General features: G+C 39.3%; 3 protein-coding genes and 1 long non-coding RNA gene across 16 annotated transcripts; 2 read left to right on the top strand and 2 right to left on the bottom strand.

The window, feature by feature from the left end:
- Positions 1–74,991: 74,991 nt before the first annotated feature.
- Positions 74,992–79,356, bottom strand: LOC109144706. The gene is made up of 2 exons (XR_002045616.3): positions 79,272–79,356; positions 74,992–78,637 (listed from the first exon to the last, which is right to left on the bottom strand). It is a non-coding gene; the product is annotated as an uncharacterized LOC109144706 (long non-coding RNA).
- A 148-nt stretch (positions 79,357–79,504) lies between these two features.
- On the top strand, positions 79,505–109,521 carry SUPT20H (SPT20 homolog, SAGA complex component). Of its 10 annotated transcripts, none has more exons than XM_039566640.1 (24): positions 79,505–79,566; positions 80,292–80,389; positions 82,365–82,400; positions 83,523–83,581; positions 83,665–83,731; positions 85,050–85,176; positions 85,785–85,888; positions 86,420–86,536; positions 86,674–86,727; positions 86,926–87,065; positions 88,314–88,470; positions 88,557–88,613; positions 90,229–90,300; positions 91,252–91,409; positions 93,609–93,641; positions 95,533–95,644; positions 97,827–97,932; positions 98,182–98,340; positions 100,092–100,404; positions 101,408–101,562; positions 103,796–103,851; positions 107,388–107,493; positions 108,025–108,152; positions 108,994–109,521. In XM_039566640.1, the coding sequence occupies exons 2-24, from the start codon at positions 80,372–80,374 to the stop codon at positions 109,129–109,131; spliced, it is 2,472 nt and encodes an 823-aa protein (XP_039422574.1). In that variant the 5' UTR covers positions 79,505–79,566; positions 80,292–80,371; the 3' UTR covers positions 109,132–109,521. The 10 variants fall into 10 exon arrangements, 9 of the variants coding, with proteins under 9 accessions (XP_039422574.1, XP_039422565.1, XP_039422559.1 ...); XM_039566631.1 differs by having other exon boundaries at positions 97,824–97,932; XM_039566625.1 differs by having other exon boundaries at positions 85,047–85,176.
- Positions 109,450–119,096, bottom strand: EXOSC8 (exosome component 8). 2 transcript variants are annotated; one of them, XM_039566694.1, is made up of 11 exons: positions 119,035–119,096; positions 117,300–117,336; positions 116,121–116,184; positions 115,497–115,570; positions 114,883–114,928; positions 113,767–113,872; positions 113,642–113,687; positions 113,281–113,377; positions 112,132–112,279; positions 110,066–110,172; positions 109,450–109,662 (listed from the first exon to the last, which is right to left on the bottom strand). In XM_039566694.1, exons 1-11 carry the CDS (start codon positions 119,049–119,051, stop codon positions 109,547–109,549), a joined length of 858 nt encoding a protein of 285 aa, XP_039422628.1. In that variant the 5' UTR covers positions 119,052–119,096; the 3' UTR covers positions 109,450–109,546. The 2 variants fall into 2 exon arrangements, with proteins under 2 accessions (XP_039422628.1, XP_039422629.1); XM_039566695.1 differs by having other exon boundaries at positions 112,132–112,252.
- ALG5 (ALG5 dolichyl-phosphate beta-glucosyltransferase) lies at positions 118,645–139,693 on the top strand. 3 transcript variants are annotated; one of them, XM_019286336.3, is made up of 10 exons: positions 118,645–118,748; positions 120,471–120,612; positions 121,459–121,505; positions 122,170–122,238; positions 123,499–123,591; positions 125,042–125,155; positions 126,473–126,532; positions 129,219–129,370; positions 137,170–137,255; positions 138,429–139,693. In XM_019286336.3, exons 2-10 carry the CDS (start codon positions 120,504–120,506, stop codon positions 138,539–138,541), a joined length of 843 nt encoding a protein of 280 aa, XP_019141881.1. In that variant the 5' UTR covers positions 118,645–118,748; positions 120,471–120,503; the 3' UTR covers positions 138,542–139,693. The 3 variants fall into 3 exon arrangements, with proteins under 3 accessions (XP_019141881.1, XP_039422610.1, XP_010398643.1); XM_039566676.1 differs by lacking the exon at positions 118,645–118,748 and adding an exon at positions 119,242–119,369; XM_010400341.4 differs by lacking the exon at positions 118,645–118,748 and adding an exon at positions 119,596–119,874.
- The last annotated feature ends 4,486 nt before the right edge of the window (positions 139,694–144,179 follow it).

Genomic DNA, 144,179 nt, shown 5'->3' with positions numbered 1-144,179 from the left:
CATGGAGTAGAAAGAATCCAACAATGTGTCACCTCTTTCCCAGGGCCAAGTTCTTGTGCCATTCTGGCAGTGTAAAGCAGCAGATCTGGGGGTGAGTGCAGATAAAGAGAACCTGCTCTCTGGCAGTCCCCACTCTGGCAACAGAAAGCTTGCTCAGTTCTCACTGCCTAAGTACCACTCTTGTTGTACTCAACACTGAAGTAAAGATTTGCCTTCAATACATGACTTGTGACAGCACTCCTGTTCCCAGCTGGATCTACTGACCCCTACAATGGCATAAGCCACCATGTTCAGAGATGGCTTTCCTCAGAGCCCTGAGCTGGGTAGTGCAAACATACTGCAAAGAATTCAGCTTCCAAGTTGGATCAGTTTTGTTTTGCTTCCACATCCCTTGAGTTATCACCTTTTCTAGAAGCAGGCAAAGGCACACACACCAAATTATGTTATGTGGTTAGCAAGTTTCAAGGTCTCCCAAGTACTTTTCACTAAGAAAAACTGAAAATTGAGTCTACAGTCTTTGTTACAGAGTTATTTCTTTGCAATAGAATTAGAACAAAGTGAAGCCCCAATTACTCCCATCCTGCAGGGATCTAAAATAGATATTTGTTCACAGCTTCAAACATCTTTCACCTGATATATGAGCCCTGAAATCCCCTTACCAAGCTTTTATAAGTGTCTCTAATGTGTCGTTATTCTTTGCTCCCTGTTTCTAACTTTGTCCCTTATGCTCTGCCTCAGAAATTAAGTCAGAAAACATTTCTCCATTCATAAGTAGGTTACACATGTACTTTGCTGGGACCTAAAGCAGTTCCACAGTGTTTTCACATCTGACTAAAACACCCACCTCATAGTAACAGCTGCTCCTGGTGTCCATTTACCACCTCCATGCAACCTATAGGTCTGATTCCATTGAGGAAAAAGCTCCACTCCAACAGTGAAAAAAGAAAATAAATTGTGTGAGAAAGGGGTGAAATGAGAAAAAATAGAAGAATATGTGGTATAAGACCATGTATTTAGAAAAATTTGAAATTATTATTAACCACTAAAACATGTAGAATTTCTATTAACAGCAAAGAGAAAGGCTACAGGATTGACATGATAAGGGAGAGTCTATCTCACACCAGAAAATGAACTTTTAACATCCAGGAAAGAGGCAGGAAGAATTATCTGTTATTATCTGTGAAGTTTTACTGTGAGGGTTAACACAGCGCAGAAGGGCCATATTTAGGCTGGAAGATAATACTGACATAGGAAAAAAATGGATATGAAAAGGCCAGTTATAAATTCAGCTTGCAAAATAAAAGGCTTTTACTCATTACAGTGAGTTTAGAAACAGCCATTCATAATGAGAAGCCTTGGGTAAAAAAAGTGAATTTGTTTTACATTAGTGCTTATAATTTAATTACATTATATAAAGTGGTGGAGCATTTTGCAGTAACTAGAACACGGACTTCATGACTCAGAAAGTCTTTGCCAGCACTACAGTCTGGTGTGAATCTCAGATCATGCATTCTTAGCTATTCTCATCATGTTTTTCCTTTGGAGTATCTTTGGATAAATGATAACTTTCTATCTCATGGTAGTGCCATTTAAACAATCTCAAGAGCTTTTCTTTCCATGCCAAGTTTATATTCACTGGGGTCCTGAGTAATACCTTGTGTTCCTGAGCAAATCTGCTCACTGGGGCAGATGCCATTTCTTTTGTTCTGTTGGAAATTTCATTCTTCTGGAATGTTTCCACAGATAATGCTCCCAGCTATATGGGTGAAAAAAATTACCAAAACTTTGGCCTTCAGTTTTTCCTCACTGGCTTTTATGACTAATTAGGTTTTCATCCAAGTATCCAAAAGTATTCTTCTCCTATTTCAAGCATTTAGATCACCCCAGAATAAGACAAACCTAAGTTTATCTTCAGCAAAACTCTTCCCTTCTTCTAAGGTGTGAAATCAGATTTAATGTGCTCCTGTTATAATGTCTCTTTATGGCCATACACCAAAAATCTCAAGTGTCCAGAATCTAGGACTTTGAGGCCAAATCGTCCAGCTCTGAAAATCTTTCGAAGAAATCTTTTTGGATCACGGCCTGAGAGCCAGACACAAGTACTGCCCAGATGCACTTTACATTTCCACTGTTTGCTCCTGCCAGCTTTTGGTGGTAAAACCAGTCAAAGGTATTTGTAGTAGGCTGGCCTTTGATAAAGGATTGGTACAAACCAGAGAGCTCAAGCCCTGGAACGTACTGGAATGAAGGCTTCCACAAGAGACACAGAAGAGACACAGAAGCCAGTAAATGTCAGGATCCCCGAGCTTTCACAGGTCTTCAGTTCTCTGTATTTATTATTTTATCCCAAACCTTTGGATAACCCATTTTGATGAAATATAACATAGAATCAATTCATTGGAGGTTCTGCTGTCACCTCAGCTACTTGATGTCTCATATCTCATATATCAGATTCAAATAAGATCCAAGTTGACCAAAATCTCTTTGGACTTCTGAATTTCATAGGGCACCTTCTGGTTTTTGTCAGTCATGATGCTGCTCTCCCTATCAGTTCTGCTTTTGTGTCAGTGAGATCTTCCCAGAGATGGTCTTCCCAACTTGCTTGTGCCTTTCATTGACATTGTTTCAAGAAAAGCTTCACTTTCACACCAATTCTCAGTTAACTCTCTTTTTACAGAAACACTTAGATGTGAAGCAGTTATTTTTCATTCAATCCAGATTTTGATGCTCATGTGTGTAAATGCAAAATTCTGATTTTATGTAAATAGTTCGGCTGTATTTTATTACTACATTTTTCTAATAATATATTTAAACTGATTTTTCTGTGTCTCATTTTCTTATTCCTTTTGCTTTCCTTTCCTCTAGTTTTTATATAACACAAACAAGTACTAGAAGGGCACTGCTTTTATTCACTTGGGGTTTTAAGAGCTGTATCACTGAAAAAACAGTGACCAGTGGGAGAATCCCATCACCTGAACATGTGAAACCTGGTAATAGTGTATCTATCTAAGACAATGTAGTTTCCACAGGAAACTGCTGTGAAAGAAAGGCATCTGTCATGCATAAAACTAAACCTAGATACCTTAAATGTTCTTTGGTGACTTTACAGGTAACTTCTCTGGACATCTAAACATTAAAGGAATTCTATATATCTTTCTAAGGATGGTTGCAGGAACTATTAATTTCTGAATGTGAATAAGTCTTGGGTTTTTTACCTCCCTTTGAGCTTTCAGGCTGTTTTATTTATTATATTGCATTATATATAAAACCAGCTGGATCTAAGCCATATAATTTTAGGCTTTATTTGGGATGCATACAAGTTTTTCGTATTCTAAACGGACTTGGAATTTCTATTGACGTGAGGCAGTCAACCAGAAATTGTGTTAAAATATTTTAAGCTCCACAAGTATTAAAAATCTTGTTAAATCGAGTTTACTTTATCTTGGATTATGTGGATTCAATAGAAAATGCATATCAAGCTGAAAATTTTCCTGTTTGATTTTCAAACATTCAGAAAAACCTTGGTTACTAGAATCCATGGCTTACCATTAAAGTACATGAGAATTGCTTTATCCATGTACAAACATACAAGATGTTCCAATTGTGAAACTCTGAGCTGAGATGGAAAGAGGTCGGGGGAGAAGAATATGATTAGAATTAAATTAATATCTGGAAGACATAAGTGATAATCAAAGAGTCCAATCTGAACATAAATTAATATGTATTAATATGTTAGTAAGGAGGAAAATAACTTTAAATGGGCATTAAAGCAGAAGAGTTTAGATCTCTTGGAATTTAGAACTGATGAAAAAAAGCTGCTTATAAGCTGGGGGCCTTTAACCTGTGTTGAGAGTCTTTCAGAGTGTGCTCATACCCAACACAGTATGAAAGACATCTGGAAACACAGCTCATACCAAACCTCACTGACAGCTCCCTGGCTTGCAAATCTTACTGCATAGGCATGATGGAGCAGTCTTCCAAGTATGATCCTAAATGCTTTGCTTGGTGGAGATGCAGGTGCTGTTGAAGAGCTCCAGAGAAAACTGGCATTGGCTTAAGCATATCAAGTGCAGGAGGTCCTGCCTCTGGAAGCTTCAAAGATCATAACTTTGCTTCAATGCAAACATACAAACTAAAGTATTTGCTTTAAGTGCAGTGTCATTTGAAAGTTCAAACTGTCTCAGATTTCCTGAGTTACTATCTCAGACCTCTTCACCAAAACCCTAATCAGCCTAAGGCATTCCTAGTAGCGATATAAGCCGTGCTGGTTAAGCAGCCACAGTCACAGGACCACTACACAAACAAGACAAAACACAAAAAGTACACCTGTTGGTTCAGCAACAAGCTATAGCTCCTTGTCACACAGTTCCACAAAGCAGAACAATCCTTCTGCAGCTTTTCTAAATTCCTGATTTCTCTGTGATTTTTTAATTTATCTCTCTGGAGAGATATGTGACCTTCGCCCCAAAAAGGAGTGGTAATTATGTATTGCAGCTTGGAAAATAAAGCCACCAGCATAACAGCAATGCCCTGAAGTGTTTCTCTGGACATGGTATGGAAGAGGAAGGAATCACAACACAGACAAGTGAGGACACCCAAAGAAAAGGCTGCATGGGCTAGGGGGAAGATGGTCACAGGTAGAATCAGCTAATACAGGAGTGTATCAGGAGGACACAAAAAAGACACAAAAGGACACACAAGAATGGGTGAAGAGAATAAAATTAACAGGATTTTTATCTTGCAGTGAAACAATGAAGAACATAGTGCTGATTTACAGCTGCATTTAAAAATTGTGTCAGCTGTACTTGTCATCAGTGGCATTATGTTCGGAAACCGAGTTTCTCCAAGAGACAATGTACCTGTCAAAATGCAGTGTGCCTAATGAAAATGGATGAAACTCCCAGCCTAGAGATGAGACAGTACCTCATAAATTCTTTCTGCAAATTCAATGCAAACTGGCATAGGAATCAGGATAATCTGGAAAACTGTTAACACAAGGTAATCAAAAACATATAGAAAGTTTCCATTCAACGGTCTTAGATGATTTTTTTGATTTCTGGCCTGTGTAATTACAGAGACAAAATAACTTCATGTGTTGTTTCTCTGTTTCTTGCTGTATCTGCCCAATGCCTTTGTGCTACATGTGAAGGGGTACCTAAAAAAATCATCTGAATACATAGAGCTAAGTATCAATCTATATTTTCCAGTGCCAGAAACAAATGAGTTCCTTTCCTCTTTCACCTTCTTTCCACTTTTTATCCACAGTCTTAGAAAAAAAATAAAATGTTTATTTAAAACCTTCAAGCTGAGCCACCTGACACGGCTCATTTATCTGCAGAATATAAGGGCCTGTTGGAGAAGGAGGTGCTGCAGAGCTCATGCCAGGCTGTAAACAGTGGAAGAGACCATTTGATCTGAAAGGCTTTTCATTTGGGCCAGCCTCACATCCTTACACAGGCACTCACCAGATGAGCTTTGTTCATTTTCTGAAAACAACCCTTCTAAATGATTGTGGAATGACATGACTAATTACTATACTACTTGTAGGATAAATATTTCCAAAATAAAACAAAAGTTTCATAAATAAGTGGGGGGGAAAAAAAAGTGTTGAAATTGTGGTTGTTCATTGCCAGAAGAAAAAACATCAAATATTAATTTCTGTAAATTTTATGCTGACTACTGGAATAAACAAAAAAATGCTTATCCACAGGGAACTAAGTAAAGCAATAGATGAGGGTGCTTATAAATAACTTGTGGTAATGAGGGAAAGCTGTATATATTCTTGTTCTCCACATGTAATATGACAAAAGGAGAACATGCCAAAAAGCATTATGTTAAGATTTTTTAAAACCACGAACAATTTTGGCTCCTATGTCTACAGATGTCCTATGAGAGCTGGATTTATAGGTAAACAATTTGTGAATCTGGAAGATACTTAATGGTTTACAAGAACTATTCAACATTCATTTCTGGAAAAGCAGACACCCGGACATGGCCTGCAATGTCCAAACAAGCCCATGAAGGTAAAAACGAATGCCACGGGTGACAATCAGCATTTCGTGTTTAATCAGAGTGGGACCAATATGTCACCCCTTTGAATGAGCCTCTTTTTACAGCCCAGAAAAGAGAGAGGGGACTGGAATTGTGATGTGAGAAGGACATGCAAGATTTCACTTACTCTGCAGTATGTATTGTGTATTGTGTGACAGCGTGAATGACTGTGCAACACCAATCCTTTGAACATACAAAGAAGTATTAAAGTCAATGTATCCCCAAAGGCCCCTGATGCTAATCTTCTTTTGCTCATTTTAATAATGTGATGTTTTATACCAAGTACATATACTATAGGAAACCTTCCAGGACTTGTTCAAAAAATATATTAAAATATTCAGTTGATATATTTTGACAAATAATCTTGGTAACAGGGCTTCAAATGTTTCTGGTTTGTGGACATTTTAGATACCTATCATGTAGTAAGGCATCCAACATGCCATCAGAAAGAAATGGAAGGCACTCTATAAGCCTTGCACTGCAGAGAAGTGTTTAATCTCCCAGACAGTGTTATAATGGGATGTAGCCAAACTGAAAAAAGAGGAAGAAAATGAGTTGTCTACCCAAGGAGAAGGACCAGAAATTAATTTCTCTCTGCAACAGAACTAAACTGTGCATTCTAGGAGAGAAAAGAGCTGAGCTTAGCCTGACAGGATGTTTGGAGAGGGAGCAAGCACAGCACAGGCTCTGAGAGATCAGATTCTGCATTTTCAGGACTCTCTACCCAAGGAAAAATGTAATTTCTTTTGACCCGACAATTTGTATACTAAAGACAACTGGCTGGAAATGGCTGCTGACACATTCTATAAACTGAAAACTGTCCTAGAAAGCATAAAAAAAAGGTATTGGTCAAGGGTGATAGGCCTGGAATGATCCTTTGGAAGCCCTAAAATGCCAAGCAAGCAGGACATCTGATCAAAAGGTACAGGGCACATCTGCCCTAGACACATGTAGGGTCCCAAAATTGTCTCCAACACCATGGAAGAAGTTTAATGTTGATATTAAATGTCTTAAGAAGGCAGGGGAGGGGAAAAGATGAGCAGACCTCTGCATGACACCCAGTATAACCATGAAACTTGCCAAGGCCAGGTAAGCAAGTATCTACATGGTACTTTGTTGTCAGCTGCAGTTAAATCACAACAGGAAGGCAAGTAGGTTACATGTTTCAACTTGAATGTATTTATTTCTTCATTATTAGTGATTCTATGCCACATTTTAGAGTATTTTTAAGCCTTGTGCAAAGCCTGTCTACAATACGAATTTATCACAAGTCCGAAGGTTACATGGAGTCCCCAGAGGACCCACATGGAGAAGTGGACACAGATGAACCATTAAGATTTCTGTGTTGGTCCAGGAGGCTGCAGAGACTCACAAAAGTAAGAAACACATAAAGTGTGTCCAGAAAATACACTGATGGAAGCAGGAAAGGAAAGAGCCTGCTGATCCAGAGAGGACTGCAAACGGAGAAAGGCTGACTGAATGGGGAACAGGTGGTAAATCCTGCAATTTTACTCTAAAGGAAAATTTATTAATTTGAATTCTGCATGACATTTTACAATTTTCATTGCATTAGAAAATGAAGAATTGTTTATTTCACAGAAATGTCATTAGCTATTTTAAAATGGAGTGTGAATTACCTCTGTAATTACCTCTGTTATTCACTGCACCTAAATATTGCCTCAGGAAAGCTATGACCACATAAATAGTCCATTAAGACCCTATTTTGTTCTTAAATAAACTAGACCTGAGACCTAAGTAATTATGACATTCCTTCTCATTAAAGTGTACTCTTCTTTTCTTAGTCTCCCCATGGACCTCTGTTAAATCTGGGCCTTTTGCTCCACAGATAAAATCATAGGAATTGCAGTATTTTGTCCTAGAACTGATAGTGGGAATAAATATACAGAAATAAGAGTAGCAGTTTCTTCACAGACTAGGTTTCCCTCACCTAAGCTGGTAAAGCAATACAGAAAACAACCTGGTCCAAACATGTTATGATAACATAGTGTGAGATCTAATTTAAGCCTTCTATTACAGTAGCATCAAAAATATCCTAGATGCTGCTGAGAGAAACAATTAAAAACACTTATTTGGTGTCAGCAGACAGATTATCTGGTTTGCAGTCAAGACATATCACAGAGGCAGAGTCTTTGGTGATGTCTCAGCACATAATATTTTGGGATGACATAACTTAGTCCTGCCTTATTAGGCTCCATGCTGTGCAAATAACTGCAGTCCTCCTGAGGTCACCATATCTGCTTTTTGCCACCATTGGTTGACTACAAAGTGCCCAATGGCTACCTCTGCTCTTATGTGGCAGCCTGCTGTTTTTTAGAACTGCAATGATCTAGTCAAAACAGAGGAAATTTAAGTGAAGCACAGGACAAAAGTTTATGTGGACAAGAATGTATTTACCTTGACTTATTAGGAGAATTTCCCCTGATTACCTTTAAGGAATAAATGTTCTGTTCTTCCATGAGTGAAGGCAATAGAAGAGAGCCAGGGGAAGAATCTGGAGGGCTGAGGACAAAAGTTACACACTGAGAGCGCAGCCAAACTAGTGAGGGGACTGAGAAGCAGGGAAACACCAGGGCAATTCCTGACTGAACCAAGCCTTGACAATAGTGTCAAAATGCCCTAAACGGCTGTGCTAGGAACACAGGGAGGGAAGGTGAACACTGGCAGCAGCTGGGATGCAGGCTTTGCACCACATGCTTTGTCAACAGTGTTATGCCCCCAAGATGAAAGCTGTTTCATAAGGCAAGGGCACTTCTCCAATATGCTGAGTGACATTTTTCTCCAGGCTGCCACTGCTGGCAGCTCTGTGCAGATGTGCTCTGAGAGACACCACTCAACTCCCATCCCCACCCCACAGATGCCTGGGCAGGGCTCACAGCCAGAAGGTGCTCCTGGGCTGGGGAGGAGGTTCAAGCTTGATGGTGTTGGCAAGCCCCCCCTATGCACAGGCAAGAGCTGCTCAGAGCATCTGAAGTGAACTTCTCTATCCCAGACTTCCTTACAAGACTGGAGGCTCTTCCAGTTGATGACCGTGAGTGAAACACAAAGAGAAATACATTAGATTTATATGTAAATTTATGTATTAGAATTGTATTTCCAGCAGCGCGGCTCTTGAGTAGCAACACAGAAATATCCACTCGGCAATACGCACAAGTCTTATTCCAAAGCTGTGGTGGCACTGCCCTGGGGTGAGGTGTGTGGGCTAAGTGAGACACACTCCTGCACAGGGCACAGCAAGGAGGGAACAGCGTGGCTGCCCATATAAACTCACCTTCTGTCCACCATGCCTCATTTTTGTGCTTTTCCCTCTAGACCAATCTTTTCTCATGTCTTGTACAAAGATTTTGAGCTCTTCAGGGAAGCATATCTTCGCCTCTGCTTATTGCTTGCAGGTTTGTCCACTGATTTCCTCCAATGCACTTCTGTCTGCACCAGGACCTACACAGGACTAGCAGTTTCTCTTCAAAATATGCTAAATCTATACTAAATCCCAAAATTAGGTCTGTAAATCCACCAGTATAGGGCAGGAGGCCCAGAGCACCATTGAGAGAAAGACAGACAGCAATCTTGCTCTGGTCTTTCCATCTTTCTCTGCAAGACTACAGTGTTCACGCTGAACCAGAACAGCCCTCCTCAGTCACAGATGTGACTTCATTTTATTTTTTTTTTTTTACTGCAGAGGACTTCTTTATTCCAAGGAGCAAAGCCTACAGGTCACAAAGGATCTGGTAAAGCCATTTCTGTTCTGCTGGCTGGAGCCCAGTGGCTGGGTCAGGCACCTCATCCTAACCAGATTCTTCTAAGAAGAGCAAAGGTGAGTGACCAAACACAGAGACTCTGTTTCATGACAGATGAACATGGGAACGGCAGCACTCAGAGCAACCCACACTTCTGGTCTGGCATCACTTCCACAGGGCTGCTCCACCACTGCACCTTGTCCCCTCGGGCTACCTCTAAAACACACAGATCAAACCACCTAGCAACCAAACTCTGGGCTCAAACACCTGTAACACATTCAGTCAGGAACTGCAGAAGGAGAGACGCTATTGACTTTGGTCCAGATAATTATTTTGCTTAAGAAAGCTAATATAATCCTTATTACTGGGATAATGGAGAATTTTAAAATAGCTATGAATAATTATAATTAAATAAAAATAATAAAAATAACTATCATAAATATAGTCAACATGAATCACAATAATGTACTTTGCATATACTTCTGATTCAATATCTTTGACATATCAAAACCCAAATGATTTTCTTTGTCATTTCAGGTCCCTAAGTTGAGAAATTTTCTTGGAAAGGAAAAAGATGATGAAAAACCTTGGGTTTGTTGGCTCAAAGTTCTAAGCAATCCAGTTTTTAAGTTTTATGTTCCTACTTTTGTTTGCATAATACTTGGGTGATGAACCTGCAGACAGAGAAGGAAAAATAGGGCACAATTATTAAAAACAGGGGGTGATGTTCTTCATCACTTCAGCTTCGAGCAAAACCAGCACTTCCTCTATTACTCAAGTCAAGAGATGTTCTTAAGAAAAAAAGATAAGTTACAAAATTGGTGCAGATGATGAATATCCGTGGTGTGCTGAGAAGCAGCCAAGTTACTCAGCTTTTTCATGTGTTCTGAAAGTAGACCTACAAAATGCACAGAAAGAACTGAGGGAAGAATTTAAGGTTAGATAAATGTTGCTTTTGTTTTTAAGGGAAAAATAAATAAAATCTTCTCCAATTTTGTTTCTTCCTTAAAAAAAAAAAATTAATTAAGTCCATTACAATTATAGTAATTCCAAAACTGCAGAACCAGCCAGCTCCTGCTTCCATGTCCTTTGGAATTTCAGCATTTGGACACAATAACTTATTTTGCCTAAATTGTTGTGAATCTGTCAGTTTCTGGAATGGGAGCGAACACCTGTATCTATATGAAATCCAGGGTAAGACAAAAAACTTCTGTTTGACCCAGCATGTTTAGAATCAGTGAAAAGATTCCAGATCTTAAAAGTGTTACTACATTGAGACCCTTTGAGCTATCCTCAGATAAACCATATTATGCAAAGCATAACACAAATCACAGATAATCAGGTGAGAATGTTTATTTCTCTTCCATATTTCTGCTAAGATTCTTATCACAGTTGTATGCTTTCTACCCATTACAATCAATTTTTCTACATTTTTTTAACATGCTATTGTAAAAAAGAATTTAGTATCACTTTTTTTCCTGTTTACAAAACACCTGACAGATTTTTCTGGGACATCTCTTCCTGCAAACTATCTGGCTCATCTAACATAGGACCTTGCAAGAAGCCCAGGGAATGTCCCTATACTAAGAACACCAACATAGAGTACAGATGACAATGACTTGCTATAACTTGTTGTGGGATTGCATCTTGCCTAGGGATCAGGCTGGATTAGGACATGCTTGCAGGTCTTCTTGAGTTGTCTGCCGCTCAGTACTGCCTCATCTGTCCGAGGTCACCAGGCCCAAAAGCCATCCATGCCCAACTGCACTGTAGCAAAACTCTCCCTAAGGTGAAACTAATGTTCAAGAGATGTTTTTCTTTTTCTTTTGGGTCAATGTTGTGCTGAGCGGATCAGAGCAGATACAGCTGGGTCAAGTCAGTGAATTTATTTTCCCAAGGGACACATTTGTGTATCCCATATGATGATATCAAAAATCATTTAGATACACCTGTGTGAATTGGGGGCATTAGCACAGAAGGATGTCTGACTCCCTTTCCTCAGAACTGTGATTTACTCCACACAAAATAAATAATCAGTTGTGCAATATGTGAAGACAACATGGTGGACTGGAGTGACCAGGTGTTCACTAATACAAAATAGACTCCACAAGCTGCTGAATTGCTCCTCACAACTGCTTCTCCTTAGTTCTCTGCTATGGAAGTGACAAATATTTAACATTAGAGTTTGTTTTTCATTTTGTTTTTCTCCTGGCTCTCAACATGGCATTCATATTGCTACTCTTACGTTTGCAAACAACCATTATTTTCATCATCTCTTCTCTCACATTTAATTTTTAAAAAAACCCTACACTTCTAAGTGCATATTTCCATGTTCTTGGAAACCAGTACTTTGGATTGTAGTAATTTTATACTCTTTTTTATTATTAAGATAAAGAGAAGAAAGAAGCAAGAGGGATAGGGAGTTACATGCCTCCAAAATCACATCCTCTTGCATACAGAATGGAAACAAGGCCAGACACAGAAGAGCTGGAGAGGCTGCCTAGGATAGATGGTGTTGCCATTACTGAACATGTCCTGTTTCCATTAAAGTAGGTTCAAAGTTCAAACTCACTGTCATGATTTATCACGGGCTACTATTTCCATCATTGTGACAAACCAGGCTGTCAGTAAATCGGACGTGCAGGCCACATCCTGAGACTTTGAGGCTACAGTTTCAAGACACAAAAATGAAGCTGATCGGCAGATCTTTAATCCCCAAGCTGAGCGGTGTCCACCGTGACACCCCAGGGCCTGTGCACTTTTGAACTGTGACACCCCAGGGCCTGTGCACTTTTGAACCCTGACCCCATACTTTCTGTGAGGAGCCACAGTGAAATCAGTGATCACAACAGCTCTCTCCAGTTACCATGAGTGAACAGCAGGACACTGTGTTACCACATTCCTGCATGTAGTTTCATGTCCTAATGACAGCTTTGCTTTGAAACTAGTTATGCTTTTTAACACAATTTTAAGGGGTTCCAGAAGTAGAAAATGTGGAGTGCCAAAAGGCCCCATGCATTTCAGATGGCTGCTAGAGAGGCCATTAACTCCAACTTCATGAACCCTGATGGCCCAGGAAAACAGTGCATGCCTGGAAGGAACTCAAACAGCAACTTGAACATTAAATGAAATCCAGACAGACAAACTACAGACCCAAGATCTTTCACCCCCTGTCAGCAGTGGCAGGCAGAGAAACTCACAGTGTTCAGTGCACCACATGAGGATAGAGGCGCAAAAAAAGAGAGAAGTTTAAGGAATTGATGAAAAACTTTAAAGATAATATCTAGACAGCTTACTGTGTTTTTTTAATAGCTACTTGGGGTAACAGTAAAGGAGAAGGGATAAATAAGATAGAAGTTTTTCAGAGTTCTGCATCTGCAAAGTAAATTCTGTGAATATGAGATATGAAAAGGCTCTTTAAATGACAGATTGTATGAATAAACATATACAGGTAACCAGGGTGACCGCCTATCCGCAGTTGAACTGCAAACAGTAGCTTTATTTCATTACCTTGCTAGCAACACCAGGCAGCAGAGACAACACAGGGGGACAGGCTCCCTTAGGCTTAGCTCATCCTAGCAAAAAGGGGGAACCTGTTGCCTGCCCCAATATGTCAAAGGGCTTCATGCATGCACAGTTTATTACAAGGCTGTGCTTTTATTGTCTCTCTCTCTTCCAGCAGAAGGCTCAAGCATGTCTGTGAGAGTGTATTATCCCTGCACAGGAGTACTATTAAAAACAGGCAGAGGATGAGCAGTAGGCATAATAAAAGGAGTTGTCTCAAGCTGATATTCTTAGCATTCCCAGCTGAAAGGTAAGTTTGAGTGAAACTATTCCTCCCTCACCAAATCTTCTGGTTTTAACCCTCTCTTCCCAACTCAGATTAACCTGGCTTTTAGTAAAATTATTCTTGTACAATTACTGAGGAAGGTCATTCGATACTGAAAAATGGCCAATTACAAGAACATGCATAGTAGACCCGAAGCCACATCAGATAAAACATCTAGTCTGTCTATGTTCTCTTCTGGTTGAAGGTGTTGTGCACATAGTGAATTGTTTTTTCAGACCAAGCAATGTAGTAAGAAAACTCTAAAAAGCCAAAAAAGCACTGCTGACTCTTGTCACTAGATCATTTAGTGAAGTCTTTTGTAATGCAAAGGTGCACAAATGCCTGAATACAAGAAGCAGGACACACAATAAAGGATGTCTTAAAAGATGGTATTTCAAGAAAATGACCAGAAATCCAAATTTTTACAGGAAAGAAATAAGGTGCCTTTCATCACTATACGCCAAGAACAAACGGGGAATTTGAGTGATTGACATTGGTCAGTCAGAACTTTCTTGAGTTAAAAATTATCCAGTTGCTTATGCCTGGGGATCCCAAAAGAAAGTGGAATCCTAGGAATAAACATTGAACACCAGCTCAAGACACCTGGAAATTTAGCAGGCAGAAGCTGAAAATTATTCACAAGCTGCTCCTGCTCGGTGAATAAAACCCAACTGTTTGTGAGCAGTAACAATTTTCCTAACAATGTTTCTTACTATAGGACAATTGCTGATGCACCAAAGATAGAGATGAAGAGAGAGGCAGACACAAATTGTGTTTGAGCAGTGTAAAGGGTTGTTCTATTGCATTTGTTATAATTTCTCAGTTTAATCTAGTCACGCACCAGTTCTTTCAAAAGCAAGGTCACGTAGCTTTCTCCACGTTTCCAGTAACACACTAACACACTGGTGCTAAACAAAAACATGTGGAACTATGTAACTATGTGCAGGTTACAGCCACTCAACAGTAAGAAGTTCTTGTTACCTTATTTCAGCATATAATTTCATTTCTTCTGGATTGAGACCAACACTATCTAGCAGCATTGTTCTCCTTCATTTCCTAAGAACTTCGTGGTAACTGGTCTTGCTGTGCCACCGTCCTAAAGCTGTGGGAGCCCCCTCCTCCACCACTGCAACCAGAGACAGACAATATACCTCTATCAGATAGAGCACATGCATGTGCATGCATCTCAGTGTGAAGCATCCCCTAGTCATATTAGAAATCACATTTGTCACTGTCAAGGTTTCCTGGTGATGCTGGGATAAACAATGGGAAAAAGAGGTGATGGACATAATGGCTGGTTTCTGGTGGGAGCTGAAGGAGAGACAGATGTGGAAAAAGAAGATGGAAAATCCTCAAGACAGCATGGAGGATTGGGATGAGCTTATGCTTGGGGTGGGGGGGGAGATGAAGAAGAAAAACAGAGATAATTCAGAGATGCTCACTAAGTGCTAACGGAAGGGAAACACTATTGCATCTCCCACATAATCCACAATTAGGAAGAGATATTTGTAAATCCGTAGCAAGGGAGTCACAATATACAGCCATCTTCATATCACCTATGAACCGGAATGACCTCACCTTTAGTGGTTTGACTATGGCTAATACTTTTTTTCTTAAAAACATGAAAAGATGAGCTCTGGCCACTCCCAAAGCAAAGAAGGAGAGTATCACACATAAAACTGAAATACTATTAGTAAAAAATACTCTATTAACCCCATAGCCTTTGCATTATATCTTGTTTGATAGGCCAGTCCTTCTCTGGAAAAAAAACAGAGAATGAGATAGCTGCTTCTTCCCTTATAACAATCGCAATAATATGACCGTGCAAACTTCAGCCAACAGAATTCTTTAGGGTATGAATTTTGTGTGACGTTCACCAGGTTGCAATGAAAAAACAAATGAAGCATTTTGCAGGGACAGATCCAGGCATACACTACCAGTGCCTTGGGATAACAGCTATCTCTCTGTAACACCAGTAAGAGCTCACCCCAGGCAGGATTAAGGCGGCTCCTGCTCCCTTTGCACCACCTGTGCTGCCTGCTCATGTGCAGGACTGAGAGCTCAGCTCCCTCCCTCCCTCCAGGACCTGCTCACCCAGCACATGCCAGGTCAGCCATGTTTGTACAGTTCCTAGCACGATGACTCATGGCTGCAAGACAGCTCCAAATCATTCATCATAGAGGAACCAGGACTCGTGCTGGCACCCTTTTACAGATTAACTGCCAGCAGTGGTTGTGTTCTCAGATTATGATACTATGACCTTAACTGTTTGTAACATTATAAATTTCCCCTTTGCTTTACAAGACTCAGCATAATCTTCTAAAGCTTTCCTTTTCATTTTCAATAAGGATTGTGATTATTAGAAAATTCTGCAATACACCTGTATACACTTTATTCTTGCTTTTTCAATGTTGTAGATGCTACAGTAAGATTTGAGGTCTTCAGACCCATTTACTCTTAGACTCTGATTATGGGAATTTTCTGACTTTTCTGCAAATTTGCAGATTTACAGATTTCTTCTCAAGGGTGTTTCTTTCAGGTTCTAATTGTCCACAATCCCTGGATTATTCAGAAATAAAGAGAGGATAGAGGCTGTGGGAGATGTGTTATTTAACTAGTTTAGATGACTTTAAATGCTTAACTCAAGTGCAAGTGTAGGATAAAAGTTAAGAGTTTATGTTCTCAGGAGAATCCAGAAGAGCAGATTCTGGCAGTGCGAAGGGAATAAGGAGCTCATTGAAAGAGTTTTAAACTAGGGACAAAAGGATAAAATGAGCCTTGCTAGAGATAAACCTGTGGGCAGCATACCAATATTTGAATGATGGTGTGTAGCCAGGTCCTTCAATCTGTGAAGGTAGAGCATGAAGATCCTTGTGTCAGCAAAGACACAAGGGCTATCAATGTAATAAAAACCACAGAAGTGCCTGAGAATGGTCACAGAGAAATTTGGGCTTCCCTGTCCAAAAATGTGGCAGGGTCGATGACCAAACTGAAGTACATCTACCCCAATGCACACAGCATGGGCAACAAACAAGAGAAGCTGGGAGCCATTGTGCAGCAGGAAAACTATGACATAGTTGCCATCATGGCATGACTTGAACAGCTGGAGAACTGCAGTGGATGGTAATAAACTCTTCAGAAGGGAAAGGCAAGGAAGGAGGGGTGGTGTGGTAGTCCTGTAGCTTAGGGAATGTCTCAGTTGTCTGGAGCTTAATGATTGTGACAATAGGGTGGAATGTTTACGGGTAAGATTCCGGGGAAGGCCAATGAGGCAAATATCCTGATGGGTGTCTGTTATAGACTCCCCAACCAGGATGAAGAGGCAGAAGGAATATTCTGTAAGCAGCTGAGAAAATTCTCACAATCCCTAGGCCTTGTTGTAGGGGGACTTCTGCTAACCAGAGGTCTGCTGGAAATACAGCAGAGCAGAGAGGGAACAAACCAGGAGGTTCCTGGAGAGAGTGTTAAGACAACTTCCTGACACAGCTGGTCAGTGAGCCAACCAGGGTAGGTGCCCCACAGGATATGCTTTTAGTGAACAGAGAAGAACTAGCAGGGGATGTGATGGTTAAAGTCTGTCTTGGAAACAGTAATTGTGAAATGATAGAATTTTCACTTCTTGGAGAAGTCAGGAGGGACACTGGCAGAACGGGCAACTTGGACTTCCACAGTCAGATTTTGGCCGGTTTAGGAGCCTGGTTGACAGCATCCTGAAGGGCAAAAATGTCCAGGAAGGCTGGATATTCTTCAAAAAGTAAATCTTAAAGATTCAAGAGCAGGTTGGACAGACCAATCAGGAGGACTACAAAAATTTTGTGATGTTATGCAGAGAAAAAATTAGACGGCCAAAGCCCAATTAGAACTTAATCTGGCTACTGCAGTAAAAGACAACAAAAAATGTTTCTATAAATACAACAAAATTAGCAACAAAAGTAGAACTAAGGAGGATCTCCATCATTTATTGGATACAAGGGGAAACATAGTGACAGATGATGAAAAGACTGAGGCTATTTGCATGTCTTTAAGAGTAAGACCAGTTGTTCATGGGGTACCCAGCCCCCTGAGATGGAGGACAGGGACACAGAGAAGAATGAAGTCCCCAGAATCCAAGGGGAAATGGTTATTGATCTGCTACACCACCTAGACGCACACAAGTCTATGGGGATGGATGGGATCCACAAAAGAGTACTGAGGGAGCTGATGAAAGTGCTCACAGAGCTACTTTCCGTTATTTGCCAGCAGTTCTGGCTAACGGGACAGATCCCAGTTGACTGAAATTCAGAAAATTTCCTCCTCAGCAAGTTCACTGAGGATACAAAACTGGGAGGAGAGGCTGATACCTCAAAGGGCTGTGAGACTCTTCAGAGGGATCTTGACAGGTTGGAGAGACAGGCAGAGAAGAACCTTCCAAAATTCAGCAAGGGTCAATGCAGGGTCCTGCACCTGGGGAGGAATAACCTCAAGCACTGGTACAGGTTGGGGGCCAACCTGCTGGAAAGTAGCTCTGTGGAGAAGAACCTGGGGTCTGGAGCACACGTTCTGTGAGGAGCATCTGAGGGAATTGGGGTTGTTTAGCCTGGGGAAAAGGAGGCTCAGAGGGGACTTTATCACTCTCTGCAACTACCTGAAAGGAGGCTGTAGTGAGGTGGGTTTAGTCTCTTCTCCCAGGTAACAAGGGATAGAACGAAAAGAAATGGCCTCAAGTTGTGCTGGAGAGGTTTAGATCAGATACTAGGAAAAATACTGAAAGGGTCGTCAGACATTGGACCAGGCTGCCCAGAGAAGTGGTTGAGTTTGAAAAATGTATGGATGTGTTACCTGGGGACATGGTATAGTGGTAAATGTGTAACAGTGTTGGGTTAATGATTGGAACTGAAGATGATCTTAGAGGTCTTCTCCAACCTAAATGATTGTAGGATTCAAGGATCTACCTGAGATACCTACAACAACCAAAAGGTCTCCCTTCTATGCGTTTCTTTAACCATATTTCAGTCCTAGCTTTTCTTTGATGGTGCCTGTCATGCATTTACTTTTGGATAGATAGATAGGTAGATAGATAGATAGATAGATAGATAGATAGATAGATAGATAAATAGATAGATTTTGCATACATATTCATTGATATCTGTCACACACAGTCACCTCTTTTTTATAAGTTATTTTGCTATACCTGTCACCAGTAGTACAATGAGAAGTATTTCTCTCTCAAGGAAGCACTGGCATTCTCTAGCTTGTTTAATATCCAAAAGACAGCATAGTATAACTGCACTTTATCAAAGAGATGCTCTAAAGATTGATCATGACTAATGATGTAATCTTGACTTCACAACCTGTACCAATGAGTTCCCACAAGGCCCTGACTGATTTAATTAGCAGTAAGCAGCTATATTCTTCAGGTAAGTGAGAGAATGTCATGGGTTAGCAAGCATAGTCCTGGAAGTGATGTTCTTGCAAAGGGGTGCTTACAGCTTCCTCTGTGACTTGACAGAACCTATCAGCTGGCCAGTTTGAATATGGACAATTCTTTGAGCCACTTAAGATTGTGACCACCTCTGTGATCCACACTTAAGAATAGACAAACCCTGGGCAGAGCTCTCTCTCGTTTGTGGTGCTGGGACAGGTGGCTGCGAGCCCCGTGCGGGGGCCAGCGGGCCCGGCCCAGGACATGCTTGGGCCAGGCTGGGCCGGGCCACGGCCATCCTGGAGCCGATGGGCCCTGTTCCACCCACAGAACTCCCGACAGCCTTGCTGTGGGCAGCCGGAGCAGCCCGGCTCCCCCTCTCCAGTGCAGCCAAGATTCAGCTGAGGCTGCCCTGCTGTCCAGCAAAGATCATGTGACCGACAGCAATAAGCGACATTCCAGCTGCAAGGCCTAGGTGAGATTAACCCTTTTAGCACTGTGAAGAGCTGAAAACCTGAGGGAAGAGAAAGAGGAGATGCTTAAAGCTGAAATTCTGTTGTAAAGCTATGATGTATCAGAGTACCCATTGTAATTTCATGAAGGCATGGGGGGTGGAGCGTTCAACTCGTAAGCAAAAGCACCTGCGCTGAGATAGGCAGATGCTGACGCAGCTGTAATTTCATGAGAAGTTTGAACAGGGAGAGATGGAAGCGATGAGGACTTTGGCTCCAAATGGGAAAGGAGAAACCTCAGTTCCTAGAGATGCTCCCAGAAATAGTCCTAGAGATGAAGATGAGGAGGACCCTTTGCTCCAAGGGAACGAGAAGGGCCTCTGTTCTTAGAGATTAAATGCTCCCAGAGATGGGTGAAGAGAACTTTTGTTTCTGAAAGGCTCAACCTTTAAATTCTACCCCAGTAATTCAAGAGTGGACCCTCGAAAGCAGCTGTGGGAAAAGCTGCAAGTCGGGGAAGGGACTCACATGCAAGCAGAGAACCAACCTGGGTGGCTGTCTCGTTGTGATAATGTTTTCATAGCATGGGCAAGAGAGACTCCTCTTCCTAAATGGACTGAACAAGGTTATTATGGAAGTGGTAAACAGACTGAACATCTCAAGGGTTGTCTTTTTACATTGTCGCTGGGAGAAGGGAGAAAGGTGGGGGAGGAGAAGTGTTCTGAAGGTGTGGTATGATTTCCCCCCCCCCCCCCCCCTTCTTTTAGGTCTGTTAATAAATTTCTTTACATTCTTTCAAGTTTGGTGTCTGCTTTGCATTTCTCCTAATTCTTATCTCCCAGAGGGTAAATAGTAATGAGTATTTTGGACCAAACCACTACACTAAATTGGTGTTTCTGCCCGGTTACAAACCCAACCTGCTACAGAGGATTACATGAATACATGCACCCATTGACATGTTTTGGCAAAAGGAAACATCTTATGAGAACTGGAGCCTTTTACAATCACACACTCTTGCTTTGCAAAGCATTTTCCATAGACCGTATCTCATAATTATCCTTTAACAACTTCATGTTTTCTGTGCTTCTGCAAACTGAACTTATTTTTGATGATTGAGCGGGATCTGGATGTTTTTGATGTAGTGTCACTAATGGGTGCTTCCCCTTGGGAGGTTTCCAAGAGAACATTTTTTTAGTGGAGTTTGCTTGTTTATCATGATCTGATGGAAACAGTCTCATTTCAACAAGACCTGTCAGGTATGTATTGCTTGATTTTCCCTCGGAGATTGCTGCACTCCTGCACAGGCAGTCCCTGAGCAGGCAGCAGCCAAATATCCCACTGTACATCAATAATTTTCCCTGAAGGATTTTGAAAATGGGAAACTCCGTTATGGGATTTCTGGAATTCAAGCAAAAAAATATTTGAAAATTTGAAGGTACACTTTACCAAGCCCAGGACAATTTCCACATTGGGTCCACATTCTCAACCAGATAATGAAAACAGAAGTTATATTTTTGGATATTAGATTCAAATGTTGCAAATTTCTTTGTTGATTCTTTCCAACAATAAAGCAGTAAAGACAGACAGATATACCTGTAAAGACAGCCCAAACACCATGCAGGCTTTTTAAAGATCTGTATTTTCCCAGTTCTGCCTCATTCTGCTTCTTCTCACTGACATCTCATCCACTAGTTAACATGTTTCCTCCTTGTTCTTAACTTTTACTTCACTCCAGACTTTTCAGTGTAACTCTTCTTGACAATGTTTCAGGTTGCAGTTTTCAAAGCCATATATGTGAGAATTCAGCATCAATACTGCAATTCCTGATGGCCTTACTGTCTCTGCTCTACCTTTCCCACATGCTATTTGTGGGAGTTAGAGGCTGCTCAGACAGGGAGACCAGCAGGAGGCACTGAGGTACCTGCCCTGCTAAATGAGAAGAGACTGGGAAGCCAACTCAGCCACTCCACACAGTCTGTCCACTCTTCTGTCATTTTATCTTGCTCTATGGTTCAGTCTTGGTGTGCTCCACCTAGCTGTCTCCCAGACAACATCTGAGTATGGCTCTGGGGTGCTTTACTCCAGTGGCCCCTCCAAAAGTCAATGAAAACTGCATTACATGATTTTGTACCTGTCCTTCAATACTCTCTGCACTCTGAAACATACCCCACAAAATTCCCAGCTCCCTCTCCCCAGAAGGTTCAATACACAATCTAATTTTCAGGTTATGAAAACACAATTTTGCAAGCTGCAACACAGCCCCTGCACTGTTTTAGATACCATGAATGGAAGCTTGGCACATGCTCTTTAAATCTTAGACTCACCAGACAGGGCCTAGAGAAACCCAGGATAAAGAATTACGTATAGTGTGGCTGCCATGTTGACACTGTCTTTCCAGGAGCATTGGTCACAATGCAGGGAGATTGCAGATGTCAGAGAAAAATTTCCAACCATACTTTTTCTAATCATTACCTGATGTCCCTTGATGTTCCTTTTCTCAGAGACAGGGCACTTGTTCACAGCCCATCCTTTGGTTTTACTCGTCTCTGCATTTGCCCCCACAACTGAACCAAGCTATTGAACTGTTACAGCTGCAGTTCCAGCAGCCTAGTCACCCCTCATAACAGTTCATGTGCAAACCTCATCTCCAGCAGCATTAAAGCATGCCAGACATGAGGTGTCTCATTAATTCTTGTTCCCAGCTTCCAGCAGCAGCTGGCACACCCTGATGCAGTTTAAGCCTCAGATGTCAGATGTCATTGTGCAAAGCTTCCAGACACAACCCTCTGGTCTCCTCCAGTACCTCTGCTACTTGTCAGACCTATACTCCACAGTTTCCATTCTTCACTTGGCAAGCACTCTGAGACACTGATTCCATTTCATTTTCCAGTGAAATCTCAGTTCAGTAATACTTAATTGGCCTGGCTTCCTATGTAGATATTTCCAAAGTATTTTTAAAAACAAAGATAAAAAAAAACAACCTCTGGATATCTCTCTGAGGTACCTCTTCTCAGCTTGATTGATGGAAGGGTTTTTCTTCCACTTCACCACTCATCGTAGATGTCTGCTCATTGATACATTCTCTTACCAAACTGTCTGCTTGCAGACTTTCTTCACCTTGAGCTCACTGAGTTTTTCCATATGTGGCTAAGTTTCACCTGGGAGACATGGTTTATAATTCTCTTGCCTTTTTTAGTGAAGATTATAAGCTTTTGCTATGATGATGACTATATTTTACCTTGAGCAGTGCTTCTTTGGCCAGCTTTTATCCTTAAAGCAATTACTACCGCCTACTTTGTGCCTCATCTGATAGCTTGGTATCAACACCTGCTATGCTATTTTCACTCATCAGAGAGAGTTTGAAAAAATAACTTCACATCTGGTGATCCAAAATATTAGCACCTGCTCATGCTTTAAAAGTAATCAGATTTGTATCTTTATAAGACGTTTGTATCATTGTAAGGGATTTGTATCTTTATATATCTTCATATATTTCTGTATATCTATTTTTTTCAATATCATGAGAAAAAAAATTAATGCGTGGTATCAGCACGCCTTGCAAGCTTTTAGACTTGGGAATTATTTACTAGTCTATGTGCTTCAGTCACAAACGAACCTAAAGAAATTCCTTTTTGATTACAGCCACCAGTTTCCTTATCCTTCATTCATTCTGGGCTGCAGTGCAGTAGCAATGCCACCCAGGTTTAGTGTTCGATCTGAAAACGTAGCATCAGCCCTTTAAAGTAACCAGAAATTCAGTTGTGCCAGGCACAGAAAGTGTTCGAGGCCAGGCTGGATGGGAGTCTGAGCAACATGATCTAGTTGAAGATGCCCCTGCTCATTGCAGGGGGGTTGGACTAGATGACTTTTAAAGGTCCCTTCAAACTACTTTATGATACTATTGATGCCTTAGGTTTTAACTTTTATACTTTTCAAATCCTGTACTGCCTGGTGTGTAACTCTGAAGTTTCTTGTAGCCTGTTAATTTCTGCTCTCTCACGCTAGGTAGACATAACAAAGCCTCTCCAGGCCTGCTTTCCAAGGACACTCAGATCATCCTAGACCCAAAAGTATAAATCAAAGAGCCGCTAAGGGGGGTAAGCTGTGGGGAAAACTGAAGCTTTAATTGGAGAATTAACCCTTCTATGCAAATGAACCAAACCTATAAAAGTGTGAAGAACTCGTGACGTGGGATCCATCTTGGGGTCCCTCTTGGCAATAGCCTCTGGCTCCCCAGGGGGTATCTTTGAAGGCCTTTCAAATAAATACCTCTTTTAATCCTTTACTCCTATCTAGTCTCTGTTTCTAGGAGGCCTCTCAAGGCATCACTATCATCCAAAAGCAAAGCTAAGTTCCCATTCAGTTATTCAACTTTCAGCATATGCAGGATGTATTTTGTATTGAAAGATAAGGAAAAAAAAAATACTGGTATGCTGCCTCTTTGAGACAGGAAAGACATTGTCATTCTTTCCTTGTCCTCTCAGATTGAAGCTGGACAGAACCAGAATAACTTGAAAAGATGTTAATAAATCCTTGAGTAAATAAAGATCATTTTAAGTGATCAGTTTGACTGAGTTGTAGGCAATTAGGATTAATCAACCTAAAGCATTTTAAAATTATTTCTTCATTCTTAACCTCAGTTTTCCTTTTAATCCCCTGATCCTCCTTACTTAGCTTGGCCTCTATGCACTGCTACTCACAGTGAAAAAAATTAATGTGGTGATGATGAGATGGAAATATCAGTCCCTGCAACTGAACTCTGCCAGCTGAACCTCTGACTTCAGCATGATGTAGCTACAGAGCAGAGTGCTGTTGGACTACTCAGAAACGCTGCAATTTTTATTTTTTTTAGTTAATGTAGGTCAATTATGAGTGAGTTTACTTCAGCTGTTATGAGTATGACCCCAGAAAACAATTTCATGCAGTGTATAAATGACACAAAAATGCATCTTTCACATGCAGCTTTAAAAAAATTAATTGGCTGGTTTGGACTGTGAAAAACAAGTGTGTTTTTCATAAAGGCAAAAGATTTTGCCTTGCATTTAGCTGCTCCTCCCTTTGATCCTGCAAAGATCATTTCCCAAAAATTTTTGACTTCTTTAATCAGATTTTATTCTAACTGAGGGGATTCCTAAAATTCTTTTTCCAAAACAATAGGATTTCAAGAAATAAATCATAAAAGCATGGAAGAAGTCACTGCTGCAGTAAAGCAGATGAAAACTCAACACATATCTCCCCATGAAGGTGACAAGTTGATACCCGCTTCAACAGCAATTGAATAGCAAATGTACTGCAAAATGTTCTTTCTTTCCTTGATTTTCTCTTTATTTCACTTAGGGAGGTAGCAACTGCCTTTCCACTGTTACCAACTTTTCTAATGCTTCACAGAAATCACATGTTGAATGCATGACTATAAAATCTACTTTTATATTGAGGCACTGAAAGTTATAACAAAGGGAAAATATCTCCCCTGAAAAAAAATAGTCTGATTTTTATCTAAGAAATCCTATCAAAAAAATACTAAATATCAAGGAGAACAAGAGCCATCAGTGAAATCAATAGTTTCTAAGGCAGCTCTAGGATTGCCATAGGATTTCTGTGTGCCTCAGTGGAGTAGTGGTTCTAGAGTCTAAAAAAAACCCTGATGGATGGTTCAAATGGTCAGTGACTGCGCTGCTAATGATAAAACTTTCATCTCCTCAGACTTAGGGCTCCAATTCTCATACTGATATTTGCTTCTCAAATGTGCAGTGAAGACCTTAGAGATACAAAGTCAGAGACAGAATTTATAAATGTTTTGAAATTATTTGCAAGTATGAAAAATATCTCAAAAATAAAATAATTTACAAATCTTCTACTCCCAGAGTTGATTCTTCTCTGTTAATCCTATTGTACATCCTTCAGCAGCAGTTGTTAACTTCATGACCACTGTTAGCCAGGAAAGCTCTCCTTTACACTTCTAAATGGTGGAGAATACTTGATGGATAGCAAGGACCACTGAACTGCTTGTACCTGTTGATCTTAGTAACTATAAGTAGTAAAAATTATCTGTCTGAAAATCAAGCTCTGATTGACTTGCCTAATGTCAGAGTGAGAAAGAAAAGCCCTCCAACTGCACAGCTCCCTTTCCTTGGGCTAATATGTCTTACACATGGAGAAGAATGTAAAACACGTTCCCTTTTGTATGTGGTAAAGGTAACAGAAATACCTTCAGCAATGGAAAGTACAGACTGGGATTTTTTTCATGTTATGCAAAAATGTACATGTACAGTAGGAAAGCACTGCTTGTTCCTAAGAACAGGGGATGCCAGGGGAAAAGAAATAAAAATTCCACACTCTTTCATTGCAGTCTAGGACAGCAGCACAATGCCTGTAGCTCAGGAATATCTGACATTGCTTGAAGAAGTACTGATCTCAGAGCAGGTTCCTTTCCTGTTTTCTCAAGTGGATCTTTCATCCCATCTGGAGCTTCGTGTTTTCTTGGTTACCTAGCCAGCCATATTACAGACAGTGAATTAAAAGCTGCTCAGTGGCTGTAACCACAATGGAAATCTACTCCAGAGCTGTGACTTTCAAATCAAATTAAAAAAAAACAAATACACCACTTCATGGTTTTAAGACACACTAATGTAAAAGCAGAATATTCAGTAAATTCATAACTTCATTTACATCAAACGCTACAGCTCCTCATGTTCAAGAAAAGCACACCCATTTGTCTCAGCCAGAAATCCAGCCCAAGAAACTTTCTGTCACTGAAAGTGCAAGTCTGGATCTATCTCTGAAACCCAGAGAATTATTCCAAGTTCACATCAGCAGAACAAAGATCAGAATCTGACCCAAATATTAACTGATTTTTGGAGTCTCTGTGTCTGGCCATCAAGAAACGCCTGCTGGACGCAAAGTCTGCAGTCTTCAGGCAGAACACAAGGAGACTAGTGAGGAAACAGATGTGGATGGTATTTTCTAACACAGGATTGTTGAGCAAAGTGTGCCAAGAGTTGTACATGTTAGGTACTGAAAAGTGGAACATTCCAAAATTAAATCACTCCCCATACCAGAGACTACATCTCAACAAAGGAATGGTTTGCAAGAATTAGCTTGCTGTTATATTTTAATCTAGATGTTCTTTTCCCTTTAATGGGTCAGCCTATGGTATTACCCAGGCAGGTAGCAGTAAGGAGTCACCTCTGTTGCCTTGCTGCCCAACTCCACTAAACAGACCTGTGGTATCTGTACTCTCTTTGGAGCATCTCTTGTCTCAGTAGCTGTCTTCATATCATACAAAACAGCATGCTGATGCTGAAACTAGCACTGAAAGAGTACAAATATCCATGAAACACTACTGGGACATAATGGAGATAATCTCCCAGATCCCAGAGCAGCACAGCAGCACTGACACATGAGCTAATGAGGGCTTTCACAAACACTCTGTTGGGGTCCCTCCCCTGCCATGGACCCCTGGGAGAGGGGCCCTGAGGGCACAGACACGGGGTTTCCCTGCCCCTGGTCACCTTTGTTTCCCATTGGTTGGTTTGTGTTCCCCGGGGTGGCCAAGGACCCGCGGGTCCCGTGACTGCGGAGTTCCTGGGGACTGCCCCGGCCATGCGGCTGGAGAAATAAAGATCTCTGAAACATCTACCACGAATCTGTCCATATATACTTCCTTTCCACGGGACTCCTGGTTTGAAATATACTTGTTGCAGTAATCCCCGCTGCAACAACACTCCTCAGCTGCAACATTGCGCTGGCCCAGCAGACCTGCCACTAGATAGGAAGAAAGCCCCAGCAATGTGAACTTAAGCATCTCTGTGCCTTTCTCCACTGCATGGTGTAGAGTACCTGAAATATCACAGGGGGTGAGTTTTTGTCTCACGATGAGGAATTCTATCACAGATGAATGCTGGAAAGTGAAATATTGTTAATGAACCCAGGAAAAGCTACTTCCTATAAGAAGTCAGAAAGGCAATGTAGTCCAACTATTTGGGTCATTTCCTCTGCCACAAAGTGTCTAAGAGCTAAATTTTGTCTAGTTATCCATAACATTTCTCAGCACTCCTAAATAATTATATTGATTATTTTTATGTAAAAATTGGGTAAAAAAATACCAGAAATACAATATGCAACTTCTTTCGAAACTGATTTGGAGTAACACTGACAGGTGATCTGGGACATTTTAAAGAGAAAATACTTTATTTTTTGTAAAGTTATAGGAATAAAAAATTATTATGAAGCCTACCACTTCATGAGATGGAGCAAGACTTTGTTGTCTGCCACTTTACCTGGCAGAGGGAAAAAGAGAGTCCTGAGCTGTGCTCCCTTCCTCCCTGCCTTCACAGGAAGCAATTAAAAGATAAAACATGGGGCTTAGATGTACAAAAGTTAATCTCCTTCCTAGTTCAGTGCTCCAACCAAGATGCCACAAATCTGTGCCCTTCTGTTTACATCTACTCACCAAGGAGAACCCAGAGCTTTCTGGTTTCGGTACAGCTGTGGAAGGTGGAAAACACAAGTTTGAAGCCCATGAAGATGAGACCAGGTGAGGCTGCACTTTGGGAGACGCTGATCTGGCAATGCTCAGGTACTGGGAAGAGCACAGAGACAAGAACATGTGGCATGGCCCTGCCAGGCACGAGCATGTCAGACTTATCAGGCAATGCCATGAGCATAACACTTTGCTCAGACCAAGGCATGTGCAGGCCATGTCCAATGCGTCGGGTTTGTTGCTGGGCCTCAGCAAAGGCCTGAGGCAGGGCCGGGCTTGAATTAGAAGCCAAGCTGGAGAGACAGGCATGGAAACTGATCCCAAAGCCACAGGGACCAGATAAAAAGATCTCTGATGAACATCAAGGTTATTAGAAAGTTTAAACATTCTCAGTGTTGGCTTGTATTCAGCAGAGGAATAGAACATGCATTATTTTGTCTAAGCCTTTTGGTAAATCCTTGTATCTACCCTGAGGACTGTGAAGGAGACCCTTGTGTTTATTCTCTGACAGTACTCAGCCTAAGTACAGTGGAGAGCAAAAGAAGAGTGTTGGAGACTTGGACAATACTCTAAAAACAAATAGAAAGTTTCTTTCCAGGTTTCACCTTTTCTCACAGTGACAATTTGCATGTCTTCAGCTCAGTTACCTTTGTGTTATCTCATCTGCCAGCAAAGCTGGTGACAGTTCCTGCCAGCCACATACACAGCTACGTGAGCTTTTCGACCACGCAGGCCTCCTCACAGGCCTCCCATATACTTGATTTCCAAGCTGCTCTACCCGATGCCAGCCTGTGTATTCAGCCAGTAGACTCAGTCAATTCATTTTGGAGGGAAAATACTCAAGAATATTAAGAAATTCCAGACTTCCAGAGCCAAAAGGTCAGTAGTGAAAGAATTGGTAGAAGGATAAAAAGTGAGCTTGTTTTCCCAGGTAATGAAGATCTAAATTTTTCTAAAGTTGTAGTAAAGAAAAAAAAACAAATAGTGGAAATAAGGATGTACAGTAAGATGGTAGGATAGATACTGACTTCATCCACCCAGCTTCTCTATATCTTATAGAAAATGGTTAGGGATGCTTCTTCCAGCACTCATGGATTATCACTTATCCCTCATGTTCTCTACTCCAAACTGTACTGGACAGCTTAAAAACATCTGTGTCCAATCCCCTCCTTGGTCTATATTTCTTCATCATGAAACTATGCCTTCAGCATCACCTCAGTACAGTGAGAGGGACCCAGAGGTGTCTGGGACCCAAACTGAGGAAAAGGTCAGCAGGTGTTGCAGAAGGGAAGCACTCACACAAAGACACACATCCGACCTCCCCAGCTCCAGCAACACAAAGAACTGATACCTCTGGGAAAAGGAAGCCCTCACAGAAATAAGAGCAATCTCACCATCAGAACAAATAATTAGCACTTCTTAATCTTATTATTGTATTAATGCCATACATCCCAGATTTTAAGATCCCACTCCCATGAGAAAAATAATTTTAAAGGGTGGTATTTTTTGCATTCCAGTCATTAGACAGCTACAGTAAAGGGCCACACATGAGGTATCCAAGATCTTTTTGAAATGTAAGGTTTCCTGTAATAGACAGTTTATGCTTTGTTGGGAAAGACCTGACCTACTCCATACCACAGCCATGAATCAGCCTTTCATGAAGCATCTGTCTGTAAGCCAAAAGATACTACTTATGCTTTCTCTTGATTTATGGCCTTGAACACCTGTAGGCACAAAAACCCCTGAAAACAACAAAATTAGTACAGTTCAAGCCAACAGGAGAAATAAAACCATGAAAACATCAAGCAACACACTTGAGATGGTTTTTTATCTATATTTTCTTATTTTGTTTCTTGGTGGAGATGTGGGGGAATAAATTTACATTCCATTCACAACCTCCACAATATAACCATTAGGAAGTGGAAAAATACTAATCCTGTAAAGAAATAGAAGTCCTTCCCAAAGGAAAATAATCACTTGTTTGTCTTACACTGGCCCTGACACCACTTGAAAATAGAGAGCTATCAAAACCCACAATAAGAAAGAATCCCTGTCATCCTCAAAAATATCACCAAGAGACAATCCCCATTAAATAATTTCAAATCAACAACTGCCATGAGAAATTGCCTCCCTCAGTGAAGCAATGCTTTTATACTACTATTATTATGTTATATATCATATAGTATAATATAATCATATATAATAAATATTAAAATATTGTAGTGTATTATTATTAACAACCCTTTCCCTAGGGGTCTTCACACAGGACAGGAAGCAAGATGCCAATACCTTGGCCATACTCATGCTGTGTCTCCAGGGAATCCATCAGCAGGTGATCTACAGGAAAGTGGGTTATACCTGACGTGCAGGTGAGTTGCAGGGTGCACATAGTGTAGGGGCAGACTTATGGGAGTACTGGTGGCATTGCCTTCCCTCCTACAGGAGGCAGCTCTGCAGCCTGAAATTTGTGCACATTCTTAAACGGTGGAAACTATAGTCAGGTTATCCTTTATTTCCTCCATGCACACAACCTCAGCTAACCTTTGTATGGGTTTGTCTGTAGCTGTGATTCAACAGAGCCATACACTGAAGGTGCAGTTCCTCACCAGTGTTCCTGAACACTGTTTCACACTGGCACCCAGAAGCCTGCCATGTCATTGCCATGACCTTGCAGCTAGTCGTACCTCATCTTATCTTCCCTCCTCATCCCAGAACAGATTCCAGGAACAGAAAACATTCTGCTCTGACAGGTCTTTCCCAGCTGGCCCCTGGCACTGTGGACCTTCAGTTCAGCATCCTGTGGTTGCACAACCTGACCTTGAGATATCTGCTGGGCTTAGTCAGGAGGATAGCCCTGCCCCACACACCTCCAGCCTCCTTTCCCACAGTATTCTGAGACATCACCTGCTTTCTACATTTCATAGCTAGAAGCAAGAAGGTATAAACACCATTCTCAGAAATCCCTACTTATAATAGCCAGCCCTCTTGTGAGATGTTATGGGGCAAAACAAAGAGCAGGCTATGAAAAAGTTGGTTCACATGCCTCAAGATAGGTAAGAGATATCTCACAATTGATCTTCTCTACCATTGTTGACATTCCTAAATATTAAAATACATTCTGTCTCAACTGCTGCCTTTACTCATCGTGCATGGCAAGGGCAGCAGTAAGCAGATGTCTGCTGCTTAGTTCTCTCTGTCATAAAACTTTCCAAGTTAACAGACACAAAATACTGTTTCCACAGAGCTAATTATAATAGGTCAAAAGAAAACATCCTCTGAGCAACTTTAACTTCTAAGGAAATCTTTCTTACTCCGGGAAAGTGGAGATTACTCATAGCATGACAAATCTGGAAGAATTATTAAAGGTTTCACTCCCACTTGTCACCAATACGTTAAAACTGACTTCCAGCTTCCAAAAATATTAATAATTTACCTAATATGTCCTTGGAAGTACATTTCCAAAAACGAGAAACTTATTTCCATCCTTTAGGGGATGGTAGATATTATGAATTCAGCACAATTTTTCATTAGTAGTCATTTGCCCTGATATCAAAGAAATTATACTATTGCTACATGGACCTAATAAAGCATTTACACATATAGACAGCTTCAATGGGAATAGTCATGTGCTTAAGACAAACATACCCCTAAGTACTATTTACAGATAAGAGCACCTTTTTCCAGGCCCATTTCCCTAGCTTGTTGAAATACAACATAACACAGCCATATAGAGCAGCAATACACCAGTTGCAGATACTTTAAAAGACACCCCACCTATTACATAGGATCAGATTTATAAAGAAAAATATCCAGTAGCTGCCCACAGAGGAATAGTCCTGACAAAGAGGAAATATGAGAAATAAAATAAGCAGAATAAAACTGAGACTTTCAAAAGAGTTATACAATTTATGTAACACAAGCAGAAATTTCATACTGTTGGGAAAATTCACCAAGTTTTTCCCTCCATAGGTGTACAAATAGGAGAGGGATACAGCTGACCTCTGACTGAAAACCCAATAAAACTAATGAGGTGATAGAAAGGAGGCAGGATACGAGAAAAGTGCTGGTCTGCGGCAGCTTCATTCATTGGGTATGAATGTCTTTGAGGTTTTGAATCACAGCTGTGGAAACAAGCTACTGAATTTCCTCCCCTAACTCCCCCAGTAATTTTGTTATTTAAGTATAAATTCTCAGGAAGTCAGCATTAACAGCAAACTGCTGAGTGCCCTTTGTGAGCAGAGGATGCCAGTGGGAGAGAAACTGCCACTTACAGCTGTGTTGTCATGCAACTAAGGAGGCACAGAAATGAGCCAGGCAAACAATGCTCAAGCTGGTTTTTTCCGGATCAGGAGCTGATCTACGTTATCTGAACTTTATAGCAAAAGTTAGTCCATTGATCAAACATTTTTAACCTTGCTGATTATACTAGATTAAGGACTCTGTGTTGCAGTGCTCTGCCTGAATCAGAATAAAATGTTTTCTATGAAAGGGAAGGTGACATTTGGATTTATCTTTATTCCTCAGACACATTATTTTAAGCACCTGTCATTTTTTTGTTCCTGAGGGGCACTGTTCTTACTCCAGGAGGTGCTGGTCCACTATTATTCTGGTAAGAAAGTCACTCAGACTCTATAAAGTCTCATTTTTAAGATTTTTTTTTAATTAGAGCTAACTATAAAGAAAGGAAGTATACTACAGATAATCTCATGTACCTTTAGACCCTGGGAACCCAGAGTTGTGTAGGATGAATCAGGTTCCAATCTGCATGCAGACCCTGTCTGGGGAGAATTTGCTCCATTTGGGTCACTCAAGCTATTGTAAGGTTTCCTTATAAGAATACAACTGTACTCATCATTTCTGCTGTCAAGTGGAGACATCTGCAGAGTTGTTGTTGGTGCACTTATAGATAAAGGCAATGACATGCTGGCGCTGAGTGGAACTGCCTTGCAAGTTCTTCCATCACCATCACCAGACTGAGTTTACCCAGTGCCAAGGGGGATGCACAGCATGGCATAGGCCTGAAGACAACACTGCAGGTGCAGAACAGCGCAGTCCTGCACCTACACAGGTACCCATTGCTCCACAGAACCCTGACTCCTTGATGTGCAATGCTCTTCCCATCAGCATCATCAGAGACATCCTGTGCTCACCTACATTGTAGGAGACAAACAGGGCAAAGCATTACAGAGTCCTTAGGGTACACGGAATAGATAGATAGGTAGATAGGTAGATAGGTAGATAGACAGATGGATGTTCTTACAGGCTTTCAGGGACATGTCATGTTAGGCAGCTGTATCAGAGGGATGAGATCTTCTTCTGGAGGTTTTCAACATTATCTATCTCTCTACATCAATAAATACTCAATGTAGGGGCTTCTGACTGCTTTGCTATGTGCTCAAATGTGAGCACAAGCTTGTAACTCAAGTTAGGCAGAATATATCGTGCGATCTTTTCTTACCTCCCACAAATTCACATTCTCTTGGACTGCCTTGATGTGAGAACCCAGAATACAGAGAATATTTCTCTGCCTGTTTTGAAGGGTTCTACCCCCCTGGACAACACTGTTTTTGACCTTCGCCCATGGAGAAAATTGCCTACCCTCTGGGAAGAATTAGAATCTACACTGGTGTGAACTAGGTGATAGAATACTATGTAAGATTGTCATAGGGTGAAAAATTTAGAGGTTTTGGGTTTATTAGTATAGTAAGTAGATAAAAGCAAAAAACATCAAAATGGAGGATTGTTATTGTTCTCCAGACCTTCTTCTTCTTCTCCATCTACTCCATATTCTGCAGTAGAAGTAGTCTGGGATGATTGGATAAAGAATTCCGCAGTTCCTGTTTGCATGACTAGATGATTTATTAGACATTGGTAGAAAAGTGAAAATATCTTGCGTTTTAAGCTTTCATTGGGTAATTTACTTTTAAAAAGGCTGTGCGATCTTGATAATTCAGCTTTTCCTGCATTCTCTGCTTCATGCTATGTCTGGGTCATGTCAGTGGCCTGAACTTTTCTGATAAGACTTAATAAACAACTACAGAAGAAAGAGAAGGCCAAAAGTCCCGTTCGTCTCTGACCCTAAAAAGTCTCCCCCATCAGGGGAGGCACAATCAAGGCGCGGACTGCATTACCTTGACTTTTCCAATGGCCACATCTTGAAAGACTCTTATCTTCAATACTTAAGGAAGACTTTTTTCTAGTCCATTTCTCCTCATCCATGTATGGAAAACACTCACATCATTTCAGCATCACTACTGGCTCTGTCCCACTGTCCTGTGGGAAAGGAGGAGCAGGGAGAAATAGGGCTGCAGTTCAGATGTAGTTACCTCATGAACTACAAATGCAGAGAAGGGAGAGGAGCCTAAGAGCTCAAGCAGCTCAGAGGAACAGGTTTAGGTTGTGGCAGCTCAACAAAATGCTGCCTCTTTCTGCCCACCTCAGCATTATGCCAAAAGCTTTAGCAGGTGCAGATGGAAATAATTGCTGAATTCAGTTTTTCATTCAAAAATCTGGGGTTTATTGGCTCTGACATACTTTCAAGTGCTATTGGAGGTCGTACAGAGCTCTCCAAAACATCAGAAAGTCCTCCTGGGAATAAGGTAGGACAATTTTTCAAAATTTTTTCACTGATTTCTTCCTGGTTTTATAGCCACCCATCCCAGCAGACATTAAGTGCCTCTAGTTGAGCAGACAGGAAGATGATTACAAAATATGCAACACTTTCTTTGGAGTCCCTGTCTCCTTCCCCTTTTGATGACGAGCACACAACCCAAAGAAACACTTTTTTTCTCTCTCTGTTTTTGGTAACATTTTATTTCGATCAGCTGAGGGAAAGCTCTGAGGACTTCTTAGTCACACTTTGTAGCCAACAGGATATAATCAAAATTTTATTTCTGGGTAGAATTATTTTAGAGCATTAATCTCCTGAACCCCTTAAGAGGTGTGTAACAGACATGTTACACACATCAGGACACAACAGCACAGGGCAGATTTATTCTAGCTTTCTAAGAAAGAGGCTTATTTCTCTATAATTTATCATAATCTGTTGCCTGAATTCTGGCAAGAAATGAGGCAAGCTCTGACATATGGCAGTCTTTTATGCCATTATATTTGAACAAAAATAAAGAAATGAAAAGGAGGGCAAGAAGGAAACTCCTAAAGGATGGTGTGTTTGGTTCTCCTTCTGAAAACATCCTCTGGCAGCACCACAAGAAAAGGCTGTGCCTGGATCACCACTTTCAGACCTTGACTCATTCATCATAGCTGAAAAAGTCAAAAGGAGGTCAGGAGGAAGGAAGAGTCAAGCTTCATCAGAATCTGTTCCAGAAAGACTTCACATACCCTATTGCTAGCAAATACCTGAAACAGTCAAAAAAGCCTAAATTGGACTATGGAAAAAATCTGTAAACAGTCCTACAACCAGAAACATGTTGTGTTTGCTGTTTTCCTGGTGTATCCATGGAAACTGTACCTGTAAGGTGGTTCTGCTAAAGCCAGCGGACCTGCACTGCTGTGGATGTTGCTGTGTCACAGGGTCAGAGAGACTGTCAAAAGGCAGACCTGACTTTATCCTGTCTCTGCCAGGCTCCCTGGGATGTGGAAATGGCCTACGGCTCTAGAGGTAAAACTAAAAAAATTAATTCTCTCACTAAAAATGAATACCTAACACGTCTCACTGCCCAGCCTGGACACTTGCCATCTATGCAAATAATAACTGGGAAAGGAAAGCCTCTACCTGAAAATTAGGCAGCAAATTAGAGATGCTAACCTAAGGGAGACACAGAATCACAGAATCACAGAATCACAGAATCAGAATGGGTAAGGTTGGAAGGGACCACAGTGGGGCAATCTGGTCCAACCTCCCTGCTCAGGCAGGGCCATCCCAGACCACATTGTACAGAACTGCATCTAGACAGTTCTTGAATATCTTCAGTGATGGAGATTCCACAGCCTCTCTGGACAATCTGTTCCAGTGCTCGGTCACCCACACGTCAAAGAAGTTCTTCCTCATATTCTGGTGGAGCTTCCTGGTTTCTGTCCCTTTCCTCCTGTCCCATTGCTTGGCACCACTGAGAAAAGCCTGGCTCCATCCTCTTGACACCCTCCCTTCAGGTGCTTATAGACACTAATGAGGTCCCCTCTCAATGTCCTCTGTTGCTAATGAAAGGTGTTTTATGGTGAACTACTTTATGAGTACGTGACAAATAATCCAGCATGCTGAAAGGAAAGAGACTTGAGACAGAAAAATACACAGAGCTCAGAATTAGTCAAGAAAAATCCAACAGAGTCAAAAAAACCCCGCATGCTGTGACAAATAGCAAAAACCAGTCTCTGTGAAAACAGAAGGAATAATAGTAACTGATTACACTGCTTGCAGGAACTTGACAATGTCATCATGATGAGAGTAACATGGACAAAGATGACAGCAGAAATACAAGAAAAAATTGGAAAATCTTTCTTTCCTAGTACCAAAAAAAAAAAAAGTCACAGCTGATAGAGATACAGATATAGATATAGATGATACAGATATAGATATAGATATAGATATAGAGATAGATAGATAGATAGATAGATAGATAGATAGATAGATAGATAAATAGATATAGCTGCCAGGACAAAAGCAGGAGAAGGCAAAGCAAAACTTGGGACTTAAAATATCCATCTTGCTTTGCTAAAGAAATATGGGAGCTAATAGCAAACTGGAATAAATAAAATGTCTAACATTATCACTAAACAGCTAAAAATATATTTGGCTTTTGTTGTTGTCTAAAGGCAGTACTAGGTCTGGAGCCAACATATTTAAGCAAGATCTTGACACCTCTTCAGAGTTTGGAAGCTCTCAACATACAGCATAGAATAGTCCAGAAGTCCCATACAATGACAAGAGGGAAAGCAAGCACTAAAAGAAGAGTAAAATAAGATAACTTCTCCAGAAATCACAGCCAAGCAAATGACACCACAGGGTTTGTATTCATCCATGATCACTGTAGGAAATAAATGTAAAAAATCTATCAGACAGTACAGACCATAAACTTAAAAAAAAAAAAAAAAAAAAAATATGTATATATATATAAAGAAACATATATTTTTTCAAAGTTTTTTCAACTGAAGCAATAAATATTTTAATATTTGAATTTTTATATTTTATTTATAGGAAATATTTTCATGCTTGATGAATCAAAGAGGCGATAGGAGGTACCCATAAAAATACAGTGATCTTTTTGCGCAGAATACCCTTTAAGGCATATTCTTTCTTTAGTCTCTATCTGAGCAGTTAAAAAGTTTCCCTGGAAAATATAATCAATATTCCAGAGTAGATAGGAAAGTATATGTAAAAGTACGACTAGGAGTCTCTGAGCAGATTTCAGAGGACACGTGCCACTCTGATCTCATGTCATGTTAAAGAAATAAAAATCTATAGGAATAAATGTACCATGAGTAATGCTGGGCTCATTGCCCACATTCTGTGGATCGGAAACCATTACTTGAGAGCAGCATTGCTCAGATGAGGATCTGAAGTGGTGTGTAAGATATGAGAGTGATGTGACTGGTCTGTGAAATAAATGCATCAAAAGTATGCATATTCTCACCGTACAAAAATGTAAAGTGGAAACTGATACATCTAATAAATTACCATTAGAAATACATTCTATTTTTCAGCTGATTGTGAATTAAAGCCAGGATATTGTACAAGACAGTTGGCAGAATTCTTTTAAGAAAAGTTAGGCTGTTTCTCATCCGAAAAAATTTCAATTAACACATCTCTATAGTATTTGAATGCAGCGAAGTAGAGAAAAATAGGGCTGTGTGAGGAACACTTAAGACTTAAAATAAAATTTGCGCTATCTTGAGATTCTTGTAAAGAAACAGGAACAGTGTCATTCTGCCTGAGTTCGTGACTGAAAAGGGAACAACTTGAGAGGACCCCAAACCTTGTAATGAAAGCAAATTTGAATGCAAAAGCTGTTGAAACCTCAGATTAAGGACCCAAGATAGGACATGTCAAGATAGGACAAGCTGCACACTTTCCTGACTTATGAGGGGTTAAAATAGCTCTCCTCAGTGTTCTGTGATTTAAAATTGTTATAAAATTGGAGGCTAAATCAACCACTACGCATGGTGATATTTCCACTTTCCACCTTCTGGAATTCAAGGAAACAGCACAGATAGAACTATTACTTCCCCGGTGAGGAGGCCTATGCTAACAGGCTCTTGGATGGGATCAGTAAATGATGGGAAGTAGTAAATGTTCATCCCAAACATTACTAGGGCAGTCAGTCTAATCACACACTGATTGGGATAACAAGCTGGCTCTTTTCTCTAGGTACTTCTTTCCCCTCTTTCCATTTCCCAGATTATTACAGAGCATTTATTCAAACATGTGTTCTTCCATAAGCAGCAAAGGATGGGACATGCATGGGCCATTAGCTGTAAGACTTGGAAATTAAACATTTGGGAGTGCTAATAAGCTCTCAAGCTCTCTAGCTATGCTTAACCCTTGAGCCAGTGCTCTAACAGGAGAGAAACAGATGCTGCTCTTCCTGTTCTCCCTCCAGCTCTCCATGTGGTGATAAGAAACTTGGATACATTCCCCCAGTAAGAGCTGCAAGGTCCTCCAAGAGACGAGTGTGTGTGTGAACTATGCTCTGTTCGCCTCTGCTCAGTGTCCAGCAATGACGTGTGCTGTTTGTGCTCTAACTGGAAGGATGCTACAGAGAAGATATATCTAGCTCTAGGTCTGATTTCAGCCAAAGGAAGCTGCAGAGACCACACTTTAATTACAGGTCTGACGTGGTTCAGTGGACAGCAGGAATAATCTTCAACATAACAGATGTGACTATACATGACAGAGAAAGAAACTAAAACAGACAAACCAAACCAAACAAAAAAAACCCAAAAAACTTTGAAGTGAAGACTAGATAGGCCTTTTACTCTACCAAATGTTATATAACCAGTGCATTCATCATGCCTTCATTTAATAAAATCTTCAATGTAAAAAGGAAAAGTCAATTAAAAGCAAAATAAAGTCACCTCAAAAATGACCAGAATTCACCTACAGCTATATCCTCATCTGTTCTCACCAAATTTCAGAGCAACCAATGAAAAATGACTGCCTGTGGTAGAAAGTCTGAGCAGTGAATGTATCTCACACTCCGGCAGCTCCTCAGCAAACTGGAGGCATGATGTACCTAGTTAACGCAATGTACTGTTCATTGAAAACAGTGAAAAACACAGCAAAAATTGGAGCCAGCTGTCATAACCAAGAAGCAGGATAGACCCTGTACTGCTGTGAAAGTATGTAAACACCTACGAGCCCATATTGTGTTCACAGCAGAACTTTCAGTGACAGCAGCGTTTGCAGTATGAGTGTCCATAATGCATCCATAATCATAGGCAGAGTCAACAGCGAGGGAGGATTATCTTTTAACTAGTCTGCAGTAGAGCATGAAAAGAAACTTTGATCCCTTGGAAACCACTTCTTTAAACAGGAATAGGATTAAACACTAACATCTTCCTTTTTCACCTTCCTACACTGGTAATTCATCTGGAGTGAAACAGAACGAAGCACCAAGCCTCAAAGGACATTGAAATTATTGCCTTTAGAATACAATGTATCCCAGAGATAGTTTCAAAACATTGCTCTTTGAACTTTTAAAAAAGCCAGTTTCTTAAGCCAGTTCTTGGAAACTGATAAACCAGAGAACCCCAGAGCCTACATCTGCTGTCTGTACAAATTAGGAATTACTCAATCACTGAAACTGAGATCATCAGAGCAGCAGAGGTGAAAGAGGGCCTGTGTTGTCCATTCTCCCTCTCTTCTTTCCCTAAATCAAACCTATATTGAGCACAAGGGCATGCATATAAAGCCACACGTACTTGTACATAATGACTTTTCAAGGAAAAATTATGAGTTTCCAATGAAATACATTTTCACTTGTTTCTTTTTTTCGCTCTCTGCGCATGATTATTTTGCTCATTTCTTGGTATGGCTTACTCATAATTCTGTATTTGCCTGATAGTATGCAACTTTGATAAACAGCATGCTAAAACACAGCCAGATGTTTTCAGAGGCTATGTGTTTTTAAATAATTCCAGGGGATAAAGGTGGTGGAACCTCACTTTTCCCTGTAGTGGGAGAAAACAGATGGCAGTAGTTTTGACAAGAGCCAAAACCTATAAGAGGAAGGGACATTCCAGGAAATATCAGGGAAAGGTTATAATTATGAGACCCCCTATTACTGATGGATTTTGAAATACCAAAAAAAAAAAGATGTGAGACTAGGGAAAATACAGGAGGCCTTTCCCTGGCATTTTCATGGCTGATCAGGTGATCTGTGCCAGGAGGACTGGCACAATCAGTTTCAACTTACCAACTGTTCCTGAAATCCCTTCATGTACACATAATCACGTGGTGCGTAATCACAGTTGTGTGTGTGGCCAGACTTACAGAGCTCCCCTTCCTGCTGTTGGTCAGGCCAATCCACACATTAATTTTGCATTAGGCTTATCAAGTTATTATAGCGGCTATTTCAGCTTTTCTCTTCATCTGCTTTTCTTTTTCTCCAAGACCTCCAGGACTTAAAATAACTCCTGCATTTCTGTTTTGATACATTAACTAATGTTCCGTGGCTTCATGCCACTATCCACTGCCTTCAGCTCTACAGAATTTAGGCAAAGCTGTCTATAGAAAGCAGCCAGAAGAATAAATCATAAACCACATTACATTTCGTATAGTGGAGTTAAATTATTTCACTGCTACCAGGAGTAGTATTATTATTTTAAACAAGAAAAGAAGCAAGGATTTACAAGTAAAGCCATTTAGTTTCTCTTAAAAGTTTTGATATTTACATAAAACTCATTATTGGGCAACTTACTCATTCTCACCTTAAATTCAATCGTCCATAAATTCTTTCATTTTTAAGTGTCTTTGACTGTTGTGTCCTTCAGACCCATTCAAGCTATTTTTATGACTTCTTGGTTTCTGTATTGCAGTCTCAAGTTTGTCATGGCACACCAAAAAATGGGAGCTTTGTGTGATGCCCAGAAAGGATGTTCCTTGGCTCTGTCTGAGTCAACAGACTATTGCAGTCCTATATTCAGCTTATAGCACAAACCCATCCCTTTCCTAGCAACTCCTTCTATCCACCCATTATGGCAGCTTGCTGAATAGCTGAGGTGCAGTAGTGGCATTCAGCAGTGAAGACCATACTATGAAGGGAATGAATTTGGGAGGATAATGTGGTAGGAATCAATGCTCACTGGAAGAGATGAAAATGTATGAAAAGAAAATTGCAGACTTAGGGCTCCTGAGGCATGGAAAGAGGAGGCTTTTGGAGGATAGAAAATAAAAAGGCCACTACATGCAGGGACCTGTCTGTATTTTCATAGTATTGGACCAAGTATTAATACTCCTATGCAGTGTAATACTGAGAGAAGACATAATAGATGATATACTTCATGAAGACAAAATTCAAGATTTAGAGTGACTTGAAATCGTATGGTTTCAATTATGGTTCCATATGAATTCATAATGGTTTCCATCAGTAAAGCGTGAGGTGGAAATGCACCATAATGCCAATCTGCCCTTCAAACCCTGTCAGCAGAAAACCCACCCAGCCTGTGGTTTAAACTCAGTGAACTAAATTCACACTCATTCAACTGCTAGAGAAACTTTCTGAGTTTTGACAGTATTGGTGTGCCTTTTTTTTCCTCATTTCACAATGTTCCAGCATAATCATATCCTTCAGTCAATTGCACTTGTACTGACAAAAACCAGCTCAAAATGATTCAAAGGTACTGTAAGCAGAAAAGCCTGCAGGTCGCTTTTAAGTTCAACAGAAATCCCTCACATTGTTTTTGGGTTTATAGGTAGTAAAGGACATGCATTAAATACATCATTATTAAATACACATTAAATACATATGTGCCATGGATTAAGGTAACTTGCTTACTTTCTTCAGGCACAGACATTTGCTCACACTTGCAACAAGAATAACTTGCAAACTTTTGCCAGATTCCCTCACATGCCCTCATGCTTTTCCCCAGCAGCATATGGTGGACCCCATCTCCAGCTGGTCTGCATCGGATGAGTTTCACTGAAGTATATTAATTCCATAATAAATTAACCACAAAAGTTCAAAATAGCACACAAAATTTTGAAAGCACTTTCCCAATTTTCCATAGTATTTAATCTGCTAGGAACTGTACCTGTCAATAAAACCTGTTACTTCAATCTACTGTGTTAAGACTTGTGAGCCCTTTTGTGACCTTACCTCAAGGACATTTTCACTGATACACCCTGCTGCCAACTAAATTAGTCTTAATATAACATTTTAACAAATTATTGGAAAACTTATTAATGGATTTTCTTCCATTCTGAAAAGTCCTTCAGACAAGACAAATCATGTCCAGAATCTGCCATTGTCAATGAAGAAACTCCTTGTTGAGTTCAGGAAACTTGAGTAGGCTTCTATGTGTGTACCAGCCTCTTTACCAACCAACAAAGCTGAAGCTCCTGCGAAGATGACTGCTACCAGGTAGAAACAGAGTAATTTGAAAGCATTTTTGAGGAATTTGAAGAATTCCTCAAAGAATGAGAGAAATACTTTGTGTGAAAAAAAAACAGAGAAAAGCCATTCCTCTGACGAAAAATAGAAAACACTGTCTTGCTGAACTGTTCTTGTGAGTTTTCCTGGTTAACACACTTTTCTTGTGACAGTTCTTGTGAGTTTTATTGGTTTACACACTTAAACACACACCAGCATGGAGCCCAAGAGGACAGAGGCAAGACCAATAACATGGAATACCTGAGCACATGAGCAATGCTCAATAATTACTGAAAAGGAGGGTCAGCTTCCCAGCTACTTTCAAAAACTCTGGCAGGCTCAAAGCCTGTTACAGCTTTGTCTATATTAAAAATTAAAAAAATTTTCTCTTAGCCTAAATTGTTCCAGTAAGCAAAAACAAGCTCAGTGAAAATGAAAAAAATCAGTGTCCCAAATCAACAGAATATGCATCAGTTAAAGGGACTTGTTGCAACTCCCTGTATCTTTTTTTTATTCGTGTAGCTGTAACAGAAATCCGTAATGCACGTTTTTGTAGACCATGTGCCATTTCTCGTGTAATGTTAGTGCTTCTAAACTGCATGGTTGTAGAATGAGAATCTGGACCTTTGTGTGAAACTGGTCTCTTCCTGAGAGATAAGTTTTGGAAGAAGTCTCATGCAAACAAGTCTTCCATAAACATAAGAAGAAAAGCCACAAGAAGTGAAACTGAAGAGAAATAGGTTTTACAGAGTTGCTTTTTACATGACATAGCATTACACCGTGTGAGTCATTGCTTTGTGATTCATTCAAGCATTGGCCAGCAATAAACGTAGAATTAGACATTCATACAGATAATAAGAACATCCAAAGCTCTTTTTGAAAAGGTTAAAGATATGTATTATTCTTACCTTAGCTCACAAACTAATGAAACAGCCAGGAGGAGGAAGAACCTTCTGAAAGGCAGGTTAGCTATCTGTCTGACCTTGCATATATCTTTCTCAGATGTCGGCTCTGCTAGGACTGGATACTGAACTGAAGGAGCAATTCTTTCCAGCTCAGAGATAAGTACAGAGTTCCTGCTGTTATCCATGGTGTTCTCAGGTATTTTCCAGAGGCCCCTTGCACATGCATTACATTCCGTTGCTCACTGCACTGCACCCATCCCCATGGCTCCTGAAGACCTCGTGCTTCCAAGAGTTTCTCTTGCTGTCAGCTGGCCTGGAGACTCCAGTGAGGGGTCCACAACACAGAGCTGCACCAGTTGTTATGAGTTCAGTCTGCAAGAGTTCAGCCCATTTCTCCCCTGAGATCTTGGAGGGGAGCACTCAGCAGAGCAGGGTCTGCAGCCCTGCTCAGACAGAACTGAGCTGCACAGCCACTCAGAAAAGCTTCCCAAGATCTGATGGACACCAAAGCACACTGCAGAGCAGCAGTATGCCAGAATACACAGTCATATGCAAAGGGCCATGTCCATCTTGAGGAAATGGGCCCAAACCAAAGCCCATTTGCAAACCATACGCGCAAATGACCCATCCCTTTACCCTAGACTGAATCCAAGACTCAGCTGTAAGGCCACAAGCAACTCTAATACTGGAATTTGTTCGAATTGGGATCTGAATCAGAGATTATGGCCACGATTTATGTTTAATATTTGGTAATATTTTGCTCACTGTAACACAGTGTGGAGGCTAACTCTTCTTTCTAATTGCCTGGCGTCACACTGTTGGATGGAAAATAATATTCCTATATAGTCAAGACCTCTGGTTTCCAAAATACATTTTTTTTTTTTTTTTTTTTTAATATCAGAACAACTGAGCTATAGGTAAGAGAATGCTTTCATTAAACAAACAATCAAAATGTCAAATTCTTATATCCTAGTGGAATAAGAGGCTGGAAGCCTGAAAGATGCAGTCACTTGTAACTTAAGCTACTAACACTCCAGAGAGTACTGACAGATTTCCAGCAAGGCAAGCACTGGGCCCCTCTGTACATGAATAGGCTGTATCCTCCAGAGGAGCTCAAGCTGCAAATGCCAACATGATTTTCCCAGAAACAAACTGTGCTTCATAGCAGCATTCATTCCAGACTGCAGGAGGGACAACACCAGAAGGCCAAAGGAAAATCAGCATAATGACCAAGTGATTTATAGCACTTATCGAAGGCAGTGTTATTACAAAATGAGGAAAATGCCTCCTCTTTCAGCACTTTAATCACTTGGGGCAATGCAGATGCCAAAGGCTCACACCTTTGTATGCAGCCCTATAATTACAAGACATAAAGCAGAGGAAAGAGACTAACAACTCAGCTGTGCTGAATGAGAATAGTTACAACATCAAGCAAAATCTCTCACTAGTCATTTTGAAGAACCGGGCTAGGAAACAAAATAAACACATTCTCAATTTATACAAAGCACTTTTGAAGCTTTTCACCCTGCTGTGGTGTTCAGCAATACAAATTTCTCTCTCCCACTGGCACAAGCAAGTAGCAGTGCAATAGTATTGACAGGAGCAATGAGATCAGCAAATACTTTGATTTCTACTTCACCATCTGCTTTTTCTCTATTGAGCTTCTCCTGATAGCTGGAGAATCATTATCTATAAAGCTGTAGTTTTCTGCAGTTTTGATTTGTTTTGTCTTTCCAGTTGCTTTCAGTGCCAATTCAGTAACTGCAAAGATGCCTTAGGAAATAGCTCCCAGAAATATGCCCTCTAACCAAGGAACTGGGCTGCTCCCTCACATATTCCTTCTTGCCTTCCTGAATGGAAATGTACCTACTTTCTACACCAAGTTAATTATGTGGTGCTGAATGGGCTCAAAATAGATCTCCTTGCCTACCTGAGACTTAGGTGAACAAGAAAACAATTTGCTGCTAATGGTCAAAATGGGTGATAAATAATCTGAGGTTTATATATCTCACTTTATTTTACTGAGCATGGAGGACAAATAGAAAGTCTCCAGTCCAGGATTTGCAAAGCTACAGAATACACAGACTCAAATCTGAGAAACTAGACAGATCATAAGAAAAAGGAAGATTATCGGTATATGAATTCATGTTCTTCATGGAAAAAAAAAGAAAACCAAAAAAAACAGAAAAACCAACCAACCAAAAAAAAAAAAAAAAACCCAAACCACAACTAAACAACAAAACAAACAAACAACAAGAAGAACCAAAAACCCTCCAAAACCCACTTTATTTTCTAATCACTTCCTTTAGTAATGGAAAGATCACTCTCTGCTTCCATGTGTGCTGCCATTCAGACTCCTGGCTGAAACTAAAAACGCAGATGAGGAGTATCAGAGCTCACCCTTGGAAATGCCACTTTGTGTTTCCGGGTCTGTTTTGCACTTGATGCTTAAAACATACAAAGGAGGGATTGCCATATGAGAGCAGACTTCTGATCCATCTATCCAGTAAAAGCTTTTGGGATAACCTATCTGAAGAAGGAATGCCTTGCTTCAGACTAGTTGCTCCAGATGGTTGCTGGTATTCTGAAGTCCAGGTACTTATCCAAAACTAACTCAATGTTCCCATTATATAAACATGTCTAATCTCTGGATGCCTGCCAAATTTTGCTCCAACAGCTCTTACCACAATCACCTAAAGAACTTCACCATTAATTGGAATGTTTCAGATCCTGATGAGTTGTCCAGACTCATCTTCTGATGAAAATGCCATGATTTAGAAAACTAACATACAACAGCATTGGCAAGCCTGGTAAAGAGTCAATAGATAAAGCATTAATTCTCAATCAAATGAATGTCTCTTATTGAAACTGAGTGTCAATGGCATGCAGGAAGAGCAAGTCTTGATTTGCACTTTGCTTCCAACAGAAAATGTGTTACTACAGTTACTAATATGTTTTAGAGATCTGGTGTCACTGGAGGAAAATTAGGTTATAAGAACTAGGGAGCTACTCAGCCTGGATTTCAAACCTCAGTTCTGGAAATATTATTATGTTAGTATATGCTAACTAATATATGTCTATGTAGAAGAGAATAGAGCCAACCTCCTCTGACTCATTAGTTCAACTCCTGTCCAAACAAATTAAGAGAGAAAGTTATCTATTCATTATATGGAATGGAATGGATAATTTCAGTTGGGAAGGTCCTACAACAATTATCCTCTCTAGCTGTCTGACCACAAGTTAAAGTATATTGTTAAGGGCATTGTCCAAATTCCTCTTAATCACTGACAGGCTTGGGGCATCGACCACCTCTCTAGGAAGCCTGCTCCAGCGTCTGACCACTCTCCCTGTAAAATGATGCTTCCTAATGTCCAGTCTTATCCTAATGTCAAGTCAATGTGATATGTCACACATGATCAGACATATCAGATAACTCCACGAAAGGCAGATTTTCACACTACATTGAAGTTGGTGCTCTATGTCAGCTCTGTGATAAGCAGGAGGGCCCTTCAAATCGTGCACATAGCAAAAGTGAAGAGATGCCAGTATCGAATAATAACTGCTCCCCCAGTTTCCTTAGGAAGCCCTCTCTGACAATGGGATTTAAATGATGGGAAAGAAAAAGGCTCCCTCTCAAACTTTTGTTGTTTTGCAAAAGAAATAATGCTCCAGGCTTTCCTAGAGACCTTTTCTATCTATAAAACATATTTTAAAGGGCAAAAGTTGTGAAAGAAATGTCTCTGATATGCAGATACAATGTCAAAGTGCTGCCAAATATCTGTGAAGTCAAGATTCTTCAAGAAACACAGTGTCAGCAAGTACAGTACCCTGGCTAGTTGACTCCAGCTGATCTGCTTTGTGTTTACTAGCAAAAACACAATTTGGTTTTTGGGGTTTTTTTTAGAGAGAGCAGTTTGCCTTCCCCTAAAACACAGAGTTTTTTAAAGACATCCATCCTTTTCAGTTTGCATCTCAGGAGCATTTTCTCAGAAGAGGTGATTTGGTGCCAAGAAAACAAAATATCTAGTTAGTGCTTCTGCTTGCAAGCAAAGCAAAGAGGTCAGCAGCCCATCCAACACTGCATCCCTCCCTGCTTCTGGCAGAGCAGCAGCACACAGAACAGAGCAGCTCTTGGGTGAAGGGGCACCCACTCTCCCTGGAGCTGCCAGTCCTTAATCTGCTCAGGCGTTCAAGTTTTCTCCACCCATTTTGCAGTTTCAACCTCTCCTTAGCAATTTGTCCAAACAAAATACAGAACCCTGTAACTTAAGCCCACAGCACACATGCTGTACAGATTTTCTCAGAAACTACTCACAAAACCCAAAGAGCTGTGGAACAGAGGTGAAAAATACCACCATCCACTTAAAAATAAGTAGATAATGGCTACACTTTCCTGTAAGGAAAGCTTAAAATGAAATTACTGCATTTATCCAAAGACTGGGGGCCCACATCTCTCAGAGGAGACTTCCTTGACAGCTAAAGCAGGCAGGCTTTACTAGGAAAAGTCTCCCAGTCATGACAGACAGAAGTAAATAAATTAACAAAGAAAAAAAGGAAAATCTTTTATCAGGCAGTTAAAAAAAGATCCTTTGACTGCCTTTTCCCAAAGCTTCCTTCAGGGCTGTACATTAGAAAATGATTAATGGAGTGTTATTTAGCACCACCTTGTGCTGACTTGTCCTTTTCAAAGGAATGCAATCAAGGGAGAGAAACAGATTCAGTCTTGACAACCCAATGCATAAGGCACTGGGTAAAACACTTGGGTGATTGGGGTGGGTTTGTTAGATTGGGATTTTTTATCACAACAGCAATTTCAGAATGTAATTAGCAAGGGTAAAAATTGCCATTTTATACCATTTAAAAATTACAACAACGATTAAACCGACCAAACAAAACCCCCAAACCTGTATAGGCAAGAGTGCATTTGATCATAAATAAGAGGAATTTCTTAAAGTTTGTACTTAACTGTATATATTACAAAGCAAGCAGATTATTATATTTACTATACTACAGATAGTCTTGCCTCTAGAATAAATTTTTACCACACTTAACTACTGAAATTAGATATCAGTGTAAAAAATGTAAGTTTACTTAAACCAACTACTTTTTGAAAAATGTGAGAGGGAAAAATCTGATTTTGAAGCCTGTGTGCCACAAATTTAATACATCAGGGCTGATCTCCCTGTGTCCATGGATGGGGTTTTGGAGTCCTGGTCCTCTACCTCAACCTTTCAGTGTTGACAGTGATGCTCACAGCCCTGCTCACAGACAGACCTGTACATCAGTTCATCCTCAGACACCTCTTTGGAGTAGGAAAGGGCTATTATCCCTCCCTACTGGGAAAGGCGTCCTTTGCTTTACCCCCTGCCCACAGTTGTGTAGCACAGAGTTTTTGGACCCAGAACTGGGGTTAGATTTTATTTCTGTGACCTCTTCTGCATGTGCTTCCAGTACCAAATCCAGTTATTGATGTTGTGTATAGACACTCCCAGCTCTGGGTAAAGGGTCCAGTCTGAAGCCTGACAAAACTGTAGTAGCATTTTCCAATTGCTTTCTGTGGTTCTTGGATTAGATGCTATGAGAACAGGTGATGTTCCATAAAGAAAAATTTCAGTCTGCCAAAAACTCCTCTCTCCCTAACAAGAAAAACCTCAAAAACCAAAAAACCAGAAATAAAGTATTTCAGTGATTTCTAAGAATCCACTGATACCTCGGAGCTTGGATTTTCTAATACTTTTAATGTGCAACCTTTCCAAAGTCTGTGAGTAGTTGTGAAACACAGCAAAAAAGCAGCCTTTTCCCTCATTTTGCTGCAGAAAATCTGCACAAGGCAAGCCACACCTCTGCAGAGAGCTCCCACCCTGCATCAGCCCTGACACTGAACTCCCTGCTTCCAATCCCAGCTGGGAAGGTCAAAGGACTGCTTTCCTGGATAAACTGTCCATAACAAGTGTGTAAATAACATGTAGGTTAAACAAATGCTAATTATGGGCTGAGGCCCTTGGCAGCATCTCTACTCGCTGCCTGGACAAGGTGGTCAGGGATTTTGCATCACAGTATGCCTCAGAGAGAAAATTCAGTCTTGGAACTGCCAAAGGTTTATGGAAGAAGGGAAAGTGTAATTAAAAATTCCCCTGAGAGAAGCTGCATTAGGCCAGGTTGGATGGAGCTCTGACCTAATTCCAAACCTCCTGCCATGGGCAGGGACACCTTCCACTAGGTCAGATTGCTCAAAGCCTATCCAGCCTGGCCTTGAACACTTCCAGAGATGGGGTACCCAGAATTTATCTGGGCAGCCTGTGTCTCATCACTCCCATAGCAGACAATTTTTCCCTAATATCTAATCTAAGCCTACCCTCTTTCAGTTTAAACTCATTACCCCTTCTTCTATCATTATGAGTGAAATCATATACATATGAAGCTGCAAAAATACTTCTGGAGTACTGTTCAGGATGCTTTTTAAAGGGAAAAATGAATACTTAGCTTCATTATACTGAACAGCCCAGAGTGGATTGGAAGTATGAAGAGGTTCACTGTCAATTCATTAACAAATGACAATTAGCAAATGACTTGAATCACAAGTCATTGATAAAGACAGTACCGCAGATCTATCACTCATTATCACACCTTTGGTGTCTTCAGTCAAAGAGCTGACATTATCTAGAGGGTTTGAACTTGATAAATTTCAAAGGGAAACAGTGCTACAGCAAGTGATCTGACAATGAACCTAATGAAGTTTAGACCACAGCGAAGGAAATGGTTTTGTGATCAAAAATTATTAAAGGAAATATTTCCTTTGGTGCTACTACCAACTAAATCCTGTCTTGCAGAATCTACCATGATCTGCAATCAGCCTATACAAAATTATAGCCAAATAAAATAAAAGGAAACAGGGGAAAAAAAGACAGATAAATTAGCCTAATGTCTCTGGATTAGGTATCAGGCTGTAAAATGGGTTCAATGTGCCATTGCAAGTGCAAAGAGACAAGAGAAGTTGAAATATGAGGAGTTTCTCAGTTCAAATAGAACAGGGAAAATTGTCCAAATTTATTAATTCTGGCCTGCATGTATCCCATTAAAGACAACTATTTGGAAATAGTTCTTTTTAAAGGCCTATATTAATCTTAGGTTCACAATAATTCACAATGCACATCTTCATTGCCCATTTTGTGCACTCAGCTTGCTTATGTTCAGTGGTTGCCTCGAGGATATGAGTTAGACCTCCTAAAATTAGCACCCAGTTATGCTGGAACATAAGGGAGAGAAGCAACAGTGTCTGAAAACCTCTGAAGGGAGATCCTGTTTCCTTGCTCTATAGTCAGAGAAACTGATACCTAGATCCACTTTGGATCAGCTACCTCTCTTTCCCCTGAAGGACTAGGGACTTCCTGGCCACATCTCCTACCTTCTGCAAAGCTGCAAGAGCACTTTCAATGAACTGGCTTCCTTCAGTCAGAAGAGGTTCAAACCCACATCTTCCACAAGACAGCCCTGGGATTCAGGATAGCAGGTCGCTCAGGACAGGTGATCTACCTGCTGTGTGATCAGGCATGCAAGAGTCATCAGACTAAAAGGAGAGCAGCTACAAGTGATTAGAGGCTAGCAATAAGGACACTCAGCTGGGACATAAGTATGGAAAACCTACCTGAAAGTCAGCAACAGAACTCTGGATCAGGTTCCGCCCCCTTTTCTTTACCTTTCAAATCACAGGTTTCTCTCTATACATTGGTGAAGAAATCTCATGGCAACATCCTCTTGGAAGCCATCAACTGTCTTGTTGATACAGAGTTACAAAACTCTTCCTATCACCAAGAGATATTCTGCTTCAATGTTTGATTGAAGATGCATGAACTTTCAGAGAAGTGATTCCCAGCAGACTTAACTTACACTGATTTTCCCACAGCACATCCAGACCTATTTACCAATGCTGCTCACTGAAGAGTCACCAAGGACATCGAGTATAATACTTAATGACAAAGATAAGATTTCCTAAAATTTATGGGCATACATGACAATCTTCTGGTATTCTACTAAACTGAAACTTTTCCCCTGGTTTTCTGAAGAATAGTTACGTTGTATCAATACATTCTTCAACAGTCCTGTGATTCGTATCTGTAAAACTGAATGAAGAACCGGATACTCTGCCTGTGGGAGTCCTAGGATCTAAAAAAGATTTGCTGAATTGAAAAAGAAGTTGTCTCTTTTTCAGCCCAACTTCTGTTCACAAAGAAGTTGAGTTACATCATCTGAAACTTGAGCATAAACAGGAATTGGTGGGTTGGGAAGTGTGAGGAGGAACAATTTTTTTTTTTTTTGAAAAATGTGTTTCTGCATAGAAACATTCTTATATATGCATGAACATGTTCTTTTGCTAAGTGTACAAATAACTTTTTTCTACAATATTTTTAGAGCTATAGTTTTCTTACCAAATTCAGCAATTACATATTATATGACAAATAATAAGAGTTCATTTCATGTCCACAAATCCAGTTCAAAGCTACCTACCTCTAGTAGCGGTAAGACTGCCAGATCACCAGCAGAGCTGCAAAAACTACCATACTTGAGAATTTTCCATTATTAGTTTGTCCTGAAGCAGCTGCATGAGGAACTCAGTATCCCTCCTGCTCAACCTGGGAACTTTTCAAGCTTCCCATAGCCAAAAATCTAGTACTTTCTGTTAGATCATGTCTAGACACAGTCTAGACCATATCCAGCCCCCCCCAGACAGGTACACATCCCAGTTCTCAGGCCCAGATGTCCATATCCCAGCTTCTCATCCTAGTGGGTGTGTTCCCTGCCTACACACCTCATCCTCCCACATGCCCTGATTTTTCTTGCAAAGGAAACCCACACACTTACCCTGGACAGGCTCCACGCAGCCTCCACCAGCTGCTGAAGAGGCAGGACTGAGAGGCCAGGACCGTGAGGACAGCTGATGTGGCCAGGGTCCAGGCTAAAAATCCCATTTCTGAGATGCAGGGAAAAAGGAATCCAAGCTGATTCAGTTGTCTGGACACTGGTATCTAGAGTAATTTTTTAATTACTTACAGTAATGAAGACACAGATCTGGCAGGTGCGACAAGAAGCTTTGGATGACACATGTGCCTAAAGAAAGGCAGCTCAGCCCAGAGAGCCTACATTAAGACCTCCAACACATTTCCAGAAACCCCAACTAAGTTCCTCGCAGTTCTATAAATGATGGAAGTGAAAAGCCATCTTTGTTTTTTTCAAAGGCTAGCTAAAATATTTGCAAAATAAACAGCTAGTACAGAAGTAATTTATCACCTCTAGCTTGATTGTCTTCCATAGCTTATTCTTGATTCCACCAACAACCATGCTCAAACTCATCAGTAATATTTTTTTCCTGAACTTTACCATAACTAATGTGCATGTAATGTGTAATACACTTTTTTTTTTGCTTTCACTCATAAGTCCATAAATATCTATCTCAGTGTCTCTGTAAAACAGCAAAGTTAAGGCACACCAGTTCTTCATATTCAGCTCCACATGCAGGAAGAGCAAAGCATCCAGCATCGTATTTTCTCACGCCCAAAGTGACTGAGCACCATTGCCCAGCTTAAACGTGGTGATAGATGAGCAAAGTACAGCATCTACAATGGGTAAAATTCCAGTTTTGCAGCAAGACAGCCTCACCATTTTTCAGAGTTGTGTGCATTGATGGAGCTAACTTCAAAAATCAACCCCAGGTTCATTCTGCTACTCCTCCTCTGACATAAAGAGGTCTAAAATTGTCTTAGCTGCCAACTACCTGCACTAGATCAATCAAATGTTACTAATCAGGCCATGCTGGGGTCTGGCGCAATGTGTGCAGTGAGGTTACAGACAGTTTCTCCTGCCTGAGCCAGGCATCTAATCATCTTTTATACTGTCAGAGCATGAGGTCTTCGATCAGTCCTTTCTGCTGATCATTTATGCCTTGGGAGTATGTAATGCCTTAGCAAAGTTACTATACATTTTAACCAAAATATTAAAAGCCTGAATCTCCACCTGAGGTTACACTTCAGATACTTAGAGCAAGGTGTTGTTTATTTTAAGCTTAATTAATTGTGTCTCCAATTTTTTCAACATAAAACAGGATTTCAAAAGCTTATAAAATACATAGTTTCCTTTTTCTTATTAACAATTTTTTATTAAAAGTTCTTTCTCCCTGAAATACATACAGAGAAGTAAACAGCAGAATTCTCCAAGCAAAACCAATGTCAATCTCATTGACACCCAACAATAAAATTTTTATTGACTACTTAAAGATGAGAAAATTAAAGCCAAGGAGTAAAGAGTATCAGTGGAATGTGACCTAAGTATCAATCTAAAGCATAGGGTTAAACCCCAATCCAAATACCCATGGAGAAATAGTAAAGACACTGCCACAGTATTCCTCAGAATTAACTCTTTCCATTGCAAACTATCCATGAGGTAGTAGAAGATAAGGTTTTAAAGGAGCTCCAGCTGGCAATTTACTGTGCCTCCTCTGAGACAATTATTGTAAAACAGCATCACATGGTTCATGATTATTGGGCCAAGCACAATGAGTGCATACTGAATGTATGTAAGTATTTTTTTTCCTAGCACAAATGCAAATAACTGTGCCTGGCTGCATTAATTCAGGTTCACGCAGCATGGCTAGACATTATGAGGGTAGGCGAGAATTCTGTAGCTAATTCAGGAGTTTCTGCAGGCTCCAGTTCTCCTTCCAAGACATGTCAGGTGTTTAGTGCTAGAAGGAGTCAAATCTAAAGAAAATTTATCCTCAGAAGAAGCTGAAATTACGTGGATTGCTGCCTTTCTTTTCATATACCAGCAGTGGACTATATACTTATATCCTCAGAGCAGGGTCATTTGACATCATGTCGAGTCATTTTACTTTACTGTCTGGAGAGATAATATTAAGACCACTATTTCTACAAAGAGGACTGGAAGAGTAAAATCGAGGCTTGCTGCATAAGTTCTCCAGTACAAAATCTTGAGATCTATACTCATGACAAACATACTAAGAATGTAAAGACAGCTTATGAGTTACCATAAATAAAAGTTAAATGGCATAAGGAAATACTCCATTTGCATTTTGAGTCTAAAGTGGACTTCCAAATCTCTCTGCATACTCTTGTGTGGAAGGAAAGGAAAAAAAGCTGTTAATTTGTTTCACTGATTGAACACGGTGTAATATGACTAGTTTGGGCATAACTGGGACAAATGTCCTGTTTTATATTTATTCTTCTCTCTGATTATTACAATACAATCTGAGCTACTTTCATTTGGAAAAAAGGGAACAGAAGACTATGCAATGTTGTGTCTTTTTCCCATCAGTTCCCCAGTAGCAGAAGAGAGCAAAAGAAACAGAAATAGGACAGCTTTGTTCTGTTGCAATTCAGGTTTTATTTGGTTTGAGGTTTGGGTTTTCTGAAGGAGTTGTTTATTTCACCATTGTATTAAAATTCAGAGTCACATATACTTTTCTTAGAAAAAGCCAGATTAAAAGAAAAAAAATATGCTGGCATTTGCAATGATTCTTAGTTCCCCAGTGACTTCTTTTCAAATTGTCAGACTTTGCCAGGAAAACTTCATGAGTACTGCATTGTACAGAGATGAAAATCATCAACCAAGAGATTTAGAACAGATTTTAGATATCCTTGGCCTGAGGCACTGAGTGTTTTGATGAGCCCTTGAAACTTAAAACAGCCACAGGAAGCCAGAGTTTGTCTGAAAGACAAGTTTGATGTTAGTACCTGTAAAACTGAGAACACATGCAGTAGTAAACTGCATTATTTCAAATATCCTGAGAGTTAAAGGACTTATGTCCAGCTAAGTTACATTATAATAGTGAATGAAAATATTAAAAAGGCATGATTAACTAACTCAGCTTAATTACTTTATGTAACAAATATGTCTGATGCAGGATATTTTTTCCCTGGCACATCTTCCCAACGGCTGTCAGCCAGTGGTTTAGGGTGTCCCCGAACCAAAGGTCACATCCAGATTATGAAGTTTACTTGTCATCTGGGGATCTATATTCCACAAAGAAGATGCAGTACTTTTGCCTACTTCTGAATTAGACTTCTGCTGCCACAAGTGTTTCATGATATAGCAAATAATTATGTAGAAGATAATTCATTTTGTTTATTTTATCTTCAGGTTATCAGCAACTATCTCTTAAAAAGAAAAAAAAAAAGCTCATTATTGAAATTAATTGTTCCAAGTTTTTAAGAATCATGCTTTGTTCACCTTCTCTAACAGTCTTTTGGAGATTGTTATCAAATTCCCCTATTTAGACTCATTTCTCCCCAGCTCCAACCTGCTGAGTCAATCAGCAGGTTCTGCAGCCTTTTCTCACTGCCAACACTTTGTCTTCGGGTGCTCATGACCAGTTCTGGCATAGTGTGGCTGAACCTTGGGTGCAGCTGCTGGGACAGAACTGTGTGAGAAAGATCTAAGAGACGCCTCACTGGGGACCTCTTCCCAGCTTGGGATCTGCTTTTGGCCAGAGTCCTCGCCCCCAGTCTTTGTCTGAGCAGCACTCAGGGATGCGGGTGCCTGGCCTTGTGCTGCGCCCATCTGCTGCCTTGCCTTCCCAGCATGGCTTCAGACCAAGTCTGTCACCACAACCTGGTATAGAAATGAGGGTCATTGACTGCCCTGATAACCCCCCAGACCTGCTCTGCTTCTCTTGTTTGGGTACCATGGGACAGGGCTTTGTCCAAGGGTCTCTACCCTTCAATACAGGCTCTATTTTCTTTCCAGAGCAGCCCAGCAACCACTACACCCTGACAGGCCTGAAAATGTCGAAAGACACTATGTTGGAGATATAAGCCTCTTTCACTACTCAGAAGATACATTCCTCAAGGAATTCTTCTAGTAAGCTAACCTGGATATTACTTCTCCTTGAGGCAAGATATCTCATAATCTGTACTGCTGAAAGCTGCTAAGAGACCTGACAGATAAGCATGGGTAATTATACATTGCTCATTGTTAGGAAAATTTATCCTAATTTTAATGACAATAAGATGGAATCAATTCTGTGAGCCAAATGGGTGATGCGGTAAAATATAAACAAATATTACATGGACATGTAATTTAGGCATTTAGGCAGATAGTCTATAAATCTACTGAAGAACAAAGGATGTTATAAAGGTTGTCAGATGGCTAGAACTTACATAACTTAAATATGTTTCCATAGTGTTTTTAAGACAATTCCCAGTCTTGTCACTTTTTAATCTTTCCGTAGGGGGAACCTGACTAATTGAAGAGCTTTTAAAGGAGTTTTTATACAAAGTTAAAGGAAAATCACTTGCCAGAGTAGATAAATCACTACGAATTCAAGAACCTTCCTCCTGATATAGAACCTTATCTAAGTGAATAGTTCTACACTAGTGTAAAAATCAAGTGTATGACCAGGAGAATTGTCTTTCTTATCTGATAGCCCATCTATAATCCAGGTGTACTACAGCAGATGCAAAACAAGACCTAAATATTCTAACCCCCTCAAGGATCAGTCTAGATGAACAGTTTATCACATATTCTGAGTAAGGAAGAAATGACCACATTCAAATTGAAACACATAGTTTCAGGGCCCAAAGCTCCGTACTCCACATTACATCATAAAAAGGTAAGGGGGTGTTGGGGGGAGTGTGTGTCTGTCTCCCTGTCTTTTTCAAAAGAAAGTTTCCATTATTATTCTTAGCAGCACAGAAAAAGAGCACTGTTGTGGGGGAAAAAACACCAGAGGGAAAAATCACATGAAAGTATTCCCATTCACATTAGCTTGGATGTCTAGACATAAAACGTGATAAGTTATCATTAGCACATTAACTTAACACATGTCCTTTAAAGATTCATATGCAAGCAATGAACTTGTTTTATATTTGTCCCTGGCACAACTCATAATCATTCTAAGCCAATAGCTGTAGACATGTCAGGTTTGCAAATATCTTTAACATTTTTATTTTACTTTTATTGCTTGTCTTCTTTTTACCCTGCTTCTCCCTTTACAAATTCTTTATGCTTTTGGAAACTGAAATCTTCCTCCATGAATTCTTGCCTTAATTCTGAACCAGCTATAATTTAAGAAGCTACAGACTACACTTTTCAGGTTAGACTTAGTGGAGTATATACAGCTCTTGGATACTTGAAATAACTAAAAGATTGCCTAAATTTCAGGATGGAGATTTTCTGTTGGAAAACTGGTCAACAGAATTTAACTTGTAACTTTCATAAGTCCAGAGTAGATAAATTAGGAAAAAAGTACCCAGGAGCAATTTTACATGCAAATGAGATAGAATATGCTGAGCTGGAAGTAGCTGTCATAGTGATGTAAGGCAAGTACAGCAATACAGGCTTTATTCATCACATGAACACCCATATACAGAATGCACATGGATATGCAAAAAAATAGGGAAATAAGTTCTTTATAATAAAGCTAAAACTTTACATAGAACTACACAGAATATAGTAGAGATAAAAGAGACAAATTACTTGCTACAAATTCCCTTAAATTTATATGAAACTATTATTTTCTTCTCTGTTGAGAAAATAAACATAAATCCTTCAAACAGAAGCACATACTGGTAGACTGTCAGAAAAAGTAGATCACAGCATACTTACAGCCTTTGCTCACACAAACTGGAAAGCAAACTGGAAAAGGAAGAACATAACTCAAAGCTCATAGTGATGCCTATGCCTGAAGTGAGGATCAGAACGTCAAAGCTTCTGCTTCCGACTATTTTTTGACCTCAAGACAAGATACTTAAACCCATTCACTGGGACTCACATACATGCCTTCATTTCCAAGGAAGGTGAAATGAAGCCACCCACTTGAAGACTTACTCAAATTCTAGCACAAACCAGGTTCTTTGCTTCCCCTTATTTCATTTGTTCACACAATAAAATATTGTTAAAAACTTACCTAAATGAGTTAGTATAGGATTTTAAAGGACTATAAAATTTTACTATTACAGATTCCATCTATTTTCTAAGGCTTTCTAATAGACTATCTTAATGGTGTTTTCAATGTCTTCAGCAGTGGTAGTTCAGATGCCTTAGTTAAAAGGTTAACTGTTTTTGGGTTCACTGCCATTGTCTGGGTAGGCCCCAAAGAAGTTTCTGTAATACCAAAGGAGACAGACAATAACTTTACAATTAAGAATCAAACTTCTTAGTCAGAGCTTCATGTTTTACTGGAAGATGTGGGCTTCTGTTCATAAGAATTGGAATCTGGGTTGATTCTGACATCTGACAAACAATGACCAATTCTCACGTAAGTAGTTCACTCCCACCTTCCTTCCCCACAGGACCTTCTTTACTGCCTGAATTAGTCATGTAGTCAGACTGATGTCTTACCACCACAAATAAGCAAAGTTTTTTAGCTGTAAAAAAAACCAATTTCAATGAAAAGTGTTGATTATGTTTCCACATGCAAGAAAATAAATACATGGTAAGGATGATTCACATTAATTTGGAAATGTCTAGGAAGTCATCAAACCTCACTGTTCCTCACAGAGAAATATTTTGCAGCATACTTCACTTGTCTGTCATAATAAAGTCCAAGTATCTCTGTGAGCCATAAGTATTTCTTAGTTACAACATATTTAACCTGGAAATACTCAGAATTTGAGACGAATTAGTTGCTACAAATGTCTGTTAAATTTATACAAAATTAGTATTTTCTTCTCTGCTGAGAAAATAAACATAAACACTTCAAGCAGAAGCACATACTGGTAGACTGTCAGAAAAAAGCAGATCACAGCATGTATACAACCTTTGCTCACACGATGAAAGCAAGGTGGAAAACGAAGTGTGTAAATCAAAGCACCTGTCCATATTGATGCCTACACCTGGGATGTAGCTCCCACTGCTCAGTACACATATATGCAGCTGTATTCCCTGCCTCTTTAGTACCACTTTTCCCACAAAAGTAAATCAGCACCTCCCAGTGGGTCTTCTGGGAATGGCCAAAACCAGGTGACATTGTCTACAACAGGTCATATCCAAAACCACATTGTTCCACCTCATTCACTAGTGGAAGTTGAGCATTTGGAAGACAACCCATCACTGGGGCATAAACCGAGCTCAAATTTTGACAGTGAAAGTACTCAAATATGACTCAGCTTCCCAGAGCAGGGACACTCCCAAGCCCTGAACTTCTGCATGTTCTGAAAATAGGTTAATGAAATCTCTTAAGAACTAGCCGGCTACATATTGCCTTTTCATAATCTCTTTCAGATGTTCACTAGTTTGTTATGATTTGTATTGTCATAGTGACTGGAAGTCTCAGGGACTCTTATGGTAAATGACACACAAAAATGTACTGAGTCAAAACCCCTGCTCTGGAGAGCTAATTTAGTATTAAAGTGCTCTGATTCCTGAATGGAGACATAACAAAACAGGGCTATTGATGAAACTTCCACCCCAGAAGTCCACCTTGTCTCCAGTGGAAGGAAACAAAATGCATTAAACCACTTACAAATCACCCTCTGAACTGCTCCAGTAAAGATTATGGAATGTAAGGAGATGAAAGCTAGTGACACTTTACTTTAAATCATGACACTGCAGTTTGCCACTTCATTAGTTGATAAACAGTGAGTTCAGCTGCCCTCACATGAGAGGGGTGAAAGGAGAGGGAGGCATTAACTTCACTTTCTGTTCTATTTCACATGAATTGAGGCTTAAGGCAGAATACACTGATGAGACTTTGAGGGCAAGTAGTTTTCCCACAGACCCACAATGGTTGGAAACAATATTCTGAACCCAGATTTTTAGAGTGACATCTCAGGGTTGACCACAAAATACTTTAACTACACTCTTCAACTCAATGTTATATTGCCTTTTCCCCAAAACACTGTACAAAAAACCCCACAGGCAAACTAAACAAAACCAGTAGGAGAAAATCTGACTGGGTAAAGAAAGCCCTGCATCTCAAGAAGGAACACCCCTGTGGTTACAACAGTTTAAGAGACTTTATTTTTCTAAATAATTTTAATAATTTCTTTGTTCAACAAGATAAAGTGCAAAGTCCTACATGAGGGGATGAACAGCATTAGGCAGAGGTATATGTGAAAAGCGCACACATAAACCAGGTGAAAAGCAGCTCGACAGAAAATGACCTGGGGTTTCTTGTGAACACCAAGTCAAACATGAGCCAGCAATGTGCCCTTGTTGCAAAGAAGCCAAGGTTAACCTGGGCTGCATTAGGCACAGCATTGTCAGCAGGTCAAAAGAGGGATCCTGCCCCTCTGACACTGGTGAGGCTACTCCTGGAGAGCTGTGTCCATGCTGGGCTCATGTGTGTGTCAGTGACTGAAAACAGTTCATGCCTCAAACACTGATATAAAGTTTTGCGCATTATAAAGAAGCTACAACCAAAGAAGCTTCCCTGAAGAGTGGGACTTTGAACTGAAAGTCAAACTGATGATTAGATAAAACGTAATGTCATCTCAGGCTGAAGGAAAGGTGTGCATCCACATACGGCCAAAGCCACCAGCTGCAACTATCCCCGGGTGAGTTTGGGGTGGGGGAGAGCACAGCTCACAGAAGCCAGGTTTACACAGACTGCCCCCAACCGAGGGGGAAGGAGGAGGTTTTGGGTGCAACCTCTGGTGAGAGGCACTAAACACAGGGGGACATGGCCGGACAGGCCCACCCAGCCTGAGCATGTACACCCATGGGACTCTGTGCCTTCCGGGGGGGACCTTCACCACCAAGAGACCAGCTGGAGAGGATTGTCAAGGCACCAGTGGGATCCATGGAGTGGTGATATTTTCCTTATTCTGTCCCTGTCACTCTTTCTGTCCCCCCCACTTATTTTCTACTTCTTTCTTTCTCTCTTTCTGTCTCATCGAATAAAACCCTTACTATTGTCACTAGCATGTGGTCTCGTTTGCATCTTAATTTGGGCAGAGGCATTTCTAAGAACCTTAAAACCAGATCATAACTGTGTGCAACAGAGATATGGACATATTGTAGAGAGTGCAACAAATGGCCACAAAGATGATACAAGAACTGGAACATCTCCCCTATGAAGAGAGGTTGAGGGAGCTGGGACTGTTCAGACTTCAGAAAAGAAGGCTCAGGTGGATCACATCCACGTATACAAACACCTGAAGGGAATGTTTAAAGAGGACAGAGCTGGACTCTTCAGTGGTGCCCAGGGAAAGGACATCAGAAAATGGGAAAACACTCAAACACATGACGTATCATCTGAACATCAGGAAACATTTTTTCTTGCTGTGAGGGTGACCAAGTGCTGGCACATCTGGCCCAGGGAGCTTGTGAAGTCCCCACCCTTGGAGACACTCAAAACCCAACTGGGCACAGCCCTAGGCAACTGGCTTTAGGTGGCCCTGCTTAAGTAGGAACATTAGCCCAGACAACTTTCAGAGGTCACTTCCAATCAATTATTCTGTGTTTCTGTGAAAATAAGCAGTTATTTCAATATTTACAAGTGTGTGCTCATCTTTAACTTATTTCATCTTTTCTTTCTTTTCTTACTTCGCATTTTATAAAGTAGTTGTAAAAAATGAAATGCAGAAAAGACTTGCCACACCACACCCTCACACTGCCTGTCATGTAAACACTTCATTTTTTGTTGACTGTAAATGTTTAGTAGACTAAGGCCAGGGTTTATCTTCCTTAACTCTGTTTACCTAAGTAACTAAGTAACTCATTTGTCTGGGCTCCTGCTGCAAGCAGTACAGTTCATTACAGGCATTGTTAACTGTGGTTAAATGGGCATTTTTATGCAACAGAAACCTGACTGTTACCAAAAGGGACGTTTCCACATTCCCCAAGCTCTTGCATCCCTCCAGGGAAAGAGACAGTACACTGCAACCTGATCCTGCTCAGGATCAGCAGCTGCTAAAAGAGACACAGAAGGAGCAATGAGATGAATGGAGCCAGAGGCATGCTGACTTAGAGTGGGCTTCTGGCCATGACCTCAGTCTACTTTTCTCCACTGGCTTAGAGGAGGTTTAAAAAAATAGCTCACACTGGCCTGTCTGCTAGAAGGAAATTAATCTCTTCTGCTGTAATTAAAAGCATTTCATATTAAATCTGATCAGTTCAGCTGTGTCCCAGCAAAACCCTACAATCTTCAGTGGTTCAAAATCAAGTCTTGTGTGTCTGCATGCAGTTCCCAGTGATGAAAATATATGCAAGAAAAGAAAGGTAGAATTTTATTTTTGTTACTTTGATCAGACACCTTTACATCAATTGTTAGAATTTTAAACTTACTGAGAGTAGGAATCAAGATTCCTGTTACTACCTAGTGCTATGTCCAGATAAAAGTGAATGTGAATGACAAATATCCAGAAAGTACCTACTGAGAAATTCCACTTAGGCACAGCAAAACACATTCAAACATAGCATGATAATAGCAAAGAATGTGCCAATTATCCAGAATAACACTAACACAGAAACATGCTGTCTTTGTGATAATAATGTGATCCACAAAAACTCTCCCAGAAGGAATGAGATCAGATTCCAGTCATTTTTAATATGGTCATTTTTCATCTGTTCATTAATCTAATTCATCATTTACATTCAAGATTTGCATATTTAACTCACTGGACATCTGTCCATTGCTTTCAGTCTAGCTTGTCTGACACAATGCTATAAATGCTCCCATATGTCAATTACTTCATTCTAGTAAACACAGAAAAGGGATGAGGGTGCCAATGAATCTTGCTAAGCTTCTCCCAAAACTGAATCACTGTGGCACAAAAAATAAGATACTATAAAAGAAGTACTAGGAATCCGTCACAAGAAACAGCTGCCTAGATTCACAGCCTGGATTAAAGCAACATAACTGATGTTGGAACCTCTGGGGCTATGACTCAAAGGAGAAATAGACTGTTTGTGGCTATTCAAGCGATTTCTCTGGCTTTGCCTGAAGTGTTACACAGCAATACCCTGCCATCCTACCACTCCCAGCAATCACCTACTGACTCTTGCATGTCCAGAAGCCCTTGAGAAGTGCCAGAGGCACATGTACAAATCTGTTGCACATACACAGTCTAATCCAGGGGACATGGAAAACTAAGCATCTCCAGGTTTCAAAAACTTTCTATGCAAAGTTCATTCTTTTTCAAAGAGCAGGCAAAAAGTGAGCTTAAAACAATCCTACCAGAAATATAAACATTTGCATTCACATAAGTGAAGAAAGCTGCAGAAGCTATACAATAACTTTTTGAATACAGAAATCACCAATTCATTACAATATTTGGTTTTGTTCTCAACCTTTCTAATCAACTACGGACTTTGGTGTCTCCAGCTTACTTCATGACAAAACAAACATTGCTACACCACCTCCATGCAGTCAGCTTCCCTACCTCTCTCTTTTCTTCTGCCTCAAAGCCAAAGTAGTAACGCTAATTTAAAGCCCCTACCCCCTGGGACCTGAGAGGCTTGGACAGTTCAGAGCTACTCAGACAATCTGAAGTAGTGCATACAGAAAAAGACCAGCAGGAAGACTGCAGGACAGAGGATCCTTGGTAACAGGCTACCACATATTAAGCCACAATTTTCAAATGCTTTACTAAGAATACAAAACCTTTTCATTTGCTAAAACTTCTCCTTGAACGAAAAAGAAACTGAAAAAAAGAGTAGAAGAACCCAGGTAATGAAGTGGAAAGCCTGGAAGGGAAAGGAAGAGGGAATGATGCATTGTCCTGTAAGTCCGTAATATTTCTCTTGCCACAGAAGACCAAAAGAAAATTAGACCCCAGTTTTAAGCCTATTTAATTTTTATTAATTATTAGCCTCCAACTATTACTCTAGAGGTGCAAATATAAGCTGAGTCATCCACATGAACATTAAGATGTTCTTACAAGTTTATAACTGTTAGAAGTTACTTACAAGTTTAAAACCGTTCTTACAAATTTATCTGGACTGATTTCATTTCCCCATTTAATTTAGCTGAGTTATGACAGCAGATTATTTTAGATGTGAAACTATGAAGAAGGTAGAAGCACAGAAAAACCACAAAGAGAAACATTTTTTTTAAGTATAATCCATAGTTTTCATATAAAGTTCTTCATCTCAGCTACACCTGGTTCACTCTCCAGGTTTTCAGATTTCTTGCAGGTAGTCTTGGCAATATGGGTGCAGTAGAATTACAAGTACAGAACTAACAGCTCGGTTACTTCTCTGTAAATCAGTGTGGTGAGCATGGAAATCCCCTCTGTCCAAATGAAGATTTGCAGATTGACTTCCCTGGTCACTTGCTTACAGCTGCTACAAGAAGATGTGGCTAGTCAATGGAAAGAAGACTAGTTTACAGTTTTCTCTTCATTTTTAAATGAATGACCTGTTTCATTCAAAAAATACTTTATTGTGATCAACCCATGGCTGTTTTTCTCAGCTTTTCAAATCAAGTTTCTTCATCACATGTAATACATAGAAATACAGTAAAGTTGGCTTTCTGCCAAAATAATTTCCCACTCAAAAATGAGAACACTAAAAGTCAGTGAGAAAGTCATACAGTGACTCAGCAGGAAACATGTAGGACACAGACAGAATCTTAGTCAGAGACTCAGAGTTTATCGACTGTTGTGCATCTCCCCAGGAGAGAGATGTCAAACAATGGGCCCTGAAACATCTGACTCTCAAAACAGAAAATCTAAAATGAAGAACAACCCTTCATTCTTATGGCAATCTGTGTGGATTTGAAAAGTGTGTTAGCACATAAAATACTCAAAACATAAGGACAATGCTGTACCTTAAGAACATAAGAGCTGCCTTCCTAGCTACAGAAAGAGGTTCATTTGATTGAACAGTGCCCTCCAACACTTGATTTAAGGAAAGAGAATAAAAATATAAGTATGGAGAGATCTTCTTTTAATATTTTTTTCATTTCTCTCAATTTCCAGTCCGGGGACATGCTGAGCGAGATTTTGTATCTAGACCACCACTACTGAATTATGCAGAACATCTTTTACCCCTTTGACTAACCAAAAATACCCTTTTTTTCCACTATTTGTATAATGAGAGATTGTATAAAGTCATTCTCTTACTCAACTTCTCTACCAAAGTATTCAGAAAGTACAAAAATTGACTGCAAATGCCTTTTCCTCTTTGTATCACTGAATACAAATGCGTAAGTAAAGTTGAAAAGCTTCCCCCATATGTGGACATAGTTTTCTTCCTTTTCTTTTTTGCCATATTACCATTTTTTCCAATGAAGAGGCTATAAACTTACAGAGAAGAGGGGAAAAAATAAAGAACATAGCACAAATCTTAAATGCTATTCTATTTCATTCTAAGCGGAAAAGGAACAAGGAAAGAGTAGTTGTGAAAAAAAAACCTTACACCATTTAGTCCAACTCTTTCTGGGTTTGCAAGAAAACTCCAGCTGGAAACCTTAGCTAGACAATACTCCAAGCTATGTGGTTTTCACATTTATCTGTCCAAAGAATATCTACTATATCTGCTATGCAAGCCACGTGTTATTTGCACTGTGCTGGGGGCATGAGGTGGCTGCAGAAAAGGAAAATCTATCAGTGACAAATCAGACACATAATGAGGGGATGACATAATCCATTTTTTAGTGAAACTTTGCACACCCTTTCATGCAATCTTGAGCTTTCCACTTGAGTGCTTGGGTAACTTTCTCCACATTTACAGAGGTTGCTCTTTTTCTCAAAGTGGGACTGATTGAAAAGAGTGGGATTTTTTCTAAAATCACAACAGGAAACTTGAAGCAAATATCTTACTGGGTACACTTTCAACTGCTTTTTCTTTGGATAATTAGAACAACTCTGAAGCAATGAAATTAAGAGGTGAAGCTTACTGGTCAATGAAATTATGTATTTTATGTGCCATCAATTTGTTGCAGCAAACATATTTCTTTTACCTTGTATTTCAGTGAATTTCAGTACTGCTCAGCTGTAAAAATAGAATACTTTTGGCTAATAAAAACAGCCCCTCTCTATGCAACATGTTTGTCACACAGGACTATCTATGTCAGAACTAGGTGGACAGTGTATGAGGGGAATGATGTGTGACACTGGTCAAGACACGTAGAAGGAAAAATTAGGCTGAAAAACCCCAAACTTTGAGAGACGTATTAATGTTAGCTAAAAATTTCTCTCATATAGTCCCATGGGCAATTTTTCCTGACTGTAATAATTAATGATGATAAAACTGATAGAGTACCAAATTAAAGAAAATATGAGGAAATCTGGAAATAAAATTTTATATACTAAAAAATAAAAATACTTTAAAAAAATCTGTGGAAGAGCATCTGCACAAAAAAAATTACTTGGTTACAACCAAGAGAAACCTGGTGCCTAAGTGATGCTGGCTTGCTGATATCTGGAGAGCAGACTTCTGTCTTCTGTGAGAAGACAACAGAAGCTGCCCCCACATTGGACTGGGCCAGTTCCACCCACCTTCATGATGAATGCACCACTGGCCAAAGCTGAGCCCATCAGAGAGACAGAGGTAATGTCTCTGTCAAAAATGCTGCACAGCAGCATCTGGGAGAGAGGAGTAAGAAAACGTGAGAGAAGCAGGTCTGCAGACACCAAGGACACTGAAGAAGCAGAGGGAGGAGATGCTCCAGGTACCAGAGCAGAGATTCTCCTGCAGCCCGTGATGCAGATGATAAGCCAGGTTGTTTCCCTGAAGTCCCGAGGATCACAGTGGATCAGATATCCACCTGCAGCCCATGGCAGGGCATGCTGGAGCAGATGGGTGTGCCCCAAAGCAAGCTGCAGCCCATGGGCATCCCACACAGGTGAAGGATCCTGGCAGGAGCTGCAGCCTGTGGAGAGAGCCCAGAGTGGTGCGAGTTTCCTGGCAGGATTTGGGAGCCCATGACGGACCACACTGAAGCAATCCATTCCTGAAGGACTCTTCCACCCTGTGGAAGTTTGTGAAGAATTGCAGCCAATGGGAAGGACTCACGTTGGAGAAGGTCACAAAGGACTGTAGCCTATGGGTAAGGATCCCACACCGAAACATGGGAAGAAAACAGGGAGGAAGGAGTGGCAGAGATATGTGATGAACTGATCACAGCCCCCATTCCCCATCCCCCTGTGCTGATGAGGGTAGGAGGAGATGGAGAAGTTGGTAGTGAAGCTGAGCCCAGGAAGAAGGGAGGGGTGTGGGAAGGTATTTTAAGATTAATTCTTATTTCTCATTATTGGAAAATAATAAATTAAATTAATTTAATTTTGTCAAGTTGAGTCTGTTTTGCCCATGGTGGCAGTTGAAAAGTGATCTTTCTGTCCTTAACCCACCTACGAGCTTTTCATTGCATTTTCTTCCCCTGTCCTTTTGATGGAGAGAGAGCGATAGAGCAGCTTGCTGGCCACCTCATGGCCCAGCAGGACAGGAAGGCACTGGAAGGTGAGGAGTATACAGCCTGTAAACTCTCACAGATAGTGAATAAACCTTTACTTCTTGTGACCACAAGAACTGTGTCTCCTCAGTCTTCCTGCTGCGCCAGGAGTCTTCCTACATCTTAGACTGTGACATTATTTGAGTGTTATTTGAGTAATCAGTACTGAACTAAACCTTCAGCAAAATGTTAAAATAAATTCTGAATCTAAAGTTGTCTCTTCTTTAGAGAGAAACACAAACATAAGCCACACATACTCTGATTACTCCTTGAAAGTCTCTGAAGTTCAGAAAGGCTACCCTAATAGTTGGAAAAACTCCATTTGAGGCATTTCTATTTACTCTTTACTATGAATTCTTACTCATTTATTGTCATGAAATGTTATCTACTTTTTGATATATGGTAGAGTAAATGCTGCATTTGAAAGAGGTAGCTGTCTGAAATGATATACAAGTAGTCATTGCAGAAGGCATTAGTTTCAGACAGAAATAGCAAAAGGCAATGCCAGAGACTTCTCCAGCTTACAGCTGGATCAACTTCAAAATCTCATTTATTTGTCTAGCCATTCAGAATAGAAGAGTAAGGTTTTTTAATTAAGCCTGTTCATAGCATCTGCAGAATTGGAGAGTTGCTGTCTACATCAGAATAATGCTTGAGCTGCTTAAAAGACAAGGTTATGAAGTCAAGAGAAAGAACATACAATATTTATAACCCACATCATTAAATTTGTAGTAAAACTCTTCTTTAAAGAAAATAACAATTACACCAATTACATTACTTCTGAAGGATCCCAAAATTGCAATTAAGAATTACTTCACAAATAACTGAAATACAGCTGTACTTGAAAAACTACTATTTATTATAGTATAATAGTAATGCTATTCAGAAGGCCTTTTGTAAAGACAACATACAGTTACATAATTTCTGATTTAAATTTCTAATTAAAAAATTTATCAGGATGTTTTAACTGTCTGAGTAGCACTGCGAACTTAAAACCAGGACTGGATTACTCATATGACATAAAGTTTAAAACATAAATGCAGGACCACTGTCCAACACTTTGGGCATGAGACAAAAATCTAAGGTAGATTAACAGAGACATGATTAGCAGAACAGTAAAGGACAAAGGCTTGAATCAGTGTCAGACTTTGAAGATGACATTTTGATGTCATCAGACCTAGAGAGGAATCCAGTGACCTTAGAGATTTCCAGTTTCATGGACAATCCAGAACACCTGCACAGAGCTGACAGCTACGTCACAGGACTTGCAGGAAAAATGTGGAGCAGCTGAATTCCAGGAATGTACCCCTACCACCAAAAAGGGCATTAAGCTCCCATGCATAGGAAACAAAATCTTCTTCCCACCTATATAACAAACTGATCCAGTTTATCCTAAAAGAGACACCTACAAGTGATCAGCCAAATAATCTTTGAAGAGTATTGGGTTGAATTAATGCAAGTGAATCCCACTCTGTTCCCTGTACTGATCTCTACTATATCAGCATCTGAGGCACCTCACATGAATATAGAAACTTCTTTTGAGACGCAGAAGCTTAGGTGACTGTACTCTGGGCATGACTCCCCCCCTTGAGTCCTCAAAGATACACATACTTGAAAGATACCTGTAAATATAAATAGGAATTTAAACCAGAAATAGCGTAGCCTGTCTGGAGTTCTTTAGCAATTACAATGTATAGGAACAAATAGAAACAAGTGGGATGTCCTCAAGTATCAAGTCTATTTTTCCACAGCTGTAGAATGGCAAATCCAAAGTAAGAAATGTCCTTTCCTCGCCTTCACACACACCAGAAGCCATGACACACTTTATTTCCCATACCAAATGTGGTATTCTTAATACAAAAAAACAGTAGCACCAAAAAACAGCCCTTGCCACGCCAAGAGTTTAGACAATATCTAAAAGCACCACTGACTTGAGAATATGCAAATATATGTGACCTGCAAAGTCAAAAAATATGTTATTTCCAAGGCAGCAGTTTGTCCTGGGCATAGTATTAACACTTTTAGCAAAACAAAACAAAGACAAAACAAAAGAGACCTCAGATTGTGGAGGGACCCAGGTCAGTGAAAGGTGCACTATGCTTCTTTTAAAGCCACAGGTTTTGGGCTGGCCGGTCTCTTCAGTAAGCCTAACTTCCTACACCTTCTTTCAGGACTGAAATGAAATCCATAGGCAAAAAGTCCTTAAAATCATGAGGAGTAGATGTTAGTTTTGATAAGACATTTATTTTAACACATAAACAGTATTTAAAAGCCAACTTTTCAGTAACATATGGAATAAATTGGCTGTGTTCATGTAAGAAAAGCCCAGATACTTTAGATTTCAGTATCAGTTCAAAGCTTTGGATTTATTTATCATTTACAGCATATGTAAACAAGTAATAATTCATGAAAGAAAGAAAATAAAAAGCCAAAACAAAAAGCAAGCAAATTCTCATAGGAGAGCTTTCTGGATTCTCTAAACAAAAAGATTCTGTCTGACTCTATCTGGAAAGCAACAAAAAGAAAATGGCTTTGAGTCAATGTTCTTCTTAACAGACACACTTGAGGCTCATAAAGCTGAAAAGCAGAGGCTGCCAACAGCTGGAAAGAAACATATATTCTCAAACAAAATTATGACCTGATATATAAGACAAAGTTACATCATAAGGATACTTGGCCTGCTAACCATGCGATTTTTTCCATGCTCTGTCAGCTTAGCAATATTTAATCTGACTTCTTTTCAGAACTACTTATTCATAAAAAAGACTATTATTTATAGTGAACACCATTTTAAATCGACCTAAAACAGAGGCATATTGAAAAATTTTAAATTTTGAGGCACAAAAATATAACACAATGACATTCTTTCTGGGCTTGAGAGAAAAAAAATAAAGGGTCCTGCTTTCAGCTATTTCATTCATCATTTATTAATTTTACTACAGTTAAAACTAGTATTAAATAACTTAATCCAGACTTCCTTTAAGAGTCTCACCACAGAGGAGTCCCAGCTACCATTTCAGGTGTGTTAACTGGAAGCATAGCTCAGCAAAATCAGTGTTTGGTATCTCTTCGATTCGTACAGAAACTCTGCAGCTGGCTACGTTTCTGATACCAGAACTCACCTGATGCCTAGAGTGCTGTGCCTGGGGCTTGTCAGAAGAAATGTGCTCCTGATAGCTCTGAAAACTCAGCACCTATTTCATGCATAATAAACCAGGTAAAGTGTTCCTCCAGGCCCAGGCCTATTACATTAAGAGCTCAATTCTTGAGGCATGTTCAGAGCACATGCAGTGTATCAATCTCTCCATAAGGGAGATTGAAGTGTCCGTCTTTCCATCATTGCACAATGATTAGTGTGACTAGCAAAGATTTTGTACAATGGCTATATAAGTCCACTCCTTTCTTGTGTGATTAAAGATATTGCTCCTGCTGTCCCAGGGAATCCCCTCCCCACAGCTCTAGGATGTTCAGAAAAATGTATGTTTCTAGCATAAGACAGGGTGAGGGAAGAATGGAGAAAATGGGAGTTATTCTTGTTAGCTCCATTCAAATTGGGCCATTTTTCATTGTTAAGAAAAGGTTCTTCAAACTAGATAGGGAGAAAGAACATGGAAGACAGTGAGAAAAAGCTTCAGAGAAAGGACTGATAAATGTGGATCTAATCTTTGATCATCTTTTGAGAGCAAGGACTGATGTTGCCTTAGTTTTGTTACTATGGCTTTACCTTCAAAGGAATTCCTGTGTAATGACCCTGCTGCAGAGAAAGCTGGGAAACGTTATGATTAACAACACTGCTGTTTACAACAATTTCAACAGTGCAGTGTATATGATTTCCCAATCAGCATGTTGACACTCATGAAATATCCACAGGTACTTAGCTCTGCCTAACATAATTATAGTATGTTTCCACCAGAAAAAGGAGCATGCCAAAGCACTTGCTCTGCCCCTTCAGCAACCTGACATAGCATGGTGTGCATGCAGCCTGGTAAACTCACCACCTTCCAAAACAGAGTGACCTTGGGCCAGATGCCAGTTTGATGGCAGACTTGCACATGGAATCCATCTCCCAGAGCTTGGAAGTGGCCCACACACCTCTCTGCATGTCTGATAGGCCACATGCATTGAATAACTTCAGACACACAGATGGGCACATGCTCACACATGGGCACTTGCTGAACGCACTGTGTCTTAACATGCTGCCTCTGCATGCTCATATTCCCAAAGCTCCAACTGCTTTGATTTTTTATTACTTATATCCATGTCAGACAGCTTTCCATGCTTTCTGAGGCTTGCCTTCTTGGTTGGAGACAACAAAATTGTTAGTCAGCAAAGAATCCATGACACGCTTAACCCACACCTTGTCTTGGGACTCAGCAATACAACAAAGAAAAGTGCTACTGAGGCCCAGAATTCCTTTCTAAGGCCAATTGTAATAAGGAGGGTCTAAGTTTGCTATGCATTACCTCTTAAGAGAGGAAAGGTCTAAGGCCTGAAAGACTAACACCCATTGGCAAGACTACACTGTGCTACAAGTGGGATGACCAACAATGGATGAAGAATTTCCCCATACAGAGGGCCAACTTTGGAGTTCTCTGTGGAGAACTGGCCCCGGATATCCACCTTGAGACCATGACAAGCCACCATCACAATGGAGAAAAAGATTGTCATTCTTTACTCTTCATTTCATTACCCCAACTTTTGCCAAATACTGGGTAACCAAATTAGTTTCAGAAAGTTTCTGGCATGCAGGAAGGTGTATGAGATTGCTGAAGCAACCAACTACACCATCTACACACGACTACTACATAGCAGCAACGCTTGATTATTATTTTTGGCATAAGTAGTAGGACAGAGATGCACTGAACAAGTAACTCTTTTTAAATTGAGTGTCCTGAACAACAGTATCATGGGAAAAGTAAAATGTGAGAGTCAAAAGACTTAAACAACTGAGGCTTCAAAACCACGGTTTGTTCATACCACAACATGGGGTGGATCAGCCAGGTCTGGCAAAAAAAACAAACTATCCTGGACTGTCAGTGCGCTACAGCAAAAGTTCAATCAAGTCTACAGTAACAAATAATCACAACATGTACCACCCTTCCTGCTGACAGAGATAGGTAAGTTTGTTCTGCACCATCTTACAATATTGTGAAAAATTTAGAAGAGTTCACATTGTTTTTCCTAATTTTGGTTCACTAAGACAAGTTGAAAACAAATCCCAGCACATAGCCAAAAGGATTTCCTTTGCTAGGGAGTATTAAAAATGCACAAACACATCACATTGCATTCTCCTGCAAATACTGGTATCAGACCTGCTCAGAAACATAACAACAACTTTCATTGTCCAAATTCAATCAAATCTGTCAGTGTGAGATTTTAAAAGAATAATTAAGCCAATTATCAAGGAAAGAATCTTAGTTATTCTGGATAAAAACACAACTGCATATGTGAAATTTTAAATCATTGATTTTTTCAAAAAATTAGGAAAGGAGGGAAAAATGATAAAAATAAAACACTATCAGATCTTTCAAACATCTTGCTCTCAGTTTAATGTTCAATCTTCTGGCTCTCCCACAGTCCCTTCAAGCTGTGGTTTTGCAGCTTCACTACTCCAGAGCCACACATGGCAGACGTCACATGTCAACCTGATCTGGGATTTGTTGACTACTGGTCATGTAATATGGCTACTGGGCTGGTAGAATGCCAGCAAAGCCAGGAGCACAATCCCACTGCACGTGCCTCTATAGCAGCCACAGCCCTCCCCTGCAGCTCCCCCAGCACTCACTTGGAGCACACCTACTCCACAGGCAGGCGTGCATCCGTCCTGCAATGCCACGGGCACAGCAAGGAGCTGGTGCTGCTGTTCTCACCCCCACTTGCAGGCACACACCCATAATGCACATAGACATCAAAATGATAAATGAATGCTGTTTTTTTAAAGTCTGGTCACTTGAGAGAGATGTCTCAGATATGTTAGACACTGATCTCATAACAAACAATGGCAAAGAAATGAGCATCACTTCCAGTCTGGATAAATACTTATCTCTTCAGGTTGCCTGTTCTTGTCACAAGATGGAGCTGGTCATCTCAGACAGTCAATACAGGAGAAAAAAGAATGTTTCCTTTCTTACACCAGAAGCAATTGGAAGCTCCTCATCTGCTGTCCCTTGGCCTTGACATGCACTGGTGTAGTCAGAGTGTTAAGCCTTTGTAAAGGTTTGCCATGAGCCTTGTGGCTCTCTTTGCTTTAGCATGCATGGATTTTACAAAAGGGAAACTACTAAAGAGCAGAATAAAATATGAACAAAGTAGTGATCATGTGCTGTATTTTAGCTATTCATAACAAGATTAAATCAGTTCTTACTATCACCAAGTAAAGTGCAGAAGGCCCAGGACCATGTGTGAAATGCTGTGTCAAAGACCTTGCCCATGCTTTGGGTTACAAACCATTAGTATTGTAACCCCTTCCTTTAAAATGTTGCTGAGAAGGTTACAGGACTTGAAGAAACCCTTGTTCTACGGAACTAAGAAAAATTCCTTATACCTGTCTCTGATCTTCTTCAAGTAGACACTTAGATAACCAGTGTATAAAATGCAATCACAAAGCTGGAACTAAAACGGCAATAGCAATTTAATAGAATTTTAGAGATATATGAATTAAAAAACAGATTAGATATTTTTTGTCACTGCTCTATAATTTTATAATAACCATGGACCTGCCAAACTGACCTACTTCAGCAGTAGTAAATACAATGGATTATTTAGTATTGGCTGAGTAATGTAACATATTCTAAATTTCCATAATTTTCCATAATTTCTCAAAAAATTCTCACTTCTGGCAACCTCCTAAGAGATTTCTCTCTAGTTGATTTTTAATCATTTACCTTAGCAGTACAGCCCTGACCTCTAGTGGGTTCAGTGCACACTGCTGCAGGCAGAATAACATGCTAACTTGGTTTCATAAACAGTATCATTTAAACCTGGAAAATGTAGAATTTCCAGCAAAGCCATGCAATCAGCCAAGGAATAGCTGTTTTATTAAACAGATGAAAATTAATTGCAGGCTAACAGCAGTACTGTGTTTGTCTTATGCCAACATCCATCTGGTTGATGAGGTGTTTTGATTCTCAGCAGATGACTGCTCATTCCCATTGGGAACTCTGTATTAGGTAAACCCCATTATTAGTCTCTTAGTTATCCACATAGTTTGCTTGACTTATCTTTTTTTTTTTTTTGCTAACTTACCTTCAGACCAAGAAATACCTATTATTGGATTCAGAAAAACAAGTAAGACAGGTTAAGTACATTCCCATTTTTCTATCATCTAAGAATTAGATTAAGACCTAATTGCTGCAAAGGCTTATGAACCTCTATTACATTCAGTAAAAATTTAACACTTGCATGATACAGTCCAGTTACTCAAAGACTGAGGATCTTAGGTTTCCTGTTATTTTTGTCCCACAGTGAAAATTAAACCCAGAGCTCTGAAAAGATTACTGCAATGATCTTCCAATTAAATATGGGAGGCTTCCACATAAAGACTGCAGAAAATATGCAAGAGACAACATTAAATTCAGCTGCCTTCATCTAGAAGGTCAAAGAAAGACACAAAGTGATAGAAATGTGGTCTGCCTCTTTCAGACCACATTACCCCTGACACAGGGTAAATGATGCATGGACAGCCTTAACAGGATAGCCACAGATACCCTGCCATGCTCCTTCCTACATGCCCTACATGTGTCTCCAGCACAGAAGTCCTCATGAAAACACTCATATAGTTGATTCTCTTAGTCACACAACTAATGTTGTTCTGATTTGCTGTGAACTAAGCAAATGGGAATCAGACCAAACTAGACAGAGAGAACATTGGAATTATTATTATTATTATTAATAATAATAATAATAAATTAAACAAAGATACCTCTTCCAAAGAGTGACAAATGTGCTGCACTTTCACATCATCTGTAAAAGTTAAAAATGCAAATATGCAGATATGTTTTCCAGATTCTGAGTTCTGCAAGAGAAGGCCAACAAATCTTTTACTCGTGAAGTCTGGAATACTCAGTCAGAGCAGCCAACCAAAAATTAATTATGTAGAAATAGTACATTTCTTTGCTTATTCATTACAGAAGCAGCTCAATAAAGATGCACTTTTTATTCTTTCAAGGAGAAGAAAATATCCTATTTCTATCCTTACTACAGATTAATTAATTCAATATCTACATTAATTTTGCTCATAATCAAAGCACATATTTTATACTTTGCCAAATAAGAATAATGTTACAAAAATTTCTAGGGATCCTGAGGCTGCCCTTAACTTTGTTACACTGAGATTCTTGCATTCAGACATCATTGTCTTAATTAGAGGGCCTTGTTTTATTGTTCCACTATGGTTTGCCATGGCAACCTCACTGTTTAGTTGACTGCTTTGATTGGTCATGTTGGATCAACTGGTAGTGGACAAAATTCTCTTCCCTGAAATACTCTAAGTATAATGGCTTCGTTGTAAGCCTTCCTTTATATGCTAGCAACCTAGGTAAGTTTGGCATCATAGATTCATACTTAGATTTTTTGGCTGTATCGGTACTGCCCTAAGTTCTCCTTAATGTGCCTTCAGTGCCAAACTCCTCCAACCACAGGTTCCCTGGCTCTTGGAAAGAATATGACACTTATTCCAAATCCAAATGCAAACAACAGACTGACCTAGCACCATGAGACATTAATTAGTATAGGCATGCTTTAGCATTCTCATAATGGTTTCTGTGTAAGCCCACAGCAAGAAAAGGACCAGCCAGAGCAGCCTTCCTACATAAAGTACAACCTGGATTGCATAACCTCCTCAGGCCCAAGCTAACACTGCCTTGCCTGCCTCCAGATCATCAGGGAGCCGATCTACCCTGACCACTGTCCATCTTCTCAGTTCTTACTTCCTTCTCCCCACCTTTCTCAAGAAAACAGAAAAACTGCATCCAAAAATCAGTCCTGGGAACCTCATCCTCTGGCTTACTCTCCGTGGCTCACAACATTTCAGATTTATCATCTCTGTTAAATCTCCTTGCTTTATTTGCTATCCTGAAAAGGATTATTAGTTCCTAAATTCATTCCCTGACATCCCCATTTCTGTGTACAGAAATCCAAGCAAGTCTTTACGCACCTCATCTCCTACTGAACAGTTTTTGTTGTGACCATTAGGAGCCATCAAGTTTAAACAAGTGGGGAACAATGGAAGAAGGGATGGGAATTAAATATTCTGGGCCAGGTTGCCCATCCTGCTCCTCTTTTATGTCTCCTACATGCTGGTAGGAGTGAGACAATCTTTTATGTAGGACTGGGGAGTAAAGTGTTAGAGGTGCAAATAAGTTCAGGGTAGAGAAAAATGGAGATGTTGAAGAAGTCACAGAATAGAGATTGTCTCCATGTGTTCCATATATCTGTAGTGTGAATTCCCTGATCATCCTCCTAAGGTTTCACAATGTCCTGCAATGTCTATAGGATAGTCCAGCTTTAGGACCTTCACTGCAACTTCCATCAGAAGAAAACTTTCAAAATAATACATGATTGGAAGAGAGTAGCTTCAAGTGTTATATTTGTCTCATAGAAATCATAGATAATTTGCAATCGTAAATCAATTTCTTTAGTAATCGGTCCAGACAACCAAAAAAGATGCCTAAGACACTAAGTCAGACAATTCTGAAAATCAAGGCTGTTTTAAGGTGTCTCTACTAAGCATCTCAAAACTGAGGCATGAACAACTCTTGCAGAAAGGCCCAGTTTGAGATGGAGACAGATAATTCTAGGTGTCTCTATGTGTTAATGCTCCCATAGTCAGAGGAACCCTTTAATGCAGCCAAGAGGTCCCAAGGGAGTGACTTAGTTGACCAGCAGGAGGCTAAGACAGGGGCAACGTCTCCAGCTGAAGAACACAGATCTCCCTCAAGTTCTGTGCTACATTTGCCAGTCCTCTAAAATTCTATTTAAACAGTCAAATAAGAAATACCTGCCTACAAAAGACTGGATGGTTATACCTGACAAGGTGTATCTGACCTTAAAAGTAAATGGAAGCTGTGGGGCTTCTGCATGTCTGCAAATCATTTAAGTCCTAAATACAGATGTACATAACCAGGGTAGGAAATGATACCACAGGGATTTATAACTGCCCACACAGAAAGTCAATGACATAACTGAGTCAGAATTCAGGAGTTCGCATCTGTTTGCCCTAAGTATCATCCACATGCCCACAGTCTGTCTCACTTGAATGAAGCACTTTCTACTCACAGCATGCTGTCATTTCTTTTTAATGTTTGTACTCAAATGAGAGAGACCGTACTTGAACCACTGTCTCAGCCTCAGCATATAAATCTGACTCAGATTCATAGGCCTGCAAGCCATTTAATTTTGAAACAGCACAGGAAAATGTAAAACAGCTTTGCAATTTAGTACTGGGACAAGTTTATCTATATGGCTACAGAACTCTGGTACTCCCAGGCACACAACACAGAACTTTAGAGAATTTAGGTCAAAGGATGGCACAACTGCATCCTCAAAGGAGCTTCAAAGTTGGATCAAATGCAGCTGCTGAACTGTTGGACCATGTACCTATTTAGTACCTAGATGAGTCAAGGAAGAACTGCCACCCGCTCCTGGACCAAGACAGGATCCTGGTCATCTTTTCTCTGGTGTTCAGGAACAACATGGGCTCCTAAAAAAATCAATAAAGTAGCCTTCCAGTTGCTGAAATTAGGTGTCCAACTCATTTATGCCCAGAGCTGAAGAACAGTGATCTCATCAGACGTTTTATTCTATGCACTGAGAACATCCGAGAGACTCCAGGCACCACTGGTAATTGATTCCCAACGTTTCAGTTATCCTGTAAGACACAGAAGGGCTACTAAGAATCCAGTGCGGAAACCAAAGCAGTGTCAGCACCAAGACAGAGTACCTGGGTAGTTCTACAAGAAGCATTTCACTCTATCCAGAGCTACCTGGAGCTCCCAGTGTCTGAATTTTCTCGGGTTTTCAAGTCACCTCTTGCTAGGACATGTCTGCATCACAAGGTTAACAAAAGCATTGAAGAGCGGTGTTAGGTATGGCTTTTCCTACAGGACTGGCTACTGGTTCACAGGATAACACATTTGCTCATTGCTGTGAACAAATAAATTATGACTCAGCCAGAAGTGCTAGAAACGACTGGGAAAAACATGCTACAAGTCATAAAAGTGCTCTGCCCATGGACATATGAACAATGTATGGCGTAGATGTCCCTGGTAGAGCTTGGAAATACTTAAAGAGTATGGATGCCCATAGACTCCATATGCCCATGGGCTCCCCAGGCAAGTGGTCACAGTACCAGCTTGACAGACATCACGAAGTCCTTGGACAATGCTCTCACGCACATCGTGTGACTCTTGGGGACGGTCCCGTGCAGGGCCAGTAGATGGACATACCAAAACCCTTCAAATATCCTCACAGCACCCCTGACACACACAGAAGCCTATCCTGACCTTCACACGGGCATTGAACCTTTGGCTTGCAGCGCTCTTTACTACCACCAAACCCTCCGAACTGCTCGGCCCCCATCCGCGTCCCTCAGGCACGCACCCTCCCGCCTCCTCAGCGGCGCCGCGGCCGCTCCCGGTGCTGCCCCGCCCCTCGCGGTCTCCACGGCGACCTGCCCGCCCCTTCCGGCCGCGGCTCGGAAGCGGCCGGGCGGAAGCGGCCGGGGCGCCGCGGCGGGGGCGGATGCGCGGGCGGGCGGCGGGGCCGCTGTGCCGGGGGCTCCGCGGGAGAGGCCGCCAGGTACCGGCGCTCGGCGGGCACGGGGAGCCCCGCACCAGCCGGGGAGGGGGCGGCGGGCACGGGGTCGGGGCCGGGGCCGGGGCTGGGCCGGGCGGGACGGGGGGGCCCGGCCTGCGCCCTTGGCTTGGGCCGGCCCGGCCCTTCCCGGCCCTTCCCGGCCCTTCCCGGCCGGCCGCTGCCGTCGGTGGCTGCGCCGCTCGCTCTCCGCCCCGGCGGCTCCGCGGAGGCGGCCGCAGCAAATTATTTTCATTTCCTGATTGACAGCTTGCTGTGAGTCAGTATTAAACCAAACAATGCCACAAGACACCGCTAGTGGAGGTGTTGGCTATGGAATAACACCTTCTCAGAAGCAAAACAAAGCTGATGGGGTGTGCTAAACGCTCTGCTTGTCATTAAACGTTTTAGCCTTGTGTGCATCTGAGGATGTGACATTTGGGATAGTCTAGGTAGACTGCTGCAGTAGAGAAAAGTATATATACACTTATAAGCTTTTTGCTTTACTATTGAATAAAACCACTGTAAGGTGATTGTGAAAAGCAGTAGTAGTCATTGGACTGAACCTCTGCACTAGCAGCGAATGGAGCTCTTGTTCCTACTTTTGGAGGAAAGGAAACTATGCAAATGAGATTTAAGTACAATTAACCACTAAAAATGTTGTATTTAAATAAAATGTCCATTTAGTTTCTCAGTGGTATTTTTTTTCCTTGATTTTTTTTTCTTTTCAGTACCCCAAGTCTGACCATCAAATATGATTCTTTGCCTGCTGCATGAAACTCCTTAAGTACTTCTTTTGCCATTTGGCCACATGGCTTCAACTACAATGGTAAGTTAAGATTCAGATGATATATTTTCAGATCTTTTTCCTCTAGTCTGCTAGCTGTCTGGCTGATGAGAAGGATGCCATTAATATTTGACATTTTCTTTAAAAAAACCTAGTTTGCTTGTCGCTGCTGAATTCTGATATTTCCTTCTTCAGGGGTGTCTTCTTTCATAGTTTGTGAATACTACTAAACACTTACTGGCCAGTGCAGCATAGGAATTGCCTTATCAAGCTAGTGGTGTCTTTTCAGTCAGGAGTGTTGGCAGAAATTTGGGTGCATATAAATCCTGCTTCTACATAGTAGTCTTGTATTCACAGATGCTAATGTTGCCATGGGTTTTTACCTAACACTAAGCAGTCAGTGAATTGAATATCTGAAATCATGCTGTAACCCATTAGACATAAGCACTGTAGATGTTTCTACTAGATATATCCACTTATATAGAAAGCGTCAGTATTAGACATTTTCTTAAAAACACCTAGACATTTGAAAACTTAGATGTTCTGTCGTGGCAGGTTCTACCACACAATAGCACAGTAAGTAGGTGGGGGATTTTCATGAACAGGTAAGAAATTTTGTTTTAGGTGCATTACATGAGTGGTTTTGTTGTATATTTTTTTGTTGTTCTTTTGTTGCTGTGTAGTATGGTTTTCTTCACTGCATCATATTCTAATATTATCTCTGTAATAACTGCTGCTATCTTGGATTGGACATGGCTCATGTGTCTTCAGTTCCTTGAGGCTTGAGTAGAGGTGTTTGCTTTAAGGAGCAGCTGATAGGGATGGTTTAAACTGAGGAAATAGGGCAAACACACATTTGGGAAGAGGTACCTATTACAAATGTTCCTAAGCTTTACTGAATATTAGAGCTTGTCATATGTACATTCCTAAGGACTTTGTCCACCTGCCACCGAAGTTAATGCATTGCTTCTCTGGACTTACCTGGACATGAATCAAGACCATGGCATTCTCCTACAACACTTTGGTTCTTAATATTGTCCTCTCTTTCCTCCCTGCCCCAAATCAGTTTCATTGTCTGGTTCATTTAGCAGCTGCACATTATTCCCACACAAAGGAAGTGTCAAAGCTTAAGTGAGTGCCAGAGAAGGAACATTAGGAGCCAAGGAAGACTTTCTTGGTTTTTTTTGACACTGTTGTCTAAAAACTTGTTTATTCTGGTTTGAAATACTTGTCAAATTTTAGTCCAAGAACTCATAATTCTGATCTATGAAGCTGTTTGCTCTTTTTGAAATAGAGGTATATCAACTGCAGGTGAACTGAAGTAACAGACATTCCAAGGGAGCTAAATTCATTAAAATAAATGGTATTGAGTATACTATGCTCTGGGACATTGAGAAGCTTTTGCAGGTTTTGCTGTGTTTCGTAGGGTTGGGCGGACTTTTAGCATGCCTTGGAGGAAGTCTGTAGTGGGAGCTGGTTTTGTTTCCTAGCCACCTAACAGTATGTTCATAAGGAACACTTGTCAAATTGTATTACATGCCAAAATAATATTCTGAGCACAAGATCTTTGTTTCCATTTTGTGAAAAATAACTTGACCAATACTTGGGCACCAGTATCTAAAAGTTAAATGTTTTCTTCCTGGATGTCTGTTCAGGGATATTTTGGCCTGTTCTTTCTGTTAGTTAGTGACCAGCTTAACAAAGGAGGTCAGGTTTGCTACTTGTCATCACTAATTTGGTTAGTATTTGCTACTGCTTTTATTAGGTGTAATTTCCATTCCTACTTTTAATTCTAATTGCCTTTCATTGTTCTAAGGCTTCATAGTTTAGCCAAGCCTTGCGATGCAGTTACATGAGTTTTTAGCTGCTAAGTTTAGTATGTGCCAAAGAATTTTTGAGCCCATCTTCTAATTATAAATTCCTATCAGGAGTAGTAGAGTTTTTGGGGTGTTTTTAATGTATGAGGATGTTTAAACTAGTCATGTAATTTCTAAAAATCCCTTTGTGATTCTTGCAGCAACAAGCTTTAGAACTGGCATTGGATCGTGCTGAGGTAAGAAACAGCTAAATTACTTATTTGCACATAATATATGGCTCTCACAGTTATAAAAATACAACAGCTGTTTTTTATTTCTTTTGAAAAGCAGTGGAAAACCACGTTATATAAATATATACGAATGTAACCACCTGTATATGTAACACTGAATTTGCGAAATTCTCACTGAAATTGCTGTCATGTATTTTTCTCTTACTTACTGTACTGAGAACATCAAGTGCAATGGTGATAGACTGTGCAAGTGATAGACTCGAGCTTTCCCCTTTTGAACCGGTAAATCTGTGTGTTGTGAAATAAGCAGGGCTCTACAGAGACACCTCGCAGAAATATATGGTAAAATCCTGTTTGTGTTTTTAGGAGTAGCCCAGTGAAAATGAAGAGGCAAGTGCCTTCACATTCATGTTCTTTCATGCTGACATCTGGTGTAACAGTTATCTTGAACCCTGTTATGGGAAATACATGTTCCTGTGGGAGAACCTCTCTTCACATAAATTCTGAACTAAGCTGTTAATCAAAATACTTCAAACAATAGAGATTTGAAAAAACTTTGTTAGAATATAAATCACATTTACTGCAGGATGATATTTCTCTTGTTCTTTTTTAATTCAAATGTTTAATGTACGTGAATTGTATTTATAATGTAAAGCTCTATAGAGAAAAATAATGTAAATGCAAAAGACAAAGTGAGAACTTCCTGAAATTATCATGTTGAAGAGTACTTGATTTGTAAATGTTGTCAAGCCAGTATGCATAAACTTGGTTATACCTTAGCGTGTTAACCACACTAATTTCAGTAGTGGTAACTAAGTACAGTAGTGTTGTAGTGTTAGTTGCTATTGTAATTACAAGATGTGAGTGTAGAATCAAGACCTTGCATGGAACTGATGCAAAGCCATGAAATGCTGTGTTTGACAGCTAAGTAGAGCTGTGTTCTTATTGATGACTGTAACATAAACCAGATGGTCTTTAGTGCACTTTTGGAACAGTCATGTACCATAACTTTTAATTGCTTTCTGTATACATGGAACGCTGTCTGGTAGTGATCTCAAGTTGTGTGATAACTAGAATTAAATTCCTTTGTAATATATGCTGGTTTTTTGGTTTACTTTTCTCTTCTAGTATATCATTGAAAGTGCCCGTCAGAGACCTCCCAAAAGAAAATATTTATCCAGTGGAAGGTACTAAGAGTTTCAGTATTTAGTTTTTTAATAGCACTTCTTTGATTTAATTTTGGTTACATGTTGAGTTTTTTTAATTTCAGAAAATCTGTATTTCAAAAACTTTATGATTTATATATTGAAGAATGTGAAAAAGAGCCTGAGATAAAGGTAGGTGGAAATTGCTGAGAAGCTTTTCATTTCTGTCTAAACAGGCAAGTTGAGAAAATACTTTGATTTTAATTTCTTTGTTAAAAGAAGTATAAACTCTTCTTCCTGTAGTAGTTACCTAAAGATAAGACTACATAATATGAATAGTAAGGCCTAGACTGGCTTGAGTGACCTGTTCATTCTGCCTTAATCCTGCGTCACCAAAGGCACTTATGTTCAAGTTCAGGGTCCTTGTCAATGCCATGTGCATTGTTGTCGTTATCACTGTTTCACAATCAGCTGCTTAGCATGACTGCCATGGGAAAAATGTGGATAATTTTTTAGACCCTGTAATTTTGTTGTAAATTCAGATTTATTTCTCCAGCTGCTGGTAAACTAAGAAGTTTTGTGAAAATTTTTCGTAATATTGGCAAAGAGGCTCAAGCAGGCTTATCAATGCTAAATATACGGTGTAAAAGGCACAAATTACTTTGCTAAACTCTGAATGCAAGTGGAACAAGAAGAACAAGCTGTGGAATCTGCTGTATTGCTGCTTTCAACGAAGTAAAAATGAATGAGAAGACAAATGAGCACTCAGGTTAACTCCTAATTAATGGTTGTACCCAGAGCTGGTATTCAGAGATGAAGTGTGGCCTCCAACCAGAAGTTGTAAAATTTTCTGAGGTTTAGAATTCATTGTCTTAAGTTGTAAGGGGATTTCAAATGTTTCAATTTGTAGGATGTATTTGTGGTCTCTGAAACACACTAAGTGAACTATAAAAATCTGCTATATGTGCATCAAAAAAGTAGTTTTACAGTTAAATAAGGGAATAATGTCTGCAGCTGCTGGATGAGATTTCAGCAAATACAGACAAGAAAATGCAATTAAGAAAGCTTCCAAATGCTCCAGTTCATTATTTTAATCCTGGAGAGAAATATCTTCTCCTGTTAGGAATGTCTGAAAGTACTAAATATTTTGTTGTTGTTATCAAACAAGTTGTACTGGATTGATGATCTTCGTAGAAGTGGTACAAATAATGGTGCACGCTAGAGTTACAACATTGTAGCATAGGGGTTTTCTTATTAACTGTTGTCTGTGGACTTCCGGTTCTAGGGTTTGTAATTTAGAAGTGGGATTTTTTACAAAAATCTATGTGTATAAGGATGTGTGATAATGTATAATATGTTCTCTCTGTTGAACACAGTACAATTAAATTTAACTGGGCTTGTTTTCATGTGTAATTTGTCATTAATCTAAATCATGTTTTAGCAATTGTTTTTATTTCTGCTAATTATTTCATAGTATTATGTTCATGAGCAATGTTTACTTTTAAAGCAGAAGCTGAGGCGAAATGTGAATTTACTTGAGAAGCTGGTTATGCAGGAGACGTTGTCATGTTTAGTGGTGAACCTCTATCCAGGAAATGAGGGTTATTCACTGATGCTCAGGGGAAAAAATGGTTCAGGTAATATTCTTCTCATGAATTTTAAAAATACTCAGAATGCTATATAAATTGTTAGGATGTGTTGTTGCTTACATTTAACTGTTTCACTTCCAACATAGTTCTGGGGGTGGATGGGGGCAGGGAGAACAAACAACTGTACTTGAGCTAAAAATTTACATAAAGCTCTAAGCTGTTTATCTACAGTGTAAATCTGTAGATAGGACTCTTTTTGATAGCCTTCCATTCTCTTATTTCCCCTTAGTTTCTGGAGCTGCATGTCCGAGTTTATCTCGCTTCAGGTTCCTTCTGTTGGATTGTTTCTTTCACTGCTTCCCATGTCTAGGTCTGTCTAAAGGCATTTGTGTTCCAGTTTGGTGACACGTTCATGCCATTTGTACTGTCGTGCAATAAGAGCATACGCTATGTCACTTGGAAGCAAAAACCAGCACAGTAAGAGCAAATTAAAGCTCTGGGAGCAGAAATGGATGTAGAAATTAATACTATGCAAAAAAATGGTCTGTGTGGGTAGGTTTCTGCCAACCTTGCTTTTTCCTGTGGCAAGTTTTAGGTTTCTCATTGGTAATGTTTGAACTTGAAACACAAAGGTAATGTGTTTTGTTTAAATTCAGATTCCGAGACCATTCGTCTGCCTTATGAGGAAGGAGAGCTGCTTGAATATTTGGATGCAGAGGAACTACCACCTATTTTGGTTGATCTTTTGGAAAAATCTCAGGTTTGAAAGCTTTGTTTTCAAAAAGAACTTACGTATGGTACCCAGATAGACCTTGATATTTTGACTGCTTCACATAGGTGATTGTAAGCAGAAGACATAAAACATTTGTGCATTTGAAACTGTAGTATTTAATGCCCCAAATAAACACTTTATCGATATATAGGGAAAAAAAAGTAGTAAACACTGAAGAGAAGGAGATAAAAGAGAGATTGCTATGATTAGGGCTGTGGAACATCATCAACTCTGCTCTAGCAAAATTTCCTTTGTTCTATATCATTATGGATAATTCCCATTTGGCATGGGAATTCCTTACCAACTGCATTGCTGGTATATGAAAACACTGCATTTGAAGCTTGTATTTTTGGTATGTCTAGGTACACAGGAAAGACCATTGGTCTGAAAAACACAGTCAGTAGTTTTATTCATAGTTTCACTGAATTTTATATGTTTTGTAACAAACTTCTTTGTAGAGGCAGGGGCAGATTGGTAAATATTTGTTTATTCAAAAGTTGGTGTTTTTCTTTCAACCAGGTTAATATTTTCCATTGTGGATGTGTCATAGCAGAAATACGTGACTATAGGCAGTCTGGTAACATGAAATCTCCAACGTACCAAAGCAAGCACATTCTTTTGCGACCTACAATGCAGGTAAAGAAGAGCCTTGAGTAATTTCTCAGTGTTACTGTACTGTAGTTCCTAGACTGGATATGTATTGTTACTGAACATATGTTAAGAAATCCTGTTATTCAGCTGAAAGCTAATTACCATTATGTCTTTTTCCACAGACTTTAATTTGTGATGTGCATTCTATAACAAGTGACAACCACAAATGGACACAGGTAGGTTAGAGGTTATTTAAAAACTTTACAGTGATGTTATAAATACACAACAAAATAAAATTTATTAAAATTTTTTGTTTGCTTAACATTTTTTTTCTGTTTTTCTAAGATAATATCCACATGCATAGGTATATAGGAACTTAACTAGTGTAAAAGTTGTCGTATTTTCATATTTATTAATAGCTGTGTATATTACAGGAGGACAAACTCCTACTTGAGAGCCAACTTATTTTGGCTACAGCAGAGCCTTTGTGTCTTGATCCTTCAATAGCAGTGACCTGTACTACAAACAGACTCCTGTACAACAAACAGAAGATGAACACTCGCCCCATGAAACGGTAGTTTTCAGTATGAAACACGTTTTCAAAGAAAAATACAAGTAATGCTTTATGTGAAAATTTAGCTGCTCCTATGTAATACCTGCTTAAATAAGAACGTGTCAGAAACAGTAAGAAATTATATCATATTTTTAAGTGCTCAATATTGTATTATATTTCAGTTACTAGTAGATGCTTTAGTATGCTAATTTTTGTATCAAAGGAAAGTGTGTATATTTATTTTCTTAACATGATCTGTTATATTTGCAGTTTGGATTTGGGGTTTTTTTTGCATAGATTTTGTGTAAGCAAAGTCAGATGGCAGCTCAGTAATGTAAAATACATAAATATTTTGTTGCATATTGGTCTCTAATTTGTTAAAAGTTATGTATAAGTTTAATCCTGAATGAACAAATGAAAGGAATTATTTGTCTATTTGATGTTGGGGCCAAAAAGAAGTGTAAGCATATAAAAATAATGGAAAAAATTAAAATAATGTGGTATGTACTATGTACAAAATGTTGAAATTGTTTCACTTTTGTGTATGGTTGGGCCCTTTTTTATTTCCACAGAAGCCTGAAACATTTGTTCATCATGTTTGTTCTGCCACAAGAGTTGCATTCAGTCTGTAAAAAGGAAAGATATTAATGGTCTGTCACAATTACTGAAATACTTAAAACTGGATTTGCATTGAAATACTGTGCTAGTGCCAAACCAGTGATAATTTCTAAAAAAATTTAAGTAATGAAATTGATCAAACTATCCTTGAAATTAAGACTTGGTGGTCAACAAATACTCCATTAAAATAATAGGAAAAGTGCTTAAATGAATGTACAGAATGGCATTACTGTACCTATGAGTTTGTCATGAAACAAAGACTACAGGGTAGTTACTGTCTTTTTAACTTTATAGTTACATAAGTATTACAAAGATCTTTTGCTGCAACGGAAATCTATGACAATACACAAATATTTTAAGCTTGGCAACTTCTTATTTACTCATTTTGATGATGTACTTAAATTACGCATTTTAAAAATAACCCCATTCTTAGTGCTGAAACAGATGAACAGAATACAAGTATGTTTTATGAATATAATCAAGTTTTGAGGTTGTGCAGTGTAATCCAGAAAAGCTATTTCAAACTGGTATTTAAAAACTTTCTAGTCTCAATGTACGTAGCAGTGCACTGCATATTTCTGTGTTTGTACACAAGACAGTGGAGAATTTAATGTTTATGGTTTCACAACATTAAGTGTCATTTCACCATAGGTGCTTCAAAAGGTACTCAAGGTCCTCTCTGAACAGACAGCAAGAAGTAGCTCACTATTCAACTCCACCTCAGCTCAGACTACTTGACTACTTACAGAAAAGGAAGGAGAGGAAAGCAGCCCAGCAGTATGACCTCAAAATTTCAAAAGCTGGAAATGTACGTGTTCTGAAAAGTAATGTAATACACTTCTAACTATTTAATTAAAGTATTTAATATATTAATCCTTCTTTTTCATCTTCCAGTGCGTGGATATGTGGAAACAGAACCCTTGCTACTTGACTGCTCCTTCTGAAGTAGATGTAAGACCACCAATTATGTATAATTAGCAATTATTAGAAATTGTATTATATGAATAAGTATCTAAGAAGTAACCAGTATCAAAGAATGACTTTTAAAAAAGGGGAGTGACTTTAACATTTACAATTACTTTTCTGTACCATAAGGTATAAACACAAGTTATGCCATACTGTAATGTATTGCAATTGTAACAGAATAGTTTGGATGAAGTAATCAGTGCAAACAAATTGTTAGTATTGTTCTTCCATGGGCTCAATGAGCACATGTCTATTTGAAGTTGTCTGAGAGTACAAAACCCAGAAAAACAAATGAGGTCTGTAGGTTATTTAAAAATTAGTCACTTTTCATCCTGGTAGAAATTCCTCTCTTTTGCTGTATTATACTATGGGACATTAATCTTTTGAAAAGTTTTAAATTTTATACAGAGAATTCTGGTTGAGAGTTCTTTTGTTCACTCTGTGTGCATTTTTCTCCCAGGCACTTTCGCATTCTTAGTTGCTAGCACTGCTAAAACACATACTACTAGTGTACAGAAGGGACTGACAGAATATCCTGAGTTGGAAGGGACCTAAAAGGGTCATCAAGTCCAACTCGTAGTCCTGCAGGACAGGACAACCCCAAAATCATACCATGTGTTTTATGCAAACGCTTCTTGCACTCAGGCTTGATGCTGTGCCCTGCTTGATGCTGGGGGGTTGGGGGGCCTGTTCCAGTGCCAGCCACCCTCTGGTTGAAGAACCTTGTCCTAATATCCAGCCTAAACCTCCCCTGACACAGCTGCAGGCCATTCCCTCAGTTCCTGTCACTGGTCACCACAGAGAAGAGATAGATCAGTGCCCGCCCCTCCTCTTCCCCTCAGGAGGAAGGTGTAACTGCAGTGAGGTCTACCCTCAGTCTCCTCCAGGCTGAGCAGACCAAGTGATTTCCTCATATGGCTTCCCCTCCACAACCTTCACTATCCTTGTGGCCCTCCTTAGAGCACTCTCTAGTAACTTTACATCTTTCTTACATTGTGGCACCCAAAACTGCCCTCAGCACTCGAGGTGAGGCCACCCCAGTGCAGAGCAGAGCGGGACAATCCCCTCCCTTGCCCAGCTGGCAGTGCTGTGCCTGATGCCCCCCAGAACATGGCTCCAGGCTCCCATGCTCCTGGCTGCCAGGGCACTGCTGACTCAGATTTGACTTGCCACTAACCAGGACCCCCAGGTCCCTTCCCACAAGTCTTCTCTAGTATACTGAGATTCTGAGATTTTTTTAAAAGTGTAGACTAGACAAGACTGTAGCTTTGGACATAGGGCTGGCAAGAATGCGAATTACACATGAAATGACAGTGTAAGTTTTACAAACAAACCTCTCTTTTCACTTCAACTGTGTTGTACCTGACATAATCAGAGGCTTTAGGAATTACTGTTACTGTGAAGTTACGTAACCATTCCACATTGCAGGCAATGATTTCAATCTGTAGTCTGAAACCATGTTTCACTCTTTTGTTAAGTTTAACGTAGCAAATATGGTGTAACGCTAAAAATGTAAAGTTCTGAAGGTTCTTCAGTTAAGTTTCTCTGAATTCATAACATAGGGAATTCTTTCTTTTCTGATCTCTCTATTTTCTTTAAGGTGGAAAAATATGCCAAAGTGGAAAAGTCTATCAAGTCTGATGACTCACAACCAACTGTCTGGCCAGCACACGTGAGTAGTTTAGACCTTTGGCCAAACTTCACTGTCTCTAGTTAAAATGCCTCTTATTTCAACAAAATCAATGTAATGTGGAATAATCTTCCCTCCCCCAATTTAATTAATCTTCCATGTGTTACAGAGACATGGGAAGATTACCAGAGATACTTGTAATTTTATACAGTAAGCAAGCATGTAATCAGTCTGATTTCCTCGAATTTTCCAGAAATACAAGGATTAGCAGCTTGTACGAAAGAAAGGATAATAATTTACATGGAGCAGTACTTTGCACAACAAATTGCTTTCTTTACTCAGACACTCAAAGGCTGATGAAAAAGAGCTTTATTGAAATCAAAATGTTAAATTTTGGAAGTGATTAATATTAAATGCCTCTTACAAAAAACTCTTTCTGCAATGTTTAAGTTGAATCTTAAGATTTTTGGCACAAACTATGTGATTTGATCAGAAGTAGTAATTTAATATAATCAGACATAAATAATTGATTAATTTTTATAATTTCAGAGGCAAGATCCTATCTTTATTAACAGCATGTATCATGATATCTTCGTAGTTGCATATTGGAAAAAAGTAATACTTTCCCATATAACTTAATGTTCAGCTCCAGCATTTTACTCTGAACGTTTTTCGCATTTTCATAATTCATATAAAACTGTTTCTATATATGTTTACCCAGTCTGCCTTTCCATGTCTAACATGATTGTTTGGGGTTTGCGATATCTTTGTATTTTTAAGAGACAATAAACTCTTTTTCCTCTCATCCTGTTAATATAACTTCTGGAATCAGTTTCATTTTAGATAATGCACCCCTTCCTAGAGAGTGTTACTTATGTTCAGAGTTACTTATACAATGTTTCTTACTCAATATTGTACATAGAGCTGCTCTGTTTTACTCACTGTTTCAGCTAACGCTTGTTCAAGACTTACTAGTTCATTCTGTCTTTTTAGGAAATGAAGGATGATTATGTGTTTGAATGTGAAGTTGGTAATCAGCTTCAAAAAACAAAACTGACCATTTTTCAGTCTCTTGGCAATCCCTTGTACTATGGTAAAATTCAGACACTCAAAGGTGATGAGGAAAATGACAACCTATTAACTCCATCACAGTAAGTTACATGTTCTTTTTTAAACAATGCTGCGATCCAATAGGTGAAGGAAAACAAACATTACTTATCATTTTCAGTCATAAAAATACTCTAGAGCTAGATGTCTGATTTAAGATTTTTTAACACGAAAAAACTCAAACCAAAACAAAATGTGTACAAGCAACCATCATATTTCAAATGTGCTTTCTTGTTAAATTGGTGCATTCTTTTACATTAAAGATACATAGAGGGCAAAATAAGACTACCAGCAAATCCAATCATGCAGATTGTGGAGACACCATAAGAGATTATTGCTGCACTCTTTTTTGGTGATACTCAGAATTTTAATTGTTCTCAAAATTTGCTTGATGCTATGAAAGCATAAGACTTGACTATATTCTGTTTACTCTTAGATCCAGTTAAACTAAATAAATGAAGAAAAACATGAGCTTCTAAGAAGCTTCATAATTTTGAATTGTTTGGAATATGCTGGGTTTGGCTGTGATTCTACAAAGATTCTCTGTTCTTGGCTCTTTTTGTTGTATGTACCAGATTATTTGTGTAGAGGAACCTGTGCAGCAGAGTAGAGCCCATAAATTTCAGTAAGGCAAGGAGCAGTGAGACTGAGCAAACTTTTTAGTTCGCTAATGAAAGTTACTTTTATCATCTAGTATGTAATCATTCTCTTATTTTTATGAAAATCTTAAAAGTATTAAGTATTAAGAATATTTTATCCCTAGACTTGAGCTATTTACTTATTATTTGTTTCCATACTGTTGTGGTTTAACCCCAGCTGGCAACTAAGCACCATGCAAGCACTCACTCCCTCCTCCCCCGGCCTCCATGGTGGGATGGGGGAAGGAATAGCAAGGGTAAAAGTGAGGAACCATGTGGGTTGAGATTAAATACAGTTTAGTAGGTAAAGGAAAACCCACACATGCAAGCAAAACAAAACAAGGAATTCATTTACCACTTCCCATGGGCAGATAGGTGTTTTCCTGTCTCCAGGAGGGCAGGGCCCCATCACACCTGATGGTTACTTGGAAAGACAGATGCTTTCTCTCTAAATGCTCCCCCCACCCCTCTCTTCCTTCTTGCCCTGGCTTTATATGCTGAGCATGATGCCGTATGGTATGGAATATCCCCTCCTTTAGTCATTTGGGGTCAGCTGTCCTTGCAGCATCACTTCCCAACTTCTTGTACACCCCAGCCCTTTTGCTCGTAAGAGACAGAAAAGGCCTGTGTAGGTACTGCTTAGGAATTGCTAAAACACCTATGTATTACTAACACTGGTTTCAGCACAAATCCAAAACAGCCCTGTAACAGCTACTATGGAGAAAATTGACTCTATCCCAGCCAAAACCAGCACACATACTTAGTACTGATGTTCCCTGAACAGCAGTGCTAGCTTAGAGTTCTGTAATAAGGCTGAGAATTAAATTAGTTGAGAGGTTTTAGATGCCTGGAGGGTTTTGGAAATAACTGGTAAGACACTGACAATTAAACAAAACTTGGATAACTCCTCATTAGCAAACTGCCATATGAAATGAAAGGAGAAGTAAGCATTTTTGTTGTTCAATAAAATAAAAGGGTTTTTTAATAGCTTTTTCTTTTTGGAGCTGGAGAAAGAGAAAGTTCTGTGAAGTTAAAAAGCATAGTAATAGGTTTGCGAGCCATAACTGTTACACAAAAGAGAGATACTTATTTAGGAGGTCTGGAAGATCACAGGGAATTGCAATTGGCATAAGTAAAATCAAACAATGCAAACTGAACGTTTCTTAAAATATTATGCCTAAGGCTGTTTTTGACATCCCCTCAGGACACTTGTATTTCAGTCTGAGTGTACTGGTATGTTGTTAATTTATACATAACTCTTCCTTTGTACTTTTTACACTAATAATTCTGTAGTAGTTACTCACTCCCATTTTTTTTAATATATAAAATCCAAAATTTCTATATTCTGCCTTTTGCTTTGTAGGTGATTTACTATTAAAGGAGACCATATTAGATCATATGTGTATATATTATATATATAGATAGGAAGTCAAGTGTGTGTTTCAAGTACTGAATAATACCCAGTCCATTGAATGGATACGTTATTGTTTGTATTTTGAGCAGGTATGAAAAAAACACAGCACTGTCATTTGTTTGAAGCCTTGTGATAATAAAAATATGTTCTTTTAGTCCAAGTCATTACTGAAAATGTACTTTACATTTTAGGTTCCTTATTGGTTCGAAGACTGATGCTGAAAGGTAAATTAATATAGTTTGTGCATCTATTTGGATTGATGACAAATAATAAGCTTTGTTCCTTTTTGGCAGTTATGGCTGCCAGTGTTATGGTTTGTGGAAACAGATGCAGAACAAATGAGGAAAAATAAGAGGAACTAATCATCATAACAAGAAGTAGGATAGTGTGTAGTTTCTGTATTTACCAAGCAAGGAAGAATAGAGGACATCAAATACGTGAGTACAGCTTGTCATGCTACCTGAACTCTGAGAGCATTGCCATTTGGTATGGTAAATTAACAGTGATGGAAATGGTTCATTTGAACTTGTCATTTGAAGTGTAATCTAGGATTTAAGATTTATATGTCTTAGTTTTGTGCACTGTGCATGTCTTGATTCAGCCTTCCTAGGGAAGCAAGTAATAAAACAGTTTTTCAGCATATTTTAGTTGTAGAATGAGTAGGAGCAGCAATTCAGGGATATCTGAGGCAGCAAAATAAGTGGTTTTTAAGTGTTTTTCAGCATGCATCACCCTAGATTGCCTGTGCATATGAGCACAGAACCATTAAAAAGCAACCTCTGTCAGAGCCAGTTGTGTTTTTGTGCCCCCATAGGATACCTCCATCTGATGTACATGCCATAGCTCTTACCCCCTGCACCCCTTATGTGCCTGGCAAATGAGTCTTCTATTTGATCAAAAACCAGTAATAATGTTCTTTTTTTAAATAGGTAATTTTGATTAAGAAACTCTTTGCTTATATTCTCTCCTGCCTCCTTTGTGCTGATACTTTTGCTGCTTGTTCTGTAAGCTGAACTGGGGGGGGATTGGTTGGCTGAAAAGTAAAACAATGTTACAAGAGCCTAGTTTTAACTGGGATTGATTTCCTGATCACGTTTATCACTGGGTTGCACAAGTCCTTTTGTCAGAATCAGGGTTTCAGGGACAAGGACAACTAGAAACAGTAGAGGGGGGCAGGATGACCTTTTCAAGTACATGGCATTTTATTACCCTGATTCCACTGTAATTTTGAGTCAGTCTAAAATCTAATTGCTAAAAAAGGTACACTCCCCCCTTTCCTCTGTTGTGTGTGTTGGGACCTTTGCTTATGTCTGCAGTAGTCAGGTAACAGCACATGACAGAAGCAGGGCTATATCAAAATAAAGTGTATTTCGTCACATTTAGGTGTGAGGTAATGGAAATATTCCAGCAGGTTTTCACTGAGGTCTAGTCTGCCAGAGTGTAAGTGACCACAGCACTTCAGCTTGATATTTCAAGGTCACTTTGTATATTCTGCTCATCTTTGTGAAACAGTATTCCCTCAACTTGTTTCAGATTAGTAGAGATGTATGATTCATTTTGATAGAACAGTATTTTAAACTTGTTTGCCTGATGCTTTATCAAATGTTTGTCATAATGTTCACAGAGGAGTGATTGTTCAGCCCTTGCATTTAGACTCCTCACCTGACATAGAGCTCAAGCTAAAGGAGGGTCAGCTGTTCCACAGGCAGAAGAGACACTTCTGTGAAAAGATTCTGGACCTCTGTAATAAAGGGGGAATGGGATCCCCGTTGACTGACATCCCAAAGATCTGCAGTTGCTTTTGGGAATGGAAGTGTTCTGTCTATTGTTTCCCATATTCTTCCAATAGAGTGCTTCTCACACTGTACTTTGCATTAGAAATAAGAGATTAAAAGTTAAAATGGAATAAACCTAAGAGCCCAGGAATATAATGTAGAAAGATACAAAGAGGTATAAATATGTTTTTTATATGTGAATCTCTGTTATGTAGAGATATGCTCACATAATATATAAAATATATGACTATAACATTCACAATTATGTGTTTAATCTGTACTTACCTACTTTAGAAGTTCAAAGTTGTTAATCTTTTTATGTCCTCATTGTTTGTTTCAGGGTGGTGAACCAGTACCAGGAGTTAGTGCAAAATGAAGCTAAATGTACTGTGAAAATGTTTCATAATTCAAGTGGATCAGTCAGTCATCTTTCTCCAGGGAAGGAAATGGAAGTGAGTTTATCAAGTTACGCATTTCTTTTATTTGTCCTTAATTATTGAATTAGTAGAATAATTTTTGCTATCCACATTTAACAGTAAAATAACCTAAAAATGTCATCCTGAATGAATTTTTAAATGTGTTATGGTCATGATCATTCAATGTGAGTATATTGGAAAAGTTAGTGGAAAGCATTTATGTTTCCAATGTTCAAATGTTGTCTTTTAGCTGTTTTGAGGGGTGGGGGGTTTGCTGTGTATCATGTAGTTAGCTCCAAAGTTCTGTTTTAGCATTTTCCCCTGTTCAGATGAAACTTTCATAGAGCAGTATAGTAAAATGCAGCTGTGTGTCTTGTTTTGCAGGTCAGTAAACACAGAAGCAGATGGAGTAGCTGAACTTCTTTTACCTTTTAGAAATTCAAATTATTTTCTCTTCAATTTGAGGAGGAAAACTTTAAAAAAAAAAAAACAAAAAAAAACAAAAAAAAACCAAAGGCAAAAAAACCTTCAAACAAAAATGGCAAAAAAATAAACCCAAACAGACAAAAAAAACCACCAAAAAAACCTCCAAAACACAAGCCCCAACAACTTTAAAGTGTGTATGTTTACATGCACACACATTTCTACATTTCCAGTATAAATTCTTGCATTCCCTAATTTTCCTGCCTGTTGGCATTGCCTTGTGTTTTACTTGCTGCTTCTGGCCTTTTTTGGTCAGAGTCAGTGCTTTAGCAGTGAGCTGTATGTTATGCTCCACCTAGTAAATGAGATTTGTATCCACTGGGGTATTTCCTAAATACCCTAAATACCTTCCTATGAATTAAATTTCCCCTAAATATCTATTTATGAACTCCCCACAATGTGTCTCTGAAAGAGGTAGTTCCTGGTGTCAGCCAGACCAGCAGCGTTCCAAGGCCAGCAGTTGCAGAAAGGGTTATGAACGTTTCTCTGTATGAGTGCACACATACAGGCATGTACATGCACGTGTGTGTATATACATTAAAATCATACAGTGATTGGGGTGGAAGGGTACTTGTGGAAGTCAACTTGCCTGCCTTTCCAAGCCTCCACCAAAAGCTGGACCAGAGTTACTCAGGTTACTGTATTTAATCATCATTGGAATGGGGCGTTGGTCTTTATTTTCAAAATCAAGAAAGCAAGAAGCAGATTTTAATAGAAGAAGAGAAAGGTAGTCCTCAGAATTTTCCTCAAAAGATTCGTTTTTATAAGCAAGCAATTAGAAAATTAGAGGGACTGTCTCTTAATACTGAGAATCAGTGGAAGCTAAGCTCACCAAAATGGGTGATTCTGCACAATGCTCTGATTTCTTAGCTCATGCACATCTGATTGAGACTCCAGTAATGAAATATTCTGTTCACTATACTGCCAGCCTCATTTCCTAGTTTCAGCAGTTTGTGAACTGTATGTTTGTGTAGACATTATTTTCATTTATGGATACCTGCTTTATAGGTAAAAACACATAGACTGTAACTGTGAATGTGTTTCACTGCTGAGTCTTTTGACAGTGTCAGCTATTGGAATAATGGATTTAGGGTCTGTTGTGAATGACTGAGAACTACAGACTCGAGTAGCTGAAGTAGATTTATGTTCAGACAACCTAATAATTAGGTTATAAGAACAAACAAAAAGGCTGCATCTTCTCTCTAAAAATATGAAGTTCTTGTCCCACTGAAGCCAGTGGGGAAATGTGTCTTGATTTCTCTGCATTCAGGATTTTCCTGAACTTATTTCAAATCCTGCTCCCAGAATGAAGAATTCTGATCCTGTTCTTTAAGTCTGTCTTGGTTGAAAATGGCAGGTATATATGAATGAATGAATGAATGAATGAAATTATGTAATTTTTCAATTAAAACCTAAATGTTCTGTTACTTCAAGTGTATTTGTCACTTTTGCATTTGTGAAAATTACTAAAAGAATTTCAGAATTATGGAGTAAATGAAACTCTTTAATTATTTTACTTACTTCTTTGCTCAGTTTAAATTTTTACCAGCATTTTCATGCTGCTTCTTGATGGTAAACACGTTATCTAAAGAGATTTCATCTGAAATGTCTGAAAGGAATTTTGTCGTGGTTCTGAGAAGCCTTAATACAAATCAGTCGAATTGTCTTTTCTGCTAGCTATGTGGAAGCTCTTATCATTGCTCTGGTAGTGTTAATTTCTCTTTCCTCCCAGCAGCCAGAAAGTGTATCAGGCTCTGTTCAGTCTTCAGTACTGGGGAAAGGTGTAAAACACCGACCTCCTCCTATCAAATTACCTTCAAGTTCAGGAAGTAGCTCTTCAGGTAATTATTTTTTGACTCAAGTGTCTCATTTTAACATGTTCTGCCTGTTGTAAAATGACAGGATATCCCTTTAGTAAAGATCTAATAAAAAAATACCAGCATCTTATCTGTGAGAAGAGCATGGTTTTTTGTGTTTTGTTTTTGTTTTTTTTTTAAATTTCTGATTATATTGTTCACAAAATTTTATCCTAATATTCAAGTTAACATGTACTCACAGAATAGTAATGTATTTTAATTATGCTTTTTCAGGTAATATTTTTAGTTCACAACAGTCAAGTGGCCATCTAAAATCCCCAACTCCACCTCCTCCTTCTAAGCCTCCTGGTCTTTCTCGGAAACAATCTATGGATCTTAATCAAGTTAGCATGCTCTCTCCAGCTGCCATGTCTCCTGCGAGCTCTTCACAAAGTGAGTCACGACCTAAATTCTCCATTAAATCTTAGGCTTTTGCATAAATGCTTCCTGAGATAAACTTCTTAACCTGTGGAATGATGAAATTTAAGTGTACAGTGTACCCTAAATTGTATAAGTTGTGCAGCTTTAGGCAGGTCTCTTGTTCACTGTATGTATTTTATGTTTATTGTAACTGTGTTCGTTTTCTGTATATATATGTATGCACCCTCTGTGTATACGTTTTAATACATTTTATGCAATTAGCATGATCTCCTCATATATGAAAAGGCTGGTAGATGATGTGATGAGATAAAATCCCAAAGTGTAGATTTTTTTTTCCTCCAGTGTAAAAACAGTATGTTAGATCAATTTGCCTTTACGTAATTTAAGCATCTGGTTTTTTAAATGTTATAGGAGCTGGTGCAGTTGTGTATCTATGTATGTATATAATCTGATCAGTCCCAAGGTGATGATACAATAAACAATAAGATGATTTTTTAAAAACACTCCTACACTGTTTTACAAATCATTGCTGATTGCAAGTGTGGTGGTGATGCTGCTGATGATAGCACCATATTCTCAGGTGTTAAAATGCAAATTTCAATCAGAAGTGACATCCTAGTTAAAGTATTTTCATTAACACTGACAGAATCATTGTAATCATAGCTGTAGATCATAAACATTTTCTAAAACATGTATGCGTCTTGAGCCATTTCGTGAACAGATCTGTACAAAGAGGAAAACCATAGCTGCAGCTTCTCAGTTTTTTTATGAATAATTGTATACTGCACATTCCAGTATCCTGCATGGTATTATAATATGCTTTTTGCATTAAATAATTTAAAATCTGGGTAGCTCAAAAGGTGTAACTTCTCTGCCTTCTTGTTTTGCACAAGATAAAAAAGGAAACTTATGAAAGTTTTCTTCCAAAATACTGAGTCTGGTTTTATGTTAGTATTATGAATTGTGTAAATCTGCTGCACACAGTTGTTACTTTAAGGCTCTGGTCACCATTCATATTTATTTCCTTTCTTTCTGCAGGACACGAAAGCTAAAAAAAAAAAAAAAGAAAACCAAAAAAAAACAGCTCAAGCTTTTTAGGGGTTTTGTTTTGTTTTTCGATTGATAGACTTTGCCTACTGCATCCACAACAAATACAGCTGTATGTGCTACATTTAAGCAGAGGGAATTACACAGTAGATTTTAAAGATGCAGTATTATCCTCTGATTCTTAAATATTAATTAATTACTTTTTATTTGGTCAATATTTGGCAAATGGCAGTTTGACTGTCTGATGAAATTTAGATCAGCCCCAGGATTGTTGAAATAGTACATGTTCCTGCTGACTCTCTTGTTTTCCATATCTTTTCAACACCATGCTATTGTGCAGGCAGTACATGGATACTATTTGTTTAACAGTTTAGGACAAACATTAATTAGGTTAAAATGGTCACTAAGAAATTATTTTAAGTATTCCTGAATGGAATTACGACTTAATGTACAATAAATTATGGCAGCCTTAAAGGAAAATAGAAATTGCTGTATGCCACAAGGAATGAAGCATGGCAAATGGGTTTTCTTTGTGATATACTGCATCCTTAACAATGAGTGTGTGCTGCAACACTTGTGTCGTGTAGAAATTAACACTTGCAGTCTAAAAAACAGAAGAAATTGTCAGTGCTAAGTAAGATTCCATTAACCTTATTATACAAAAAGGATTGGCCTTTTATAACAAACTAGCACTTTTTATTTTTCTCAATGAGCAGGGTCTGGAACTCCTAAACCATCTACTCCTACTCCAACCAACACCCCTTCATCGACCCCACACCCTCCTGATGCTCAGAGCTCAACTCCTATTACCCCTTCTGCCACCCCTACTCCCCAAGATTCAGGCTTCACCCCTCAGCCCACTTTGTTAACCCCGTTTGCTCAGCAGCAAATGTCTCTGAGCCAGGCACTGCCTGTAATGACCATTCCTCTTTCCACCATGGTAACATCCATTACTACAGGAACAACCTCCACCCAGGTCATGGCAAACCCTGCAGGACTTAACTTCATCAATGTAGTGGGCTCTGTGTGGTAAGTCTTTTGTTATGATGGTTTCTAAATTTACCATGGGGGTTGGTTGGCTGGTGGGGAGGGGGTGTGGTCCAGGACTGTCCACCATCCATTAGGGTAAATATTTTTCAGGATGTGCAATACAAAACAGATCATTCACCATCTAATTGCAAAGTGAAGAGCCACTAGAAACTATTTGCATTTCTCAAATAGAAGTCACCTACTATTAGAATACTGAAAAGATCTATTAAGAAAGGCCTTCATTGCTTTCATCTTTTTGGAGTCATATAGGTTCATTTCTTCAGGCTTTATCTCAATTTAAGTGATTTCTGAAGTTTTGCTCTATAAGTTTGAGAACATCTTTTTATTAACCAGAGAGGAGGTAGAATATCATATGGAGACCAATCTAAATGAAAAATGGGAACAGATTTGTTTCTATCAACTTAGAAAAGCATTGAGGTTAAACAGTCTTTGATCCTTAAAACTCATTCTGTGGTTTGAAGAAAATGATAAATGCTGTCAAGAATAGATTGTATGGTATAACATGAACTGCTTTTTAGACTAAGGAAAATTCTACGATTACAATGGTCAGTGTAAGACACGTAGTGTGCTTTAATGCAGGTATCAGACATTTATGCAGCTAAGGTGTTCAGCAGTTGGTCACTGTTGATAAGTTAGAGATATTTTTAATAGGGGAAAAAGAGAATGCAAACCTGTTCCTTTTATGATAGTACAACCATTTTGAAAACCTTTTAGTATTTCTAGAATAAAAGGACCACTTGTGGTTTATCTTCCTCAGTTGATAGCAAAGAAGAAAAAAAACTGTATATGCCAATAATATGGAATGTATTTGTTATGCTCTGGGCAAAACAATTTTTTTTAAGCTGCAGTGCTGCTTTATCCATAATTGCATAATTTACACCAAGCAACTGTTTTACTTGCCATAAGACAGAGGGCAAAAATTTAGTTATTCAGGTTTACTTGTGCCACTTGGGTTTGATGTGTTGTCTTTCCTCTTCTACAGTGGAGCACAGTCACTGATGAGTGGTTCAAACTCTATGTTGGGGTGCAACACTGGTGCCATAGCCCCTGCAGGTATAAATCTGAGTGGCATTTTACCCCCAGGAGGTCTGGTACCAAGTGCGCTGCCCGCTGCAATGCAGTCTGCCTCTCAAGCAGGTCAGTGTGACTGAGTGGAAAAGCTGCCCTTCAGACAGGGACAGTGTAAAAACATTTTGTGAGAAAAATGGACTGAAGCGGCCATTGTGTGAAGAGGGTTGTGTATTTGATGGCTGGAGCTCAGGAACAACAAACTTGCTTTTGCATTCGAGGTGTAGGCTGTGTTGGAGATTGTTTGAAGATGGTTTTTGGTGAGCTAGGCTGGGGATACATAGTCAAAACCTGGATTGTTTGGTGTGCTCAGTAAGAACTTTGAAAGAAACTTCAAATTCAAATGCAATCTCTGAATTGCATTTGCCAAAAAAATGGAATTGAATTTTTTGCCAAAAAAAAAAAAAAAAAAGGCATGACTGAACTCTAGAAAGAGGCTTCACTTTTTAAATGTATGGGGCATTTTATTCTGGTACTGCTTTATTCTTGTACTACAGTTAAGTAGTTCCTCATTGCCTTCAAATGCAACTATATAAATCTTAAAAGCACAATTTAAAATATCAGCTTATTTTTTCTGAACATATAATAAAGAAAAAAATCTAATGTATGATTATAGAAAGAGTAAAAGACTTCAAGATATCTGTCCCTTTTGCTAAGATAGTCAAATCTGTCTAAGCCATACTGAACCAATGTTTATCTAAACTGTCTTTAAATACCTTCACTAAAGAAGATTCCAATCTTTCTCAGTAGCTCTTTGGAGTTGTTCATTATCCATGCAAAATGTTTCCTTCTAATTACAGTGCATCTCCTGAATTGCAATTTTTTTTTCTCCTATACCTTTCAGACGTGAAAAATAGTTGTTCACTCTCTTTACCCTTCTAAGTTTCAAACATGCTGTCATGTCCCACATTTGTCTTCTCTTTCTGATAGGTTGTATTTTTCAAACCTTTCATAATCCTGTCACTCTTTTCTAGACTGTCCAATTTGCTTACATCCTTCTTAAAATGTGATAACCAAAACTGGACACAAGCCTGAGCTTGGCTGATTTACCACTGTGGAGCACAGCAGAATAAATGCATCTCATCTCTTTCACAACATTCCTGTTAACATTTCCCCAAATGAGGTCTGCCTATTTTTTATCTGTATTTTTTGCAACAGCATTACCTTAACATAAGAATGGCTTTACTGGTTTAGGCCAAAAATCCATCCAGTCTATATTCTGTCTCTGACAGTTGCCATTAGAGGATACTGAGGAGAGAGTATAAGATGAGGCAAAAGTGTGAAGTGAAACATCCCTTGTCTACAACTGTACCTCTTCTGGCAATCTACAGCTTTGAGACTTTCTCAGCTGAAGAATATCCACATGGATCTTTGTGCTTAAAATCCTGTGCTAGATTTCTAGTCTGTGGATTTATCTAATTGGTTTTTGAATCCATTAAATTTTTGGAATCTCTAAGGCATCTTGTGACAGTGAATTTTATAAATGTAAACTGTGTGAAGAGGTTCTTTTCTTTTGTGTGCTCTGTAGTTTGTGATATGGATGATTTGGGTATGTTTGTGACTTACTGTAACTTCTCATGTCCTTCCTTGCTGTATAGACACAAAGCTAGTTACAATTTTGTACTTGGTCATTTGTCTTTTTAATTCAATGTTAGTGAGTTTTGGACCATTTCTTCAATTCACAAAGATCACTTTTAGTCTAGTTCTGTCCTTTCAAGCACCATCAGCCTCTACCAGTTTGGTGTCACAGATTTTTACATGCTGTGCTGTCACCCACACAACAGATGAGAGTAGTGATCTGATCTGGGTCTGTGCAAGACCTCCTGGGCTTCTATTTGATAGCTGCTGTCTTAGGGGAGCATTGCTCAGATTTGGGGTGGGATTGTTTCCTGTTAAAGGTTAGTAAGAGTGTATTGCTTGATTGAGCCCTTGGATTTTTTTTGGATTTACTGTACCAACAGTAAAACTTTTTAAAGGAAGAAGGATCACTGACAAATAACTGCTGTGGTGTTCTCCACAATCACCTTCATTTAAATGCATTAACAGGTTATAGGTCACAGGGTGTAGTGGTTAGTAGTGGTACAGATTTCTTTTCATTTAGTCAGCTCTTTTGTGCTTTGAGCCTGAATAACTGTGAACTGCATTATGGAAAATGCAGCATTGTATTAAGTATGAAATTTACACTTGCCAGTTTTCCAACTTCAAAATGTTTAGAAATAGTCCCAGTGAAAAGGTGTACTGCAAAGCACAAATACAACTGAGTAAAGACTCACTACTAATAAAAAGATGTTTTCTTTAACAGGCAGCCCATTTGGTTTGAAAAATACATCAAATCTTCGGCCCTTAAATCTTCTACAGGTAATTGATATACTTGGACACAATAATAATAATTTCATACCTTTCTGTAGAGACCTGCTTAGTGCTGCTTACTGTGCTGCCCCACACAGATCTTTGGAGCCAGTTGGTCAGACCATTTACTGCAAATCGTAATTGCTTATTTAAGAGGCTTAGAATAAGACAAAAGACTACTTCCATAGAGATACCACGTGGAAGTTATATTCCTAGCTCAGAACAAAGCAGATAATTCTCAGTAACAATAGATGCTGACATTTGGATTCAAAAGATTAATCCTAAAATAGAATCTTTCGAGATTTGCCTAAGCTTTCATTGCAGATCATTCTTTATACTAAGGTTACCATTACAATGTACAAAATAGTGTAGTAGAATCACTCAGAGGTTACACACAGAATGCCTGAAAGCCAAGCTCAGCATGCACAGATAGCTGCAGTAACAGGTTTAAAGAGCTTCTGGTCTAGGAAATGGAAGTTCACGTAAGACAGGGAGTTTAGAAGGTCTGTAAATGCTTTCTTTGCACTAAGCAAAGAAATACATACAAACATGAGCAGATGTTGTTTGTTATGTCAGAGTTGCATTTAAAAGCAGAACAGGGACTGTTTGTGGAACTGGGTGGAGTTCCCAGACTTTGAAGTCAGCTGCCAGATGCAGGTGCACAATTGCAGCTTCAGTGTTCCACATATGTTGCACCATGCTTCAAAAAATTATTACCAGCTTTGCTACTTCCTCTTCCCACTCCTGTACACACTCCAGAAACATGGAAAAGGGCAGGCACAGGAGGCAATTACGTCAGACTAGAGCTCTTCTGTAGAATTAAATGCTTGTATTCAAGTGATTCCACGTTGAAGGACATCCTTTCAAGCTAGCTCTGCCACTCATATAAACCAAGGACAATTTGGCTGAAATAAGTGCAACTGAAGCTGGGGTAAGGGAGAGGAATCAAGGCCATTTCACTATCTATTAAAATTCAGTGGAATGTTTTGAAAGTGGAAATTATATACAGTGCTTTTGAAGACTGGCATTTACCTTTCAAATATCAGTATAGTATCTGCCATTTTAATTAAAATAATTAAAATGTATTTTTCTATGGAAGTATCTTGCTATAAGTTCATGGAAGTTTGTTTTCAGAGCATGAGGCTTTTTCACAAACAGCAACAGTTGTAAACTGATTGATTTTAAAGGAACTTTAAAACAAAAACCAAGCCTCTAGGAAATACATCACTATCAATACTGTGTTCATCCTAGAACAGTGGGAAACTCAGCAGTTTGATTAAATTATGCCTTTTGTTTTAAATCTTTAACAGCTTCCAGGTGGTTCACCTTATTTTTAACCTGCTCCAGCAGCAGCTGTCACAGTTTTCCCCATAGCAACAATCCCAGCAGCCTACAACCTGTAGCCCTCAGCAACAGGGAGAACAGGTGTGTGCTAACAGCCCTTAGTCTGGGGTGCACGGATGAAATAGTTTCTCTTATTCTCCCCATCTCCACCAGTAAATGAGCCATTACCCAATAGATCTGAAGCAGAGGGGGAGAAAAGCCTTCCTCCTAAACCTTCTCAAACAGCAAAGACTGACTACAGTGGCTCTGTTGCTATGGCTGGAGCTGGGTTATACTCCTTTATTTATATCCCACATAGAAAAGCTGTAACAAACCAACTGGCTGAGCATTGTCTAACTGTGTCATGAAGAGACCCAGCCCCACTGTATGAGTAGTATAAAATCAGCTTAGTGCTATGTTTATCGTAACTAATAGATACATCAGATGAACAGAGAAAAAATGCAGTCAGGGTTATTACAGAGTAACTAGAATTTATTACTTACACTACTGTGAGTTGGCTTACAACCCTCACTGCTGTAGTTCAGCAGAATTTTCTTTGCACCAAAGGAAATACCAGTTGTCTTTAAAGCTGTAATCTTAAGACATTAGCTCTACTGCTGCCTGCAATTAGTGTTAAAGGCTTTAATCACTGAGGAAGTCTAAAGTCTTGATAGAGACCAGTCTGTCCTCAAAATGACAAATTTTGAGTGGTCAGTTGCACCTTAAAAATCCTAAGGTGCAGGTACCAGGTCAGTACTTAAAAATCCTAACCAAAGCTGATGCAGCAATTTGGGAAAACTAGCTGCTCTGTTTTTGTGTTCTTCTTCCCAGACATAAGACTCTTTACTGGATACTCAAGTTTGTCATAATTTCACTTGTGCTACTATAGACTTCATAAATAAGATGCCTCTTTCAAATGTTTTATGGTATATAGCCTCCTGTGCCACAGGCCTTGTTCTGGATTGTGGGACAGTTTAATGGGAAAGTTTCAGATTTGTTCTCAGCATCCAGATCTCTGAATGCCATTTAGTAGTTGAGTTACTAAAAAAAAAATCATGTGACCTTGTACTGTTGGGTTTTTTTTTCTGGACGTTGAACATCAAGGGTGTTTACAAAACGGCTGATGTAAGCATAGTCCTTGTGGCAGAAAGTTCTTCTGGAGAAAATCAATCTGCGCATTGGTTAAATTGCCCTAGGGAACTTCTCTCGTACCTTGCATTATAGAGTAGGAAGTCATTGAGTAAAATGAGCTATTAGGAACACTAGATGCCTTAGCTTTTATAGGGATAAGAACGTATGTGCTCACAGTGCTTAGTGGAAAAAACCTAGGCCCAAAAAGAACAACAATTTTCTGTGCTACCAACATAATATAAATATGCATTCTCATCTCATACTTAGGGGTTTTCCCCCACGGTGGTTCTATGACTCTTAGTCATCATGGAGGTGATGATGTCTCAATGAGCTCTCTTTTGGTCTGGTTTTCCTAGATCTTAGTGGCATTATAATGTAATGGTAAAGAAGCATTGCAACTCCTGGACTGCACCAGCTTTTTTCTGACTGATAAGCCAAGTTTTCTTGGTTTGTGCATATAATGGTTTATTTCCCTGTGTTATAAATCAATGCATAATTTAAGTTCTAGAAGAGGTCATAATTTAGCACCCTTTGACTTCAGGGCACACTAGGTCAGACTACAGTAATTCCTTTTAATGTGATTTAAAGTGATTACCGTGAAAACTATTCTGTCCTGAAAATGTAGTTTTAAAAGCAGGTTTTGTATTTTTATGAAATTAAGGAGTGTGTGTCACAGTATGAACATGGGAGTGTGTCAAGCTTTGCACAGTTTGATTAGGACCTTTGCACGTGGATGATTTCAGGGGCCCCTGAAGACTTTGGGGCTGGGAGTGGGACAGGAAATTGTTGTAAGATTACAACCAAAAAGTGTAGTCTCTGCTAGACTGCAGAGAAACTGACAACTACATGGGACTTCTGTTGGGTAACAGGAGCAATACCATTTCTGCCAAAACAAAGCTGTTTTGGGTGTTCAGTATCTGTTTGTTCTGCTGTTAGTCACTACATTATAGCCTGTACCTACACACACTGGATGACATAGCATTAAATGTTTTTAAATGGCACTTCAGAAGTTTGCCTTCGCACTGCCTTTATTTGCTTATTCGTTGATACGGAAGTTTTGTAATAAGGATCAAGCTTTTCATTTTTGCTAGGGGTCTGACCAAGGTCCATCCAATCAAGATCAGGCATTATCTGCCCAACAAGCTGCTGTAATTAACCTGACTGGAGTAGGGAATTTTATGCAACCTCAAGCCACAGGTATGTGCTTGCTGAGCCTCCTTTTGGTAGCTAAGTGTTTATGTTGATGAATTCACACTGAAATGAAGTTTGGTCTTAGGGAAGTCTTATGTTAGATCAGAATGATTTACTGTTTATTATCAGCACATGAATTATATGAGAAATACTTGACTTCTAAAGCATGCACTTCTCTGCTTTGTTTGGCAGTTAAGTGCCATCAATTGGTAGTATCACATGAAAGTAAGTTACACTTGAAATGAAAATGCAGGGAACTTCATGCCAGACTTCATTAAGGAATGTTTCCTTAACTGTGTGCTTAACATCCAGTGTGAGAAACCTTTGTGTCTCCACAAGCACTTCATAATCTAATTATGTTCTAACTAACAGAGTATGTATATCATGTATACTTTTTTCTGCAGTGTTTCCAATGTGACTCTGAAACTAATTCTATTGATCCCCCTTTCCTGTTACACTGTACTCCTACATCTTCCTCCCCTGACCAACTCAACCTGACTTCTTTGACCTGCCTGCTTTCCCCTTCTCCTTTCTCAGTGTTGTCTCAGCTTGGCTCTGCCGTGAACAGACCTGGGCAAAGCCTTCCTCAGCAGAGACTCCAGCTCTCTTCTGCCTTGCAACAGCAACAACAACAAGCCTTGCAGCAGCAGCAGCAACAGATACAAGTAATCCAGCAACTTCACTCTGACTGTGTTTAAAAAAACAAAATTAAAAATACAATTCTTGGCTCCAAAATCAAAAATATTGCCCTTTTGGCTCTCTTTTTAACTAATGCATTTATGGTCTCACAAATTGAAATTAAAAAAAAAAACCAACAACAAAACCAACATGTATTTGGCAAACTGTCACGCAAGACCTGAAATCTGTGGTTCTCTCAGCTTGGAGCACTGAATTTATTTTTATTCATTTAAGCCCTCCACCTTCCTGATTTGCAAACATTCAAGGGGTGCTTGTGGCACAAATCTAAGTACTATGCCAGGTGCCAACAGATTTCAAAATGGCATGGACGAAAGCACCTGGAAATTCAAATGTGGCACTGCTACAGTCAGTACATGGAAGCAAGAGCTCTGCAAAGCATTCCTTTAGCATTCAGATGCTTCATGAAAATATTTTAGTATTTTTTTAGCACACAGTCTCATCTTTGCAATACATTCAGAAAATTCAAACGATGCATACACTGAGAAGGTATTACATTAAAAATGTACTGTGTAACCCAAACACTCAGTGAAGTTGCTGAGTTACTGCAGTTACTGCAATGAAGAGAAAGGGCAAAGAAACAAAGCTGTGCACATACACATGTAAAATGTTAGCTTGTGCCCTCAGCAGGCTTCTGTGCCACTGGTGCTGCTTGACTGTACCCATTGCCCCAGTACATGGTGTGTTCCTTTTGTCAACCTGGTGCTTCCTCATTTTTTTTCTTTCTTGTCCCTCCCCCTTCATTGTTCCTGATGTGAAAGCTTTATAGTCAACACTAACAAGCTTTTTCTCCCTTCTCCTTCATGGCAGCAGTTGCGATTCTTGCAGCATCAAATGGCTATGGCAGCGGCAGCAGCACAAGCAGCTCACCTGCATCATCAACAGCATTCAGGCAGCCACTCAAAAAGTAAAAGGAAAAGAGGCACACCGGCCCCTCCAAAATCATGAGACTTGCCTCCCCCCAAAAAAGTTGATTCAAAGGGGGGTTTTTTTCAGATTATTAAGGAGAAGGCTTAAAATTAAATTAGTGTTTTATATTACTTGTGGGAAAATGAATTTTTGACATTACACTAAAAGAAATGAACTGATTTTGGAAGCCAACCTTACAGAACTTAAAAAATTCATCTATAAAGTGGCTAGAGTCTGGTTTCCTCAAGTCACATAATTTTTTAACAGAATGTTTTATCTTGTATTTTTTACCACTCAACAGCATTGTACATAGAATAAGGGTGAAAAACATTTTAGAAAAAATGAACTTTGTAAATGTAGTATTGGTATTTGTTTATTTAGTATGAAAGGTTTGTGAACACTGTAACAAATACAATTTTTACAAATCCATTTTTGAAAAGAGCTCTCTTTTTGTTCACTTGGGTGTTATACTTTTTATTACTTTGTCTATCAGCTTCTTTACTTCTTTGTGTCTTGTAATTGCTCTGGTGATACAGTCCTGAAGCTTGGCTCCTGTAAGAGGACTTCCACCTAAACATTGAAGGGAACAATATGATTTTCTACTTATACTTCAGTTACGTGTATCTAACTGTGATTTCCAAACATGAGTATAAACACAGTAATTGTCATGACCAGCACCTTTCACCTGGGGAGCATACAGCTTTCCCAGCCCTAGGTTCAGGCAAAGATAATGGAAACAAACTAGAGCTGTAACAGGAGACAAAATTTGTCCTCTGCTATATGTAGGTCAAGCTGTGACTCCTTTTTGAACTTCAGTCATGCCACCATCTTAAAACTCCTTTCAAGAGCAAGTAATTTAATGACTATTCAAGCACTCTATTTCCATAAAGCACCTGCATCTCACAAAGCAAGGCAGGTACATAATCTTTTCTTGACCTAACATTAGGTTTCTTTGTAGTGAATTTAGAAGTACCTGGTTTATGGACAGAACACAGTCTGCCTTCTTCATCAGTTACAATGGTTACTGTTCCAGTTGCTAAATCTTCTTCTTCAGCAGTTGGATCAACAATGAGTAACGTGCTTGTGAAAGAAAAATGCATGCAGATATGTTGGTATACATTGCTCCATTAATGTTATTGTAAAATACAATTTTCACTGTAGTCTTACAAAATACTTGTAGATGGATTTAGTGCTCAAGCTTTTCTGTTTTCCTATCAAAATGCACCAATTTAAAAAAAAAAGGAAAAAAAGCCAAAAACTGTGGGAGATTCCACATAATCAAGTGTGGAATGACTGTGGAAAACAGGCATAAAAGCTGTAGGTTTCATAAATTTGTGACACCAGTGAATTGCAGGAAAATGCCACTCACCTGCCATTTGCAGTAAACACTATGAAATATTGCAGTCATTATTTTGTAGTTCCACAAAAGACTAGCATTGGTTTTAGGCGTAGGCTGCACTAATTTCTACCAGACACCTTAAAGCAAAACTAATTTCCAATGGTAAGTTCACCTAAGTAGTTCTCAGTTTCTTGTCAGTGAACTCTAACGTCACTCAAGACGGGGAATAGTTCAAACCCAGATTCACTGGGTTGCTTAAGACAGCTCATTTTGGCCGTCATACCTCACATGAGCAGCTCAGTGCATGGCTGTTGCTGATGTACAGGAGCAGCTCTGCACCAGCAGTCCTCAGCCACACTAACCAGCTATCTACCACTTTCATTTTTTCAAGGAGGCCTTTTATGTAAAAGAAAAATGCCTCTGGAAGCCAGAGTATGTAAAGCATTTTATTTTAAGGGCTGTGTCAACAGCTCTAGAAAAACTAATAAACCAGAATTAAAAAAAAAAAAAACCTCAAACCACACATCACAAGCACATGCCTCCTCAATCTGTAGTTTTAGGAGCTAAAAGGAGACTTAAGTAATGTGTTTGATGCAACAGCTGGTTTCAGGGAAGGAAACAAACCCCAACAGACACTTGTGGAAAGCTGCCTTCCACATGCACCTTTTTGGTCTATGTGTAAGTATGTGTGATTTGTGTGTAAATAATATCCTACTGACAGCTGTCTGTCTGGTATGTTACCCCAATGGTCAGTGTACATCAAACTTCAGACCCACCAGAAATGGTATTAAAGCAATTAACAGGGCACTCTAAAGTACCAATAATGTCCTGCTCTGATGCATTTTGGTAATCACTTGGTCAACATTTGAGATGATTGCTCTCCCCACCCCATTTGTTACTTGGATGAAAGGCCCTACTACTGATTTCTGTGAATACAGATTAATGTGCCATAACCCTGGCACAGAAGAGATTTAAATCTTGAATAGCACAGTGAGCACTATTGTCACTTTATACTTTGCAAATGGATCTCACCAGACTGCACATCATATAAATAGCAGCAGAACACATTCTTAACATTATTGACCTAATGAAGAGCCAGTAAACAATTTCAGATGAAGTTATCAGATGTGATTACTTTGAATTTTCATAATCAGATGCTTTTCCTACATGAACAATGACTTAAGTGTGCTGGTTACACTTCACCTTGGGTAATTACGTTTTCAGTTATCCACAGGTTCTATTGTTCTGACTGGACTGTTACTTCTTACTTCCTTTGTTGACTACATCCTTGGAATAAGCTGTTCAAAAACTACCATCTTTTATATCAGTTACTTACACAGGCGTCTAAAACGTTAATTGCATTGGTAACGTTTTCATCTCAAAAGATACTTCAAAAACCTAAAACAGTACCTATCCCTGTACTTTTAAGCTTATCCTTTAGGTTGGGAACTACTTCTGCTTTAAGCCACAGGAAGAAGCTGTACAGACTGCACTTTGTTCTGCACACTCATTACATCACAGAACTACAGGCCTGTTCAATGAGAGAGGCCATGGATTTAAGATGGATGGAGCAGCGCTGCCTGAGGCTCCACACTGGTCACAGGCAGAAGTGCAGAAACATCACTGGTGGCATCCTCTGTCTTTCATTTGTTTTATAGACACTGTTGTTTCCATAAAGTACAAAACAGTTTAGAACTTACTCATCAAATACAGCAAATGATGTGGCAACCGGATGTTTTCTGATAATCAAAGGATTCTTCTGTTTTAAGTTAACTTCTGATAGACCAGTTTCTTCATTTATCGTAACTGACGGCAATTGTACTGAAGAGATGAAACGAATACAATGGTCTAAAATTAAACATTGCTGGGTTTAGCAGGCCTAGAGATGTTGACAACTACTGAAATATTGAAGCTGTTCTTCTAAGCCACTGAAAATCAATCAGAATAGAGTTTTGCCTACATTAATGGTACTCTACAAAAAAAAAATTCAAGAAACTATTTAGCTTGGAACTACCTGTTCAAGGAAGTTATTTGCTTTTTGTACCTAAGGTAACAGAAGCTTTTCTCCTTACACAGAAGTTTTTTCTACTTCTAAAATGCCACACAATTAAAATACTTTGGAGTCATATTTAATGAAAAGCATTTTTTCCCCAGTAATGTCTACTGGACATAAAAAATTAGGAATATAGTCTCATGTCATGAGCTTTATATATCTGTAGAAACAGTACAATCTGACCTTCAGCTAACTCTTGCTGTGACAACCCATACATTGTTGGAGACAAGGAAGAAAAGAGCAAAGTAGCTAGGGGAATTCCAAGGCTGGCAATTCAGTTAGAAAGGGAGGCCTTGCCATCAGCTTCCCTTTAAAGTGCTGCCTTCATGCATCTACAAGCCACACGCCTGTGAACAGTCAGTCCATACAGTTTTTTACGAACTATAATCCATTAAGCTAGGAAAGGAATATTCTGTCGTGACAAAGTGTTTGTGTAAGCAAAGCCTCCAACTGCTCATTCTGCCTACACAAAATACATTATCAAAGTAATACCCTGATTTAGATGTTAAACTTGTTCGTGGCCACTGCTGAAAGGCTCAGGTATCCAACACCAAAGAACACGTGGCAGAATAGCTGTTAGTCTTTTAAGAAAGCAATAATAAGCATACAAAAAGATCCTGTTTTCCAGGTGTTACACACCTATGGCACCCCACCATCATTTCCACTTTGTGTTTGCATTCAAATGACAGGAAACAAACAGTCCCATGAACCAGTTACCTACTTATCAGGGTTCAAAACTAATGGACTTCTCCAAGCAACACTAATCAGAACGTCTCTTGCTGTAAGGAAGACTTACCATTTTTTAATGCTGCCAACAAAGCAAAGACACTGGCATCCAGAAGGTTTCCATCATAGTCCAGACATATGATGTCACAGTATAACACCCAAGCAAGCTATCAGAAAAGGTTTGCACATGTGAGATATTACATCAGCTAAGCAAATGGTGCAATATATAAGAAAATTCTGGCCACATTAAATACAGATACTTATTTCTATCATTTGATTTTCGCACTTAACATGTAAACCAAGCCATGAAGACTGAAAAGCAAAAACAACAATCAAACCCCCTATAACCCCGAATACTTTTGTATTTGTACTTGTGTACAAGTACTGTGATCTTGTTACTATCTCCCTCTTCATTCTGAGATACAACTTACCTTGCCATTGGCAATACACAGATCTTCTTTCACTATCATCTGTGAACTAAAATAAAATGAGAGTAAGCAAGGAAATAGAAAACTGTCTTGCAGAGTTGCTTGTATTTTAAAAGCATGGTTCTTACTTTTCAATCACATCTGCAATGAACTGGCTCGCTGCTTGAGCCTCTTCACCCGGTGGTCCAGAGCGAAACCTCTCTGCACAGAGGGATGGCAGCTCTACATTTGGAACTAGGCAGCAAGAATCATTAGTCATTAACTGAACAAAGCAGGCAATGGGTAATCAAAAATAGATAAATAAACAACAGACGCTCTTAGTACCATTTTACATACTTCAAATGAAAGGCAAGACCAAGAATTTTTCAGTCGAGCCTTCCTACTTCTCCCCTCAAAAATAAAAGTTATGCATGAGTTTGTATTAAAGAACTTGTAGTACTCTCTGTACTCAGAAACTATATATTCCATAGAAAAGCACATACTCCTAGCTACCACTTTCTGTTTATAATCCTTCTCTGACTATCATGACCCCACATAAACTCTTCTTTATGTGTTAAGTGCTCTTCAGCAGATCAAGAAACAGCAGCATTTCCATCCCACTGCCTGACTTTACTGGTATGCTGTCTGCTTTTCATCAACCATTAAAACCTGAGCCTTTAGACTTGAAGCAAAAACATGCATAAACATTCATGAAAAAACTCTAAGCATAGTCAAGCTCACTGAAAACAACAAACTTGGGAGATGCCTTAGAAAAAGGGGATTTCATCTAAGCTCTCAGTTCCATAGAATTATTTTATTTCCAAAGAAACTCCAAACAGGAGTGAGGAGGTACCACCAGAACTTACAGTTCTCTGCGAAATAAACAGTTTTTTATTTCACTGTTTTTAGGAGTTACATTTTTTGCCTACTGGGACTTTGAAACAGAAGTTAACATGCCTTTGCACAACCCTGCATGCCACTATCTTTTATAGATTACCTTTCTCCCTCTTAATATACACACTGCTGCAGGTTTCTTTCCATGCCCAGCCTGGAATCAGCAATAAAAACGTAGCTGTATATGGAAAACTCACAAGCAGAGCAAAGGGAATTCTAGATTCCTAGATGTCAATTATGAAATTAATTTCAAGGGATGTAATACAATTTGGTCCAAATTCATACTTTTAAGAAATCTTCACAACAGAATCTTACAACCTTTTAGCTGAAGCAATACAAAACCTGAATAAGATCCATACTGAAACACTTACCAATATATCCCTTATCAGCAGAATCCACTGCTGGTGCAGCAAGTTCCTGGAGAAACAGAAAAGAAAAATGAAGACCAGAATTTTGTCCAAAATATTTTCCAGCTGTTCTATATACAAATGGTTGTTTTCTTCCAGTTACCATGACAATGAGATTTACAAAAGCCATTTTTAATCAGTCCTTGTCTGTAAATTTCCTATGGAAAAACTCAGTATAGGAATGAGCAGTCATTTGTCTTGTAGGTCATGGCAGGCCAGCAGTACAGTTGAGGCTACAAGGCATTTAATAGTCCAGCCAGCTCATTCCCAGTGCCCTTACTGATCGATATTCAGTAACTTTTCAATTACAGAGCTTTTATCTAGAAATAAAAAAGACTTTAGTTTTGCACACATCTTTCCCCATACACAATGGGCATCACAAAAATACATGTTCTCAGACTATACAGGTAGGATTATACAATTACATTATATATTAACTTTCAGGTCTGGAAGTAACTCAGGTGAAAGACTGTAATTGCATCTGACTGGCACATCATTGTAACTCCGAGGGTGATAAATTCTAAACACAAATGCATGAAGTCAGCTAACAGAAAAATAAAGATAAAAACCAACCATACCGCTTTTACTCCACAAATCACCGTGGTATTTCCTAACTTCACCAGGGCAGAACCATCTGCAGTTGTAATTGAACCTGAAGAGAAAAAGGACTGTTCAATAAAATCTATTTTCCATTCAAAGGGCGGTAAATAACGTCCAACCTTCACAAAGTGTTTACTTTCCATCATTTTATACTAAACACAGGCTAAGCAAAGTCTCAAATGCAGAGTGGGACAGAATCTCAGTATTAAACAGTCAGTCACACAGAATGGCTGAGGTTCTCCAGCCTGCTGAGGCCTCTCTGCATGGCAGTACAACCCTCTGGCCTATCAGCCACTCCTCCCAGTTCGGTGTCATCTGCAAACTTGTGAGGGCACCTAAATTGTGCTGCACATACAGGAGCAGAACTGACTAATTACATTGCGCACATTGGCCCAGGAACAGGACTGAAAGCAATGCTCAGGGATACTATCGTACCACCGATTCTCTTTCATGCTTGTTGAAACTGTAAAGAAAAATCCTTCCTCTTCCTGGTTTCCAAATGCAAGAATCAAGAAAACCAATCAGCAAGTCATTAAGGTCACTACTATAACCTGATATTAATAATAGCTCCCCCATTATTATTATTCCACACAAGCACTTGCCTATGTTGACAGTGGTTGTCCGAAATTCACCTAACTCTCTTCCATCAGGCCGACAATTCTCTTTCTAAAGAAAAATCACAAAGTTCAAATTAGAAAACATATTTTATCAAATAACACAATAATATTTATGCTACAGAAGTTCATAAAAAATAATATTCTCTTCTTTTTAGCAGAATTATACAGCCTCAAACATGCTAGGGAAATCTCGGTCACCCTCTAGCTAGCTTTTCATCAACTGATACATAGTTTGTGGTTGTAGACCTGCAAAAGAAAACCCCTGATTTTTAAAATCCATTTTAATTTATTTTGACAATATAACAATAGACTGATTGTCTCAAGGGTAGGTACTACAAGAGGCTAGATTCAGAATATCATCCAAGAATGAACTGGTAACTTAGAGTTTCTACCTGTCTGCATTGTTTAGTGGAGCTCTTAAAATCAGACTGAACTAAAGGTAAACAAAAGAAAAACCCTGCACCCAAAGAAAACCCAACATTCAAATACCATCAGTCAGAAGCTGTACAATACATAACCCTTGTGTTAGAAACTGAAACAATATTCCATCATAGATCTGAATTGTTACAATTTCAAGCTTTTCAAAAGCAGACTTTTGGTTGAATTATGAGAACCCAAACTGACTGCATGTAGTGGTTTGGTCCAAAATACTCATTACTGTTTATCTTCTGTGAGATAAGAATTGCTAACCTATGACACTGCAATAATACTGGACCCATTTCTAAGTCAATACAACTTCAGTAATAGAGGAACTAATTTAAGGTGACAAAAGTCAGTGTTTTTCCTCCACAATTACAGTGTGCATGGCTAGCAGCAATAGTCTCTATTATTAATTTCTGTAGCATCTAAAAGCCTGGTTTGACATAATTTTGTACTAGACAAAAACCTGCATCACCATCTTGGTCAAATTTAAACTGAACTCCTTTCAAGACCAACAGAAGCATTTACCCATCAAGATGAACAGCACCAACACCAAAGATGGAAAGAAAAACATGTTCTGAAGAGAACAACTGTTTCTCACTTGCTCAGGGAGTTTCTTGGGGTTTTTTTTCAGTTTCCATTTCCATAGTTTCAGATTTCCATACAGACAAGTTAGAGGAGTGGAAGCAAGCAAGAAAAAATTCACTACAAGGAATTTATACAGGCATCTCATGTTTCACTCACCAAAAACCTCCTGTAATATTCCAATGGTTCCACAGTTCTAGAACAGATAGAAAGAGAAATTCAAATGCAAGCTCCTGAGTAGGCAAGAGACAGCAAAAAAAAAAAAAAAAAAAAAAAGATCAGCAAGCACAAACCCACAACAATAAATAATCTTGGAATCAAGATGCCTGACAAAACTGCTTAGCAATATAGTTGCAGAACAATGAGGAAACTCTAAACTAATATAAAACAAAGATGTTTTCCTACATTCAGTTCCAAAATGCTTCTTCCATACAAGGAACCTGCCTGCACATACACTTAACAAAAACTGCTAGCTTTCACTTCAGTAATCCTATTAGCTTTAAATCTAAAGAAGTGTTCAGTGACAGAAGGGTGTAGAATGTCTTTCAAGGAATGCAGAAAGGAAAATCTTACTACAGTGTGTGAAATATCTGTTAGTTCGAGGACTGCATTCAGATGTAGAAAATGGTATAAAAACTTTTAATTATTCAGTTTTTCTTAGAACATTTGAGAAAATATATAATTACAAAATATGCTTCATGCAGTACTTCAGACGAGAAATAATTATTGCTTATTAACTATACACTACTAACAGTATTTGTGTATTAGCATTTTAAGCAGGAATCAATAAAGTAAACAAAAGCTTTTATAAAAAGTCTTGCTAATATTTAAACAAAGCATTCACAGTTTTGTTATAAGAGTGCTTCGGGGGAGGGGGGAGGTGGAAAACAGATAAAGGAAACAGGCAAGTTTTCCAAATGCAAACTAGCATACACAGGCATCACAAACATAATGGCAAGCAAGAACTGGCTCCTGTTGGCTCCACATATGTTGGTCCTGTACTACTGGATTGTAAGCCCAGCGCAAGGTCTGTTGTCTTCCAATTCATGTAACAGGACTTGCTAAACCTTGTTTGACACATTTAAGACATAAATACAGAGGAATCAAGGATGCTGAGACAGACTACCCAAAGAAGTTGTGGATGGTCCGTGCCTGGAAATGTTCAAGGCCAGGCTGGATGGGTCTCTGAGCAACCTGGTCTAGTGAAAGGTGTCCCTGCCCACGGCAGAGTGGTTGGAACTGGATGATGTTTGAAAATCCCCTCTGACCCAAACAATTTTATTATTCTAAAACGAGTAGCTATAAACGGGAAGCCACTGAATTCCCTACAGTCTGAACTTCCTTATAATGCTATCAGCTGTGTCAGGGGAAGTTTAGGTTGGGTAGTAGGAAAAGGTTTGTCACCTAGAGGGTGTTTGGGCACTGAAACTGGAACTTCCCCAGGGCATAGGTCACAGCACCAAAATTGCCAGAGTCCAAGAAGTGCTTGGACAACGCTCTAAGGCACATGGTGTGTGTGACTCCTGGCGCTGTCCTGCACAGAGCCACGAGCTGGACTCGGTGATCTCTAAGGATCCAACTCGGGATACTCTGCGATTCTGATCCCAGGTAGCTCCGGGCCTCACTGAGCTCCGCTTTTTGGCCTTTTTCCGGCTGGCCAAACCCCGCTCGCTCAGCCTTTCCCGCACACGTCGGGGCTCCGCAGCCCCCGCAGCACCGACCGCATCCCCACAAGACGCGCCGATCCCGCTCCCCTCGCGCGCCGCCGCGGCAGAACAGGATAAAGCCCTCGGGGGTCCCTGCGGGGCCTCGGGCTCGGGCAGGGGCGGCGGGGCGCGGGCGGGACGCGCTGCGCGGCTCCGGCGGGACCGCGGCCGCCGGGCCCAGCACTTACTTGAAAGCCGCGGCCATGGCGGCGCCGTCCCCGCCCCGGATGTGGCGCCCCCTGGCGGCCCGCCCTCCCGGCCGGCTCCGCGGGCGGACCGGCGGCGGCAGCGGCAGGGGCGGCGATGGGAGCGGCGGCGCTGCCGGGCCCTGACCGCCGGGGGCGCCCGCGGCTCCCAGCGGCACCCGGCGGGCGGCGCGGCCGCTTCCGCGTCCCTGTCGCGGAGCGCTGGGGCCCCGCGGCTGCCGCGGGCGATGGCGCTGCCGCCGCTCCCGTCCCTGCCCCTGTCCCTGCCCGCAGCCGCGCTGGCGCTGGCGGCCCTCGCCGCCTTCCTCTTCGTCCTGGTGAGAGCCGCGCACCGCGGGCACGGCGGGCCCGGGGGGCTCCGTGGCGGCGGCGGTGCGCGAGGCCGCCCTGTGCCCGCCCCCCGGTGCGGGGCAGAGGCGCTGCCCGGGTCCCGGCCCTGCCCAGGGCTCCCGCGGCCCCGCCGCGCCCCGCAGGCGGCAGGGCCGGCCCGGGCTGGGCGGCAGCAGCCGGCAGGGCTGCGCTCGTGCGGGGTTGTGCGGGAGACGCGTTGGGGCAAGGCGTGGGCAGCCGCGCCCGGCAGAGGGGACCGAGACGGAGCATTTCAGCCTTGCAGCACGTCTTGGGAAATGTCCTGGTAACGCCTTCGCGTTAACCATTTGGGAAGCGGCTGTGTTTCTGTGTATCTAAAATGCCGTGCGAGACTGAGAAGTTCGACCCCCGGGAAAGCGAAATTCTGCTGCCTGTCCACAGTGCCACGTATGCATCCTGCCCAGGGAGGTGGTGGAGCCACCGTCCCAGGAGGTGTTTGAGGAGAGGCTGGACGTACGTGTGCACTCAGTGCCGTGGTCTAGTTAACGTGGTGGTTTTGGGGCATGGATTGGTCTCGGTGATATCAAAGGTTTTTTCCAACCTAATTGATTCAGTGATTCTGTGTAAGGTGCCACCAAGTAAAAGTGCTCCAGAACCCAAGTTCTACCACTTTATTTTAGCCATGCATAAAGCAATCAGAGCCTCGGTTTTGCATGCACGTATGGCTGGCTGGTCATGAGCAATGCCATTGATTTCAGTGGCTTGGTGGGGGATCAGAGGTGGCACCTGCGTGTGTGCTCAGGGTTACTTGGGGAAGGGGCTTGGACGACAACTTTGGAGGCATCTGGATGCTTTGCAGTCAAAAACAGCAAGAAGCCAATGATGCTGACAGTGATCAGAGTGGGAGTAACCATGCCATTCATGAGAGGTTTTTGGACCTGTGTGATTTAGTCAGTGGATGAAATTCCACCATTGACCCACCTGTTACTGAAATATACTTGGTTACCAGGGTAATCATGTATATTTCAGTAATGAGGTAGCACATTTAGCAGCTAGGTAAACTTCTAATAAAATGCTCCACAATTTTTCTCGTTTCTTTTTCATCACAGACTTGTGCAATTGCTCATGTAACTGCCAAAACAATGCCACACGAAGACACTGAATGCAGGAAAGGTTCTGCACCAAATATACGTGATCCTGCTACAAGAGAACTCTCTGTCGTTGTGCCTTCATACAATGAGGAAGACCGGTGTAAGATTTTTCTTGTTTTGAGGAAAAGAAGAAAATCTATCTGTTGTTACTGTAATAATGCAGAGGTCAGTTGTGTTAGCAGTAGATTCTGGCAGGCCAGATTATGTATCAGATTTTGGACACAGTTTCCAGAAAACAGTCCAAGTCCATTGAATTTCAAAATTAAGGAATTGTGTAACTTGATTTCTACTGCTAAAAATAGCACTTGTAAGAATCCTCTTTATTTTAATGATCCCCAGAAGAATGGCTGTTCATTTCCCCTGTAAATGCTGCAAGTCAAGAAGTAGAAAAATACTTTTAAAATTGATTTGAGAGCTTCCCACTCTTTAAACAACAGCAGCAGCTTCAGACAAGCAGAAAAATGGATGGTCTCACAGGTTTGTCTTTGACTTGGCCATAGATAGGAGTACCTGATACTGAGTGAAGGCTTTTAGATGTGATAGAAATAATCAAGCTCTAAAGCTGATGTGGCAGTACACATGCCAACAGGTTCCTTAAATAAAGTCAGTGCTGGTTTGCAGGGTCAGTCATGAAGACCGATTTTTTTTTCCTTTATTGTTGTATAGAGAATTACATACTTCAAAATGAAAAGTTGGTTCCTCAGAAAAAATGTTTTTATCCTGTCTTTTTATCACATGTGTGATTTTCATCAGTGTTTTTTCTGCAGTCATAAAGGACAGCACTTAGAGTTGCAGCTGCTAAGCTTTTTTACTGAAGGTAGTGTTGTATGAAAGAGTTGATTTGCTCAGCTTCGCTTTGTGGTTGTTTTCAGCTTGCTTGTGCAGGTGCTTGTGGTGCTCTTCCTGTTATAATCTACTAACCTAACCTCCTCCACCTTTTCTCTAGTACCTCTTATGATGGACGAAGCTTTGGATTATCTAGAAAAAAGACAGGTATTCTTGCATTCAAAATTCTTTTTTTTTTCTGTGTATTGTGTATAACAAGTCAGTGATCAAGTCACTTTGTTATGTTAGTGTACATTAGAACAGTAATACCTGGCCGCTTATAAGTAATGCTTCTGTTTCTTATCAGTTATTTTTAGATCAAGTGCCAGAAAGGATTTTTAAATTAAGTAAAAATTTAATATACTATTATAGGATGAAAAAATCTTCGTATGCATGAAATCTGTCCAAGACAGAGCTAAGGATTAACCATGCATTTAACTTTCTAAACTAAATCCTGGTTTGTTCCAACGAGTTTCTTAAGCATCTGTTCTGCATTAGGGTTTGTTCTCTGCATAAGAAGCTCGTTGTGAAAGTTTGTGGATTTTGTTTTGGTTTGTTTTTCTTAACAGTGATGTTCTTCTGAGCTTTCATCTTCTACAATAAATTGATTTCTCAGTTCTAGATGGTAGCATGACAAACCAATGTAATTGTACATGCATCAAATGCGACAAAATTCTTTAATTATCCCATCTTAACAAATTTTCTGCATTATATTAGTGTCTGTTGGCAGCCATGAACGACTGCTAGGGAGAAAAAAGTAATGATGTTTGAAAGTCCTACTGCCTACTTAAGAAATTGGATGAAATGCATTTTTTCTGCTTTTATTTTCAAGAAACGAGATCCTTCATTCACTTATGAAGTGATAGTGGTTAATGATGGTAGTAAAGATCAAACTGCAAAGGTAAGAAAAAGAAGTGTCTTCCCAAGCAATCAGAGGCATGGATTTTTGTTTGGATTTTTGTATATTTGTGGGATATAACAATGTTTCAGATTTATATTTTGGTGCTTGAAGCAGTTGACAATTGAAGTTCACATTTCTGATTACTTTCTGTCATTTTCCTATATGCGTCGTGGATGTCACATATGCACATGAATACACATATAATTCTTTTGCAAGTTCTAGTTTTCTTGATTGGCAACTGTGATAGCCATTTTCCTGCAGCTGAGATTCTAAGAATTCTAATCCTAACTTCAAGAAATTTTGCATTAAATACTCCACATGTGCATAGCGATGATGTGAATATGAATTCGAGGAAGCTAAAAAATCTTTTTAAATATCCCATTTGTACTGTGATTGGCAAAACAGCTGACACAGTTCTTTCCCACACCCTTCATGGGATTGTTCATTTAAAAATCGACGTGCCAGTAGTAGTATTTTCAAAATAGTTCTGTATTCTTCTGCTTCAACTTTGGTGCATGTCACTGGCAAGGAAGGCCAGCCAACTTGCGGTGGTTTTTTCCTACTGCTTGGAAGGTGTTTGAGGTAGCTACTAAAATGCATATTGCTTTTTGATTTTCTGTCCTTAAGTTTGTCCATTAAGGATTGCTCATATATATATGTGACTTCTGTGCATTCTTTCTGCCATCTCTTTCAACTGAGCATACAATGGCTGCTGGCCTCTGGACTTGAAAGGACTCAAGACAACCGTTAGAAAAAATTAGGAGAAAACTCAAGCTTTCTTTTCCCACAACATGTACTAAAATGTGCAGATCCTTACAGTGTGAATGGGATTTTAGATCAATGTGAATTTTTCTTCAAACCCACAAATAGCAGCAAGACAAGTGAGAAATAGGTAGCTGTCACAGAAAATTCTATTTCTTTTATTAACTATTGGTGTTAATAGAAAAGGTCTGTAATAGTATGATAGAAATTAAATTAGGATTGAGTTTTTTGGAGGTAGGAGGATGGGGATTGAAATTGCTTAGGGAAATATCCTGTTCTTATTGAACATTACTTAGTTTCTTCAGTCTTCTTGTTTTGACTGTGAACTGTTTTTTATTTTCCCAAACAGACTGCAGCGAACACTGGCAATGTATTGTGCCGACTGAAGTGGTTATAGCTCTGTGCTATTAATTTATTTTCTTTTGGAGGGTGAGCAAATGTAAACTTCTCCCTTGGTTCCTGGTTTTGTTTTATGCTGGCTTTTTGTGTATCTGTCAGGTTGCAAAGGAGTACTGCAAGAAATATGGAAGTGACAAAGTGCGAGTGATATCTTTGGAAAAAAATCGAGGGAAAGGGGGAGCAGTCAGGACGGTAATTAATACTTTCATCTCCTTCTCTGTTTGAACTACCTGTGCCCAAATATACAGAAGATAGAGCTGTTCTGACATTTTGAATTTAACGCATTAACAAAATGATTATGAGAAAACTGAGTACAGATTCTATAAATTAAAGCAAAAACTTTTTTCAAAATAAGTTTATTTTAGGTCTTGGTAGCAGTGTTGTCTTTCCAGAAAGATCAGTAGCAAAGACATTTTTTTAATATGAGAATTCAAAGTGGAAAAAAATGCTTGAATTTCATATTCATGTTCTACTTAGAAATAGGCTTGCATTTATAAAAGCCAACCAAAATAAACCAACCAAAACTGTTACAGATTAAATTTCAGGTTTTGTAGACAAAATAGAGCCGAAGTTGCAAACTTTGCTCTCCAGGTCATAGCTGTGGTTTTTAAGATTGCTGATAAACAAGCACTCATCCAGCAAAGTTTATGTTTACTGCAGCCCACTGCTATCACCCACACTCAATAGTCAAAACAGCACAATTTATGCTTTCACATAGACATTATTATAAAGTGAACTTGTTCTAAAAATAAAATAGCCGTTACACATTTAGAAGGAACATTTTATTCCTGTGATGAATGACACTTTGCTTTTCTGAAAAAGGGTGGTATCATCTGTGGCTTGTCAGTGATGTGTCTTTATCTGTATTTTCAGCTCTATCTTTAATATGTCAATTTATTTTTTAAGAAAAATGAGTAACTATAGGAAATGGAGAGAACATATGGAACTGTTTTGAGGTTATTCCAAGAGAAGGAGAGCAATTTTCTGTGTGATACACTTTTGTAATGCATAGTATAGAGTGAATGTGTGTACAACTACTTCCTTGACAGGCTTTTCCAAATGCTCACATGCTTGGTTGTGACAGTACTTTTGTCAAACCCACTGCTAATTGTTTTTCAGTGATACTGTAACTTGAGACTTAATCTTAAATTAGTTTTGAGAAATAGCTCTTGAATTTTCTTGAAACAGTGTTAGGAAAAACTCGCACTACATCCTGCTTTCCTTTGCTCACATGACAAAGAAAAGCCATCCAGTGCAGTGGCAGCTGCTAATCACTGCTTCTTAGTGCTCCCCTCTAGAGCTGACTTTTAGATTTAGATTTTTAGTAGCAGCTTACTGACTTTTAGATTTAGGTTTGTAAAGCTTCTAGTTTGCAAGCTTTTCCTGAGAGAGATTGTTAGCCTTTCGTGTTCATGCATTGTCTGTCACTGTGGACACCTCAGTGTGAAGTCCCTAGATGTTATTAGACTATAAATAAGTAATTTATTGTTAGTAGCAGAATATTAATATACCTGTTGTGTAGAATCTGTGAGATATCACTGTCTTGTTACTACATTAGGTTTTTGCAGTGTCTTGCACCTAGCTTTCAACAAGTAATTGATTTCAAATGTGTTGATTTTTTTACTGACTATTTTTATTGCAGGGTGTCTTTAGTTCTCGGGGGAAAAAGATTCTTATGGCTGATGCAGATGGAGCTACAAAATTTGCAGATATTGAAAAAGTAGAAGAAGGTCTAAACAATCTCCGGCCATGGCCTGTGAGTATAAATTCTCATGCTTTTACTTTAATACACATGCATACTTTAATACACAAGATTGGCTTTTGTAATTCTCTTCAACTTTTTTGAGATCCAGGTGAAGATGTAGTTGTAAGTCTGAAAACTTAAGTGTAAGTTAGAAACCTCAAGAATGGGCTGTCAGAAGGAGCTTCCAATGGAGTTCTGACCTCCTTTGCATCCATTGTGTCTACTTCAAGGCAGTACAGAATGTTCTATTTGCTGTTTATGCTTCCTTCAAATTGTTTGAAGTTGTTCTGTTCTGTATAAATACCATGTGGTGCCTACTTAGTTTTCTTTGTTAACTGTTTTGTTTTTTCATTTTATCTGATGTCATCCTATATACCTTTAAGGGTGCATCTTAATTCCACCCTCTTTTATACAGGTTTTCTTTTCTCAGGGTCCTTAGTTTAATGACAGTATTGGGAAGAACTTTTATTGTAAACAAAAATTCAGAAACCTGTGGAACAAGAACACCTCCCTGCACAGTCATTCTCTTTTGTGAGCTTGACTTGAAAGAACCGAGGTTTATTTTCTGCTTAAAGGCAGATGAGTGAGGTACTTGTAGCAGGTTTCCCAGAGTGCCAGAAGGGATGTGCAGCCTTCCAGCCAGAGCTGCAGGGGATGTAGCTGTGGAAGGGGTCACAATCTGCAAGTGCAGGAGCACAAGTGCGGGACCCGATGCGCAGCGTGTGGCCCTGATGCTTTTCCCTACCAGGGTGGCAGCAGCTGCTGGTTCTCCAGCATTGGCCTCACACTCTCAAATAGAGTAGATTTGAGAGATTTCATGTGAGAAATAGTAGTGCAAGAATAATGTTAAACTTTTTGTTCTGATCATGTTGATTTAATTTGAGATTATATTTTTGGCTGATACCATGGCATTTTATTTGTTTGAAGATACATCGGTGCAACAAGTACCTTATTCTGTTATCCCTTCCATTGTGCAATATTTAAGGAAAATGTACATTTTAACAGAATTTAGTTCTTAGGAATTCTATGTGCTTATCTGTGCTGTTAAACACATTTGTCATATGTGTCCAGTAAACAATGTAAGCTAAACCAGACCTGAATAAATTGAGGCAATTTGTATGCACCATGTGCAAATTGTAATAAACTTCATATTGTCTCTTTATTGTAGAAGACTGATTTACACTCAAAACCTAGCAGTACAAGAAATGCAGCTACAGGAAGCAGAAAAGTATACTGCTTTGAAGTTTTTTATTTTACAGTTGTGAACACAAGGTTCCACTGATTCAAAAAAAATTTGTTTAAGTAATAACTCTTTGAATTCCTGTACAGAAGGAGATGGCGATTTCCTGTGGTTCTAGAGCTCATCTGGAGAAGGACTCAATAGCAAAGGTTTGTTTCCGTTTCCTGCTGTGTACTAATACCCAAATATTTCCATTATTTGTTTCTGCTCTACAGATTTTGCAATCAGATAATCAATATTTGTAAAAGAATGGAAGCTAAAAGTAAGAAAAAGCTTATCGTAAGTGCAGGATGTGCTCCCTCATATACAAAGGATGTGTTCTAGATTTCAGGCACTTTGAACTCATTTCAGTTAGTGTTCCAATTTATGGATTTATTTTTTATTGTTAAGAACATCTCACAAGCAGAGCTTCTAAACCCTGAAAGAATTACTAGCTAGTAACCAGTACTAGGGCTGGAATGGAAGGCAGCTGATGAGTTCATTATTACTGATTTCCTTCCAGTGCAAGAACTTGGCCTGCAGATCTTGAAACCTGTGTAAAATGAGTCAGGGACAATTATCAGCCAGCTGTTTGAAGAGTACCTCTTTTCATGGGAAAGTGGTTTCAGTTTTCTGTATTACTCCTAGTAAAATTTTTGAGTTTTGAACACGCAGACAGTACTGTTCTGTGTGTGACTCTTGTGTAATAAACAGTGATGCACAGGCACATGGCCTTATCTTGCATCTGATTTTCTGATGTCTTGGCAGGCAGTAATTGACAAAGCACAGGCATGGAACTTGTATTGCAGCAGACACATTGCTGGGCTCGTTTTTTTCAGTGTCATTGGATGTGCTCATCATGGTGAATGTTTGCAAGAGTAAGCTTTGTTTATACTGATGTTTAGTACTTGAAATTATTCAAAAATACATACACAACTACTAAAATAGTTACAGAAGCTCAAAAGAAGTTACACTGGTAATGTCCAGCCTCTGGTAGCTCTGTAGTTTTTTCTCCTGGTTTATCGGATAGTATTGGAGTGGTTCACTCGAAAGAGATCTTGCAAATACTGCTGCATGTATATTAGCATCCAAACAAAAAAAAAGAAACAAACAAACAAAAAAAACCCCCTTCATCAGTATCAGAAACTAGGAACTACTACAGGGGAGCCTAGAAAAAGTATTTCATTGCATTGTCAAGTACTGAATGTGGACACTTTTTTCAGTGCATTCATACTTCTTTTCATCTTTGAAGCTCTTGCTACATTAAGGAGAGGAATTGGAACAGGACATTCATCTTTTAATACAAAAGTACAATTTTTAGGACGTGTCCATCCTTTGCTTCCTGTTTTTCCCCATATTTCTGATTTTTTAATAGAGGAATCACAAACTGGTTAGGTAGTACCGATTTGCTTGAACTGTGTAGCCCATTTTGTTTCATCACCCAGCTGTCCCTAGACTGGAATAGAAAGACTACATTTACTATAGTGGAAAAAGACTGTTGTATAGTGCAGTAGGTATAAAAAAATTGCAGAGCAATCTTTTAGATGTTAGGATTTCTCTCTGGACTTACTGGCATCTAAAACAGTAGAATGAAGCTGTGATAAGCAGCTGTATTGAATTTATTAACATCAGAATTTCACCCTTGTGTTCAGTCTCAATACATCAAGAATTCTGGTCTGCTTCCAGAATTGTTAATGTCCTTTAATGAATCTATACTATGACTTGCATAAATAGTCTTAGGAGTGATACACATAACCCAGGAACTCCTCTTTGTGTAGTAAGTGCACAGTTTGACTGTCTGACAGTATGCAGCCTCCTAGCACTTCCCTTTTGGTACTAGTGTGAGCCTTATGTTCTTGGTCACAGAGCCAAAAGACCCAAAGAAGCTACACCAGATCCACCATAAACCTGGGGCAGGATCATTTTTCAGAAGGCAGAAGCGATTAATTTGGTTTTCCTTAATCAAAGGCTATTACGTAATAAGCCAAGCATTTTCTCATTTTTCAAGTGAGATTCTAAGTTGTTGGCTTTAAAGGCATCTCTTATTACCCAGAGATACTTAACAGTTGAATTGTTGGCTCCTAAAGATTTTACATGATATGTGGCTTGCAGTCATAGATACAATCACTTAAACAGAGCTTGAGAATGGCAGTGAGTTCAGAAGCAATTTGTGGCTCAGAGTTCTAGTTGTTTAGGAACTGTCTTGAATAAAAGACTAAGGGGTACCTCTGCAAATCCAGGCTCCAGCCTCTGGAGTCTGTGGAAAAACTTACCTGTATGATTATCATGCCAAGAACACAAGTGTAACCAAAGAGTAGTTTGGGAACGTTCATCAAAAATATAAAATACATCTGTGAAAGCAAAAGAACAAAAGACATGACTGTACCATTGCTGGAAATATAAAATGAGATCTTGCACAGCAGCCTTTACTTTAGACCTAGTTTTCACTTGGTTCATCATATACTTCCAAAGAATCATGCAGTAGATACTATGGCTGTACCACTAGTTATTTAAAATCCAGGTGCAGGTTCCTGCTCTAGTTAGTAAAGCATAATCCAGAGTGAAAAACTGCTCTGAACTGGGGAGAGCAGAAAAAGGGACTTGGATTCCTCCTATCCTAGACCATACACGTGCCTGGCAAGTCTTTCCCTAGATCAAAATCTTTCCCTTTCAGCTAAAATTTTGTTTGACTGTAACAACTGGTAAGTTCTGTTTTCATTCCAGTGCAAAATACAACCAGTTTACAAACTTTGAAAGCTATCACAAAACAGGGTTACTGTCGTGTAAGACAGCTCTCTTCAAGCACTTCATTCATCACTCCAATGAAACCATCTAACATCTTGCCTTTGTCCACAGCGCTCTTACTTTCGAACTCTCCTCATGTATGGCTTCCACTTCCTGGTGTGGTTTCTCTGTGTCAAAGAGATCCGGGACACACAGTGCGGATTTAAACTTCTAACCAGAGAAGCTGCCTTGCAGACTTTCTCAAACCTTCACATAGAACGCTGGTAAATTGTTCCTTTTTTGGTTGCTAGGTTTTTTTTATACTTGAACATGGGTTTGAAAAGTAATTTCAGTATTGCAGCTACAGCGAAGCATGTGATGTCTGGGTATAAATCCCAGCTGCTGAGTTTAGCCATTATAGTACTGCCTGCATGGCAGCTTCGATTTCTTGTTACGTTAAAGTATCCTGGTAATCACTAGAAATTCTATATTCCTATTAAGATACATTTTAGGAAAATAGTTGGGTATTTAATTTTATTCTTTATTTAATTTTATTCTCTTTTCTCAAAAGAGTTATGTAATCCTAGGTAGGATATTTTGGTTTTGTGTTGTCAGAGGAAATGGTAATTGATTAGGAAGGAAGAAAGGAAAAAAAAAGAGGAAAAAGGCCTCAAGCAACAGAAAATCCTAGTAATTCTTCCTTATTCAGCTCCAGAAAAAATTTCAAACAGACAATTTTTCATTGTGCTGTAATCCACTCCCTATTTCTGAGAGTCCTCTCTCCTTTTGCAGAAATGAGCCATGCAAGCAGTGTAAGAAATGGAGAAAAGCTGTTATTGTGATAAGGGAAGTTGAGAGTTACTAATGCTATTCAAAACTTCTTTCTGTCTTATTTTTTATACATTATAATTCAGTACTGCTTAACCAAAATATTTTAAGTAAAATCAATATCTGATAGATATTTAGAATTGCTGAGGACTCTAAAGTGAAAGCAAATGCCTATTCTTTACTTATTTTCGAGCTAAAGTGTTTTATAAGAGGACTACTGATAGATTAATTTAAGACAATAAAAAATTTTGCATAGTCTTTTAATTAGTTTAGAGCTCCTTTAGTTGTAATTTAGCTAGAACAGTTCCCATATGTGAGTGATACAGCCATGACTGCTGTTATGGGACTGAAACACTGTTTTCACACAAATACCATAATTTCTGTACATTTTCTATGCCTCAGTTGTTGCTAAAAGGGATAGTTTAATTAGGTATAATCAAACCTTTTCAAACTGTTGTCTTCAATCAAGAAAATCGCGCACAGGCTACCGCTTGCTTGACAGGGAGCAGAACTCTTGAACAATGTTCCTGTACACAAACATGTGCAATCCTACAGTCCTAGTCAATTCCAATGTGTACAGTTTTAGGTTGACCTTTGACAGCTACACTTCTCCTCCAGACTGCAATTGCAAAGGTCATGTTTGGGCGCACGAATCTGGTGTGGAATGTAGAGCTACTGTTGCATTGAACCTGTAACTGAGGAGAAACAGACAGAAAATCACTTTCCCACCCAAGTGGTTTGCTTGTTGCTCTAAAGGAAACTGTAGCTGAGCCAGAAGTATGATTTGAGCTGCTACCTCCAAACCCAGTCTTGATCTATAAAATTCTGTAAATTTCAGGGATTTTCTAAATACAAGGTTAAAAATATATGTGAGGCCCAGAAGTGCACATCTCAGAATTGCCTTATTTAACTTCACTTTTTAAATTAAGCACTTAAAGAAGAAAACTGAAAGAAATAAATGAGGATAATCAGTTTCAGCTGTAAAAATGCAATCTTAAATTTTATTGTTTTTTGTAATTGCACTTATTGGTTATATAAAGTGTTTTCTAGATAAAATCTTAGCAAGCTTTCTTCTGCTGCTTCAATTATCTAGCACTAAAGAAATGAAAGAGAAAAAGTAATTGTGCTGTACCCCATTACCCAGCAATAGAAGCAATGAAAAAGGGATATTGCTAACATTTTACAGTAATTATATTGCTGGTGTGGAACATACCAGATCTTCATGTCTTAGTTCCATGTGCCTTGTATATGCCTCTAGAAAATGAGCCTACTATTCTTGCTCTTCTATCTACAGTAATCCATAAACTAATCCCCTGTCTGTTTTCTTATTTATCTGAAATGTCCTGGTTAGTGATGAAGAATGCTCGTTTTGTGTCAAGAAAAGAACAACTCAAATTCTTCCAAGAAAGAAGTTCTTCCAATAATTCCGAGTCACAAGTTTGCCTAAAAACGGCTATAGGTTTTTTGGGGTTTTAAAATTTGGTTTAATTCTGCTCAAACTGGCAATGTATTTTCTGGTTTTATGCTCATCTGTCAATCAACAGTCTCTTCATTTCCATATTTATTGGCTAATTTAAACCAAATCTGAGAGAACAGTAGAGATTTCAAAATGAAAAGCTGTGGCAAAGTTTGTGGAAAATGAAACCCTCTTAGAGAGAGAAACTCAGATTATTGTCACTGCTGAAGAAAAAAACCCTATAATAAGGTCTAGAAGGTTACTTACCAGTTCCACAGCTAGTCATTGAGCATGTGTAACTAGAAGATAGCATGTCAGTGCACAAAACAAAGTACTGTCTCTTTCCCAGTTAATATTTATAAGATCTGGAAATAAACTGGGAGATGGGGAGGTATAAGTATGTGGGGAGAGTGCATATATTCAGGGAAATGATAGTCCTAAGTGAAATGTCAGTGTTGTACAAACAATTGGGATAATTGCAGTTGGAAATTATATAGGGATATCAAACATTCATCCCATAGACCTCCCATTAGATTTCTTTGTATATAATTTTGTAAGAATCTGAAACAACTCAATACTGGAAACTTCTTATTTTAAACAAATCTGGCCCCTGATATCTTTCCATTGTGTGACATGTGTGTAAAAAGGCAAATAAAAACCGGTTAGACATTGTGCCATGGAGGTTCTGTACATATCATGAGTACAGAGACAGAAGAGTAAGAAATAGTAGTTGGTATTGTATTTCTGCTGACCTGGAACAATGTGGAGCCCCCCGCTGGGTCACAGCAACTTGTTTATATTGAGACCATCAGCAAGGGGTAGCAGAGACACCACTATCTTGGCACTGGATTAGAGGCTCTGAAATGTGGGTTTATTTCTGCTTCTGCATCACTGCAGTGGGGCTACTTGACATCCAAGGAAGTTATTTGATTCTCTTTGAATCTTAAAATGCCACAAGTGGGGTGCAGCTCTGTTAGGTACTGGAGTGTTCAGTGCAGTGTGGTCTGTGCTCAGATGTTCTGGGAATAATGGAGGAGAGTGCTGGAGAATATTCAAGGAACAAGCAGCATTTAATAGGATAAAAACCATCTGAGCTAAGCACCCTGGTCCTTGAGTCTGCCAAGGGCTCCCCAGCTGCTGCACTGGAACACGTGGTGAGCTGCTGAAGGGAATGAACACCAGGCTTCTGCAAAAACCAAATCATCTGTCCTGTCTGCTCAAGCTTAGTCAGACTTGGATTTGTGGGGGTGCTACAGTGCTAGGTGAATTCTTATGGAGCACATGACAAATTATTTAGATTAAAATTGATGCATGACATGTTTACTCATGAAGTCAATGTAAAATTACTATCAAATCAGCTATCTAATAATTCCCGCCTGTTTAGACCCTCACTTCTTTATGCTTTCTCCATGTTTTTCCCATTCCAGTGGACATTGATGTGAATATCACCTTTTGCATATTAAAAATACTAGAAAACAGACCAGATTTTTCTTCTTACTGTGCTGAATTTGATTTATAGATGCTTATATTTAGAAAATCTTGAAACTGAAGCATACAAGGGAAAAGTACAGTTTTATCATTATGGCAATAAGGATCACGTAACACTTTTTAAAGAGAGACCAAGATACTTCCTAGAATATTTTTTTAATCTAACCCTGAATTTTAGAAAGCATTTGAAAATTAATAGATTCTGCGAACTGTTTATGTATTTGATACTAGGAAATAATGCTTACATCCTAAACTAGCTTTTTTTTGTGAGTGTTCTCATTGTCTTTTTTGTTTAACTATCCTTTGGCTGTGTATATATGAATATAAACGAAACATTCTTGAAATTTACTTTCTAAATAGCAGAGTTTTGACATTAGTTTGAAATGAGAGCAACCTTTTGAACAGAGAGCATATGCTTTGTGTTTTAGATTCTGAATCTGATTACACAACTAATCTGTTTTGCAGAAATGGATGGAGCACATTTTTTAATTTAAAACTTAAAAGAAAATTAAAAGAGATATTATAAAAACATAACAGAGACAGCTGGAATTACTTCAGGCTACAAAAGAAGGTCTAGTTCTGCATCTACAGTCTTGACCTGAGAAATGTAACTGTTCGTGTTAAGTTTTGATGAGTAGGAGAAATACTGGAAAATTAAATGGTCTCACTGGCCAAGTTTTCCTATCCTAAATTTGGTCATTGATTTCTTCTGACAACAAAAAAAAATGATGGATTTTCTTCCAGACAGAAAATGTCTATCCCTAGGAGAACTAGACATAGCAAATATTGTCCTTAATGATAAAAGGAGGGGAAATTCAAAATGTAGTTCTAGTCCTGGTTTGTTTGACATATTTTTGTGAAGTGGCAATTTATAATGGCATTGTACAAGCCAGCAGATCACTGAACAGATCAAATTGTGGCTATTACTTTTGTCTATAAAATTTGCCTTGTGTGCTGAACAAGCCATGCTGTTTCACATATAAAACTGTAAAGAGCAATATAAAAAAATGTTTGTTTTTCCAGTTTGTCACTAATCTCTAAATATGAGTTTTTATATAAAAATTCAGAAAAATAAGCATTCATATTGCTACAGGGATTTTTTTCCATTTCTGTGCCATTATAGACCAACACAAGCAGTGGAATTAAATGGTTTTTTCCTGGTTTTGTTCAGAGCAAGTAGAATTGTTTATGAGTGTCTAGTCAATGCAAAAATATTTTTGCTGTTTTAACTGTGTCTGTTTTGTCTTGTTAAAAGTCCTGCTCTTGGCTGACATGTGGACTTTCAAAAGCCCCAGTTTAGCTAGGGCAGTGCTGGCAGTCTAGCCCACTTGGCATCATGTTTCATTGTTAGACCTCTGACCACTGGCAGTCTTCGTTGCCTGTAGGAGTTCACTGGAAAAACATATCTTGGGTGTACAAAACTCGTAAATTCCAATTAAAATGTTATAACTGAAGGCCTGATTTTGTTTTTTGAAACACATAATACTGGACCAGAAAAAAAGAGTCCTATTGCAATTTTAAAATACAGAATAATTTTTCAGGATAGATATTTTATAAGCTCAAGCATCTTACGGATTCAGTTTAAAAGCACTGAATTCAATTAAACCCCTACAACTTGGTGTTCAAATGAATTTTAGCCAGCATTGTCTTAAATTGTAACTTAACCAAAACACAACCATGTGGAGAATTTTTTCTTTACTTTGCATTCCATGTTTGTGGTAATTGAGCCACTATTAGAAATAGATGGGGAAATCATTCACACTATATATTTTTGGGTATCTAACTCTGGGTACTTAGATTGGAGCCTGAATTCTTTCAGGCTGGAGCCAAACTTGGTATTCTGAGCTGTGTGTCCCCCTGCCAAGAGGCAGCAGAATTCAGTACATGGTGTGAATAATACCTTGCTGTTTCTAGGAGTGGTTCTGTCACATGTTGACTGCTCACAAATGGCTTTGTGGCAAATTGCATGAATTGTGCTTACCAGCGCATCCACTGGTGTGGCTTCGATCTCCTCTAGGGTAGGCTCCATCTAACATACCCATGCTTAATCCTGGCTGTGGAAGCTTCTGTATGGTTCTCCTGTACCATCTGGATCTGGTGGTCTGCAGTATGGGTGTAGTGTAATGCTGTCAGTGTATTGAACATACTGTGGTCTGTATTCCCTAACTATTCTGGTATACTGAAAGGTGGTGGGGAAAAGGGAAGAAAAATGATAACCCAGTGGTATTCTACTGAAGTCATTCTCCTTTCAGCTTTGAATAGTTTTTTTTTTTTAATTTCAGGATATGTTCACTGTTACCCAAATGGCAACCACATGTAACAATATTAGTGTTCAACCTGATTAATTCCTGTGCTTTTAATCTTTTTCTTTGAGCCCTGTAGTTCACAGAACTATTTAATGTTGTTGTTCTGTGATGTATGTGCTGACATTCCAGTAATCAGTTGTCCACAGGAATTACTGCAAATAACTATTAGTTCACTAGGCTAATAGTTTATGTAATACTTTTAGAGCAGCTCATATAGTCTAATTCATCAGACAATTATTCTGCATCTCTTAAGATTTTTAGTCATTTAAATAGTAAGTATCACAAAATTAGATTTCGTCTTAATACACATGATTCATAAACAATCAAAGGTGAATACATTGGGGTTTTGGCTTACAAACGTAAAATGTCAGCAAAAAAATTAAATAATATCTCTTCAGTAGAAGAGACCATGGAGTGATTAATAAAATAATATTTAACTGTCATGTAAAGAAAGCAGTGAAATGACAAGGCTCCTTGGAGCAGACTTAGTTCACTGAGGTAAAAAATAATTTATTCTTGTAACTTTTTTGCTGACAGTGAGAAGGCCCGTGTCCTAATCAAAATCAGATTTACAAAGTAGCTCTAAATTCCCTATACACAATAGCTGTAGTCTCTGTAGATAACATCTGTCTGTGCCGCCTTTGCTTATTTTAATGCTGTCCCGTGTGGAATCAGTGGCTCTCCTGTCACAAACACAGAGAGCATGAGTTCAGGTTGGTGCATGTGTGTCTGTGATTCCAGCAGCAAGCCAGCGTGCTGTGGTCTGTACTCCAGTGGGAACTTACCTGTGTCTGTCAGACCTACGGGCACATTTCAAAGTGGGCTGCTGTTGTTGTTGCGCTCATTCATAGTTTTACAGAAATGCACTGCTTAAAAGGAGAGGGTGGCTTGGAGTAGAAGGAAATAACATCTGAACTTGGCAAGCAACCTGCTAAAGTGTGTCTTCTTCCTGCTCTTGATCACCTTGTCTGTTCCTTTCCATCTTTTCTCTGGTGTTAAATGGAATTACCAAAGACATGAATTCAAGCAACGCTTTAAGCATGAATTTTCTTTTTTTTATTGCTTACATTTCCTCCAGTGGCAAAAGATTTTCTTGCATTTCAAAGGAAAACTATCTTGGACTTACCAATGAGAATTTAAGGCAAATCACCAGAATCTTCTTAATTGTGATTTGTGTTCAACCCTGTCAATAGTAGCTACCAGCAGCTTCATGTGCTGATTTCTAAGCAACCATTAAAAGCTGCTGAACTACTGGTTGAATATCAAAAGTCTGGTGTGTCACAGGTAGAAGGCCTACCTGAGAATGCAGTTGCAGGAATGAAATACACAGACAGTTCTCTGTGCAGAGAACTGAGAGGATTAAGGTGTGTTCTGGACAAACTGAGCAGGAAGGAGCACCTGACAGTAGGATCACTGCCCCAATTCATTTTGCTGTACAACCTGCAAAAAATTGAGCCAACAGAAAAGACAAGTCTCAAGAGAGGTTTTGTGTTTTGCATTAAGGGGTCACTAAAGTACAGCTGTTGTTTGGATTCTGTTGTGCATGGTAACATAAATAATGTCTCACTTCTATGCTGCTACCTTGAGTTCCTTGACTGAGAAAGTAAAAGGAGAACCCATCAGATCAGCATAAAGCCACAGCAAGTAGATGTCCCCTTTGATGAAACTACTAGAGATGTGGAGTGACACTGTACATTTGACTGCTTGGTGTTTATAGTCTTCAAAAATGTTTAAACTGTGGCAGAATGAAAAGCAAGCAGTGGGCTGAACACAGAGTGATCTATACCTTCAAAAACAGAGCACAGTGAAGTATTGTTATTGTTGTCTGTATGTGGGCTGTGTTCTGAGATGTTTAGTCAGGAAAATTAATTTCCCTTCCATGTGTATCTGACCCATAGAGCAATGGTATCAACTGCATAACTGAACAATCATTTAATTAACTTTTGCACTGTCTTTCTTCTGGGAGTATGTGTGACTATATTTGGTATTTCCTGTTCTTCTTCAGGGCGTTTGACGTGGAACTTCTTTATATAGCCCAGCGCTTGAAAATACCTATAGCAGAAGTTGCTGTCAACTGGACTGAAATAGAAGGTAGGGAAATTGTTCATGTTCTTATAAGGTTCCTTACATGTCAATCCAGAATAACAGATCCAAGGTTATTGCCATACTTACCCAGTTTTGATAGCATACAGCCTTTTTTCCATAAAAATTTTGAATTTCATGTCCTTGCCAGCCTTCTGCCATGGCTTGGTACAGAAAGACTAGGTGAAGGGGTAGCACAGGAGAGAAACTCTGTGCTCCCACTGGAGACAAAAGTAGGGAATTACACTGCTAGGACAAAAACTGCTTTGGTATATCCTCTTGCTGTGATGTGTTAATAAATTAGTGCAATTGTAAAACCCTGTGCAGGGAGTCTAACCATCATCACTTACTGGTTCAATTCCATTTCACCATGTCTTGTCTTCCAAAATCTTAAGATGCGATACTCTTTCATACCTGTAGGGAGGTCTCTGCCACTGAGTTACTGGGAAGTATAGCTCCATGCATATTTCTTCAGTGCAGAGCCAGCTTAATAGTTACTGGTTACTGCTTGCTTCGGCTCACTTACCCCCCATCAAATGCAGTTCCTCTATTTTTTTCCCTTTTCATGTCTTTATCTTTTTTTTAATCGGAATCTCTCCTCCTCAGCACAACCCCCGAACAACAGAAATGATAATGAACTGCAGTGATGATGAAAGGTGGAATCAGAGAATGTCCTGAGCCAACTTCACTTGCAATGTTTCCTTTCAGTGCAGTTCCACATGTACTTTGCACCTAACCCAAATGTTAGCAGAGATTATAGAAGGCTTGGTTTTGTAGTGTGGGTTCCTTGCCTTGCCTGAAGATTGGCACCTTCATATTATTGTTGTAAGACAAGGTGGCAGTCCTCTTCTCCAAAGTTGCTAGATAAATCATATGCTTAATTGTTGATGTTCAGGTTCCTATTTACTTGAACAAAGCCTTGTCACAGAGAACACTGTGCATTTTGTCACATACATGGAATTACTGTGCTGCTTGCAAACTAGAGTCTCCCACCTATGGCATAATGTAATTTCTATAAAGCAAGAGCTTTCAAAATGTAAGTTTTTTATTAATGTTGAGATCTAGGTTGTGGGGCTGAGTGTGCTGAGAATGCAGAGGTTCATGACTGCTTAAATGTGTGTCTTGCCAGTGCTCATTTTTTTCTAACAATGTCATTCTGATTTTCTTCTTCATTAATCACAGGTTCTAAGTTAGTTCCCTTTTGGAGCTGGCTGCAGATGGGCAGGGATCTTCTTTTTATACGACTGCGATATATGACTGGTGCCTGGAAGCTTGAAGCAAAAAAATGTAATTAGGTTATTTACATTTTCCAAATATATTATTATGCTTAATGGAACACGAGAACAGTTTCAATCAAGTGAAGTGGTGGTGAAAGCTGAGGTAATTCTTCATTGCTCCTGTTGTATGTTTCATTTTTGCAGCATGTATGTGTTTTATAAGATTGTCAGCAGAGAATTTGTACATTTTGAAAAAAGAAAGCATTTCCAAAAACATTTTCTTACGTGGTAATCAGGTTTTTATTTTATTAAATACTAGCTTTAACATGTCTTATAAATTCATTCAAATAAATATATCTGCTTTTGTCTCATCATACATCTGGAATCTCCTTTTGCATATTAAAAAGAGGCACTCTGTTCTACATTGTGCATTGTTTTGTTGTGAATGACCATAACCATTTGTTTCTGTTATATCTGGAAATTTTAGGCCATATTGCAACTTGGAGTTACCATTCATGGTTCACACTGCTGCATGTTTAGATTCAATGTTATGGAAAACATTAATGGATTTTACTGAGTTATAACAGTAATGTTCATAGAGTTGTTCTCAGGACTTTCAGTAGTCCCTTGACATTCCAAACGTTTTTGTCTGAAGCTGAAATAGTTTTCGTGATATAAAACTGCAGATCTTTTCCAGACTGTAGAAGGTCCAAGAAGAAAGCACATACAATTTTAAAATGTCTTTTATAAATATGTTTTGTTCATACATACTTATTACTGTGTGCTCAAGGCTAGGAGTCCTTGGCATCTACAGATCTGTAGTGAAAAGGGTATGGAAAGCTCAGAGCATGCAGGAGTGAGACCCAGTGTACGCTGGGGACCTGTGCATTAGTAATGCCAGTCTGGTGTTGTCACACTTCAAATGAGATCAGAGATGGAGGGAGGGGTCTTGGCACTTTCATACTAATGTCACTCTGTGGTACAGTACAGAACAGTTTCATTTGTGCTTTCAAAGTAGCTGTGAATTGCCAACAAACTAAGCCAATCCGTCTCTCTGAAACTTGTACAAATTTGAAGAACTTTAAAGAATGAACGGTGTATGGTTGTACTTTCACATGTGAATTTACTGGTGATTTTTCTTACTTTTCTGTAATACTGACTTGAGTTTTGCTTCTGTTAGGGTTACCTCAGTTTTCTATAAAGTGCTGGAATAAATTCTCAAAAAATATATTCAGTTTGACTTCAGAAGCTTTATTCTCTTACCTTGTCCGGATATATCTCTGTCACTTCTGCAGAATCAATCACGACTCCTCATTGCCATTACTAGAATCAAATATCAGCTTCTCAGGACACCTGCTACGGTGTGGATTCACAGAATCACAGAATATTCTGAGTTGGAAGGGATCTACAAGGGTTGCTTCTATAGGTGTAGCTTAACACATTGCAGTGGGGATAAAAGATGAACTGGAATAAAAAATGGAGCCAACTGGGATCAAAGGAGAGTAGGGAGAAATAGAAAATGAGAGTGACCTGGAGCTGAGGTTGAAAGCCAGAGAGAAACCGAAGATTTACTTTAGCTGAGAAGGACAGTTGGCTTTGCCTTCTGTCACTCATGTAGCAATCACAAGTCTTCTGGGTAGCATATTCAGCTCCTATGCAGTTGTTTGCAGACTATAAAATACAAGACACACAGGCTGTAACAGCAGACCAGGACTCACCACACACAGGTTCCAACAGAAGCATGTTTTAGACTCACACTTGGGTTTAGATTTTTGCTCTGCTCTCCTCTGTGTTCCTTCAGGCCCAGCTCACCTCAATTGTTGCACAGCGATCCCAGAATCACGGAAAGATTCTCCTGGGTACAATTTCAGAAGCAGATGTACTGGTTTAATTGCACAGAGCCATAAAGAGGAGTATTCCTGCTCCCTCTACACCTGTTCTGCAGCCGCTTAGAGTCTCCCTCAAGCCAGTTCAGCTCACTAGAATGGCAAGATGCCATCTTCTACATGTTTGCTTTTTTCCCCCCTATCTTCTGAGATAGTTTTGTACCATTTCAGTGATCTAAAATGACTCCCTGAATGGTCCAGCAGGCACAGAGTGCAACAGCAAAAGGAGGGCTTCCCCTTTTAATAGCTGTGAACTCAACACAAGTTTGTAAGCTGACTTGTCACCTGTAGGCTAGTACACTTTCCAAGGGCAGAGAACAAAAATTCCTCCTTCTTTAAGCCTACACAAGACCTGAGGTCTTGTTGCCCTCTCAAAATGAGACCTTTAATTACTGAAATCCATCAAGAAAGATCTGACTCTGGCTCTTGATATGTTCCAGAGACCCCACTTGATTTTACAAAGTGATACAGCATGAAATGGGAGGTTTGAGTAGAATGTTTCTGTCATTACTAGGAAAAAAAGCTGGTTGATTCCCATTTGATGCAGGCCTGCTTAATTGCAGAGATTGTGTAGAGAACCAAGTGCCTTGGATATAAACAAAGAACCTCCCTGATCACCAAGGCTATCACTCAAACCAGTGCTCTGCCTAGCTTGTCCTCATGCTTCTCTTTGTAAAATTGCAGAAATACATTTATTTGTATTTCAGTGGACTCTTCACTTTTACTATTTCTTCCTCGACTTACATTTGCAGGGGTGACCTGCAGGAGGTGAAAGTCTTCTGTGTTACTCACTGTCCTGCATGACCCAGCTCTGCAAAGATTCAAGACAAAGAATTCTCACAGACTGTGAAAAGGAAATAAAAACAAATAGAGAAAATCTACATGGTAATTCTGTAACATTAATGTTTTTGATGATTACTGACATCAGTGTCTGCATAGGTAGTGTTTTCATAAATATAGATTTCAGGTTTTTTAAAAAAATATTTTTATATCTGCGTAAAAACCTTACTTTTCTGCACCACTTTACTAATACTTCACAAGAGATTTTTTCAAAAAGTGACTTAATATCAAAGAGTTCTCTTTAAAAACACATGCTAAAAAAAATCAAGTTAGTAGAATATGTTCAGTTTACACAAGTTTTCTTTACTGTTACTATTTTTTATCACAACCCAAAGCAATAACAATGCAATATCCCTTGATACACACATAGCTTTTACCCTTACAAGCTACATTTTTAACTTGTGTTTTAAATACCAATTGGAAAAACAGTAAAAATCTCTCTTTTTACTCTCAGGCATGTCTGCGGATGTGCAGTATGTTTCCTGTGACAGCTCTAGCAGCTAATATCTCTTAACAGGTTTCAGCAACACTGCAGCATTGTCACAAGGCAGGGTAACTCTTAAATGAGTAATCACACAGGTTTAATCAGTCTTAATCTATGTGAAGTACTCAGAGTTCACTGCTGTGAAGTATAAGCAGACAAACATAGAAGATGGCTCCAGTTCGTTCTGCAGAATTGTGTTCAGTAATACATCAATTTGCAATTCTCAGAGCTTCTGTGCAGACTCTTCAACCACCACCAATGTCCAGGTTAGTTTTTCACCATGGGAAATAAAATTATTGCAATATGTATAAATACAGCTTGTGTTTCCAAGCCATGGAATAGTCCCAGCCAGCATTTAACTTGAATTCTCTGCTAATGTTTAAGGCTCTGGAAACCTATCCATAATTATTTATGTACCTATTGTCCAAGCGTTCCTTGAGTTCATAGTCATAATGCTGACTGCATGCTAAAAATAGTCAAAATGGAGAGACAGACAAAGACAGAAGGCTGCAATGAAATTTCTGTATCTTAGTGTTTATTACTTAAAATAACATCTAACCTTATTTATGATCTGTGTGTGTTTCTTAGAGATGCAGTAGCATGTCTGTAATAGCTCAAGGGGCATGAGTTAAAGTAGTGTTCCAGCACTGTTGGAGTGCTGCACCTTGCCAGCTGGACCATAAGTTATCTACCTCTTTGGGATAGGGATTCAGAGGTTAAGAATGGGATGCTACCATGTCATGCCTATTGCGTTATCCAACAGCACATAAGGGAGTCTTGAGCACGCAAGCCCAAGGGGTCATTGAGGCTCAGGGGAGAAGCTACAGACAAACCTTTGTTTCTTACTGGGAAAAGAAATTATATTTTCATATGACCAAGCTTAAGTAATAGTTGTGAGATCATAGCTGAGAGGGGTGTGCTAGAATATGATTTCATTTAATAGATCCATCAGAAAAGAAAGGGCTAACTAGCCTCCATTTCCCTTGATGTTTTTTAATCTACTTAACTTTTCGTTCATGGATCTGTTCAACTGCCCTGGCTGCATAATTAGATATTTCCCTGGTGTAAAAAAAAAACAAACAAAACTTTTCCAGTCCCACTTGCTGGGCTTAGTCTTCCAAGTACCAGAGCACTCTTCAGTATTGACGAAACAGCTTCAGACCAAACATCCTTCCAAAAATGGCTTAGCCACAGGTGATCCTTCTCACCTACGTGACCTTAACTCCCCCTCAGGTCCCTCCCTTTGCATCAGTCAGGCTCTGCCTTCCTTGCTTCTTTTTTTTCTGCTGTCAAGACCACTTTCCTCCATTGGCTTTTCATCAATTTGTTGTTTCAGCAGAATGAACTTCAATATCTAGACTGAATCCAAGCCTTTGTTGCTGACACATTCTATGCAATATTCTTGAAGAATGAGGTGACATGAACTCTGACATTCCCATCTGGTTTTTGCCATGTTTTGATGTTTCATCTGGGGTTATTCTGGAGCTGTATAAAGATCCCATTACAAAACAAAGGGAAATATTGAGTGTCAGCTTTTGGACTGGAGATCAGAAGAGGTACTTGAACCACAGGATGATGAAGAATCATGGAGTTCTGCAAACAGTTTTGGCAAATTCACTTTGCCTAGTCTCTGGAAAGCAGCCTTCCACATGTGAGACTAATCCTCATCTTCCTATCTTTGTAGAGTAGAGAAAGGTTTAGCTAATTTTGTCAAGGACAGGCTTCATCCTGTAGCCACACTACAACCTCAGTTGCACAGGCTGTCATAAACTACGCACTGCATACTCTCAATCATCTGCTGTCAAACTAGGAAAAAGGTCAAAACCACAAGGAATTTCTAACTCTTTTTGGCTGACTAGGTCTGCCATTTAAGGTCTCAACAACAGAACTGCTGATAACTTCCATATCTTGGTGCCAAAAAACCAAAAAACAAACAAACAAAAAAAGCTAAAACCATATTCATGGCCATCTTCCAGTTTTTAAGCCAAGTCATACATTTTGGAAATTGTAATCAACTGTGTCAGCTCTCCCTTTGGTTGTTTTACAAGTCTGGCTAGGTTCTGCCCTGGTAGAAGGTTTTGTGATAATGAAAGATGAAACACAGATGAGGTTAGAGCAACCTTTACTGGTTTTCAGTCAAACAGTAAAACTGTAGTCTCACAAAAATGTTTTCTGATGTTATGTCTAATTTTACTATTCTTGACCATTTATTTTCTCAATAAAATGCTTCATAAGAACAGGAACAGAATAAAAAATAACCAGGTTTCTGCAGGAGTACTGCAAGAGGACTACAAAAAGGACAAATACAAAAATTATTCTCATAACAGAGACAGCAAGCAATTTCATTCCACTATTTTCTAGAAAGCTAGAAAAAAGAATGGTTGACTGCACAAGAATACATTAGATTCAAGCAACCTCTGCATGCACTACTCATGTTTTCATGTATTTCCTCAACTTCCATGACACCTCTGAAATTCTTGCACCCCCACTCATATCCGCATATAGT

The sequence above is a fragment of the Corvus cornix genome, chromosome 1 (assembly GCF_000738735.6).
Source record: "Corvus cornix cornix isolate S_Up_H32 chromosome 1, ASM73873v5, whole genome shotgun sequence".
NCBI classification, from domain to species: Eukaryota; Metazoa; Chordata; class Aves; order Passeriformes; family Corvidae; genus Corvus; species Corvus cornix.
The sequence above is the reverse complement of the archived record's forward strand: the minus strand, read 5'-3'. Positions and strand labels throughout refer to the sequence as shown.

What these genes read in the sequence shown, in the direction of transcription:
- SUPT20H (XM_039566619.1), top strand. An exon ending in AAATATTTATCCAGTGGAAG is followed by an intron (nt 83,582 to 83,664) that starts GTACTAAGAGTT and finishes TTTTAATTTCAG; the next exon opens with AAAATCTGTATTTCAAAAAC. An exon ending in ACAACCACAAATGGACACAG is followed by an intron (nt 86,728 to 86,925) that starts GTAGGTTAGAGG and finishes TGTATATTACAG; the next exon opens with GAGGACAAACTCCTACTTGA.
- EXOSC8 (XM_039566694.1), bottom strand. An exon ending in ATTGCAGATGTGATTGAAAA is followed by an intron (nt 113,688 to 113,766) that starts GTAAGAACCATG and finishes ATTTTATTTTAG; the next exon opens with TTCACAGATGATAGTGAAAG. An exon ending in TGTGTATTGCCAATGGCAAG is followed by an intron (nt 113,378 to 113,641) that starts GTAAGTTGTATC and finishes CTTTTCTGATAG; the next exon opens with CTTGCTTGGGTGTTATACTG.
- ALG5 (XM_039566676.1), top strand. Translation starts at nt 119,280, where the DNA reads ATGGCGCTGCCGCCGCTCCCGTCCCTGCCCCTGTCCCTGCCCGCAGCC. An exon ending in ATTATCTAGAAAAAAGACAG is followed by an intron (nt 121,506 to 122,169) that starts GTATTCTTGCAT and finishes TTTATTTTCAAG; the next exon opens with AAACGAGATCCTTCATTCAC. An exon ending in AGAAGGACTCAATAGCAAAG is followed by an intron (nt 126,533 to 129,218) that starts GTTTGTTTCCGT and finishes CTTTGTCCACAG; the next exon opens with CGCTCTTACTTTCGAACTCT.